At 37.8% G+C, this 144,179-nt stretch overlaps 1 protein-coding gene and 4 long non-coding RNA genes across 5 annotated transcripts; 3 read left to right on the top strand and 2 right to left on the bottom strand.

Moving 5' to 3' along the window:
- Nucleotides 1-61,334: 61,334 nt before the first annotated feature.
- Nucleotides 61,335-62,353, bottom strand: LOC109079715. The gene is made up of 3 exons (XM_042754605.1): nt 62,209-62,353; nt 61,787-62,113; nt 61,335-61,581 (listed from the first exon to the last, which is right to left on the bottom strand). The coding sequence occupies exons 1-3, from the start codon at nt 62,351-62,353 to the stop codon at nt 61,403-61,405; spliced, it is 651 nt and encodes a 216-aa protein (XP_042610539.1). The 3' UTR covers nt 61,335-61,402.
- Nucleotides 62,354-63,581: 1,228 nt separating this feature from the next.
- Nucleotides 63,582-72,027, top strand: LOC122144010. Its single transcript, XR_006159493.1, has 3 exons — nt 63,582-63,735; nt 63,863-64,040; nt 71,880-72,027. It is a non-coding gene; the product is annotated as an uncharacterized LOC122144010 (long non-coding RNA).
- A 422-nt stretch (nt 72,028-72,449) lies between these two features.
- LOC122144011 lies at nt 72,450-73,639 on the top strand. Its single transcript, XR_006159494.1, has 3 exons — nt 72,450-72,749; nt 72,962-73,072; nt 73,254-73,639. It is a non-coding gene; the product is annotated as an uncharacterized LOC122144011 (long non-coding RNA).
- Nucleotides 73,640-75,999: 2,360 nt separating this feature from the next.
- Nucleotides 76,000-131,715, bottom strand: LOC122144006. Its single transcript, XR_006159486.1, has 2 exons — nt 131,675-131,715; nt 76,000-76,535 (listed from the first exon to the last, which is right to left on the bottom strand). It is a non-coding gene; the product is annotated as an uncharacterized LOC122144006 (long non-coding RNA).
- LOC109096159 lies at nt 82,909-86,186 on the top strand. Its single transcript, XR_006159485.1, has 3 exons — nt 82,909-84,008; nt 85,002-85,328; nt 85,493-86,186. It is a non-coding gene; the product is annotated as an uncharacterized LOC109096159 (long non-coding RNA).
- Nucleotides 131,716-144,179: the final 12,464 nt, after the last annotated feature.

The following is a 144,179-nucleotide window of genomic DNA, read 5'->3' as shown; positions in this document are numbered from 1 at the left end:
ACCTCTAGGGATGGAGTCCCCCATTCTCCCGGGAACGTTGCTCGAGACAGCTCGTCGGCTGTACGTTGAGCAGGCCCGGAATGGGAACAGCATGAAGTGAACCTCAGAACCTTCCGACTCTTGAAGGTATGAGGTGGCGGGTGAGTTGTGACATTCCGACGGGAGCACAGACCACCTTGTCGATTGATGTACACAACGGTAAGCTGTGTTGTCCTGGTTCGGACCAGCATGTGCTTGCCTCGTAAGCGCCTTTTTGAGCTATGTTTCAAGGCAAGCGCGCACCGCTAACAACTCTAGGCAATTGTATGTGCCAATAGCGCAGCTGCGGCCCGTCCCAAACCCTGAAAATGCATGCCTGTTATATGTGGCCCCCAGCCAGTGGTGGAGGCAATCGTGTAAACCACATCCATGCCTGGAGATCACCCCCTGCCCGAGGAATGCATGATCTGGACCACATGGTGAAGGTTTGTGTGACACGCCGGTGTAACTTGGACCCGGTGAGTGCTGCAATTCCACCTACCTTGGGACTCGGCCATACAAGCCAGTGCTAGAGCGGTCTCATATGTAACAGGGCTGAGGCAGTGTAAGTGCCCCAGGAGCCTCTGAAAAAGGTTCAGTGGAACCGCTGTTCCTGCCCTTGAATGTATTCAAGCAGGCTAGCACCTACCACGCACATTCCTCGTGTGAGGGCGCACTGTCTGTTCGAACAAATCCAACTTCATACCGATAAAAGAGGATATTTCTGCATCAGGGAGAAATTTGCGCTTTGTTCCCAGTTAGAACCCGAAGGCCCAACAGGCTGAGGTGCCGGGGCACCAGGTCCCTGTGCTTCGCACAACTGGATCCCGATGCTCTGCTAGTATAAGCCAATCGTCAAGATAGTTGAGGATGTGAACACCATATTCTCTGATGGGAACAAGAGCCCCCTCTATGACCTTTTGTTAAGACACGCGTAAGACAGGGAGACAAGGTCCTGCCCCGAAGGTACCTTGTTACTGATATGTCCGTCCTACGAACGCAAACCGCAGAAAAGGTCTGTGGCACAGGAAGGGTCCGACACATGAAAAGTATGCATCCTTCAGGTCGAACGCTGCAAACCAACTCTTGGGCACGTATGCACCTGAAGAGGCGTTTCTGTGTGTCAACATCTTGAACGGTAGCCGATGAAGTGCCCAGTTTTAAACGCGCAGATCCACGATTGGCCGTAACCCAAACCGCCCTTTCTTGGGTACAATGAAGTAAGGGGACTGGTAAAACCCAGCCGGGCATATCGGCTGGAGGGACCGTGCTCTATCACATCCTTTGCCAGTATGACTGCAATCTCTACCCGTTAGAACAGGGGCATCGGCCACTTTCACTGTAGTGAAGCAGATACCACTGAACGTTGGGGGAATTGCCTCGGTCAAACTGAATTGCATTGCCGAGGCTGATGGTCTGCAAGAAGCCAGCGAGATTGAGTTGGTTAGCGCTGACACCAGGCGCCTAGGAAACCGTTTATAAGTGGGACCAGCGGAACCCAACTGTGTACCCGCCGTGGGGCAGCGAGGTGGTAAGCAACAGGGACCCAACTTGGGCGGCTTAGGTGAGCGGGCTCCGGAGAGGGGTGTGAGTGTGGGTTGCAAGGCCCACCCTGGTTCCACAGTTTGCAGAGGGTGTGTGAGTAGGGTCTTTGTAGACTCTCTCGAACCACCCACTGCTGCTGCCATCTGGCGAAGGAGGAGGATGAGTGAGGTCCAGTGCTTGGCCGTCCGCAACTCTCCATGCCCGCCTCCGGACTCACGAGATAGAGGGGAAAACCTCTCTCTCGTTGAGATTTCCAGATTCTCCACCCGTTCCTCCTCCAGGGGAGGGAGAGGTGGCCTTCACCATCCTTTAAAAAGCAGCAACCTCTCTCTGGGTCGCCCGTGCCCAAGGGCCTCTTGCTCGTCCGCTCACCGCCAGGCAGCAGGCTGCCCGCTGGGCAGAAGGTTGGACCTGCTCCCTGTGCAGCCGAGAACTGCTAGGACCAGGTTCTCAACCGTGTCGCTGAAGAGCCGGTCTGGGACACAGGGACATTCAGAACCCGATCTAGTCCCATCATTTCAACCAAGCTTAGCCAGAGATGGCGCTCCTGGACCACAAGCATCGAACATTGCACAACCCAAGAGAACTCGTGTGTAGACTTCGTCGCTCAGAGCGCGAGGTCATGGCAGTTTTGGAGTTCTTTCAAAACTTCCGATCTCGTGACCACCCTCGTGCAGGTCCTTCAGTGCCTTGGCCTGGTGCACCTGCAGTAATGCCATAGTGTGTAAGGTGGAAGCAGCTTCCCCACGAGCCATATAGGCACTGCTGGTTAGGACCAGAGACGAATGCCTACAGGCCCGGGAAGGAAAGCACCGGGTCTCCCCCGCCAGGTGGACTAGGACACAATTGCATCGCTACCGCCTGCGCGCTCCACTATGGGAATCGCCGAATACCCCTTCGCTGCGACCTCTGCCGTTGAGATTGGTGAGGGAGGAGGAGCCCACCGGCTGGTTTCTGGCCAGTACAAATGGTTGTAAAAGGTCCACACACCTGGTTGAGCTGGTCGATTGCACTTCCGGGGAAAAAAGGCACGATGCAGGGCGAAGAGAACCAGCGCGAAGCCACCTCGGAGAAACCAAATCATCCCGCCTCGAGGGGTTCGGGACGCGGTGGAGGTTTCCACTCGAGCCCTACCTTCTTGTGGCATAGCTGTCATCTCCGGATCCGATTCAGGCTTTGCCACCATACCGGAGGCTGGCAGCACGGCCGAATCTTCCATCAGACAGCTCTCCCTCTGATGCTGAGATCCAAGCATCTGGTTGGGGGAGGCCCACTGTATACCGCTGGTATGCTCTTTGAAGAGGGCCCAGCACATTCCGTGGGTTGCTCCACTGGATCGGAGGTGCAAGAGAGTGATGGTCCCCAGAGGGTTGGTTCCCTGCGGGGTTTGCCACCTCAGCGTGCTTGATGCCCATACACGTGAAGCTCTTTTAGAGAAATTTGCTCTTTAGGAAATGTGCTTCTAGTGCTGAGGCACACAGGGAATTGCCCCCCTCTTGCAACCCTACGGGGGTAGTGTAGCCTGAAGTGCACAACCCACGACTCGGGAACGACCACCGCTGAAGCGCCGTCTCACCAACACACGAAGCTTCCGAGAGAAGCATGCTGAACTCGTAGTACCACAGCTAGAAACAGTTTGAGCAGAATGATACTAGCACTCAGCTCCCGAAGCGAAAAGCTGGTAGTGCATTGCACCTGCTGCCGTTATTATACATCAGCTGTGGATCAGCGGCAGCTGGATGCAATAATTGCATGCCAATGTGCATTGGCTGGTTTAGTTTACCTCGAGTATGATTGGTCTATCGAAAGCGATATCCAATTCGTCAGTCACCGATGTGACGTCGAGAGTGACCGACTGAAAGGGAACTAATTATACATGTAAAAATTAAAATAATGTTTTTGTTTGTTTGTTTGTTTGTTTGTTTTTTCAAGTAAAAAATAAATAAATTAATTACAGGTCTAACTGTTTTTTTTCACTATGAAATGCATTTTTGAACCGTTTCTCTTTTTTTCTCTGCAGTTTTGAAGGTCAAGATGGTCTATTTATGCGTTACATTAAAAAGACATTTATTCTGCTGCTCACATTAGCATTTTTATTGTTTGCTGTTGCTTATGCTCTTTGAGACAAACTGCATATCTCTCAAACCTGGTTTGATTAAAATCATGAATCGGACTCATTATTCGGTACATTAAAAGCACTTTGGTGATCTACCCCAAAAGGATTTTATTAGCACCCTTTGCCCAATCAACAACATCCAACCAAGAGGTACAACTATCTATCGACTCACCATGTGGCCTCATCCAATCAACTCCTCATTTCATCCTGGATGAACCTGATAAATGTAAGCAGGATCCATTCCTGGTCTTGATGGTCCCTGTGGCCCCCCATCAGCTGGGCGCTCGTAACGTGCTATCCGGAGCACATGGGGGGAATGAGAGCTCAGTGCCCAGGGAAAAGCAGGGTGCTGACTCTGTTCTTGGTGGGTTTGACTGGAGGAGCTGACGCTCAACAGCAGTGGTGGAGGAAGAGAGTCAACAACACAGAGCCATTTACTGCAGAGCAACTTTGTGGACTCCTACCTACTTCAATCATGTACCATCAAGACCCTGGTGATCATGGACTGGCTGGCCACTCGTTGCCGTCAAGCAGCTTTATTCCTATGAAGGTTGAATCTGATATGTACATAAACGTGGAGACACCTACTGATAGGCCTCTTATTGTCCCCCAACACACCCAGACAGAACTACACACACATGCGCCCTTTTGATGAGGAACGCGGTTGTTATCAGCGACAAACACTCTAAATGGTACGTTGGTAGAGGAATTGAAATACCCTGAACGGAATGTGTATTTAACCCCCCACATACCTGCTGGATTAGGGTTTTTTTTTTTTTGTTTCCCCATGTTTTTGTTTGCGTCTCCAACATAGAAATTTGATGTGGGTGCATGCCAGAAAAACTTTTTTTTTTTTTTTTTTTTTTTTGTTTTTTTTTTTTTTTTTTTTTTTTTTTTTTTTTTTTTTTTTTTTTTTTTTTTTTGTTTTTTTTTTTTTTGTTTTTTTTTTTTTTTTGTTTTTTTTTTTTTTTTTTTTTTTTTTTTTTTTTTTTTTTTTTTTTTTTCGTTTGGTTTTTTTTCGCAGTTTTTTTTTTTTGCTTCCAAGTTTTTTTTTTTTTTTTTTTTTGTGTCAAGCCACTTTCCCATAGTTTTTGATGCATATTTTTTTTTTTTTTTTTTTTTTTTTTTTTTTTTTTTTTTTTTTTTTTGTGGGTGCTTGTCTGAAACAGTTGGGCATGGCACCCTCATCTCCCCCAGACCCTTCGCAGTTTAGACTCTTTCTTGGGACATATAATCGAAAAGATTTTCTCAGAGTTAATCACAACAATCCTGGGATCCCCCACAGCAGCTCATAGACCATTTGGAAGGACGTAAGAGGCCCACATAAAAGTACTGGAGCACAAAAAAAAAAATAAACAAATTTATGTTTTTAAAAGAGAAGTCTATTTAAGGCCTCAGTCAAATGAACATTTTTAAATGTCTGAATGGCTGAGATTGGGCCTATGCCATATGTGTGTGGATATGCTGACTCTGTTTAGACGGGCCGGGATCGTCTGAGGAGCCCCTCTCCCAAAAACGCGCCTCCTGTGGAAGAACTTCTGTGCACACACGGATTTTTAAAACACCACAAATTTTTTTAAAAACACGTTTTAAAAAGAACAAAAATGATTGTATAATATTACATTAACCTTCATAGGCTCTGTTCCAACTTTGAAGCTTTTAAATTTAGATTATTATTTTATGAAATTAACACAAAGGTATATACTATATGTATACATACACAAAGATAAATTCCACATAATAACATTTTAAACTGAAAGGTTAAATGTTGTGTGTTTGAAAAGTCAAAGTATTTTTTCCATAAATCTCTCGGTTGGCAGGTTTGTCACTGCGTGTTATTCATGATTTACCTTGTATATTGAAACTGTAAACTAATTAATTTACCATTCCTGTTGGCAAGAACAATGGTTTGATTTATGTGCTTTGTTTTAAATTTTTATTGTTTTCATTGTTCTTCCATTATGTGTTTTTCGTACCCCCCTCTTAATTATCTCTTTAAGTATTGCTGAAAAAACAAAAAAAAAATGTGTATACCCGTTTTTCTAGATCAGTCAATGTTCCCAATGTTCATGTGTTCTGTAAAAAATCGCTCCTTACTCACCATGTGCTCTTTTTCAGTCCCCAGTCTAAAAGAGAGCAGAGCCTATTTAGTGAACCTGCAGACTCATTAAAAATAAAAATAAAAATAAAAAATAAAATATAATGTAGTCACTCTTTTTTTTGTTTGTGATACTGACGGTTTCTTTCATTTTACTTTTTAAAAAGGTTCATATTCCCTTCAACAATGATCTCAGCCTTGCATTTATTTTTTTCTTTGGATAAAACTGGGCTAGATTTTTATAAGGAAATTTTGTGATGAACTGTATTCTCAATTTGTAGAGTCCTCTCATCCACAGGATATTATGCCAACTCCGCAGGATACCCCAGTTTTTGACAATGCTATGTCTTTCAAGAAATATGATCGAGATTACCTTTACGAGGTACACAAGCTGGGTAATCATGAACACATGTCGTTCTGATACATTTCTAAGCGTCATTAAATATTATATGAGACATTTCATCTAATCATTACCTAATAATTTGGGGGAGACAAAACTTCCTGTTTGTAAAAAGGGGGCAGCAAGCAGGCCAACTCATCACGTCCCTGCTTCCCTCCAAAAATCTAAAGCCTTTCTCCACTGGCTCGTTGGGATTAGACAGGTCCAGGAAATAAACTCTGTGACCAACAAAAGTTTATGATTCTTAGACATTTTAATCAATATAATCTTTTACAAATCAACACAACCTTTATGTGTGTTTTGAAGCCTAAAATCTATCTCTCACTAGCCCACTTTGGTTTTGCCATTTTCCTGCAGCCTGCACCTTTACGTTTTTACTCTACTGCCAGGCTTTCTCATTTTCGTTTCAATGATCCTTTTCTGACGATATCTGTATATAGCTCCATCAGTGGTCCACACAGTAACACAACATCCTATGGGCCTCTTTTATGGACCACACCAGCATAAATGAATTAAGTGATTGCGATAGGAATGTGTCCTGCATACTCCATGAAATGTATGAAAAAATGTTGATATTCTACAAGGAAACGTCACTGATGGGGGTAGACGTTTTACTTTTTAGTTTACGGTCAGAAAAAGCAATGTCTTTAGACATTTATGTTTAAATGCTGCACCCTGCTGGTGACCTTCTGTGTGGTTATGACGTACTGTTTGGTCAGTGAATTGAGACGATCTGTTTCATCAGGAACTTACACTTATGCTCCCCACCCAGCAAGCTCCTGCAATTACGGTTTTACAGAACATGGGAGCGCTACCTGAACCCAGACCACATTGCCACGCCACGCTCATGCAAGTTTTGTTTGGTTAACGCCTCTGCCCTTTAGTATCTGGTGGGAAGCATCTATGCTGGTACTGTACCCACGTTCATCTGGCATCTTGACGTCTGTAAGATGTCATGTTGCATAACACAATCTGAAAACCAAAACTCCTTAACAGACATGTCAAATGTCTATCGCAACTTGAGAAGCTGATCGGCCAGAACGGTCCTGTAGATGGTATTCGCACGATGACCAAACTTTCTAAAAAATACATCTTGGCAGACGTCAATATACTCTCAGTGATGTACGCGTGCTATCAGGGATCTTTTTCATGCACGGTGGTGACTGTTTGTATCCAGTAGCTACTTGAATGGAAAAGCCCCAAAACTCAGACAGCTGTTTCAAGATTTAAATGACCAATAAAATCTAACAACAATGGCATCACACATTTGGATCATATGCAAAAAAAAAAAAAAGATTACTACAACCACCATAGTGATCATGGACCTTTTTCACATTTCTGCGGTTTCTCAGCAGCAGAAGTCCTCCGCATCGAGATGGTCTCACTTCGACGAACAGTGAATGGGAGGAGTACCACAAATACAGTTTTTTGCATTCCCATTTGCTCAAATAGCAAAAGAAAAAGCACCATGATGTGTGTTTGCAACGACTTGACACACACAAACCGGGGAAAACAATGGCAGGCGTGAGGACACGAGTGACAGCGAGTAGGTCAGTATCACATCGCCTACGCCGAGAGATGCAAGATCACGTGTGCTTATACTCTGTGAGGCCTAAAGCATAGAGAGACACCTCTTACATTCACACGATTATAATTAGTGTAAGGCAATAGAGATACCAACAGTACAAAATTGGTGTGGTCAAAATAATATATATAAAAAAATAATTAATTCTATGCCCCCCAAAATCAGGATTAGAAATATTAAGATCATAAGATCCTGTTCATGAAAAAAATTTTGTAACATTTGCTACTAGGTAAATGTCATCAAAAAATGTAGGTTGTTTGATTATGTATTATGGCAGTGGGTGGCGGGGGGGGGGAAAGAACTTCAGTATGTTTGGACAACTTTAAAAAGGCGTTTTTCATCAATATTTAGACATTCAGGCTTGACCAACAGATGAACACAACCACGTCACATATCCTTCTTCTGCTTACTACATAGTTGTATCTCCAACGCCAAACGATTGCTTAAACTATCGTAACAAACCAGACATTAATGGAAAGCTGATTTAGTTCAGCTTTTAGCTATGTACAAATCATGGAGCGTGAAATGAACCCTTGTTGGATAAGATCAACCACCAACATCTATAACGAGGGAAGCAAGATCCCCTTGAAACTTAGTGAGTCTCAGTTTGGATAAACCTCAGTGATGAAAACTCTCAGTGGTCTGTTATACTCTGAGCCCATTGAAGTACTTATGACCTATGTAGAAGCTATTTGACGAATTAGCCCACACTATTTAGACAAGCGGCAAAGTTGCACAGCATTTGGTGTGTTTTAAGTTTGGACGCGATGATTGAAATTTCTGGATGTCACTTTACATTTTACATCTGGCAAAAGGTAGGGGGGGCTTCACGATTAATCGCAAAAAACGCGATAAATATGTCTATTTGTCATGCGCATTTAGTCAGTAAAGCTGGTTCTGTTGTTGATTAGCAGTAAATCTCGTCCATCACCTGCTTCTATCAGATGGAGCAGGCGTTTACTACGCATGTCGAGAGAGCCATAGTTCTATATGCAAAATCGGTCGTGGCAGTATCACTTAATCTCAGACGAGATATAATTGTAGGGATTATGAAATCAGTGAAATTGTTCGCAATAATGACAGCTGTTTGCTTAATCCTTCTCAGTAAACTACGGCTCTGTGTAGTAAATGCTACTCCATCTGAGAGCTCGTGCAAAATACCAGTCATTTAATAAAATATTTTTAACTCCAAATTCCTTCATAAGCATCAGTCGAGAGTGTTTAAAATAAATCCTTCTGTTGTAATTTGATGATGTGGCTTCTTAAACAGAACAAATTAAGGAACACAATATTTATTGTATACTAAGCAGTGATAAAGGCTATGTCCGCTTTAGCTTTTCATTATAGATATACTTTTTTTATGATGAAAATTATAATAGCACTGTGACTCAGATAAACCGTATCTATTGCCGTGGTCGTCGTGTGTTTATTAGTCAAGTGAATTACAATAAAAAAACAGTTAAATCTTCTGTTTATAGAGATACTGTTTTATGATGAAAATTATAATAAGAACTCAGATAAACCGTATATTGCCGTGGTCGTGTGTTTATTAGTCACGTTTTATCAATAAAAACAGTTAAATCTTCTGTTTATTCAGCTGCATTTCCTCAGTGGATCCTTCTTCTTTTGGGCATATTTTGGATTTTTCAGCAGCGGAGAGCGCCCTCTGGGCTTTGGATGGAGATTTTACTGCTGATCACAGAACCGTTCTTCACTGAAAGATTACGCATGACAATCGCGAGCTTCTGCCTAATTGTGATTGTATTTTTGCCCTTTTGCGATTGTTTAATTTCGATGAATTGTGCAGCCCTAGGCGAAAAAACTTCGGCCATTTTTGTTTTCATAAACAACCGATAGCACCTTTGTTGACTTACTTCTTCGTAAACTTTTTCTGCATCCATCACAAACAAGCATCAGAAGCAAAAAAACTCATGGTGTTGGTTTATCTAAAATCACACCAAAGTCTTCAAAACTGTTAAGCTTTAAAAACATTAACCCAAAGGGTCTTCATTATTTCTTTAATTAAACATGTGATGTCAAACACACAGACTTCAAAGAAGGTGTGAAATGTACGGGGGGGGGCAATTCAAGTGCTAAAACATCTACAACCTGTTTCATATAAATCATGCTTGTACCTTATATATATATATATCTATATAATATATATTATATATATATATATATATATATAGTATATATATAGTATAGATATATGTTGTGGCTGTGTCATCATCACCATCAGCTGTGTGCTCATGGACAGTGCGAAATACAATCATTAGGGCACATTGGGGCTACAGCAAGTTGGCCTGGGATGGACACTCATTTTTGGCGAGAGAGTCCCGGTCTACCAGCCACACCATAAACCCCAAAAGCTGTCAATTATGAGATAGTATTTACAACATTTTCTCACTTACAAACATACTTAAATATATAACCAATACAGATCATTTATTATTATTATTATTATGCATAGTAACATTAATGAATGACAGTCATACTTCTTTACAATTATAATTCGTCTTTGTCCTGGTGGACTGGTATAATTGTACTGTGTAATATCTATATATAGATTTGACAATTCAGAATGGCCTTTTCATGGGCACTATCTAGTAGTAAACAATTTATTCATGTTCTTCTGTGATCAACGCTGAATCTTTGCAGGCATAATTACTACTCTGGGCTCACCATGTCAGCATGCTCCTATCAGAAATCATTACTAATATAATTGCTGATTTGCTCGAAAAACATTTCTGATTATTATTAGTGGTTGCAACTGTTGTGCTAGTTTCCCCTTCCCACAAATTTTTGTCGTTGCGACAATGGTGATATATGCACCATTGCAGTCCTAGATTTAATGATTTTAAATATATAATACTTTTATTCGAACAATGTTGCATTAAATTGATTTAAAGGGTGACATATGTCATGTAGCAAAATCTTTAGTTGGGCTGTAATCAGGGTTCGTCCGTTGCATCTACCAAGCCCCAAGGACAAACCGGAAAAAGATTAACCCACATAAGAAGCATTTTGGTTTTGGGTAAGTCCTTTTTCGTTCCAGGTGGTCTGAAAACAAACAAGTGTCGTGATTCGCTGCTTCCCCTATGAACTCGTCAAAGCGGGATCATCATTATAATTTACGGCAAACCACGCTTAATCTTGTAAGTGTAGCGTAGCCTCTCAATCAATTAGGAATGTCGTGGAAAAGTTCGTTACTTTCAGTAATTCAGCTCCAATTGTGAAACTATGTGTACTTAAGATAAATTTCAATGGCAGACTCGACTTTGAAGTTAGATTTAAGTTCTTTGGTTTCTTTTAAATTGTGATGTCAATTTTGAGCTAACATTTACCATAAAACCGGCGTTCACCAATTCACTTATCTCCAACAAAGTTAGATGATCAACAAATTATTATAACTTCATAAGACAAAAAAAAAAAATAATTGTGAATTTTTGAGCTTCTGGAAGTCTGTAGCTTTACCGTGCATACACATGTTAGCTCAACTCTTGGTAGGGGCTGCCTCTTGCTTTAATTTACTAGTGCGTCAATTAATCCGGCGTGGCCTGGAGTTGCTCAGTTTTTGTGGCACCCTGGGGGGGCTGAGGTGGTATGGAAGGCCCAGGTTTCGTTGACCGTCGCCTTCAGCTCATCTGGGCATTTGTTGGTCTCCATTGTTTTCTCATTTCTTTCCGCCCTTGACATATACCCTGCCTGAGGTCCTCTATGGGTGTTCATGTCTGGTGATTTTGCTGGCCATTTCAAGTACACCAACACCACTCGGTCATCATTAAAAACCAACTCTTTGCGTCTTTTGGCGTGTGTGTGGCCAGGGGCGCAAAATCGGCTGCTGGAAAATTATAAGTCAACATTCATCTTTCAAAAGCCCGGACTATCAAGATCAGTCAGAAGGAAGCATGAATAAGAAGAGTGGCTTTCACAAAATTTCTTGGTAACATGGGTGACGTGACGCATGTTGTTCAAAAAGCACAAATACGTCGGCCAACTACCTACAGATGACATTGCACGACCCCAACGTCAAAAACCCATCAGCGTGGAAACTTAATGACTTAATCACTTCAAGGGCAACTTGGGCTATGAAGCTTTCTCCAACCCCTCCTCCAGACTCTAGGGACCTTGCTTGGTTTCACAAAAGAAGTATGAATGTTATTTGAACTTTCTCTGATCATCTGAACAAGAGCGACCGTTCTCTTGGACCTTGGGGGGGGCTAGCTATAGGTGGTTCAAACACGCTTATTTGCCGGGCAGTGTCTTTCTTCTTTATATTTGCTCGTCAAGTTTTGAGACTTGCCCGGACTGACGTTGTCTGTGGTTCAGGAGTGGCGCTTAACCGAAGAGGAATACCGAACAAACTGTAGCCAACTACGCGTCTCGACTATATGCGTCTGTTGTGTTTGGTATGTTGTCTCTTTGAAGCCTTTGTTGCGCAATCCTCACTCGGCATTCTTGTGAAGTTCAGCCTCGAAATTCTTGCAATCTCTCTGTTGCTGTCAGGCTTGACATTATCACTCATGTCAATTAACTGGGCGGTTGTCCAATGTCGGTGTTCTTTGGTGGCTAATCTCTCAACTTCAACCACGATTTCCTTCTATGTGGCACATCCACTGCAACATTCTGTTTGCTACGTATTGATGGGTAAGAATAAAATTACTCATTAATGACGCATTGCCTTCTGTTGGCTAATGAGGTGTTTACCGTGACAACTTATCCCTCCTTGTGATGGGTGTCATGATTGTCTATACTGGACAATCTGTCAGTATCATGTCGTCTTCCCTATGATTGTGTAGCGCTTAGTGAATTGGCGCAAACCGAAGTACAATTTTGTGATATGGCTCTAAGGAAACCTTTGGGCAGGTGTTTTAAGTTGATTAGCTGATTGGCTACTGTCACTCATCTTCTATAACATTTGTTGACACGCTTTGACTATAATATCGGAATTCCTGGGTCACTCTAAATTTTCCCTTGTGAACAGCGCCGACAGTCACAGACAAGGAAGTAATATGACACATACACAGTGTGCTGAAACGAATAACATGCGCGACCTGTTTGTTGGGCTGTTCTACTTGAGGTCTTATTCGTGTGAGGTCCTGGAGACGGTCACACCTATGAATGCGATGAGCCATGGACAAGGGGTATCCTGGGCGCGGGTTAGCAAGGCGAGTTTTGTTCCTTTTTTTTCGGAGTGTTTTTTTGGTGTGTCTTTATCTGTCGTTTGTCCCGGTAACATACCGCACATTTGCATGCTGGAAAGGGGCAACTGCAAAAAAACATGATTAACTGTGCAGGTGTTAACCACAAAAGTCAGCTAGCAACGGCATAGTATGATTCTTCGTTGTGACAAAGTAGATCACATGCAAGAGACATCACTAAACGAACAGTGTACGAGGAGGGGGACAAAGACAATCAGTTTACTATACACATAATGACACAGGGGTCTTTAGTGCTCCCGTGCGCTGGAAATCGTTTGAAGTCAGGGAATTACTACAAAAAGAGAGGGGCAGAGGGGAACAGCCAGATGTGGCTGTTTACAGAGACCATCAAGCATGTGGAGAGTAAGTACGGATACGTAGGGACAGAAAACGTCACGCTAGGCCGACAGATTAGGCACGCCATAAATGTAGAATGGTGAGGTCCATGTCGTACGATTTATATGCAAAATGGCACAGAAGGCTAAAAGGGAGTCACAGTGGTGGTGGCGAGCAGACAATGCATAAAGCTCCAACGATACGGTACATTGACTTAGTGCGCTACAAACAGTCAGATGCTCACAACATATGGATTTTCATTAAAACACTACGGCGAGAGAGAGAAAAAAACATCAATAGACATAAGCAAAAGAAGGAACTAGACAAAATGGCTGTGTGTAGACAAAGCAGAAGGTGATTGAATTTAATTGCTTTACTTACAGTGAGTGTATAAGAATAAATTGTTATTAGACTAAACTAATTAGCAGACATTTTGATTCATTGTCAATACTACTACGACTAACATTGATGGCATCACCACACTACTTCCAGTATATATCCTTTTCATTACCAATCGTGGGGGGGGTGTTGCGATGAAGTATTTTTAAACTGTTGTTGAGGATCTAGCCGGCATTGTTAACACCTTCGCTCGCAGGGAACAGCGATTCCAAAGCACGCAACACCTTTGATTTGATGGGGGTCGTCTTCTTAGGGTATAAATATGGTTCTACAATATGGTATCAATTAAACATACATATTGTCCCGTAACCATATCTAAGAATCGTGTAATTTCGGTGTGTCTGTACGAAGCTGAACAGAGCTTGCAAGAACTTGAGGGAGGATATGCTTGTCTTGCCTTATTACACAACAGTTTTAGGTCACAGATAGCAAAGCTATTACATGCGACTACCAAATCGGAGTGAAATTTTAATGTTTTCAGCAAGTGGAAGCACAAGGATTCCATTGGGTATTATCATGGAGAATATGTAATTAGTTACTGATGACCTTTTTTGAAGTCCGAAAAACTGGAGTAGTTCTAGAGATTTATAATGTATTGTCCCCAGATTTCTATTCATATGTTAAATATGGAGTGATGAAGAGAACTGTACAATATAGATACTGGCACTGTTGTTTCAAAATATATTGCAATTTTATTAGAAAAGTGCAATTGTGTTTGGGAGATATTATCTTTTGAAACAGTTTGGATATGGGATAGTGCCCCCATAGATGAGTGCCAATTTTATACGATCGGAAGCCAATCACTCCTAAACACTTTAATTTGAATGAACGCCGTTTGTCTAACAAACTGATTTTGTTTGAGATAAATTAAAGGACTAATTTGAGAGTCCGATACCCAGCTCACACCTAGTTTGTGACAGTATTCCTCTACAGGTCTCCACTTACCGCGCTCAAACAACTAACACCTGTCCAGATTGTGACCTGAGCAATAAACATTTGTGTCGTCAGCAAACAAGACATAACCTGATAGTACATTCAGACACCTTACAAATGTCAGTTATATAGAGCAAAAATAACTTAAGGTCCACCCAAACCCGAGCCTTGTGGAACTCCACAACTTAGTTCTCTCTCCCTCTGCAATTTAGAATCTAGCACACCAGTTTATATGTACATACTGAAGCCTCTCCGTTAAGTACTTTTCAACGCCCAGAATGTGCTATCACCCCTAAAACACACACTTCTGCGAAAATTTATAGTAATAAAAACATATGTGGGATCTATTGGTGTCCCGCAGGGCTTTTTCCTGTAAATCTAAAAAAATTCCAACTGTGTCGTACTGGTTTTTTGACACTTTTTATTGTCTTGTGTAATATTTTTCAACTAATTAATACAACTTGCCATGTTGTTGTGGACCTATTGGTGTGGCCTCTAAACCCACATTGAGGTTTCCGTTAAATATAGATTATTTTAAATTTCTATATATATTTATCCATCCTTTTAACAATAACTTTTGCTAGTATTATTGGAGAATTGAGTACGGCGCAAGACATGGGTTCTCATATAATTAGAAAACAAATGGTTGTACACGCATCTTTATATAACGGAAGAACTTTGGCTATTTTTTCATTTCATTTGGAAAAATACATAGTTTTACTATGACTGGTTACAAAATGAAGGTAAATTGCTGAACAATATTATAAATAAGCATTATTATTTCCTAACATTCCCTTAAGCTATAACACTATCCAATCCTAAACCCTATTTTTCTATGCGACCCGATTTTTTTTCCTTTGAAATAGCTCACAATTTTTAATATTTGCATTTTGCGTTAGTTGGACTTAGAAAAAAAATAGTTTAAGCTCGGTTGTGGATAGAATTGATGTAACTTTTTTGGATTTATTTTTGTTGATGACACTAATTTTATTTTTGCTAAATTAATAAACGCAATTTTGATAACAACATATGCATTAGACTCATTTAGGATCAATTTGCCTTATATAAGTGTATAATACCTCTTATCTTTAATAAAGCTATTTGGATAAACTCACAATACTCAATACGCACGCCTTATATTTAGTGTGGCCAATGCACGCGAGACGGTGTTTAGGGGACCAAAACAACACCTAATTGTAAATACCAACGTAGGCGTGAATTTTTTCTTCCTTGGCCGCAAGTTCTATGGCAAGCCCATAGAAGGAAAGACGACTCTGAACGGACCACTAAACCCATAGAACAGAAACCTTAAACTTTAACACCCACTATAAAGAAGACAAATAAGAGTACACAATGGAAGAGCCGGCAAACAGAACCTTCCTGAAAAAAACAAACAAAAAGCAGGGAGAATAAAAGAAAAAGAAACTCTACCTAACCGCTTAAAGAAAAAAAAACCAAAAAACTGGGCTTGCGGAAAAATTGTGAAATTTGGCAACAATGGTAGAGGACAGTGTCAAATTAACCATCAGCATCTGGAGTCTCCCTAACTCCCCTCCGACCTCTCTTGCACCCACCACTTGTCCAAATTAAATTCTTTATGCTAATAACTTTGAAATCGTAAAGTCCCAAGAAGGAAAATTCTTTTTTGGGGGGGGGGGGGGGGGGGGGGGGGGGGGGCCTCTGAATCCCCTTGGCTCATGCCGGGGAGTCGAATGGACGTCGCAAAATCACGAAACTCGGCAAGTTTTAGTTTTTCCGCTATTTTCAAATTGTTCGCTAAAACTACTATCTTTTTCGAACATCGTCCAACGGGGTTAGTCCGATTTTCCACGAAAAATTGGCTCAGATCCTGCTATGCCAGATGATTGGCGGGCAAAAAAGATTATGGAATTCAAGTTTGATTCTTAAACACAATCGTTCTCGAATACTCAGCACAAATACCAAAAATTTCTATTCTTCTTCTCTAGAACAAAAGTCAGGGCAAAATTGGCTTTGGTGAGGCCTGATAATCTGCATCAACGTTTGGGCATATTTATACTGGCACAACTTGGTGTGGTGTTAAAAATAACAGCATGACTCGACTGCGACTACCTGCACGTGTTTCGGATGTATCACGGCGCCGATCCGCAAGTGGTCAGGAGAGATTGACAATATGCATAGTTTTGCTATTAAACTCCAATTTATTATCGCTAATTCAATCGCTTTCCCGCCTGTCAGCCTATTTAGGTGTGTCGGGCCATTTTTGAATTATGTATTTAGAATGCTGTAATTTTTTGAAAGCGTCATTATCTGTAATCGTTACGAAAATACATTACAAAATAAATCTTCGGCTCCATGCCTTGCTGAAGGTCTCTCATAATTTGTGGCTATGCAAGGGCTCACCATGTGGGGTCCAAAAGTTATGGATAAATTTTTGAAAACATGCTAATCACTTTTTGCTTACATTATGCCTATTGTCACGCGGACACTGATGTCTGATAGTTAGTGGATGGATCATGGGCTCTAGCAAGCGCCGATACTACCATTTTAAGCCAATCTTTGCTGAACTTCCTGGCGGCACCATTGGGAATTCATGTTGACAACCTACTTTTTCGAAGTGACTGACCTCCGTCCTTAGTACGCTAGTATCCAAAGTTGTGGGTCTTCGATTGTCAGCCAAATTTTGCTTCTCCTCGCGGATCATCTTCATTACAAGCTGGCAAACATCCTTTATGATTTCTCTTGTTTTATGACAACACGCAACAGTCTTTTTTTCGTTTTAGTCCGTGGCATGATGCCAACTGTTTGCTGAAAAGATACCAAACTGCAGCCGAGAGAGCTTGTATCTCTGTAAAGGTTTTGACATATGAACAACATTGCAACGCATTAACCCCTCTCATTAATCCTCGGTAATTATAAAATTTTTCCCCAAACATACTACTAACTTTTGATTCGCATTAAGGCTGGATTTGTAAATGAAACTGTGCTCGAGCAAATATTCACTTGGGTCATGATCCGACAACAGACGATATCATTTTTTCTAGTAGGATTATCGAACTCCCCTGTACGCCATTTTTGATTTATGTTGAAAATCCTACTTACTTTTTCCTAACTCCTCTCCTTCATCACTGTTGGTACCGATTTTGTCATTATATCAAAATCGAGTCAGAGTCACTTCAGACTGGTGCTGACCAAAAAGTTATGCATTTCATGTCGATTGACAATATATAAACCTTCTTTCATAGCAGCGCACCTTAGTTACAGATTTTATAGGCATCGTTCGCAAATATGGTTCTGAGGCTCACTATTCTCTCTGCAACGTCGGTTGACCTATATTTGCCGCAAACTTTTGTGATGGTGTCAATTGTCCTCCTCAGACTACGACCCTCGAGACATCCCACCGTTTGAGGGTTCACAGCATTTGGTAATCAAGCGCGCCAGCCTCTGTGGTCCACGAGCTAATGTAAACCATTCATTAACCATGTATAAATTATCATTTATAAAATGCTAATATAACTTTTAATTGCTATTAGTCTTATTGCAATGGACTCTCATCTTCACAATATTCTGGTGGCTATGTCCAGTACAACATAGCATTAAGCCAAATATGCCGAATAAAAAAAAAAAAAAAAGAGTAAGCTTGACTTCCTTTCCGCAACACGCCCCCGGCGCCTCATTTTGTACATTTATGTTGAATCAACCTAAGTCTTTTTTTTCGATACTTCTCCACTCAATCGGTTGGTGGAAGGTGATCCTCACAGATGATCTTCAGGACTGTGCTGACTAAAAGTTATGGATTTGTGTTGATTACACAAAAACCGTTTTCACCGCATACCACAGCAACCGAATTTGAGGCATGATGCCAAAATGGCAGCTTGTAGCTGTATCCCTCGGTCGTGCTTTGTGCTATTGGCATACGTTGTGTGTTCATTGTAAACTGCTTTGTGGTGTCAATTGTGCAGCAACTCCACAACAGAAGCACATCCACAGTTCGCGATTTGATAAGCAGGCGCTCTAGACCCTACCTATTGATCACGACTACAGAACGATAAATCACGCATTCGGTAACTACGTTCGGTGTACCATGCCAACGATCTCGCTTTCACATTGTACTACTGGATCTACATACCATCCAATAAATCACTTCTGAGTGGGCTATGATCTGTGGTTTTGAGTGTGCATATGGTCTGGTTGCCCAGTTCGCGTCATGACACACTAGGCACCCTCAATCTCTAAAATCTGTTTGCTTGTGTCCCGCGTTACTTTGCTGGCATTGCACCCTGAAAGTCGTATCTTGCATTGTCCTGGATGGCTCCATGCCATTCTAGCGCTCCTCCAACTTGCCTCTGGTGTGCTTGGCCCCTAATTGCTGCTTGCAGCTATATTTTCTTTAATGTAGTCACTATTTAGCACTTTCCATGTTCCTTGTATATTTTGTTTATTTCTATCAAAATTTTGTATAGTATTCTTTTTTTTTCACTGTTTCTAATTATATTTACCAATTTATTCTTATATTCTTTATATTTTATTTTCAGCATCCTCTTGTTCTAGATTTCAGAAATTTTCTGTACAATATATTTTTTCCTCTTACATGCTTTTATGATACCTTTAGTAAACCAAGGTTTCTGTATTTTATGATTGACTTTGATTGCTTTAAGGGACAGCATTTATCGTAAATGTTTAATATTTTTTTCCAGAAAATATCATAATCCTCATTTGGGTTTTTCATAACTATAGACATCATCCCAATTTTGCCTGCCCAGTTTCCTCTTTAAATACTTCTTAATACTTACTTTTCTTTTCTTTCGTTAATTCTAATCTGGTGTTCTATGTCTCACAATTCTGGACGCATATGTGTTGACCTGGGAAGACTGCAAAAACAGTAGATTAGTAATTACGTTTAATTAGTTGCAAAGAAGTTACTTGACATAATCTAAATCAGTTTTAATCTACAAATGAATATTGTGTTCGTAATACCATATTTCAAAGCAAGAGTCCAATTTTTACTTGATTTGATTAGATGCATAATGGGTGCTACGATTAAATCACAATTAAATTTTTGAGTACACTACAATGTAAACGGTATCTAGTATCCTTCTTCTCCTTGGTTTCCTTGATTATGGATTTGTTTCCTGTTTCTGCTGTTGATTCTGCAAAAAAAAAAAAAAAAGCCCGTAAAGAACAAATACATCATTGCACTGTGATAAATGAAACAAATCTGTCTTTAATTACAGATCTGAACACTTACTGTATTCAGATGTTCTAAAAACTTTTTAAAATTAATTAAAACCACCCATTTATCAGTTACTTTCACACACCGTTGATGATCAGCTCTACAGTCTTCTGTTCAGATGAAGGCGTGATATAGCAGCTATATGTTTTTCCTGCATCAGTGTGTTGAAGATTGTTGAGTTTGATGGAGAAGTTTCGTCTCAGATACTCAGGCAGGAAACTTTCGGCTCTGTTTTTGTACTCTTGGTCCTGTAACACTACTGAATCTTTCACCCTTGACTATATCATACCAATCTTGCTGCCATTGTGGTGTCTCTCCAGTGCACATTAATGTCTTGAAGTTTAAGATAATGTTCAGTTGAAGAACACGGCCAGAACAACAGAACCATCCAATCAATGGCCTCTTACTGGTTCCTGCTGTAGATACTACTCTAAAAAAAACACATACTTTAACTGTGTAAACATCAAAGGTCTGCATTAATACAGTATCATGTTAATATTTGCAACTGGATTTAACTGAAATGTAGTTGTTTTGTTCTCACACCTTTTGGTTTATGACCACCGAAAGTAAGACAGCGATGAAGCAGCGCAACTGGGCATGAAACAGAAGAAAAAACAAAATCAGTAGATCATGGGCACTAGTAGTGAGAATCATGAGTTTAATTCCCACAGGGGATAAAGAATATGTACGCATATTTTTAAACAATATATATATATAAAGTATTCTTCACCAGCAATGAGTACACCCCTACCTCACATTTTTGTAAATATTTTATTATATTTTTTCATGTGACAACACTGAAGAAAATGACCTTTTGCTACAATGTAAAGTCAGGTGAGTGTAGAGCTTGTATAAACAGTGTAAAATATGCTGTCGTGGCCCTCAAAATAATCTCACACACCACCGCCGCCCAAATGTTGTAAATTACCATACTGGCCAAAAAGTGAGTGCACAAGTGAGTGCCCGTAAGGAAAAATGTCCACAATTGTGGTCCCCAAGTGTTGTTGAGTTCTTATGCCCCTCCCCCATTTTTTTGGTTGTTGAACCAGCCTAAATATGTTGACGCGCCCTGTTGAGAGCAAAGCTGAGACACTCGCCTACTCTTGACATTTGTAGTGCTAAATCGTATTTGCAAAAATGTGCAGGCGCGTTGTCACTCCCACTATTGTGAGATCTATTGTTCCCAATCTAATCTGTCCCCCATAGTATCCATCCTCTGCAAACTATCTTCCCATGTCGTCTCCCCCAATAACTACAGACATATTGATTGACATCTGTTTCATACTAGACGTAACAGTTTTATGGCTATGTTTGATCCCAAGCCGTCCCATGAATACTGTAATAATAATATGAATATATAGTATTATATATATATATTTCTATAATATATAAATACGTATATTATATATATATAGATGGTGTAATACTACACGTGTAACACACTTTAATGAACCCACACATTACTCTACCTATTAACTCTACCTTTTCGGTATTCAACGCTAGGGGCTATGCCCGTGCATACGTTAAAGAAGCAGATATGGCTGTGGTATGTAGTACACTTATAAAGCAAAATTTAATGTCTCTAGTGCTGATGTCCTCTGGCCACTTTATTTTAGATTCCATTAATTGCACCTAGACACGAACGCTAAGCTGGCCACCTTGACCAACTGAAACACCACGTTATCTAAGCGTAGGTAATAAGGGCACAAGAATGTGATGTTAAATGAAGGCAAGAGCTCACATAGTTACGGATAGTTAGCTTAGCTAATGAGAAGTTGTGTGTATTAGTTCTGACCTAAGTTTGTTTGAGCGATTATAATAAACAAGTGTCACTACTCACTATATGCCTACAATCCCTGAAAAAAAAAAGGATATAGACTGTGCTGGCGTTACATCACTCAGCCTGTTTTAAATAAGGCAAAGACGTAAGGCAACTCCTTGCAGATTTTATGGGGTCCTAGAATCATTATTTGAAGGCACTATCCCAAAGGACTTTGTGCAAGTTTTAAGCAAAATATGATGTAGCTATCCACTTTCGTTAAATGCGTTGAGTCAAGAGGGAAGTCCAATCTTACCATTGACGCCTCCGGACAGTATTACAACATATATACCATACCATTGCATTCCTACTGTCATAACTAGACAAATCACAGGACTAACATCAATAGAGCAAGCTGAGAACGAAGTCTGCCAGCACAACGAGACATTGTCAAGAGCTGATGATCTTAGCAAGAATTGCCTTATGGTATATCTTTGCTAGACATGACAGAATAATGAATTTTGTGCGGCGCCGTGCTATTTGGCCTGATGTACTAACCCTTGTTAATAATGGAAGTAAAATGCTACATACATGTATTAATGATACTTTGTGAAACCATATAACATAGGAACTAAGGCTAGTTGCAGATAACGGAGCACACGCCAACGTAAGGGCCTGGGGCTGTTACATGTGTTTGCCCAAATAACATTTCATTCAGCATTCATTCCACCTACCTGATGCATCATTGGTGCCGCATACTAATATTACTATGTTTTATATTTAAATTTTATCGCGATCTAGATAATGTCCTGAAATATTAAATTAATTGTGTTTTTTAAAACCAAACGAAGTGATCGAAACACGCTTCCGTGGGTCATGTATGCACGATGCGTGGCGTAATTGGATGACATCAGACGTAAGTATGAGACGTCCTACTGGGCACCCACCACGTGAACGATCAATGGGGGAATGCGCAGCAATATTTCTTAATCATACTCAAATGAACTTAAGTATTTTCAATACACCTGAAGACAGAAGTTGACTTTTGCAAGCATTTCACATGTACTCTTCAACTTCTACAGAGTTTCTGCCATTCTTCACTGTGTATCGAATGATGATCTGTCTGTCGGCTCAAGTTCCGTCAAAACTGCTTTCGTTTTTCAGTTTTTCATGATTAATTGATCTTTTTTGTTAGATACAAAAATATGTGGGTCCGTTTAATGCTGAACAATCGGGACATTACCTGTTTCCACCAGTGTATTAGCCATTAAAGAATATAGCAAGTTTATATATATATATATATATCTTTCTATATGTAATATATTAGTAAATATTTCTAACATATATATATATATATAGTTTTTTTTTTTCTTAAACAAAATCTGTTAATGATATACCCCTATCATACTAACTGCAATGTTTATATCTCTGTTTGTTGTGTAGGGGTTTGGGTCAACCACGGCTGGACATTGTGCGGCCAATTTGACATTTTTGTTTTTGTAACAGCCCATATCCTCACTATCTCGTGGGGCATTCTGGCATTAAAAGTTCTCACTCTTTTCTTTTTTACTGGAAGACTGTGCGACCTTATTCCCTACACGTTTATTCTGTTGAAGTGCCACCATGCCCCAGGTACATCAATTGATTTTTGTTCGTCTAATTTTGTATCTTATGAGCCCTTTCCCATTTTTCTTCTCTCGTCCCTTCACCATGCGTATGCGCCCAGCTCCTTCCACTATTCTTACCATCATGCCTCTGAGTAATACTCTTTGGCTTCTGTCATGTGAACCACACGCACTCTGCTTCATGTCTTATTCCTGCAAGTCTGCCAGTCTGTGTCATGTCTTGACCTTCAGTTTGTTTGGCCAACCATGTGTTGAAAAGACCGGAATAGGCTCGCGCCGAGGAGGCCTTCCCCAGTCCACAGTTTCCTTGGTGACTTGCCGCGGCCTACGCCCACGCGCGTACGCTGCACACCCCTCCTTCTGTTTTTCCCTTAGACCCTGCCTTTCCCTGTGTTTCTTACACCCCCTACACACCCGACTCGCCCTCGTTGTTTTCCCGTTCAAACAATCTTTTGCTTTCCGACTTACACCCCGTTCTTTCTCTCCCTGTCGCGATTATTTATAGCAGTTATTGTTTTCTGCTCACTCCCCTTTTCCTCTGCTCCATATCTGGGTTCAGCGCCAGACCCGGTCTGGCTCCTAGTGTCAGTCACTACACTTGTGTCTTCCTCCTGTACCGCTGCCCCCGGTGCTGTTCCCCCCCGGCTGCTGTCCCTTGCTTGTCACAATTTGTTTGTAGGCGCGTTCGCTGGTTTTTATGTTTTATCTCGAAGCTGTTTGCTGTGAGTTTCTCGGCAGTTCGGGGGTTTTGAACCCCCACCCCCAAGCACTTTACCTTCCGGTTCCCATTACCCTTTCCTTGAACTTATCCCTTGGCTAACGATATATTTACTCTATATATATATATATCTCTCTCTAGTAGATCATCTCTACGATGCTCTCCTTATATATATCGCTTACTGATAGAGAGACCCCACACACACACCGACCTCCCCCCCCCGGGTCCACCCGCATGTGTCCACGGACTGCGACATGGTACCGCAGCCCCTCGTGCGCTCATATATAACCTGTCATTGGCGGCGGGCACACCATGGGTGTTCAACAAGGAAACACACAAAACCACATAGGACGTCGCAATAACACTGCGTGTGTTGAGTACACTACATTTGTAGGAAGTGCGCTAGACTCTGTGGTGTGCGGCGAGGCCGGGGGGCGATGTTCCGTAACGGGCGAGCGCAGAGTGGAGCACACGGGTTGGGGGAGCCTCGCCGCCCTGTTCCCAAAGGGCTTTTTGGTCACCCCGGGCATTGCATCGCGGATGGGAGGCGATGTTAGCGTGCGCCCACCTGCTGCGCAAGGGGCATGGCACGCCAGTGCCGCGGTTTCCCCACACCGGATCCCCGCCGGGCGGTTGTCGAAGAAATGCACCTGAACTCCCTCTGATGGACTATAATCTATGTAGATTACTAAGGTAACTATTCTCTAACCGCACATGTGTTCATACGTTGTAACTGAACGCGCCGCTACCGCCAAGGGGACTCCCCCCAGACCCAGGGTCATAAATGTGTGTGTGTCGGCCACTGGGAGGGGCCACAATGTAACCCCCCCAGCCTGACAACAACGCCCTCACCTGCCAGTGCGTGTTCGTGTTGTTTTATGTTGTGGGCTCACCACTGTCTGGGTTCCCCACTTCAGCACGCTCTGTCCCCCATTCCCCCGCTCTCGGTTTGTCTGCAGACAAACGGGACAGTGCTGTTCCGCGACGGGAAGAGGCGCATCTGATGAGCGGAGCGCACCTCGAGTTCTAGCGAATGTTGATCAGACCAGCCGAGCAAGTGCGGGGGCTGCTATCTCATTTGTAACGGCATTGTTTTTCTGTTCATCAACCTCCCTCGACTGTCGATGCTTCCACTTATTGGACACCCCATTTTTCGCAGACTGTATAATTACGCGCGCCGCATTTTACTCCCCACCATCTCAAGAGCTCCCCCCTTCCCCCCCTATCAACCCGCATACCACAAAAAACACCCTTTCCAGACACTAAGGGGGGGGGACACCAACATCTTTGCAGGACATCATACCCCACCACAACAGCCACCCGCCCTACCGCTTCTCCGCCACAGACCGACCCCCCACTCTAGGCTTGCGCATGACAATTGCCCCCCAACGCTGTCACGTCCTTCCTCTAACAAAGCCCAGCGCCATTACGAACTCTGCAACTTTTTTTTGCGTCTCTCCTCTGTGTTCCTTTCCCTGGCCGTCGGTTGCACACTGGGGGGGGCTATCCTCTGTACCAATGGAGCATTTGCAACAGGCCGGGAGGCTCGCTCCGTGTTTGCCACACGTGTCTTCGCTCGCGTTGGGGTCAGTAAGATCCGCCTCAATGCCTCCGCCCGAGCTTTTCTTGGCGCGCACTCCCCGCTTCCCTCAAATACCCCGGCCAAGGGGGGTGGGTGGGGGGGGTGCCCCCGGGGCCCGATCCCGCACTGCGCCGCTATGTCACACACCGAGCCGGCGGTGCAACAGGTGCACAAGAAGGGCCCGAGACAGACCAAAAGAGGCTGACATTCCAGACGCATCACGCCCTATTGCCGCAAAGAAGACCAGCCGCGTACCCAGAGTGTGCGCTGCGGGGAAAGTCCCCGTAATAATAAGGGAGATCCCTGCGTGCCCTGTCTGGACACCCCCGGTCTCTCGCAATCGCCCCCGGTAATGTAAAGGTTCCCTCTGTGGCAAATGGCCCTGGAAGACTCCGATCGGCTCGAGCAGCCTCACACCCATCACGCGCCGATAACGGCGCCCTCTCATAAGCACGTGAGGCCGTGTCTCCTAAACGCTTGGGCCCGGTGGACCACTGACGACTGGCTTGCTGCCCCCGTGACACCGCCCACATCGTTCCTGTGTCAGGCTCTTCTTGGTGCTCCGAGCTCTGTAGCTTCGACCCAGACGGCAAAAAAAGTTCACAAAAAGGGACGGTGCTGGATGTGAGGAGGTCCAGACCGCCACCTGACTGATCGACCAGCCATTTTTTCGCACCTCAACATACATGGAAGACACAAAAGACATTTTCTGGAAAAAAGGGGAAGCGGATCACTCCCCATGCTACCCCCACGATGATCTCGCCTCCAGGCATCCCCGACGACCCTCTTTAGTATTCTGAGGTCAGATTTGGTAGATGAGCTGAACCAAGAAAGTTTTTATTGCAAGCTCAGAGGACGGATGCAATTGATCGGGCCGGAGTAGAACTGTTTCAGCGCTCCTTAAGCCGGTTGGAATTCATCAGCTGGTGAAGGGGAAGTTAAAAACTCCTTAATGGGCCCTTTGTAAACAATCGGAGTCTACTGGCATTTTTCCCACTGCATCGGTATGGCTCGCTCAGCTGGTTTGCATTCCACTGCAGTTAAGTATCGCTTTAGAGTGGACGGGGGGTTATTCACATGTCGTTATAGTCTACTGCCACGACTCCTAAAAAATTTTTTCATTCCGCGTTGCCCCATCAAGCTCTCTCTGGATCCACTCCTCTGCTTTCCGCAACAGACAACGAAACTTTTTGGTTGTTTTAACCAACACCAAGTGTGCTCCCCCAACACCCCAACCCCCCAAACCCCTGTTGCTCATATCAAAACAGTTGCTTGTTCAGATCCTTCTGTCAGGACTCTGTCCCGTGTTTGTGTGGTGTTTTTTTGCTCATCATGTGCTGACATTCCCATAAATTTGGTCCTTGCCGGTTCCCATTGTGTTAATTTGAATTCCAGGTGTTTCCCTTTTGATTGCTGTAACTTCCATGTGGGTCTTGTTCATACCCTCCTCCTGTAATGTCTTGAAATGGTGTTCCCGGTCTTGCCACACCTTTCTTTGATCCAGTATTGTTGATGCCCCTCTATTCCTTGTGCTACATGTGATCCCCACGATCTGAATAATTCCTTGTGCTGTACTTCCTGGTGTCTTAGCTTCCCTCACTAGAAAATCGTGACATCTTCGCTGGCTGTGCTGAGTTTAATCTAGCGGTGCTTTATTTGTGTCATCAAGTTCAGGTGACACAGCGTAGAGAATTGTCTCTCTGGCCAAGCTGTGATACGCCAAAGGTTTACACATCACGGGTTGGGAACGTACGGTTCACTTGGACCCGCAACCGAGTCGGTACATAAAAAAAAAAGTACCAGGTGGAAACCCCCGTGGAAACCCCGCGCAAAAGTGAACAGTACCGAGCCGGACCGTGCCGCCCCACACATGCCGTGGAAAAGCGCCATGTGAATGTCCAACTTCAGGTCCTGGGACGACGTGGGTGACCAGGAACCTGAATGACGTCACCTGTCATTACAGTGCGGTTCATGATGGTGAGGGGGGGGAGAGCAGTGGGGGTTGTTCTGAATTCTCCACAATTCATCTCCACTGTGTTGAGAGCGTGAGGGGTGCAGCTTCCAATTTGTGTTAATAGACTGCCTCGAACAGTTAGCTCCTTAAACCGCCTGTCTGGAAGTAGACTCATCACTGGCCGGAAACTGAGGCCGCGATAGTGTGGGTGTGAGTCTGGCTAACTTCAGGAGCTTGACAGAGGGGTCCTTAGACGTGCAATCATTAGTGTACATGGCGGAGAAGAGAGTGGGCAGACAGCGAACACAGCCCTGAGGAGCGCCAGTGCTGTATTATAAGGGTGAGGGATGTGAGTTTTCCCAGACCTCACTAGCTGCTTGCCTGTCCTGTCAGGAAACTGTTGAATGCTACTGACAGATGGAGGTGGGCACGGAGAGCTTAGGGTGTTTGAGCAGGAGGAGGTTGGGAATGAGAGTGTTAAAGGCCGAGATGAAGTCCACAAACAGGACTCCTCACATACGTCCCTGGTCTGTCTAAATAAACTTGAACTTTAGTGTAACCCAGGGGGAAATTTATTTTCCACAGCACTGCACTCATTTGACACACCCACATAACATGAAATCAATACAAACTACAGCAAAAAAAAGAGTGTCACGCTCCTGTCCAAAACGGGCCCTCCTGCACCTCATAGCCCATTCACCTGAGCCCCTGGGGCAAGTGGGGCTAAATTACTCATTAAGTGGATGTGTTGGAGTCCTGTTCTATTGAAAGATGCGATGCGTATAAATAGCGGCTGTAATTGAGTTCTGTGATGTTGGGTGTTTGAAATACCTTAACTTTCGCAGCAATATTGGAAACACTTTGGTAAAATTTTGGTCTGGTTTTTAACAGAAAGCATGTTGAAAAAACAGGTTAGTTAGAACAATACAATAGAAATGGCCAGAATTATGGTCTGATAAAGTAACAATAAGAAATGAGGAAGCAACATGAAGTCCTTTGAGTTTAGGAATGACTAACAGTCTTTGGTGACTTCTTTTCTGAATATCTGTACATGTGCTGACACAAAGGTAAGTGAAAAAATTGTACCATGTTACTCCGAGGTATTTGAAACTGGCTTATAAGGGATCCACCGCCAGTCCAAAAGCGGAATCCAGCGGCCTGGATTAAAGGGTGAATGCTTTCGGTTTATTTTTTGTTGGTCTTTTATTTGTGCTTCGGAATTTATTCAGGATTTAGTTTGGAATTTGAGTCTAGCTCCGTGGTTAATCTGACTCCAGTTTCACGTGATCATTTAAATTGGGGCAACATTTCTATCAAAAGATGATCACAGATATCGATTGGTTATTAATTTAGAGATGTAGTATTCTGGAAATCCCATGACGTTCAATTATTCGTTCCCTGCAGTCTCCGTATCGGCTTTAGGAAGAAATCATTCGGGGCCGATTGAATGCTCCTTTCCAGAACACAAACTCGTCAGTTATGATCTTTAAAACATTGGATTATGCAGGGTAAAACCCTACCATCCACCGTTAAGTCGAGTCCCTGCTTGTTACTCGCCCCTCCCCCACGAAAAAGCCATAGTGGTTTTTTTAGTACAGGGTCCTTCGCAAAAAATTCGCCCATTGTGAAAAGAGGTTCATTATTTTCCATTACCATGTAATGATAAAAAATTAAAATTTACATATATGTTAGATGCATTGCACACCAACTGAAATATTTCAGGTTATTTACTTGCTGTTTAATACTAATGATTTTTTTTTTTTTTTTTTGTTTTTTTTTTTTTTTTTTTTTTTTTTTTTTTTTTTTTTTTTTTTTTTTTTTTTTTTTTTGTTTTTTTTGTTTAAGCAAAAAAAAAAAAAAGCCTCATGAAACCCAAATTTACTATCTCAAAACATTAGCATATCTAAACGAGCTATAACACCTAACCATCTAATCAACAACTAATTAACTCTAAACACCTGCACAAGATCCTGAGGCTTTTTTTAAAACTCCCATCATGGTTCATTACTCAAAACCGCAATCTGGGTAAGAGGTTAACCAGAAGGCCATCATTGACACCCTCAAGAGAGGGGGTACGACACAGAAAGAATATTTCTGCAACGATAGGCTGTTCCCAAGAGTAGCGGTTTCAAGGCACCCTCAAGTGGGAAGTCTGTGGGAAGGAAAAAGTGCTTGAAAAAAAAACGCCCTGCACAACGAGGGCAGAGGTGACCGAACCCTGAGGAAGAATGGTGGGAGGAAGGACACCGCTTCCAGACTTGGGGGGACCTGCGGAAAGCCGTGGACTGATTCTGGAGTAGGACAACTCCAGAGCCGACCGTGCACAGGAGTGTGCTTTTGAACCAGACAGAAACAGCGGCAGAAAGAAGAAGCGCCTGAACCTGGGCCTACAGCGAAGGCTAGCCATGGACCTGTTGATCAGTGGGTCCCAACTACCTTTTTTTCGGATGGATGAAAGCACATTTGCACATGGCCATTCGGAAATCTAGTCGGTGCCAGGGGCTATGGAGGAAAAGAGGGGAGAAGGATAAATGCCAAAATGCCTGAAGGCCAGTGTCAATACCCACAGTCAGTGATGGTCTGGGGGGTTGCCATGTCAGCTGCTGGTGTTGGTCCACTGTTGTTTTTAATCGAGGGCAGCACCGGGTCAATGCAGCTAGCTATATCAGGAGATTTTTGGAGCACTTCATGCATTCCTTCTGCTGGAAAAGCTTTAGGAAGATGAAGATTTCAGTTTTTTCAGCATGACCTGGCACCCTGCCCACAGTGCCAAAAACCACTTGGTAATGGTGTTACTGACCATGGTGATTACTGTGCTCAATTGGCACTGCCAACTCTCGCCTGACCTGAACCCCATAGAGAATCTGTGGGATATTGTGAAGAGAAAGTTGAGAGGACGCCCAGACACAACAAACTCTGGATGAGCTTAAGGCCGCTATCGAAGCCATCTTGGGGCCCTCCATAACTACCTCAGCAGTGCCATCGGCTGATTGCCTCCATGCCAACGACCCGCATTGCAAGCAGTCATTTTCTGACAAAAGGATTCTCGACGACCAAGTATTGAGTGCATAACTGAACATAATTATCTTGAAGGTTGCTTTTTTTGTTGTATTAAAAACACTTTCTTTTATTGGTCGATGAAAATATGCAAATTTTTTGAGATTAGGAATTAGTTGGGTTTTCATGAGCTGTATGCCAAATCATCAGTATTAAAAACAATAACAAGACTGGTGAAATATTTCAGTTGGTGTGCAATGAATCTAAAATAATATGAAATTTTAATTTTTATCATTACATTATGGGAAACATAATGAAACTTTTTCACAATATGGCTAACTTTTTTTGGAAGGACCTGTATCTTTTACGAAACACTGCAACTTATTTAAGACAGCGATAGTCAGAAATCAAAATGGACTCAATTAATGTGCCCTATGCTTTCCCCCTATTAAACCTTTCTATGAACAATCCTGAACACAGATTTTTGAGGTAATACCCTTGCGTTAATCTACTAGTAATAATGAATTAAGAATAATGGCAGAATAAATCAAATATAACAATTTATTATCAGTCAGGTAACGATTGTTCATGGTCAATCTACATAATGAAAACAATTAGAAGCCAATTTCGAAAGGATAGTGTAATTGTAAATCACATTGTAGTTGTGTTGCACCTTTGCTCCCCCCCCCCTCCTGCACAAAGACACTGTAGCCATAATTGGGAACGGGCCAAGTGATCCATGCAGGAGGCACACAAATTTAACATAGTCACCGATGTAACAGTTATCCTAATTTAAGGACACATGGTCAAAATGCATATGGCAAAGCACTCATGGTGTTTATGAGAATAAACTTAACAAGCCAATGTGTCCATGTAGTGCACCACAAACCTATACAGTGTGCTCTGTAGGCACAATGTAGTTTTTAACACAATTACATTTTTGAATAAATAAATAGTATACCTGACTTCAGGAAGATACTATATTATGGAGAGCATATGAAATACACACTCCACACTACTACGGGCTTTCTGGCTACAGAAACTGCGCAGTAGTGTTTTGTCACTTCCCTTAAAATAGTGACTACTGTGAAATTGAGGGGACCAATTTACCAATCGCACAAAGACCTTTTAAAATGAATACCAAACATGAAAAGTTATGATCATGAATCATAAAGATTAGCTAAAATGTTTTATGGTGAGTTGTAACAACTTTTAAGTTGGCCTGAAACCATTTGCCCAGGGGGGAAGGATTGGTGAAGGGTAGCCAAAGAGCAAATGGGGTCTTTCTTCCAGATCTTCCTATCTGTTGTCTTGTGGCAGGGCTGCATATTGCATTGTGCGAGAGTTTCTGAGTGTTGGCTCCCGAGGAGATCAAAGCCCATTGTCCTTGAGTGTATTTGCATTTGTATTGGCGAGAGTTCCTGAATTTTGTTGTCTTCACAAAGAACTTCATTTCATAAGGAAATAATTTCACTCCTTGGTACATGTTCATTATTTCAAACTATTTTATGCTACAGGTGATGGACCTGATGTTGTCATTTGTGTAAAGTGTATACAAGAAATGACTTAAACACACAGCCCTGCGGTGCTCAATGTTGATAGTGAGAGCAGAAGGTGTGATCGAGCCCAGCCAAACTACCTATCAGCAGGTCTAGAGTTGCAGAACGTACTGTGCAGGTCCCGAATTGTTATGTTGACTGCAATCGTCCCCAGACCTGTTTGCTCTGTCGGGCAAAACTGAAGATTGCGGTGATTCAGTAAGTTTGAGGTCTGTTAATGGTTGTGGGTGGAGACGGAGGAGGTAATGTCGTTCGCAGCGCGTGTATACCACCGCACAAGTAAAAAGAGACCAACACCATTTGTCTATTCTCCATAGAGCCCCCGCACTGGGCACCCCTCAAATTCGATGTCCGACAGGCTGCTATCAGAATTCCTGGCCTCAGTCCGACCGCCAAAGCCCGTCGTTTTTTTTCCCCTTCTCCCAAAACAGGCGATACTACTTTTTTCCCAGCTATTACAATAGTTTAGTTTTGTATGTAATGCACAAAGTGATTATATTTTTGTTTTGTTTTTTTTATTAATTTAATTAATTTAGAAAAACATTTGAAGCATTTTTTGTTTGTTTAAATATAAGTTTTTGTTTTTTTCAACGTAAGGACCAAAAGTGGACAGTGGCCAGACAGTGAGCCTATTTTTGATCAATTTAGCGTTAGTCAAATCATCCAACATGCCCTTAAAATAAAATCCTATTAGTTAATACAACAGGTTCAAGCATATAACAACTGTTTTAAAATTGTTGAACACTAGGTAAATGAAGCACAACTTTGCAAGGATATGGAGGCGTCCAGCCAGCGAGCGACTTGCATTTTTTTCAGTGAAGACGCTGTAATTTTGGATATATAAAGGTTAGATTAAATACACTCTGCGTAATCGTAAATGGTTAACTGTTATTTGCGTGCACTCAAAATATCAACAAAAAATGTTTGTGCTTCTATACAATAAAGTTTTGATTTTATATTACACTCCATGATGCACTTTCTTGCCGTCCTGTCTTGACCAGGAGAAGCTTCACAAAAATTGAACCGAACCTCAGTAAATAGATGCCGTCACAGACATGATTAAATATGTCTATAGAAAGCTTTTAAACTACACGACTTAAAGAAATATTTATATAATATATATATATATATATATTCTATATATCTATATATATAGATATATATCTATATATTGAATATAATATCATTATAGATCCTAATCATAATCCGGTAAGATGCACAATCTCTCTAAAAAGTGTGGTCTAATGAAGAGAGGTGGCGAGTGGGATCAGCAACGTCATCCTTGCCGAAATAGACCTCAGACAACACTATTTATTAGTAAATCATTCAAATATCACCTTTACATTTTCCTTGTAATTGACTTTTGCCAAGGTTTTTTTTGGAAAGCGTAAGCCTATTGCTCTTGGACAGTCGTCGGTTAGCACAAAGTCTTGTGTTGTTTCCACCGCCATGGCAATTTTTTTTACAAACACTAAATGATGGATGTCTAAAATATAAAAATTAAGGCGAAGCCTAACAACAGGCCCGGGACCGGCCCTGCGTTTCAAGAACTATGACGTGAAAATTGGCCCAGACGCCCGTCCCGAGGGCTGTAAAAAAGTTTTGGGCCCGTTGGGCCCTGGCCTGAAATGTATGCCTCTATTTCTCCAGCTTTTTTTCTTTCTTGCAACCTGTTTTTGTTTTATGACCACTGCAGCTTTTAGGCCCCCGTCCACCCGGAGACGCGTTTCTGTGAATACGCACAAATTTTTTATCGGATGGGCGTTTTCATCCACAGTATCTGGCATTTTCAGAAGGTGAAACCGCTATTTTTTGAAACAGGGGTCCCAGAGTGGATAAATCTGGGAAAACGCCGTCTTTACGTTTTCGTTTTGTAGACAGTGTAGACCGCGCATCCGTGTATTTTCGGAAACGATGGGACGTCATAAGCCCACGTTTCACCCCTAGTCAAACAACTGCTACGTCACTTAACAGCAACAAAAACATAAACCAAACACTGAATGATTGTCTTTTTATTATCTAACATTAACACAGATTAATAAATGTAATGGTTCCATGTTCGTTTGTATACCGTGCGCACAGTTTTATGCACATAGTCCATGTCTTCTTCTCCCTTTTTAGTGTATCTCTATGGCAGATTTATAGCGCCACATGCTGGTCTGGCATGTTTACTACATAGTTTTGTGTTTGTTTTGTGGTTTCGTACGTGGACGGAGATATTTCTTGAGACGAGGGGAAAAAAAAGATCGGATAGGGAAAGCTATGGCTTCGTGTGGACATCGCCTTAGTTCTTCTGCTTGTGAAGTAAATGTCTGTTGGGAAATTTATCATGCACAATGTTGCTTGTCACATTGGGTCTCCTTTCAGATCGTTAGAACAGTGTCTTGAAGTTTAAGACCATGTTCAGTGGAAAAAAAAAACATGACAGAAAAAACAGAACCACCAATGCACCACTATTTAAAATAAAACATTATTTAAATCCAAGAAATGCCTTGTGTGCAAAATTAGAAAATTTGTGTTTTATGTATACTGGATACTTGTATTGTGTTTTTGTATTACATGGACAAATCAAGAGTATAGCATTAGTTTTCTAACAGGTCACATGAGTCAAGCTCTGCATCGACTGACTCTCATCTGATCCCCAACATAGGAATACGACGCCTATCACAGCATTCCTATATAAGGTCTATTCAGTATTATTTAGCAGCTTTATCACTTGCTCAGGAGCAAATTACCCTTCTTCATCCCCAACTCCTCCTTTGGCTTTCTGATATTCCTCATTGAATCCAGTGTTAATTTTGACAGTAAATTTTGATTTAGTTTTAGTCAAAGTCTTTTGACTAAAATGGCATTTAGTTTTAGTCATATTTTAGTCTTCTGAATTGTTTTTAGTTTTAGTCTAGTTTTAGTCGACTAAATATCATAAGATTTTAGTGAACTAAATCTACAGTAAATTTAGTAGGCTAAAATCTAATGGGTTTACACTGCATTTATTAAGCATTTCTCTAAAGTTTCCAAACTCATTATATAGGTTTGTTATTAAGGTTTTATCATGATAGACACACAACATGCCTTTATGTTAAAATTAAATAAAACCTGGTGAGTTTATTTTCTTCTTCAGTGATCAAGACATGCATTGATGATCAATGTAAAAGGTTTATTTACCATTTGTTATTTACTATTACAGGTTTTTTTTTTTTTTTTTCATAAGGCCTCTCATTGGTCACTCCACATTGAGATTAATCTGTTAACAGTATTTAATTCAGTTTTTCAAAACTGCATCATGTGCTCCAGTAAAAGACTGGCAGTAACAGACTGTGAAATCTTTCATTACAGAAAAACACAAGCTTGAGGTCACAATCAGGACAGTGCTGGAGGTGATTTGATCAGAATCAAACACAATGGCAGATTATTATCATCATTTCTGCACTTACGAACGGGCTTCTGATCATTGTAGTGGATTTGTGAGTTATTCTTCTTAAAGGAACACTTAAGCAAATTCAAATATACAATAATAGTGCTGTCTGTGAAAATATCAATATGATGCTCTTCTTGCAGTGAGCATGTTTTTTCATTTACTTAGTCTTTTGACTGTTAGTTTGGCATGTTTGTTTCCCCATATTGTTACAGTTTTTAAAAATGTTGATTCTAAATTCTTTGTTTCATTCTTAGTTTTTGCTCTCTTGGGAATGCAAAGAACAGTTGGAAAAACACCATTTATAGTGCTGATCTGCCAGACAGAAGTTACCTATCAGCCTCAAGACGCAAAGTGCAAAAAGGTAAATATCCTTTAAGTGCAAGGTTACAAGGTGCAAAAGGTAAATATGTGAATGAAACCATATGAAATTTTAATATACTTACTAAAATCTTTATCTATTTAGTATTGAGGAATATATATATATATATATATATACTTGTCTTACTTCTATAAGTAACAACAAATTATAGATTTAGACTTTATATATATAACATATAGATATAGACAGTTCTAGCCATATAAAAATAGTCTTCAAGTCAACAGCATCTACGTGTGACTACATAACATGTTTATGCGTATTATGTGAATAATACATGAATAATAAAATGGTTTTACTGTGCAGTATTAAGAGTAACTGGGGAAACTACGTTGTCACACTTTTCCAAAAAAAAAAAAAAAACATAGTTTATTTAGAAAATTTATTTATCGACATAATAAACTATACAGTACAGTCCTTGTATTATAAATACTGAACTGAATATTGAATAATTGAATAAAATGTGTTTACACCCACTGGCCAGGGGAAAATATAACATTTAGGATTTTTACACAAGTACACATTAAGCATGATTGTTGGATTCATAAGTATTTAGTCCTTTAGTTATCAAATCTGATGTTATGTTTTTGATTGTTCATTTGCATTTAACCTTTACAAACTGTATCTTTTTTTATTTTTTATTTAACAATAACTTAACTGAGAAGAAATGAATGGCTGCTAGACCTGAGAACCATATGCTAATTGTATATTATATTTTGAATATATTTAAAATATAATCAGTACCCTTTGTATATTATTTAATAGAAACATGCCATTTGTTAAAAAAGGGGAAAAAAGGAAAAAAATATACATGTGAAGAAAAAGATTTTTTTGTAACCAAAAATATCTTCATGCATGAAATTTTACAAACATATCTCATAAAAAAATATTTATTCTAATTTAACTCATTTCATATTGCATTATTTTGTTAACTGCTTTGGAAATTAAACTAATAATAATAATATTTTGTTCATTAATTATAAAAAAAAATAAAAATACAGATAAAAGTGACTGATAAATTCAACTCAAGTGCTAAACACCAAAACCAGAAATATGTTCCACTGGTTTGCTCGGTGACAACACAGCTTCTGAAACCTTAATAATTTATGTATCTCAGTTCTCATAGTTTTCTTAACTCAAATGGAAACAGCAGAGTTGCTGTCATGACACGATGGCCATTGTTTTCACAATCTAGACCTACCCATTTAATATCAAAATTAGGACAATATGTAAAGTTGAAGTCTGAAGTTTATATTGGCTGTGAATGTTTAATGCTCTGTAACTGTCAAAGCTAATTCACAATGTGACTACATACTGTACATACATACATACATAACACAAATAAGCTTTACATTAGAGTCTGTAAATATGGAACCTAAAGATGACATGCTAAAACATTGGCATGGCCGATTAGATCATATCTGTTTGATATCAGTGCTTGGATATTAAACTCACCAACCTGAACTGCATGTGTGTGTGTGTGTGTGTACATAGATATATATATATATAATATATATATATATATATATATATATATACACACACACACATAGATGTAGATGCACAACACACACACACACACACATATATATATATATATATATATATATATACATATAAGAATGGGTAAGTCCCTCCCCTGTATTTAGAATGTCAGCCTATCAGAAACATTTTACTTGTTATATAAAGGTTGTGATTAGACCACCTGGGATGTGTAATTGCTAGCTCCGCCCCTTGGTGTGTGTGGGTTTCCGAATTAAAGAGGTCATATGATGCGATTTCAAGTTTTCCTTTCCCTTTGGTGTGTTACAAGCTGTACGTGAATAAAACTGGTCCATGCACTCTTAAAACACCTTGTTTAAACGCCCCCACATGTCTACGTCACCGTGTGGGAAGATGCAACACAACGCATAAAAAGACAGTATACGTCATTATAACCCTAATTATATCCCTACTGGATGCAACAAATACTCGTTTGTAATGGGTTTTTATTGGTTTTGTCATGTCGCGCCATTGTTCTGATGATTTGTGCTACCCTGTCAGATTTTTGCTACCTCCCATTTAAACAGATGGTAGCATAATTTGGAAGCAAAAATCCTTATTAACTGTACACCTACCGCTTGAGGCATTCGACCAATAACAGTGCACTGATAGCTGGCCAATCAGAGCACCCCTCAGAGCTTTTCGGAACAAATCGACGTGTTTTAGAAAGGCGGGGCATAAAGGAGAAACATAATATACGGTATGTGGAAATAATGTTTTTTTTTTTTTTTACCTTAAACCGAATAAACACATTTCACTACACCAAATACACAACATAATGTTCTTTTTAGCAACATCATATGACCCCTTTAAAAGCTGGAATAGCATCTTGTTCGTGGCTTCGTGGTGTGGTGTGTCAAGGCTGTCATTATCCCCTGCTGGGTTGAGTCCATTTGTCTTCGAGTAAACTGCCGGAGCAATGTGTAACTCTATTTGTCCTGGTGACCAATATCTGGCTCTTGAGTCGGGAGGCTCGTTGTTCTAGTACCCTGGTGGTGGGGGTGTGGATTGCTGTTTGTGATCAACTCACCTCCCTGTGTGTATGTGTGTGTATGTGTGTGTGATTAAGAATAATCACTCTACAGCTAGCCTACCCTGCTATGGGCAAGCCTTCGCCCATTGCTAGTTATTTGTCTTTGTGTGGTGTACTAGCTGTGGTGGGTGGTAGCTCATTTGAGGCTACATCTTTGTCTTTGTTTTTATCTGATTACTGTGAACTTAATACAAATTTTGTATACTGAATACCATGTTCTCTGCCCTCCATGGTAATGAACCTGGTTGTCTGATTTTAACCAAGTATTGCGTTTCCCCTCACTTTACACGCGGGTGACGTCTGTCAGTATAACTATCCATTTTTCTTGAAGGTTTTGGATAGTGTAAACATTTAACCCTTGTAGTCTACCTACCTAAATTTCCAACATCCCTTTGTGCTCATGCCCCAATGCTATGACCAGACACAAACAAGATTAATGAAGACCCAAATGCCTGTTACATTTACTCAAACCGAATTTTATCTCATGTTAATCACTACAAGGGAAAAAAAACATCTAGCCAGCGGCCAATGTCTGGAAGGACAACCGAGCTACGGTGGCTGCTCTATCAATACATGCGCACTGCTCGCCGGTATCACCTGGAGCTCCAAATCTGACCACAGTTTTCCAATAGGTGCTATCTTTATAAATCACCCCCCCGCCGATTTGAGCTTTAAACAACTACATTCACGTGAAACCTCTGTAAAACCTCACATTTCACGCCCACAATAACTTACATATTTTGAACAATTATGCAGGTTTATTCGGCACTGACTTTTCACCGTTCCCCAAAGCCTGCATATTGACACCCTGTGCCCCTCTCAAAATTTACAAATTACACTGTTATTTTTGTGTTTGTTTTACGCACTTTGTGTTTGTGTTTGCGCACTCGGAGGTAATAGCTACACTCATGGACACAGAGCTGGAGGAGTGGAAGGAGAAGCTTTATCCCCTTTGTATCACAAGGGACGATTCTAGTCAACCAATCAACATTCTGCGGTGAGTTTAGCTCCACCCCCTTGGTGCCCTTTGCTGTGCTGGTGGCAATGGAGGGGTACAAAAAAGTGGTAGGTACAGTTTGCTGTTTGGTGCCATTCACAGCTACGACAGTAGAGCGGACATAAATGCGTACCGTTCCCGTACTGTACTAAACCGTGCAGCTCAGTGAAATGAACCATAACTAATGAACTGAAAAACCCCATCGCAAAACCAACAGACAAATCCATAGTACAAGCAAAGAAGCACTGTACAATTTTCGAACCCCATCCAACCCATCCCACCCCCGGGAGACTTAAGGTAGTAGAAGAAAAATTAAATAAATACAATAAAGTAAAATAGTATAATAATAATAAAACTAAATTAAGTAAGTATTCATACAAAAATACCAATAAATAATTCGAGGCCGTCACCCCTGTTCTTCGCACGCGATGCTGAGGAAGCCGTGGTACACGTAATGCGCCGTTACCACTTCAATCGCTTGCCCGCCAGACGAGGACAGGCCCACGCGGTAGGAGACCGTTTCCCAAAGCCCATAGGGCGTCCTTCGGACCCTTCAGGCATACAACCAGGACGCAGATACGCGCCTATTGCGATCCTGTAAGTCCACCAACTGTTGCTCGAGCGCGGCTACTCGCTATGTGATCTGTCGAAAACTTTCTTTTGTTCTCTCATCGCCCCTGTAAGAAGATCCAATTTGGAGCATAGCGGACTGAAAAACTGACATGTGAGAAAGCGACTCGTTCCGCATCGCGCAACTCAGTTCTTAGATCCTCAAAGTGCGCAACAGTATTCGCCATCTATCCACAATATCTCCGGGGTCGGTTGGCTTGGATTCTTCTTAATTGAGAGGAAAAAGCAGACGAGACATCATCATGCGTTTGCGGTTGAAAGCCATCAGAAATAATATTATTAGAAGTTAAACTTAAATTAAAACAAAAAAACGGCAAAAAGGGGCCCAACGTGCGGAGCTCTACTCAAGCTTGCGACTAGGTTCATGAGGCACGTCACGTGGACTCCCACATTTTCATTATTAAAAAAAAAACAAAAAAAAAAAAAACCAGCGGCCATGCATTCTCTAAAATGTGAGTCAGAAACACCAAGTTTAACCCCCCCCTCCCCTCAAGAAAACCTTCAACCTTTTTGAGTGACGAATTCAATTAGGATGTGCATTGTAAAAAAATAAATAAATGAAATGCTAATAATAATAATGTAATAATACTAATAATATAAATAAAGCATAATCACTTTATGATGAGAGGCAAATCTCCCTCTGTTTTTCCTTTTTCTTTTTGTTTAAATATTTTTGTTTATTTCAATATGTTCATAGATGCTTGTTATAACATGTATATAATACTGACACAGGGTGAACAATATTCAGCACAACATATGGACCAGCTAAATGAGACCACACCAGTTTAAGCGCTAAAAAATGCTGAGACAAACTTGTTGGTCTTAATCGGGTCTTTTCAGCTATTCAGCTTCCCATTGTACACATCTATTCTGTCACATTATGCAAATGTTAAATTATATTATTGTACATAGACTTTATCCAAGAAAGAAATGCCTGTAAAGTACAGTTTGGGGCTATGTGTTTTATAGCATTTTGTTTTGGTTTTTTATTCTATGGACAGATAACTGTTTTAAGTCTGTCGCTCAACATAAGATTCAGTTACAGTGGTTTAACATGATGACATTATTTGAGGTATGGTATCTATTACTGCAATGATTAGTGTTGCTGTGGTGACATTGAGTAACTGGATGTTGGTGTTGGGAAAGTTGACATTGACACAGGTACGTGAGTATGTGAAACAACACACCAACACACACAAACACTACACCACACAACCACACACACAACACACAACAAACACACACAAACACACACACGCATTACAAAACACCTGGAGCAGTATATTATACTGTACTATAATATATATATAAATATATATATCGTATATGTTTATCCAAATGCCCCCCCCCCACCCCCAAAAAAAAAAGCGACTAAAGTCATGTGAACGAACAGGTGATAGGAAAGATCCCTAATGGTATTGAGTAATTAATTTGGTAATATATTTGCTCTGTAAAATAAACTACGGGAATTATGTCCTCACAGAATCATTACTGTTCATTCAGTTTGATTTGGTGGCAAGAATTATATCAGAGAATGGCTGTTTTAAAGTAATTGAAATCAATATTCAAGTTTGAAAAAGTCACTGAAACTTAATTACAGTGTAGTGAGTGGCTTTTTCAAGTAAAAAACATGACAAAGCCATATGGTTTTTAGTCTAACCATACTGTGGCAGAGTTAAAAAATTATGTAATACATATCGTAATATAATATTGTCTGAGGACTTAAGTAAACAGTTTTAAACTTGACATAGTGTTATTCTGAAACATATTTTTTCAGATGATTCTTATAAGTTCCCAACTGCACCATTGTGAAAAAGACTAAAAGGAAATGAAAGAGTTAGTGGTCTTAGAAGTGAAAATTAGAAACCATCCTGTGGCTTTTGCATCCTGAAATGTTTACTGAAAATGTTTAGCTGTGACATTACAAAAAAGCAACTTGACCAAATCTCATGTTAAAGTCAGCCATTAAAAGGCACAAGTAGTTCATACATGAAAGAAGCCACTGAAAATTAACAAGAGCTGATTTTGTGGTCAAGGGTGTGTGAAAGATTAATATATGAAGTTTTTAATAATAATAATAATAAAAATATTTACAGAAAACTCAGTTTTTTTTTTTCATATTTTAACCCTTTATAATCTTTTTTATTTAAAGTATAATTTGGTATTTATGAGGGTCTTTTGCTTTTTCATGTATGAGGTTTTATACAGCATGTTTAATTATGATTTTCCTGCACAGGTGGCTGGGGCTTTTTTTTAGTATCTAAAAAGTTTAGTAATTATGTTACCCTCTTCCTTACAGAGGCTATGTTTTTATCCAGTAGAGGGCGCCACACAAGACCTATAATACACTGTGAGGGCTGTGCTGGAATGAAGTTCCCATGTCTCACCAGAAGATGGTGCTTACAGTTGATCCTGATCCTCAGGATCCAACATTTTCTCAAAATGTTTGTCGCATATATCCCTGATGCATTGTGTCTTACAGTTTATCTTCATCTTCTTAATCTTTTCAATCACTTTTGTTTTAATCAAGAATGCAGAGTTTCTAGTGACAAACCACATTCTTAGGAAACAAAAAAACAAACAGGAACATACTAGCTGGCTTTTTTTAAATGGCTTTTAAAAAATGTAACAGTTATTTTTTTCCCAAAAAAATAGATAGATATCTGAGCTCAGTCCAGAAAGAGTTCAGCCTCATAGCTCTTCCCTCCTGTTTTTATCCTGACAGACTATTCAAGTCGTCTATCGAGACTGAAGGATAATCATCTGATGATCTGATGTGAGAAGAAACTTTGTCTGTATACTCAAAAAAAATGTTCACCTCCAAAAATCTGAGTCTGTGTCAAGTCTGAATATAAGGTCCACCGAGTCTAAGTCAGAATTCATTCATAACTGAAGTCCAAGTCCCGAGTCCAGGTACCCCAGCTCTAATATTATTTAAACTTTTATGCATCATTGTGAGCCAGATAATTTTAAGATAGAAATTTAGATCCTGCTCTTTCCATAATAGGAAAAACCATTGTCAAAACATCAACTCCTCATATTCTTAGATACCCAGTGAGTTTATCTTTCACTGGGATGTTTCTAAGGAAGAAAAAATCTGAAATTGAATATGACAGAATGACAATATCTATTAGAAATGTGCCCCCCTGACAAAAAAAAAAAAAAAAAAAAACTGTTCTGTATCTATTCTTTAAGACACTAAAAACAAAGGTTGCATTTATTTAGCCAAATAGTGTTTGGAGTAACATATATAAGGCTTGATAAGTGCAGGTGAAGAGAAGCCATCATAATACTTGGTATGAAAATACACAAAGGAAAGTATCTAAAAGTTTTAGCAAACTCATTTTTAGCAAAATCTGTGAATTGTCAGAAGAAAACTGTTCCGTCTTGGAAACATGTGTTCAGTTTTAAGATTATTAATTGTGTTAGTAACCTCATCTAAATAAAGAGGTTTCCCCTTTTAATAGTTTTACATTGCCAGGAAACTTTATTCTGGCAAAACACAACATACTGTATATAACAGAACAAAAAGTTTAATACTTGTAATACATGCCTTAAACCAGTAGTTGTGCACCAGAAAGAAACAATGAAAGCTGTACTAATTTAGCTAAAAGTAACTAAAAGTTTGTCACTGTTCCTTCTGATGCAGCTTGAGTCTGTTTCTTCTCCATTTAAACATAAAATAGGCTACAGACAGAACAATTGATGCAAGTAACAGAAAAAACACAGATGAATATCATCATCCAGGCACTGACTGTGTTTTTTGGTCCTTGGTTTTCTTGTTCAGTGCTTTTATTTCCTTTTTTCTGCTGTTGATTTCTGCAAATTCAGAATAATAAAAAACAAAATCACTGCACCATGATAAAGACAACAGATGTGTCTCTCATTTATACACAGTAGCATTCAGAATGGAACTCAGGACTTTTATCTTAAAATTATATATACCATTGATGATCAAACTGTCTAGTCTCTGTTCATTTGAGGGTTTGTGGTGAAGCAGCTGAATTTTCCTGTGGTCAGTGTGTTGAAGATCATTGAGTTTGAGGGAGAAGTTTCCTCTCAGGATACTCATCAGGGAAAGTTTCAGCTCTGTTCTTGTACTGTGGGGTCTTGTTCAGCTACTGTATCTTTTTACCCTTACTATTATATCAAACACATCTTGCTGTCTTTGTCTCTCCAATGCACTTCAGTATCTTGAGTGTAAGTCATGTTCATGTTTCACGCTGAACATGGCAGAACACAACCGCAACCACCGATAAAACGCCTCTATTGTGACCTGCAGAGAGACTGAACTCACAGAAAAAAATGATTGTAAACATTTTTGTTGCTGAATGTATCTTTACAGTTTGTTCAGATTACTTACCTTTATTTATCAGCACTGCAAACATACAGATGAAACCGGCAACTTCAGAAACAGAAAATCAAGTTAATTCCTTAATCTCAACCAGTAGATCATGACACTGACATTGGACTGGTCTGAGATGAACAGAACTGATCACTGGTGATTATGACAGTTAGAAAAACTTTCTGACTTGCTGTGATGTCAACACTTCGCAAAAAGACTGCAGGTATGCAGCGGTTTACCAGCTGCACAAACTAAAAGCATGATGGGAAGTGATTCACTGCTGATAAAACGTAACACACATTGTTTTAAAATAGTCCTGATTTTTTTAAATTATTATTTTTTTTTTTTAGTATATAGTCTTTTAACTCAAATTGGAATTTTAAACGAGCCGAATATAGATTATGGGTTTGATTCTCACAACACACATTAAGATGCTCCCTCATAATTTAATTATTTCTCTTGACCACAGATATTGTTTTTTTTTTTTTTTTTGGATTATGTTAAAATTTTGGTTTTGTTATTATTATTATTATTATTATTTATTTTTTTTTATCTATAGAGTATTACAAAATTGTCACTGTGTTGTGATTACAGTTCATGGATTTACTATTTAAAAACACATCTTCATTATTCATTATAACCTTAGAACCAACTGAGTGGAATCATTCAATCTGAATTAAAAGTTTGTTGCTACAAACTTCCTTTTAATTAAGAATATTTATAAAATAAACTGGTTAACAGTGTTTATGGATTTCATTTGCCAGTTGTAAATTGTCACTGTTTACACTAAATTGTCAAGATGTATAATGTACTTATACACAAAACTAACAACTAAATTAAATATGTTTCTATATTTATTTCCCTAAATAATAGTACTGGATGTTGCATGTGCAGGATGATGATGCATCAGCCAATGTGTTATTAAAGTAAATAAATAAAAACATTTGCTAATTTAGTCATCATAGCACCCAATGTAAAATATTAAAAAGAGGGGTGAGATGGCCCCTATTTGGTGGCCCCCTCCTCCCAAAAGATAAAACTTAATAGAATGTGATATAACCAATGACAGACAAAGATAAATGACAGACAAAGCCGAATCCCCAGTAAAAGATATTAATCTGAAAATTCAAATTATTATATGATATATGGGATGAGGGATGAGGAGACGAGGAAGGCTGGAGAAATCGTTTATTCAGGAAACAAGGAGACAAACACTGGAACATCGGGGATGGCATTTAATAGCAGACAAGGGAGAACAGAACGGGCTAGAAATAAATAGGGCAGATAATGAGGGGCAGACAGAGAGACTTTAAAAACAAAAAAAAACAAAAAAGACTTTAAAACAAAAACTATAATTTCTTGCTTCACAAATCTAATTTAATCTAATGTTTCTACAGGTCCCTCATTAAACAAATAGACACCAACAAAATTGTGATATTCAACAATATACAGTGTCATAGATCACTATTTTCCAGGGACACAAAAGTTAGACAATTCCTCAGAACTGTTTTGACTGAGAAAATCTCACAAATGTTTATATTCAGATGAAATGACCCAAATGAATATTAGCCTAACTATTCATAAAAAGTGCTGACATGAGATTTTGGGCAATCTGTGGTCAGGAGAACTCATCTTGCTGCAGGGGACATCTTACCCCATCTTAGCCTAAATGTTGATGTTCGTAATTAAGAACAAAGGGAGCATCTTTATCTATTTACCCTACTGGTAAAATATTTAATATCTTGAATGCATTGTAAGACTCAGTCAATCAAATTACTATCAACTCAACCTAACCAGCACATGCAACGCGACACAAAGGCAATACAAGCTAATGCATGCTAATGCCGGATACACACGTCTCGCAGTGGTTTGAATGGAAATTTAAAAAATCATAAACATACCTAACGATGGGATACCTCATGGTGCCACTATATAAATTATATATGCTGTAAATTAAACTTCCAAACTTTTTTTTTTTTTCGTCAAAAAATAGAATGTAATGTAGCACAGCGTAACGACTACACGTTTCCGGGTGGGGAAGTCATCAAAAGGTCAAAAACACTTCCGTTGAATTTGTTCAGATTTTTATATATTGTGTATTCAAGACTACTGAAACACAAGTTGACTTACACATACATTTGTATGTACTCTGATTCTTGATCTTCTACTGGATTTTCTGATTTCAATGTATCTTTAATCATGTCTTTCCTAGACTTTAATTCATCCATAAAAACATAACAAAAGCTTATATTTCTCATTTTATTGGTTAGACTATAAAAAATTGAGCTAGTTTCACTTAAAAAAAAAAAAAAAACAAAAAAAAGTTTGATATATTAAAATACAAATAAGCTGGTCTTATTGCAAGCTGCTATAGAAATCCTTGTGTCTGATGTGACGTTTGATCCAATAATGTAATGAACAGCAGTGAATTAAATAAATGTACTCAGACTTACCTGAGTATGTGATTCGTAAACTCCTCTTGGAAAACATAGTGTTCTGGATGATGTTTTTTTACAGATCTGGGCTCAATCCATAAAACTCTGCCTCACAGGTCCTGTCTCTTGTTTTGATCTCGACAGATTGTTTATTTTCTGTGGGACTCAAAGGTTATATTTGATGATGCTTTGTTGGGAGGAGAAACTCAGGGAACTTGTCTGACTAGATGAGCAGGCAAAACAGGCAGGTTTACCTTTCGTCGTGACATGGCAAAATGCTTTTGATGCTTATTTTCATCATGCTGTTTTCTGAAATATACTGAAGCATTCAGTATTTATATTTGCCCTTGATATGGAAACTCTCAACAAGTGAGGAAGATCCCAATTCCATGTGTTCTTGATATTCAGCGGTTGCCAACATACAGTACAACTGAAGCCCTTAGAGTCTATTAAAGAGGTTTGTAATGATGAGGGGGCATTTATTTAGAGTTCAAACATTGATTCACTGAAAATAATCTATTCCAAATGTGTACACCAATTACAATTCGTATTGCTACATGTTTGTTTGTAGTAAAAGAAGAAGAACAGGAACGAGGAAATATTTCAGAGGAAGTATACCTGATGGGATTTTTGTTGTTGGTGGTGGTTATGAAAAAGAAAGAAAAAAAAACCTTAAACAATAATACATTTTTAGATCTTGAACATATATAAAGAAAGTGTCCGCAATGAAACATGAGGCTCTTTGCCTTCTGAATATATCTGTGAATACTGAAGTTTATTTTAAACATATATGTATGTCTGTAGTTTTTTAAAGGAGAAAACTTTGTTTAAATTGAAAAAAAAAAATGTTGATGATAATCTGTACAGTCAGAGTTTGTGATGAGGCAGAATTTACAGTATTTTCCAGCACCAGTGTACTAATGATTGGTTGATGTGATGGAGAAGTTTCCCCTCAGAAACATCTCAGGAAATGTTTCAGTTCACACTCTCGATCCCCTTTCTCTAGTAGGGAATGAGTAAAATAAATTGATCTTGCTTTAAGGATGTTTAGATACTATTTACTTAAACATAAAAAAATACTGTGTTTGGGTGGCTAAAACACAGTAGGGAAGAGTTCAGGACGCTGCACACAAGAGCACATATTGTGATTTGCATTTGTTTCCAGAGGTCATTGAAAATGTAAATTAGTCATAGATAATGCAAATCTTATAAAGGTTAAAGATAAGGGCACCATCTACTCATTTTGTGCAGCACTATTGTGGGTGAACTCACACAGCATTTTGATTTATTCCTGGTGTGCAGCACTATTGTGGGTTATATAATAAAAGTTGCAATTATTGCCGATCATTTTTATTTAACATATAGATTGTCCAGCTTCTGTGATGTGATATTTTGAGCACTTCTGGTAAAATCTTTTCTGTGTGCTTTTAGATAAAGTCTCAATCATCAATAATATTACATCCAGCCAAGCTGAACTGCTCTCATCTCATCACCGTGTTAGACTTGATATCAACATTCACACACTAGTTTCATTATAACAAACTGCTCCAAAACATCCCATAAAATCAAGCTCTTAAAAACTCTAACTTATGAAGACTACGCAATCATAAGATTAAACTAAAGTAAGGGATAGTGTGCATCCAGCCAGTTGTTAACCCAACAGGTTTATCAGCATTTTATAATCTTATTTTATAATCCAAAACAGTGTGCAAAACAATCATTGCAAAATGGCAGCAGCTGTGTTTTTATGAAACGAGAGAGTGAGTTTGCTATTCCAGGATGACATAATCTAATATTTGTACAGAGAATATTGATTTGAGTTTTAGCCAACCAAATGCAAAGCTTCCACAAAGAAAAAAAAAATGTTTGCATCAAGCGTATAGCATAGACTGCAGTTACCAAGTGAGCCTGTGTTAGTTTTTACTGGTTGCTATCGGGAAATAACATACCTCAGAATGTGGTGACTGACCAATCAGAATCGAGTATTCCACAGAGCCGTGTAATAATAAGTTATAATATCAATACAATCAATACAATGTAATGATTAATTAAATGAATAATTAATTCAAGTCTCGAAGCTAAACTCGCACAGGTTTAAAAACTCATATAAGATCCTTCAATGAATCTGAGCAGGTCATTCATGATAGTTCAGATTTTCATATCACAACCAGAGAACGCAGTGGAAAATCTGATTTGATGTGCGTTAACATACATGAAAAAAACCTAAACCTAATGTGTTTACAATTATTGTACACATACCAAAATATGTTCTTTTCAGTTAAGGTTTGCTTTATTCTGAAAGGCTTTAATTTATAATTACAAATACCCTGATTTTGATCATTATTAAAACTGGTGGTAAAAGTTCTCTGAAGAAGCACAGAAGAAAGACAAAATCAAAACTCGAGGTAATGTAAGATATTATTTTTGTGTTTCTGCTTGATTTTATCACAGATCTACTCACATGGTGTAATTGAGGTTTAAAGCAGGTGCTGAAAAATTAAATCACATTGAGGATGGGAGTCATTTGGGGTGTTATTAAACAAGTAAGCTCATTTGATAACCATTGAATACTTCATTTATATCAGTGAACATTGAACATTAATTGTTACATTCATATTTATTCAGTAAGGTTATTGGCTTCTTGTTCGGTTTATGTAAATGTACAGTACTGTGCTAGTGATTCTCAATAATTAGAAAAACTATGACAAAGGCTGTTTTGAAAAGGTGATCAATATTGATTTGATTTAGTTAATAGAGCTTAATTGTGGCATAGTTTTTCTAAAGCATTTTTTTTTTCACTGTAGATTTGCAGGTAAATCTTGCCACAGTTCTTATAGACACATTCAGCCTTTTCATAAATCTGCCATTCATATTTAATTTATATTGGTTTATATGCATACATGCATATATATTTAGTTTTTTTTGTTTTTTTTTTTGTTATTTTAATTGAGTTTTTTTTTTTGATGTGTATTATATCTATTCCTTTTCATTGTTGTCATGTTAATATTTGTCTTTATTTTGACATATTCATCCAATAAGCACCTGGCCTGCAAAAGCAGAGCATGTTGTATCGTATGCATTATATAATTGTTGTATTGTGTTTCTGTATTATATGTACATAATTTAGTACATGTGGTTTAGTTTGCGTGTCAGCTGATGTTTTACTTTCACAAAGGTGTGGAATTACTGTGGTGACACTCAATACTAGGATGCTAAACATATAAACACTGTCTAAGATCTCAAATACATTTCTCTACATACTGTAATATGTTGCTGATTGACTGATGTGTTATAAGGGATTCATTAATCAATAGTTTCAATATTTACAAACATAGAAAAGGAATTCATTATTCAATCATTTCAATATTAACACATAGAAAATATATAAATAAAACCATAAAAACATTTAAACAAAGTTTGGAGCACATATAATAGGAGGATAAGTGTTTCAACCATTCGAGACCGTTCTAAACTATTATTGAGGCTTTTTCTCTTTGCACGGTCTATGTGAGAAGAAAACATTTTACTTTTCTTTACAGAGGATAAGCAGTGTTGAGAATGGATGATGGATGGATGGAGTTAAAATGCATATTTTTTTATTTATCATGACTGAACAATTAGAGACAATGATATAGAGATGATCCCATCAATTTTAGGATTAACATTTTCAGATTAATTGCCATTAACCCATTTATTGCAGTGAAGTGTGTCTCTTTTTAAATCTAAAATAATATATCTCATCTGCAGGCAAGCTTCATGACAAAAAATAAAAAAATGGCAAAATGATATCTTAATTGCATATTGGTGCAATTTGGAAATAAAATGCTGGGTGAGTGGAGCTTATACAGTAGGTTAATGATAAAGGCAAATCCACCTCCTCTTTTAGTTTTGGTTTCAGATATAAGCATGGAGATGTTGTCTTAAATGTGTTTCCTTCTGGAGAAAAAAATCCAGTCAAGGGAAGGAAAGGACCGCTAGAAGAACCAACATGCAATTCAGCACTGATGACTTTTTTTGTGAATGAACAATATGAACGGCAGCATCGTCAACACTTTCACATTATATTTATTCTGGCTGACAAGTGGTTGGAGTGATTGCTGTATCTTTTGTGTTAATTACTTTAGATGAGAAGGTTATGCGACATACAGTAAGCCATGTGAGCAGCAGCAGGCACATAATGTGGAACACAGTGCAAAAGGTGTTTATAGCAGCACTGACGGATGTTAATAACATGAACACCAACTGTAGTAAATGTTTAACTGGGCAGTGGAGAAGGGCTCCTGCAGGGCTATCACCATGCAGAAGCATCTCTGGTGTCATTTAGTAAGCACAGTACAACCTTAAGTTTCTGAACTTGGTTGGACTAGGGGAGAATGGGAAAATAACATTTGGAAAGGCGTCTGTGTACATATACAAGAATGCCGGCAGGCAAATAAAGAGAAAGATCTTTCCAAAAACTCTCAAGTCAATACAAGTCAATATACAAAATACGAATCAATAAACACTCCTCAAAATATTTGTACAATACTTAAAAAAGATGAAGAAATATACAAGCAATCTTAAAAGAAAGGCTTAATATCAAATTCAATATTCAATCCAAAAGGTGACTAAGTAATTAAAGTATAAATCCAAAAACATTCCCGTATCCTCTGAAAATTTCCCCTCTTGAAGTTTTTCGTACCCTCTCCATGCCAATATACTGTAAAGCACTAGCACTGTGGCCCACTTGTCTACAATGGGATGCTATAGGGCTGCGTTCAACTCCCTTCCTAATATTACTCCAGTGTTCACTGATGTGAGTATGGGATCTAGAAGTTTTACCAAAATAAGCGCGACCACACAGACAACAGATATGGTAAGTCATGTGTTTAGATGGACAAGTAATTGTACCATGTATCAGAATGTTATGGCCAGTGTGTGGGTGGCTAAAAGATTTACATTTATATGTAAAAGTAAACTGGGCACAATTACCTCACCTATAATTACCAGGAGAAAGATTAAGAGTGACAGATTTCACTACACCGGATGAAAAATCTGATCTTACTAGCATGTCATGCAAATTAATTTGACATTTAAAAAAAATGAGACAATTTAGAATCGCTAGAAAATAATTTTCCAATGCCTATATAAAACTTTACGGAATTCCACACCCAATGCTAAAAACTTAACAGCACAAATAGGGCCACTGCCTGGTTGTGTTTTATTACCTGTAGCACGTAAGCACTGTGTTTGTATGTATGATGTATCATCAAATTTCCTCTTAGCTACTTCTGTCCATTCCTTACGATAACCACGATGGAAAAATTTTGAAGTCAAATCAGCGGACCATAAAGAGTATGATTCATCAGTGCTACACACTCTATGCACACATGACATGCTAGTAAGATCAGATTTTTTGTCCGGTGTAGTGAAACCTGTCACTCTTTCTCTTGCCTATAAAGAGTTGTACCTCAATTCACTCAGTGTGTGCATGACGAAGACCTGATGGTCGAAACGTAGCAATAAAATAATTTTATGGAGCAGTTAAGTCAGTGTGCAGATGTTACATTTGTTTTTTGCTTTAGACACTCCATGTCCCCATGAGGAGGTCATAACTCTGGTGGAGTGGGTTCTAACACCAAAAGGTTATTCTTAGCCATGAGAGCTGTATGACAAAGCTATCGCATCCGTAATCCAATGGAATAGTCTTTGCTTAGATACAGGCAGTCCTTTTGAGCAGCCTTTAAAGGACAAAAAGCTGCTCAACTGGACAGAATGCTCAGTGTTAAAGTGTAGTTTGTGCATAGGGCATAGCATCTGATGAACATGAGTTCTCCAACTTCAGTCCTTCAGGGGAAAAAGCCAAAAAAGTTATGACATGGGCTCTAAACAGTGTTGAGAGCACCTCTGGCACCTTAAACTTCTTGGATTTAAGAATAACCTTACAATCATTTGGCATCAATATCATGTAAGCACCACAATTAGAAAGCATTTATAAGCCATCTTCAGCAAGAGTGTGTCTAATTGCTCCTGCAAGAACAACAGTATGTCTGGCAATTCACCAGACCTTCACCCTTCAAAAAACCTTAGTGTGGAGAACCATGTCCACACATTTTGTGAATGTGTGTCAAGCCAATGACAGATCTAGTGGCAAGACAATGAATTAGTATGCTGTGCCTTCAGAAGTAAATCTCAGAAACCACCTGTGATGAGGGGCTATCTGTATAGACCTTGTGTTGCCCCGTCCCTTTTCAGTGCTGCGCTCATTGTCTTGATTCTTCAGTTTGTTTTTCCACAGCATTAAGGTAAGGTCATATGAATTTTTGAATAGACCACTCATTTTAAAAACTTCTCTGTCCGCTGACATTTGTTATGACATCAGCTTAAAACATTACAATGCTCATGATAACATTCGTTAACTCTACAATAAGTAAATCCACTTTAGCATCCACTACTGCAAAAATGAAAGTTAAAAGACAAAATAATAAACATAGCACACTTGTTTCTCTGATGCAAAAGCTCTATATGAAAGTAATCTATATGGAGTGGACTGCGAATCAACTGAAGCATGTTGGCTTGCCACAGGCGACAGATGATTCGCTTCCTGAAGGAAATTAAATCTGATGAAATAGCTCACAGCATGCTGATATGAGCATATGTGATGTACAGTATGTAGTGCTAAAGAGCTATTGGCGTGATGGTATAAGGGCTTCAGACATTTGTCACACCGGAGTTGTTCCCATAGCAACCGCAGTCGCAGCATTAAAGTGAACCTATGAAAGGGAACCAATAGGAACAGATAGAAAACTGAAAACAACAGGGATATAGTCTAGGTTTTCCATTTGCCTTTCAATTTTTCTTTATTAATTGGACCAACACATACAACAAAAAAACAGTGGAACAAGAAAACAACATATTTATTTGATGATAATACATGTTATAAGTAAGAGAGATTAGCTATTATTCTTCTTTTAAATTACTTGTATTTAAATGCTGGAAACTAGTTTATTAGACATTAAAGTTAGAGGGATTGGTTTTTGTTTGTTTGTTGATGTTGGGGATTTTCAGTGCAGGTTGCATTGTTACACCAGTAGGTGGCAGCAGGGGACTGTCTTTATGAGTGATTCTGTCAGTCGCTGACACCAGTCATATGAAGGTGACAGGTAAAGTGAATGACATTGATTACATTGTTAAAATGGAACTGCCAATGGATGGGAGATATTAGACAGTAAGTGAACAGTCAGTTCATATTTCAATTCAGTTCAATTCATATTTTCACTTTTTTATAATTTAAAGAAGAAACCAATCCGATGTTGACATTTGAGGATTAATGCTATAGAAAAGCACTAAAAGTTTTTCAGTTAAAGTGTTTTCAGCTTGTTTATTTCCATTTAAAAATACGGTATGCAGTTGCATCAAACAATGGTATAAACATCATTCAGTGTAAATTGTGATAATCATATTTAATGATCGTAATTACAATTTAAAGGGAATAATCGACAATTATGAATTTAGTCATGATTGTGCAGCCCTACAACAAGCATTTTGATTGGACAAACATTTCTAGGTCCTACGCCTTCCACAGAATATATAAATACATATAAATACATTTAGACCACTTAACTAAATGATTTCTATCGGGGTGTGGAGAGACTTTCAACCAGCATAACAAAAAAATGTTTCTGAAGACAATCACCTATTGCACCTTTAATGAAGTCATGATGGTGAGGAGAAACTAGGTGCTGTGGTCTGAGCAGACTTTGACTTCCTCTGCTTGATGTGGAAAGGATTTTTTGTCTTCCTGTCTTTGCTTCAAAACTGCAGTAGATTCATATTCAATGTTTTTTGGAGGGAAGCAGATTTCATACTGAAGTGTTTTAAGCAACAACAAGATGAAGAGCATTCAGCTTCAGCTCTGTGAGTTTATCACATGATATCAGATATCAGTATATTTATCATGCTATGTAACTGTACTTATAAATTGTTTTATGTATATGTTTTTCATGTTTTGCATGGGGGTTGTGTTATTTATGTTGTTTTTTTTTTTTTTTTTTTGATGTATTTGTGTTTTTTTGTTTTGAAGTTTCAGTGACAGATCTATTAACTGATCTGGGATCAATGGTTATCATAAACTGTGATCTTGATGAAAATGAGGTTTATTGGCTTTTACTGAAAACAGAAGATGCTCCAACAGTGATTCTACGATCTTTCTCAAAACCAATACCGCCATTTTACACATGATACATTCAGAAAGAAATATTCAGTGCAGTTTAAACATCGTCTGGTTATTAATAATGTGACTGCTGATGAATTAGGAGTTTATTACTGTATGAACACACGCACACCTCCAAAACTCAGCAACAGCACCAGAATATACTTCAACGGTGAGTTCGTTTGCTTCTTCAGTAATCAAATCATATTGACTTGCTTACACTGCTTACGTTTTTAGATACTTATAAAATCTAAATTCTATTTATAAATTACTTTCAGTGCTAGAGTCTGAAACCATTTTAACAGCTGTCGATGTAACAGACTTTTGATGTTTTTTAATTACAGAAGCAGCTCAACTAACTGAGTGTCACAATCATACAGTGGTGGAGTTTATTGATCAGAATCAAACACAATGGCAGATTATTAGCATCATATCTGCTCTGATGAATGGACTTCTTTTCATTGTACTGATCGGTGAGTTATTTTCAACCATATGGAAAAATCGGTATATAATGCTTTTCTCCATAGGCAGCTGAAGTTAATATAAAATGATTCGCTATTTAGGCTTTTGATTATTATTGTTTGTGCTGAATTTAATAAACGGTTCCATTTCTAGGGCTATTAAATGTTTTTGTTGGAATCAGAAGGTCAGCAGAACAATCACAACTCAACACTGATCTACAGCAGACACAAGTTACAGAACAGCATCAGGACCGTTTACTCTTAAAAAACTGTGAATCCATCCTTATAACTAAAATTAATTTCTGTCTTGATAATTATTAAGAATTCTTGCTGACCTGCAGAAAAGCTTTCTTTTTTCATCTGCAGATGAAATTGCTAATATTGCTCTTTCGGTATGCAATGGTGGACTTTTCTAAACTGCATAAAAATATTTGGTTGAGCCTTGTCAACAGTACCTATACTGCTCTAAACCTACTACTCTGAAATATTTTTGGGGTTTTGAAACTGGGGTCTGCGGGAAAGTTCCTTCCCCCTTAGATTTTAAAAGAAATATTTTAATAATTGGGTGTCACATTTCCATGTTCATGGTTCTGTGATGTTCTATGATGTTCCATGACATGCAGGTAAACAAATAACTTTTCAGTAAGTGTAATTTTTTAATAAATGTTATTTTAAAATGAATTATTTAAATTAAATATTTTTATTATATAATTAATTATCTGTTTTTCATTAAGTAAATATGTTAGGTGAAAGAGGTTTGGCTGACCAAAAAATAAATAAATAAAATAAAATAAATAAATAAATAATCTGCATTACGTGTAAATAAGAAACGTAATTTGTGCATTTTAATGTGTGCACAAAATGTGTAAGACAAAGGCCTTCTAAAGGCATGATTAAATAACCCTCTGAGTGTTAATTCAAATAAAAATTCAATCAGTAGTTGATATAAAATATATATATATATATATATAAAAAGTTAGTCAATGTAATGTTAAAATGCTAAGAAAACACTTCTTAAAACCGAAATGATTTCTGTAAATTCAGTGTTTAAATGCTTTGCAGCCTCTCAAATGTGTTTAATTATAACCACCTGACTAGTGACTGGTCTTTTTGTGAATGTCAAAAAAAAAAAAAAACAACAACAACAACAAAAAAAAAACACATACAGAAGACTGTATATACTGTAAATGGTAGCACTTTTAAAATGTAAAAATTTTATTTATAAGATGAAAAGATGAAAAAGAAGAATTAGTGAGACTGAATAAATTATGAATACATTATTGCTATTGAGTGGATAATGTGTAATCATGTAATCAATAAAAAGCAACTGTAGTCTGATTCCGAGTATTTTTGTTTTTTGTTTGATGTTTTTATAAGTAGTTTTTTTTTATGTTATTTAATCTTATTACAGATTACATGTAATCAGTTACTACCCAGCTCTGTCTATATTTCATTCTGCTTTCTAAAGATTAGTTGGAAGTCTTGAGATTAATTACAACTGTTTTATTGAACCAACACTTATAGTTTTATACTTTGTATTTTAGTGGGTTTCACAAGTGAATCATCATATGTTGGTGTTGGTGGCATCAAAACATTTAAAAACATCTCCTGCTTCAAAACAAATGTGTGTTTAGGAACTTATATTTACTAGTTGGTCTCTTTGTCATCTGAAGACTTTTGTTTTGGAATTCATGTCTTAATCTGTATCTGCTGAAAATTTGTGGATATTTCTTTTTCTACCACTTTGACATTGAATTAAGAGTGTGCACATTAATATTAATATTTTTGTGAAGCCTGACTGGTTGAGTTTTCCATGCTGTCGGACCAAGAAGAGGCTACATTTTGTAGGAAATAGACTGATGTTTATTTTATCAAGACTCTTTTAATCGACAATTTTTTTAGTATTTTTTTAAATTACTATAAGATAATAAAGTTTGATAGTGTGAAATGTCATTTCTTGTCAACCTACTTTTCTCTAACTCAGTTTTTTTTGTGTGTGTGTGTGTGTGTGCCTTTGTTTGCCTGTGTTATAACAAAATGACACACCTCAAATTTGTTGTCATAATTTATAAAATAATGTATTAATGAATGAATAAATAAACAAACAAACTACTCACTGTTACTTTCAATTCCTCTAAACTGAAGTGCTAAACCAAAACCAAAAACATGTTCCACTGGCTTTGACACTTGACAACCATCAGCCAACGACTCTCACCTTTGTCTACAGTGGAGGTTTAAGTGTGAAACAAGTGCAGTGTTTTTCCAATACCTTCATGTTTATAAAATTCTCACAGTCGTCTTAACCTCAAATGAAAAAAAAAAACAGCATTGCAGTTCATCTGCTTTCATTGTTTACTAGATTTACACGTTTAGTGCACATTTAGCACTTGTCAGGTTCACCCAAAAATGAAAATTTGCTGTAAATTTACTCACCCTCAGGCCATGCAAGATGTTTTTTTCTTCAGTAGAGTTGTAAAAAAACATTTTTAGCTGAAACAATTATCCTTGGTGATTAATAAAATGCTAATCAGCAGCTATCAGCTATTGAGAGTCATAAAAGCATATCAGGGAACAAAATTAATACCTGTGGCTCCTGACAATATACTGAGGCTTTATGAATCAAAACAATTGGTGTGTGCAAGAAATTCTACATTCTTTACAATATTATTGCCTGCAATCTAGCCTTAGTCAAACAGAGAAGTCTGATTCTTTTCAGCAAACTGGTTCAAATAGCTGATTCACCGGTTCATTTACATACAGTAATACCATAAGTTATACACAGTTTAATCACCCAATAATGGACATGGATATTTTACCTGTCTAAAGACTATCAAGTGATTAAAATCTACTATTAATCAAGTCACCTTTTTACATAAACCATGCAAAACCATAAAAACTTTCATTCCACCACCTTCATCCGAGTGCTCAGTCCACATGCGTATATAACCGGCTCATGGTGGCCCTATCTTAAATCCTGTGGTAAACTATTCCGTTATTCCTCTGAGTCTGCACTTTCATGACATAATGCTGCTTTGACTGTCGGGTAGAAGTCTGCTGTGGTGCTCATCCCAGTGTGGGCTCGGCAGAAGTGCAGATCGAGGGTGCATAGTGGCCACAAAGTGGGCACCCTTCTGAATGCTAAAATGACGAATGGGACACCCTACAGTCTTGTGGACTTAACAGACATGTGCACAAGGCAGCTTTTGTAAGTCCGTAAGACCACTATTACACATGAAGTGTTCCATTTGGGACAGGGCCAGTCTTCCGTCCTAGTCAGATCTGTTTCCTAAAGCCTCGCTGCGGAGTTCACCTCAGTGCAGAGCTGAGTGTCTGTTACACCTCGGGTGTGCATTATTTTTCTAATAATTCAATGGCCCGGAGTCAATTATTCCACTTATACAATGGTTACCACACCTCAAGACATCGATCAGATGATATATTTAAAGGGATTCGTCCGGTTTTTGTACTTCAATCGCTATTGTGAGTAGGATTGTTTCTTCCGCATCTCATCCAACGCCTCTTTTGCTCGTTCCAAAATGTCATTTTAAAGTTGGTGATGGAGGCTTGAGCCATTGATAGCATTCTCCTGCAGTTATTAAGGAAGTTATTAGAAAGAGAGCGAGAGAGACAGAGACACACACTGAGAAAAAGAAAGAAAGAGAGATAGAGAGAGCTTGTGTGAATTAGGCTACCTCTGTGCGTCAAGAGAGCTGCCTGGAACTACGTTCGCCGTGCGTTTCTGAGAAAATAATTGCACACCTCAGAATGTTCGGCAGCCAATCAGATTAAAGCATTCAACGGCCCCGTAGTATAAATAGCTTTATTTTATTTTAAATACTTTGCATTTTAAAAATCAACTTCTAAATGTCTTTTCAGTAGTCTCTATAACATGGCACAATTTAATTTGTGGTTAATTAAGTGATGAAAAGCAGCTGCAAATGTTCTTCTTTGCATCAATAAAATGTGCAATACCTTGTTTTCCTACCAATATTATTAGTACTAACATGTAATTATTATATTAATATTTAACTTACATTGGAAAGGTTTCCGTGACCTCTCACGAGATTTTGGCAAAAATCTCACGATTTATACCAAAACATGATACATGATGGGATACACCTGGAATAGTGCTCCGGAGCGGTATTCAAGTGTGGATTTAGTGTGTGTTAAGTGCACTGCGCTTTGGCAGACTGCTCTGGGACAGACGTGCACGCTTACTTTCTGTTGTGTGCACGTGCTATCAAGTGGCCAAGACCTCAAGTGTGGGTATTTGGACAAGGCAACTGTGTTACACGTTTTAGTGGTGCAAAGATGAGTAGTAGTGATATTTAATTTGTACAACATTTGCAACTGCTTTTTATCACTTAATTCGAAGCAACACAAATTTAATTGTGTCATCTGTTATAGGGACTACTGAACAGAAATTGTTGATTTTAAATGCAAAGTATTTAAAATAAAAATTAAGCTGTGTAAACACTTGCATTTTTACAACACTGTAAGTATGTAACATTAAGAAATTTCTCCACACACTTACAGTTGCTACAATCGCCAGCTGTGCCCACGAGCTCTGGTAGAGGGCACTCCATCATGTGCCTTTGCCATTCACCCTGGACCCCATTTCCCATAATCCTTTCAGATCTCATCATTAGCACACAGCTGTCTCATATTAGCAGGACTATAAAGAGTGTACAATATACAGTATTTTGGCTTATTTTGAGTCAGGGCGACTGTCAGGCACATCTGAAAGTGAGTTTTGATTGAATAACTTGTAGATTTGTGCTCCTTGAGCCACAAACTGTTTCAGACTGATAAGTCTGATTTGGTTCACTACAAAAGTATGATTCATTTGCAAATCAGACAGTCTGGACCATTTTCATAATCCTACTCTATGGAATTGCAATGCTGCTGAGAAAAAAATAAATAAATACATAATTGTAAATAATACATAAATCTAAAGAAATGTAAAGAAACAAAGAATTAATATTTCCACGTTTCTCAACCTTATTAACGAATTGTATTTTTTGCAGATTTATTTATTTATTGATTTTTTTTTTTTTTACTAAACTAAGAACTAGTCAGAAATCACTGTCTGTAATGTGTTTTCATGGTGATATTTTACACATTTATAACATTTCTATTTATAATTTAATGTGTGTAGTGTTTAAATAGTTAGTAATCTATGTCTAAAAGCGTAACACTGTACATAGAGCTGTTTTGTATTTTGGAGCCATTTCCTCTGGAACGTCCTGTAGGATTTTTGAATGGAAGTTCATGATAAGGAAGACACATGTTTAATTCTGCCAAACTAAACTGAACTGAACTAAACTAAAATGTCTGCAGAGCTGTGGCAGACCCGATCCCTGACCGACATGTTTTGTGCACACTTTTATATTTTATTTTCTGCACACTGTGTATATACCAACATAATTTAGTCTATGTGTTTTCAGGAATTTAGTCCCCTTGGAATTATAAGGTTCTGTCTGACATTTTTGTCAAAATTGAGTTATTCACATATTCTTATTCTGTGTCAACGTATTTACATTATGTGAGAGATTTTTTTTAAATGTTGTGTACATTATGGGACTTTTATTTAAAAAACAATAAGGTTATATCTACACAGTCGAATGGAACACAAAAACTTTGAAGCTCAATATCTCAAAACTACTCGGAATGCAGATAGAACCTTATAATGCCAAGGGGATGATTTACAAATAACATTTGTGAACATAAACATGAAACTATACATAAAACAACATGAGAAAGAACACTTGAAATTTGTGGTATGTAGTTAATGAGGAAGCAACATACTTGTGGTATTTTTTTTTTTTTTTTTTTTTTTTTTTTTTAATACCAAAGAGAACTTATGAAAGACATAACAATTCAGCTAAAAGTAAAACATAATCAGAAAAGTCATAGAAAGTAAACGGTAAACTTTTATACAAATTTGTCATTTACAGCTGCTATTTGTTCATCAGTTGAAACAAAAGAGATTGAGGAAGCTTGAGTTTTTTTTTCCCCCCAGCAAAATAGGATTAAACCGGCAATAAACACTATAGTTAATACAGGTACTACAATGTAAACCCAGAGCAATGATTCCCCCACACTGTCTGCTCCTGCAACAAAACAAAAAAATCAACAAATTACTACATGTGATAAACACAATAGATTTGTCTATAATTTATATACAGCAGCATTCAGACTGCATCATTACTAGTTGGTCAAACACTTAATGTATTCAGATTTTATTTGAAGATTATATTCAGATATTTTTATAATTAAAATCATAATACTGTACATTAATCAACCAGTTTTACACACCGTTGATGGTCAGTTGTATAGTCTTAAGTTCAGATGAGTGAGTGATGTAGCAGTTGTATGTTCCTCCATCAGTGTGTTGAAGATTGTTGAGTTTGATGGAGAAGTTTCCACTCAGATACTCGTCAGGGAAACTTTCAGCTCTGTTCTTGAACTCTGAGTCCTGAAACGCTACTGAATCTTCACCCTTAACTATGTCGTACACAATCTTGCTGCCGTTCTGCCTCCAGTGCACATTAATGTCTTGCGGTGTAAGATCTTGTGCAGATAAAGAACACGGCAAAATAACGGAACCACCAATAAAAGCCTCTACTGTGTCCTGCAGAGATACTGACATCACACAAACTGTAAGTCCAAACACACAATCTGCCATTTATACATGGTACATGAATGTATCTTTCAAATGTAGTTTGTTTCATGCTCACCTTTATCTGTCAGCACTGCAAACACACAGATGAAGAACCAACTGCAGAAACAGAACAAAAAACAAGTTCCTATGAGTTCCTGTAACTCAACAAGTAGATCATCACTAGTAATGTCAACAACATAAGTTTGATTCTCATGTAACATCCTAAACGCAAACTTTTATACAGTTACAGTTTACTACACTTGAGTAAATGAGTAACAGCTTATATTATTAGCTCATATTAGTAACAGCTTGTAACAGCTGTGTCTGTATGTTAATGCAGTTCAGACACCCCGATGTCTGCGATCTCAGTGTCCCACACCCATTCAACACTGATGTGATTGGCCTAAATGGTGACTGACTTCTTTAAAATAACTAAGCCACATCTTACCCTACTGATGAAACATTAATACCTTGAACACATTGTAAGACTCGACATATAAAATACAATTAACTGCACATGCAGACACAAAAGTTGGCAATACAAAATGCTAATGCTAATTGCTAATAACTAAATCAAAATAATAGTTACAGCTATAAACCTATCATGAATTATGAATTAATAGTAATTAATAAAGATAAACATCTTAGCTCTAGTTTAAACAAAGAAACTGGTGACCAAAATACATCAGGCAAAAACACTGATAAGAGCAAGCGGACTACAACAGGCCTTCAGTTATACCGCTGAAGGACAACACGTTTGTTCAAAAGCGTTTCATTCACATTTCATCAAACATACCTGATCTTCATGGTTCCCTAAATATTATTAATATGTATACTTAAATTTATTGTATCTAAATGCTTAAAATTGAGATTAATATTTAGATACTCGAACAACAGGAAATAACTCTTTTGTTTCAGATGACCATCAAGTGACGTCACAGACAGAATCCAAGCGCAAACGCACCAGATATTTCTGTTAACTGTGTTTGTAAATTTACTATAATATTTCTATATACTATAGTTGACTTTCACAAGCTTTTCACATGTGCTCTTGATATTATACACAATCTCCACCATAAGTCATATCAAACATGTCTCTGTCATGTGTGGACTTTTGTTCAACAATAAAAGATATGGCAAACTTACTTTTTTTTTCTTATCTTCACTGGTTAGACTACAAAATATTGCGCCAGGTTTCATAGAAAAATAATTAAATTGGATAAAAAATAATAATAATAATACTTTATCATTTCAATAGGTAGATATGAATCCTTACATGTAATGTGATTTGGTTCCAATTACTATTTTAAGAAAATAGAGTAAATTTAATCAGTAACTTACATGAATATGAGAGTGAAGCTTCCTTTAGACTCTGAGTAAAGGCTGTATCCTGATCCTCAAATGCAAAAAAAATTCTGAAACTTGTCTTATATTCCATTGTGTCACAGCTTCCATGTGTCTCAGTATACTGTCATGTCTCGACTTCAGTTTCTGATCATAGAAAGAGCAGGACAAGAACACAGAGCTGCTTGTTACATCTTTATTTGTGACCTGGAGAGAAACTAAAAGAGAGAGAATTAAAAAACAAACACAGGGAAATAAGGTCTGAAGCTTTCATGAATTTGCCTTTCAAATGGTTTTAAAAATGAGTAATTACCGAACATGTGGCATTTTCTACTATAAGAAATTACCTGTATTGACTGCCTCATTTTGTTTTCGGGTCCTGACAGACTGAACAGGTGCTTCTAAGTGGCACAGGAGTGGAATCAGTCTCACAGCATCAGAGACAGGAGTAATGGAAAGAGATGTAAACACTTGGCTCCAGGATATTGGAGCTGAATATATCACAGATGAGCTCAGCCCCATGTGGCTGCTCCGCGGCAACAAAATAAACACAATTAACCAAATGTAAAATACAGCTTACAACATACTTTAAGTTATTGGATTATTTATATTATATTACATATATAAAAAAAATATGAAAAAAATGGCTACTGTTGATCACACTAGTCTACTCTAATGTTTCACCAGGAATTTTGTTTTGAAACTTTTGTTTTGTAAAAAATATGGCACATAGTCACACTTGTGGTGTTCCCGGTCAAAAATGACCGGCCTATAAAAAATAGATTATAAATCACTCATTATACATTTTCACCCAATCTTGGATTCAATCTTTTTGTCAGCTTGTTCTCTTTCAATTAGGACTGGTTTTATATTTCTGTTTGCATCTGATTAATCGTGGGCCTCATTTATCTGAGAGTAGGCATGGTCAAAAATGGTCACAATGGCCGACCATTGAAAGTGAATGGCGAGAGACTGAAAATAACAGAACAATTTAGTTTTCAGGAGCATGCATGTTCATTATTTTCACGTACACATATGAGCATATGTGCTTGCAAACATCGAGCCCTTGGACCTGTGCATGTATCGATACATTTATACACACGCTACCCAGACACACACACGTTAAAACACACAAACTTTTTTGAGTATTACACACATTCTTTTCCACAGAGAGAAATTTGATCCTACCCTAACCTGAACCTAATATACATTTATCCATCTGACATTACCACACACACACACACACACACACACAAACACAAATTGGCCGTGACTGCAGTGACCCGGCTTCAAAAGAATCTTTCTTTCATGTTCTTGTTTCATCACAGCTTCCAGACAAAATATTATGACATTTTGTTTTGGAACTGTGAGGTTCTCACACAGAACTAGACAATATTTACAAATATACATCATGCGATAGCACAGGCATATATAAATGCCTCACAGCAACTTGCTTGTCATTCATTTGTGGCAGCAAAATGGCAAAGCAGCTCTCTGCACATGATGTTATTCATCAGATTTTTGACTCAGAAACTAGTGAGGAGGAGGAAATGCAGGATGCATCTTGCAGTGAAGATGTTTCTGAAGAGGAAGGCACCACTGAATTGGCTACGGAGCTTGAAACAACTGATGAGGAGCTGTCTTCCAGAGATGAGGGCCCAGCTGAGGTTACCGTTTCATTCTGGTCAAAAGATGGAACTTTGTCCTGGTCTCCATTCATTCATTTTATAGGCCGGTCATTTTTGACCGGGAACACAACAAGTGTGACTATGTGCCATATTTTTTACAAAACAAAAGTTTTAAAAACAAAATTCCTGGTGAAACATTAGAGTAGACTAGTGTGATCAACAGTAGCCATTTTTTTCATATTTTTTTTTTTCATATTTCCAAATTTACTCATAAATTATTTGTTTTTTACTGAAAAAAATGAGATGCCTACTCTCAGATAAATGAGGCCCATGATTAATCAGATGCAAACAGAAATATAAAACCTGTCCTAATTGAAAGAGAACAAGTTGACAAAAAGATTGAATCCAAGATTGGGTGAAAATATGGTATAATGAGTGATTTATAAGCTTTTTTTTATGGGCCGGTCATTTTTGACCGGGAACACCACAAGTGTGACAATGTACCATTTTATACAAAATAAGTTTTTAAAAACAAAATTCCTGGTGAAAATTTTAAGTTGACTAGTGTGATCAACAATACCAATTTTCTTCAGATTTTATTTAATATTTCCAAAATTATTCAAAAATGTAAAAAAAATTACTCAAAAAATGAAATGCCTACTCTCAAATAAATGAGGCCTATGATTATTCAGATGCAAATCAAAATATAAAACCAGTCCTAATTGAAAGAGAACATGTTGACAAAATGATTGAATCCAAGATTGGGGTGAAAATATGGTATAAATGAGTGATTTATAAGCTTTTTTTTATGGGCCGGTCATTTTGACCGGGAAACACCACAAGTGTGACAATGTACCATTTTATACAAAATAAAAGTTTTTAAAAAACAAAAATTCCTGGTGAAAATTTTAAGTTGACTAGTGTGATCAACAATACCAATTTTCTTCAGATTTTATTTAATATTTCCAAAATGATTAAAAAAATTTAAAAAAATTACTCAAAAAATGAAATGCCTACTCTCAAATAAATGAGGCCTATGATTATTCAGATGCAAATCAAAATATAAAACCAGTCCTAATTGAAAGAGAACATGTTGACAAAAAGATTGAATCCAAGATTGGGTGAAAATATGGTATAATGAGTGATTTATAAGCTTTTTTTTTTTATGGGCCGGTCATTTTTGACCGGGAACACCACAGGTGTTATAGGGTTTTGAACACCACATGAGGGTTAAGTCAATTTGTGTATCCTCTAAACAATATTAAATCTCAAATTTATAAAACTTGAAATAAAAGTCGGAGGTTTACTGTAAAATCATTTTCATTGTACATTTTTTCAACTTAAGGGCCTGTTATTCATGGCGTGGCTGTACAGAATAACAAATTTATATTGTTTGAACTATTTTCAAATATTTCCAGTGAACAACAAGACAAAATCTATGTATAGCTGACATACAGGGAGGCAAGATGGTGCCTAAACACATTAGTGTCTTCTTGTAAGGCATATGTAAATATAATAGGCAAATATGTATGTATTAAATGAATATTGAGCTCCATATTCAGTTTGTATTCCTAAACAAATAAGAGTGTTTGCATTTCAAGACAGTGGTTTCCTCTGGAAATTCATTTTTTAGAATTACAATTCACAATTTATGAGTAAAATAAGATCTGCAGTTAACATTAGGCTTCTTGAATAGACTTTCATGTGTTTTATTCAACAGATTACATACAGGCGTGTGGATTTTGTGTAAGGTCTAAAAGTGTCGCAAGTGTCAGGGTTCTGCCCTGGCAGCTGTGTCTATTTTGTCTTTGTTTAGTGTTTCTCTGTTTGTCCTGTGTACCACATGGCTTTGTCTTTGTTTATGTTTGCCATGTGCTCCTTTCGTCCTGCCCCCTTGTTTCACATTACCACACCCCCTTCGTTTAGAGTCCTTGTTTGGCGCTCATTAATTGATTGTTCTCATTGTGTTGTGTGCTTTCCTTCCTATTTATTGTGCTCATTTCCCTCATGTGTTTGCTGGTTCGTTTTGCTGTGTGAGTTAGTGTTTGCTTAGCTTGCTAGCGGATCTTTACTAATCAAGATTTTCTTTGTCTGTTAAAGTCTGGTATTTATTAGTTTAAGTTTATCTTGTCACTGTTTAGTCAAGTTTCAGTTTTTCTTTTTGTTTGGATCTCATTTTTAGTTTCTCTTGAGTTTGACTTGTTTTTGAGTTTGACTTGTTTTTGTTGTTGAGTTTGAGTTTCTTGATTTAGTCTTTCCAGTTATTTCTAGAACTTTATTTTGTATTTTTCTTTACCTTTTAGTTTACCTTGGTAAGTCAGCTTTGGTTATTTCTCTAGCTCCCCTTTTATCTTGTTTCTAGGTCATAGCATTCTTGTCTGTCTTTTTTGCTCTTTGTTTTCTATTATTATTATTATTATTATTATTATTATTATTATTATTATATTATTATTTTTTTTTTTTTTTTTTTTTTTTTTTTTTTTTTTGTTGTCTTAAGTCTTGTCTAGTGTTTTGTGAGTTCTGTTTGTTCCTGTCTTGCCTCCTGCTTTCTCCCTGGCCACTGGGTCTCCCTGCCTGGAGGTCTGCTTGTGCGGCTTCACCTCCATAACCAAGTGCCCTTGATTCCTGGTGCTGTGGTCTGGTCTCTAGCACAGCCTCCTCTACAGTCCTGCACTCGGTTGTTACCCAGGGCCCTCCTCGGCGGTCATCCCCCCCATCTGCCTGCTTCACTGTTGTATGCCCTATCCTACTGTCTGGACTGTTCAACCCACTCCCTCCTATCGTGCTTGTCTAATTTGTCAATAAACGTCCCTTGTTCAATCTGCATTTGGGTCCTCTCCCTCAGTACCCCTGACAGCAAGAGTATGACTTTAGGTGCTTGATGAATGAATCTACTTTAACAAGACCAAAATGGTCCTAAAAGTGCGATTTATTGTTTTGTCCAGCAACTACTGTAGTTGTGCTCTTCTGACAGCAGTCTGCAGAGCTGCAGCATACCTCAACTCTGAACACATTCCCTTACGAAAAAGAAGTTTATTCAAGTGTGCTATTAGTATACTTTTTTTTTTTTTAACTAAAAATAGGAAAGTATGCTTTTAGTTTACTTTTTATGTACTTTTTAAAAATGGTCTTTATGTATTCCTCAGAAATATACTTAAAATGACATTTAAGTATACTTGACCTATACTTAGAAAAAGTCTAAATATACTTGAACTTTACTTAAGTATACTTATTAAAATAAACTTTAAGTATACTACTTTTTGGTAAGGGTTTCTATATACAAATTGTATCAGTCTTATCTTATATGTATTAGGCCAATATGTAAACAGGAGTTCTAAATGAAAGGAACTGTTGGAGGAATTAATTCATCTAGTGCTATTCTGAAACTTACCCTTGAAAGTGTTGCTAATATCAAGCTTCAAGCTGTTGAACATAGTGTATCATGTATAACATAGATGATATTTTCAGTTGATTATAAATGAAAATATGTAATAGATGTCTATGTGGCCTCTACTGCCCTCAGGAGACTGGAAGTGGTAGTTCTCCACTTACAAGCCTTTTGTTAGTGAATTTGGAGTATTCTAAATGAAACCCAATGCCATCATGATCCAGCAGACAGATTTCTGGTCTCACCACTGGATGGCAGCGGTTACTTTTATTAATTCTCTCTGTGTTTCACATGATTGGTTCTTCTCTGATCACCACTTTCATATGCACTTTCTCACAGTACAGAGTTCACAGTATACTCAGGATCAAACCAGGATCAAACCAACAAGTGAACCACTGATCCCAATCTAAACTTGGTTGGATTTGTTTGGTTTATAAACTTTTTTCAACTTGCTCTTCCATAGAATCCTACTAGAAGCTACTTAGCCTATTTGCAGAATTGAAGGGATAGTTCACCAAAAAAAATGTAAACTCTGTCATTAATTACTCACTCTCATGTTGTTCCAAACACGTAAGACCTTAGTTCATCTTTGGAACATAAATAAAGATATTTATTTATGAAATCCGAGAGCTTTCTGACACATCAGTGTTTCAACCATAATTTGACAAAGCTATGATAATATTTTTATGTGCAAAGAAAACACAAATAACAACTTTATTTAACAATCCTTCTCCTCTTCATCACCACTGGCCGCCTTTCACGAGAGTATAATGTTTAGTTTTAAATTATTGAATATGTTGTAAATTAAATTGTGTGTGGGGGTCCACATATCCAGTGACCTCTCTTGGTCTGCTAACATCTCAGCAACAATCAAAAAGACACAGCAATGACAGCACTTCCTCAGGGTGCTCAGGAAAAACAACTTGGAGTGTAAGCTGCTGGTTTCCTTTTACCCCTCCACCATCAAAAGCATGCTATTGTATTGTATCTCGGTGTGGTACTCCAGTTGCACTGGAGAAGTCAAGAGAGCCCTCCAAAGAGTAGCTGCTCGCTCCACTCCCTGGAAAGCATTGCTCACTCCCACTATCTCTCAAGGGGCAAAAACATCTCAAGGGCCAAAGACAGTTTCGATTTGTACTTTACTGTTTAATGTTAATGTAGAGGTCAATGTGCAGTACTGTCAATGGTCACAGATTGCTCAATGTGCAATATTATGACTCACTGCTTGTATATATTTTTATAATTGCACTGTACAGTCTATAGTCTTATTTATTGTCTGTTATATGTTTATATACAGAAAAATCCAATGACAATAAAGGCTTTCAATTCAATTCAAATTCAGTTCAGTTCAGTTTACTGAATTCACACTGTCCTATAGATCAGGGGTGGAAAACGTCGATCCTGGAGAGCCGCAGCCATGCAGAGTTTTGCTTCAACCCTAATCAAACACACCGGAACAAGCTAATCAAGGTCTGAAGGGTTATCAGAAAGCTACAGGCAGGTGAGTTTTAATTAGGGTTGGAGCTGAACTCTGTAAGGCTACGGCTCTCCAGGACCATTTGCCACCCCTGCTATAGACAGTTGAGCCCGGTCTCATGAAAATGAGTATACATCAAATAAAAACAAAATCTTGTGGTATGGATATGCAAAAATTGACTTTAGCGTGCGTATGATATGCATGTGTTTGGCGTGCATATGATATGAAATTTGTTGGCATGCATATGATAGGCAGTTCCCCTTTCATGCCCGAGGTTTCCCAGAATTGTGATGAGTCATGATGTCTAAGCTGTGAGGGTGGTTATATTACAGCCATTGTTATGGCAGGACGGGCTTACTTGAATACAGCTATCTGAGGCTAACTGTGTCTTACTGGCAATTGCTGTGAGCCCTCTCCTGGAGTGATCCCCTTTCCTAGACCCTAGCTATCTGAGGATAGCTATGTGATAGCTCAGTGATCGCTCCACTACCTAGGGTTTTAAGTAGCGGTCTCTTGAACCCTTGCCTAGAGAGCGCTATCTCCCCTGCTAGGGTTGTAAGTAGATAGCCCACACTCTGTGGTTTGGGCAGTTTTGCAGGAAGGTTTTGTCTGGCTATCTAGGCTAGCTGTGTATGGTTATTCTGTTCTACAAGCCTTCATAAGACCTTTAGGACATACTGTTGATATCTGAGGACAGCATAGATTCGGGATACCTCCCAGAAATTACTTTTTGCAGGTTGGGATGTCTGCTATCTGAGGATAGTTGTGCTCTTAACTTGGGTGGGATATTCCCCTTGAACTAATCGGGTTCCCCATTTCTGCCAAGTTGTGTGAGTGGCCCGTGGCACAGTGGTATGGCCCCTTTCTGAGGAAAGACTCTGTGTATGTTTGTCACTTCCTTGGTGCTCCCCACCAGGTGGACAGGCATGTGCCTTGGCACGGCATGGTTGGATTATGTTCCACAATGTGCCCCCTGGGGGTGCAGCATGGAGTTTCCTAGAAGGGGAACGTCTCGGGTTACGCATGTAACCATGGTTCCCTGAGAGGGAACGAGATGCTGTGCTCCCTCGCAATACCTTCAGCCTGTCTGTTTATGTCTCCTTCAGACAGCTAAGTGGATGACGTATTCAGCAGGTGCCCTTTTATACTTCCGGGCACCCCAATTATGATGTCATGGGCCAGGTGGACCAATAGATTGGCATTGTTTCACACGTGTTTCAGACACCGGTCATGCACGCTGCATTCCCCAATGTACCCTCTAGGGGGCTCAACGTCTCGTTCCCTCTCGGGGAACCATCGTTACATGCATTACCCCGAGGCATTTTCATGTACATATGATACGCATCCACCCCACAACCCTAATCGTACCCCTTGCGTAGTATATTCACACCAAAGTCAATTTTTGCATTTCAGTGCCACAAGTTTTTGTTTTATTTGGCATACTATTTGAACACACTTTCATGAGATGGTGTTAGACAGTTTTTAAGGGGTAAATTAACTACAAATAATGAGTGAGAGCAATATAAGGGTTTCAAAAGTATAAAAGAGCACATTTGGTTCACTGAGGCCCCGTACCTGGAGCTTGCTTTGTCTGCCCTTTATTACCAGAGATCATTTTCTCAGAGCAAATGTCATGAATGATGCCAAACTTCCTGTGAAATCTGACCTATTATTATAAGCTTACTATTGTGAATTGGAGTTAAGGCATTTTTAATTTTTATGTACTCAAAAATAGATTTTTGTTCATTTTTAACCAGATTTTTTTTTGTCATACACATTTAATAAAGTGATGAGGGCCTTTGTTATTGAGGTTGTAGATCATTGTGTGTTTAAAAAAAACGTGTGTACAATATGGTCGAAAACTTGACTTCCTCTTCTTCATTTCTTTCTTGCCTTCTTCACACATGCAGTGCGGAGGGAACCGGATTTTATATTGAAGTGATCAAGACAACAACATGAAGATCAAACAGCTTCAGATCTGTAAGTTTACATATTATAATTTTTTTTTTTAACATACATTCACAAACTTTCGAAACTCTAAACTTTTATAATATGTATTTTTTTTTTTTTTTTTTTTTTTTTTTTTTTTCACACAGTGGTATTAATCTGTTGTCAGTATGCAGTTGCAGATCTATTAACTGATCTGGGATCAAATGTGATCATAAACTGTGATCTTGATGAAAATGATGTTTATTGGATTTTACTGAAAACAGCAGATCCTCCAACAGTGATTCTACGATCATTCTCAACACAAACAAAATCACCTTTTTACCATAATAAAATATTCAGAAAGAAATATTCATTGCAGTTTAAAACATCGTCTGGTTATTAATAATGTGACTGCTGATGAATTAGAAGTTTATTACTTTATGAACACAGAAACACCTCTAAAATTCAGCAACAGCACCAGAATATACTTCAGCGGTGAGTTAATTTACTTCTGTAGTGATTAAAACAGTCTGATAATCAGTGTGATTATTTACATTTGTTTTTTAGTATAGTTTTATTAGAAAAAAATTAAGCCCTCTCATCGGTTGCTCCACATAGAGATGAATCTTTTGTCAATATTTAATTTAGTTCTGTAAATCTGTATCATTGTTATTGTGCTCCAGGAAAAGACTGACTGTAACAGACTGTGCATGTGTTTTTTATTTTTATTTTTATTTATTTTTTTTATACAGAATCAGTTCAACTAACTGAGTGTCACAATCAAACACAATGGCAGATTATTATTATGATATCTGGTCTGATGAACGGACTTCTGCTCATTCTGCTGATCAGTGAGTTATTCTTCTTAAATTAAATTAGCACAATAAATAAACACTAGCGGTGCTGTCTGTAAAAACACAGTGGTGCTGTCTGTGAAAATATCCATATTATGCTCTTCTGCAGTAAGAGGTTTTTCATAGTCTTTTGACTTTAGTTTGGCATGTTTGTGTCTCCATATGGTACAGTTTAGAAATATTAAATCTGAACTGTCTTTCATTCTTAGTTTTCACCGCTAGAAAAGCAGAATGGTTGGAAAAATCTGTTTATAATGCTGATCTGCAGACAAAAGTTACATATCGGCTTCAAGATGCAAAACTATTGCAAGTACAATAAGGTAAATATGTGAAAACATTTTAAATCTTAAAATTGTTCAAATTCATTATTATTATTTTTTATTTAAATATTTACACTAATTGTTTTACTTAAGTACAACAAACTATATTAGATCTTTGTTCAGATTAGTTTTAGGTTAAGTGCAGTTGAAATGCTAATTGTTTTCCTCATTGCTCTTTCAGTGCGCCAAGGTGAAGAACTATTCATCTGAATATTGAATATTTGAATGAAATGTAATATTTCCACCATTACTGGACAGTGAACAAGATACGGTTTATGAGTTAAATATGCATTAAGCCTCACTGTCAGATTAATTGGAATTCCTTTATCAAGTATGATGTAAAGTTTTTGATCTGGTTCATTCACATTTAGCCATTAAAATGTTTTTGTATGCAACAATAAATCAATTGAAAAAGAAGTCAAAGGCTGCTAGACCTTATACAGTAGTGAATAGCAATTTACCAATGTACTTCTGCTTACTTTGTTAACTATTTCAGAAATAAAAACATATTGTTTTTATATAATTTTGTATTTAGGAAAAAGTGTATTGTATTTATCCCTTGCTAAATAAATAAATTAATAAATAAATAAAATGTTATTGTTTTATTTTCATTTTTATTTATTTATTTTGATGTTTGGCTTAGTGTTATGTTAGAATCATTATTATACTCTTATACCTTTTTGTTCTTTAATATTTTCATTTTCTTTAGTTTTATTTTTTGTTTTTCATTTAACTGTTAAGTTTTGAAATTTTGTTGTATGCATTTGTCATTTTTATCTAATTTCTTTATTTTTTAAAATGTGTATAGGTAGTATTCATAAAGTTTTAGCTTTTAGTTTTGGCTCTGTTTTTAGTTATTTTAATGCTTCAGTTGATTGCTTCTGTTGTCCTCATTTGTAAGTCACTTTGGATAAAGGCGTCTGATAAATGCTAAATCATTTCTTTTGGTCCATGTTGTCTTGTATTCTAATAAACAGAAACCAAAATTTTAGATACCAGTTAAATTGTGCAGTTCTAGATTCCAATTTCAATACCAAAGCAAAAACGCCCAGCCTAACAAATATAAATTTCAAATATTATTAAAGACTAGTGAACAAACATTTAAAGAAGAGAACAAATATACAAAATGACAAGCAATAGCAGAAATTGTAAATAAACCAAACAAAGTCACCAATTAAACAATGTTTTAATTTTTCAGGCTTGTAGGTGTCCAGGTGCAGAAATTTAATAATCTTAATAATATCTAAATAAAATCATATATCAGATCTTTTATCATATCTGTATAATTTCATTTAAACTATTTTCTATTAATTCGTAATAAAAATAACAGTTATTCTACATTTTCTACAAAAAAAAAAAAATAAAAAATTACGGATAAACTGAAATGTTAAACCGAAACCAGAAATTTGTTCCACTGGTTTGGTCGTTTTGCTCACAAACAGCGTCTGTCACCTTTGTCTAGAGTTAAGGTTTTCTAAAACCTTTACACATTTATGTTACTCATTTCTCATAGCTCAGATGGAAACAGCAGCGTTGCAGTATAAACTCTGTCTTGTGACATGATGCTTTTTTTGTGTATCTAGATATATCTATATATCTAGAGCTCACTGAAATTGAATCATATGGTTTATTTAGATCTAAAGTGCTGCTCAGAAAGTCATGTAGTGTAGACCATACATGGCAGCAATAAAATAAGTACATTGTATATACTTATGGATTAAAATATAATTTCTATCTTAAATTTGTGTGACAGGAGCTGTTTAGCTTGACAGTACTTTCCCTGACTATAATATGCCTCAAAAATATGAATAAAAAGTATGATACTACTAACCATTTTCTGCACGAAGAGACCTGAATGATGTCATTTCTGGTATAAATGATGTCACATATGTGTGGATTCTAAATTAGTATTTTTATTCATTATAATTTGCATACCAAAGCACTGTGAAAAGCTTCTAACAATTTGTCTTGGTGTACCACCAATTTTTTTTTTTTTTTTTACCGAATCCCTGGAGTGAAACATATAAAATCCCGGAGGATTGTGGTGGGTATGACCACGCATGCAACATCTCTTACGATGAGCAGAAACACAGAGGTTTAAAAGATACAACAACCTTTTTGTGTGAGATAAACATTAGATGTATTAAAAAATAGAGTGTAATAAATACAGTTGTCAGAGCTACGAATCCCCTTTGGCTTTTGTTATTATCAATGTTGTTCATAAATGCTTTGTATAAAATGTAGCTTAATATATAATTCAGCACAGCAGCTTCTCTTATAGTGTGATATTGATTAATATCTCATTTTCATTACACTGACAGATCGAACAGCTTCTGTAAAGACAGTCAACATTATAATTTTGGACACTTGAATGTTTTTTCTGTTTGTATCAGGGCTCCTCTGCTGCCCTCTGCAGGTCATTCATGATAGGTAACTAGGATTTTTAGTGTTATATATGTTATGCAGTTCTTGCATATAGGCTCTAGGGGGCAGTAGATGAAAAAGTAAGTCAAGTTGATATATGAAATTGTGAATGCAGAAGTGTGATAAAAATCTGATGTTTTTCGTTAAATGAGTGGTGCTTGAGAGGAAACTCTCAACAGCAGAATGTGAGAAGAGCCCAATTCCATGTGTTCATGATATTCAGGTGCCAACACACGACTGGGGCCCTTAGAGACCATTAAAGAGGTTGGTTATGATGAAGGGACATTTATTTGGAGTTCAAACATTGATTCTTTTTAATACTCCAAATGTGCACACCACTTATATTATGTTCACATGCTAACATATGTTATTTGCAATCAATGTTTGTATATATTTTTATACTGAAAGGCTTTTGATTAATAAGTATAATTACCCTGATTTTGATTGTTATTATGTTTGGTGGTAAAGGTTTTTTGAAGAAGCACAAAAGAAAGACAAAATGGTAATGCAAAATATTATTTTATCACAGATGTACTCATGGTTTAAAGAAGGTGTTGAAAAAATAAATCACATTGAGGTCGGGGGTCATTTGGGGTCTCATAAAACAATAAAGCTCATTTGATAAGCATTTAACCCTTCAGTTATGCCAGTGAACATTAATTGCTACAGACATATTTATTTAGTAAGGTTTTTGGCTTCTGTCTTATTCAGTTCATGTAAATATACAGTACTGTGTATGTGAGCATTCTCACAAAATATAAAAACTATGACAAAAGCTGTTTTAAAAGGGTGAGCAATATTGATTTGATTTATAAAGATTTACTGTTAAAATAAACCTGTTGTGGCTTTGTTTTTCACTTTACAGTAATATGTCTAAAACTTTACACAGTATACTGTAAATTTCTCCATGCATCTTGCCACAGCTCAGAGTCAAATATTTAAAGTGTCTTTTGCTGAACTCTCAAACATTCCTGCTGTCTCTGCGTCTCAATACATTGTCTTTTTCATCACTGTCAAGATCTGATGTCTTCATTTTGACCTGAAAGAGAGAGAATCAAATGTCAAACATACAGCCTTTTCATAAATTTGCCATTCAAATTTCATTCAAATTGGTTTATAGGCATATTAGCACACATATTTGGTTTTGTGCCTTTCCTTTATGGTTACATTAATCAAACTTTTTGGCCCACATTTGTTATGTATCTATTATCATTAATATTTGTCTTTGAAGTTTTTTTCTGATCAGAGTGATCAGACTGGTTCTCAAATACATAGATACGTGTCGTTTAGTTTGCGTGTCAGCTGATGTTTGATGTTTTACATTCACTAAGGCATGGAGATACTCCAGGATGCTGGTGATATAAACACTACTGTAAGTCAAAAGATGCCACACCCGTTTTTCTACCAAATTCTGCTTATCATTGAATGATGTGTTAAAGGAATTAATGAATCATTTAAAAATTTGGTAAAGGATGTACTGTTTCAATAGACCAATTCTGTTTCTGCAAACAGTAATGATGTTTTTTTGTGGGTGGAGCCTATCTAATGGCAGAAAATGACAGTTTTCAAGTAGCAGTCTATGGAATCATGGAATAAAAGAATAAATAATGGTAAATTTGTGTTTATATTTTTATATATACGCTTGCCATACTGGGTTAACCATGCTTTTTTAGTCAGGAGAAAGGATTGTTTTCCCTCACGACAAGCCCCCAGCTATGACGAGACACCGACCAAGTTGGTCGCAACCCTCTCATAAACGTTAAAGGAAACTGAGGAATGTGTAAGTAAAGCATGTCATGGAGCAGTCAATAGTTCCAAACAACCAATAGTTCCAGCATTGATCCCCATTCATTTCAGTGCTTCTCAAGAAAACTCGCTGGTAGATTGAAGAAATTACTGCATTTTTAGACATTTTAACGGATTTTTGACCTCTCAGGAGTCTAGCCAGTTGTGGGTTTTTTTTTTGTAGCATTTTATAGTTAACGTTTGTTGTTAGATAATAGGTAGTTAAACTATAAATTTAATTTTTTTTTTAGTTTTTTTTGTGTTTCTGTAATCCTCTCTCCCTGTAGGAGGTCGAATAAGTTTCTGTGAAGACTGCTCACTCAAAGAAAAGTGCCGTCACTGGATATTTTAAATAATAAAGAGTCTAACTGAATGCAGTTGGTAGACTTTTTTTTTTTTTTTTTACGTCTTTTTTTTGGGTTTACATTTACATTTAGTCATTTCGCAGACGCTTTGCAAGCGACTTACAATTCGGGGATACATAAAGCAATTCTTCTTAAAGAGGCAAACAGACACAGGAAGTGCTTGTAATACCAAGTTTTAGACATTGTTCAAATAAGTACAAGCTAGAAAGAGAAGGAATAAATAAAAATAATCTATATTTTTCATCTTGATGTCAATAAGCTTCGAAAGAGATGAGTTTTCAGCTGTCGCTTGAAAATTGTCAGGGATTCCGCATTCCGGATAGGGGTGGGAAGATCATTCCACCAGCTGGGAATGGTGAACGAGAATGTTCTGGAAAGTGATTTTGAGCCTGTCTGTGATGGTACCACGAGGCGCCGCTCACTAGCAGATCTCAGACTTCTGGAGAGGATGTAGATTTGAAGTAGTGAGTGGAAGTAGGCGGGTGCTGAGCCTGTGGCTGTTCTATATGCAAGCATCAATGTCTTGAACTTGATGCGAGCCGCAAACGGTAGCCAGTGTAAGGAGATAAAGAGAGGTGTAACATGGGCTCTTTTGGGCTCGTTGAAGACCAGTCGTGCCGTTGCATTCTGAATCATTTGTAGAGGTTTGATTTTGCTTGATGGAAGTCCAGCCAGAAGAGCATTGCAGTAGTCCAGCCTAGAAATGACAAGACGTTGTGCAGCTTGCTCCGTTAGAAAGGGTCTGATTTTCTGATGTTGTGCAATGCAAACCTGCAAGATCATCAGAGACCCAAGAACCCCAGTGACAAGTTGAATTGCTTTGGATACCACCCCTCCCCAGGCAACCCTGAAATACCTATCAGTGAGAGGATTCAAACCAGAGAAGTGGAATCCCTGTGATGCCCAGTGATGAGAGGGCAGACAGGAGGATCTGATGATTGACAGTGTCAAAAGCAGCAGATAGATCCAGCAGAATAAGAACTGATGATGTGGAATCAGCTTTTAGTGCAGTAGCGCAGTCTAAGTTGAATGGCCACTCCTGAAACCTGAGTGGTTAGCATCCAGTTTGTTGTTCTATAAGAGAAACAATGATATCTGGTTGAAAACAAGTCTTTCAAGGGTTTTCACTATGAATGGAAGGAGAGAGACAGGTCTGTAGCTATCTGTAAGTGAAGTGTTTAATGTAGGTTTTTTTGAGGACTGGGGTTACCTGAATCTGCTTGAATGCAGTGGGGAAGATGCCAGTGAGGAGAGAAGAGTTGATGATGTGTGTGAGTGCTGATAAAAGTGTAAGAGAGATTGCTTGGAGGAGGTGTGAGGGGATTGGGTCTAGAGGGCATGTTGTAGGATGGCTGGAGGGGAGAAGTTTTGATACTTCTGCCTCAGTAAGAGGACAGAAGGAGAAGTAGGAAGTTTTAGCTGTGGGTGTGGTTGGATTGAGGTCCTGTGTGTGCTGGGCTGAGAATTACTCACTGATTAACAGACTACTGACTACTGACTGACTACAGGTTAAATTATATATTTGCTTGCATTCATTAACAATCAATTGAGTCTTTGAATTTCATAAAATTACATTAGGTTGTGAGTAATTAAACCTTTTTAAATTTTTTTTTTTTTTTTTTTTTTTTTTAAATCTAAACTTATCAAAATTGAGTGTTTGATAATGTCTAAATGTATATTAACCGGTACAGTCCCACATATGGGATTTTTATTTCCGAGCCCCTGGGAGTACAGTCCCACATATTGGATTTAGAATGTTCGGTGACGTCGCATAACTGCCAAATTCAAACTGTGGTCTGGCGCTGAGCCAGAGAGAGACGTGCACTGTTCTTGTCATATTATCACAACTATGCAGTGTTCTTAACCACATAATGCATATTTTAGGTTTCAGACATTTAAATACACAGTAAAACAATACATTTAGAGTTAAAAAAAAAGTAAACACATATGTCTATGGAAGCAACAATAACAATCCATTCAGATTTAATTTGCAGATGTGTTTTATTCATATCAGATACACATAGTTTAAGTAACTATAAAGTTCACTCTATTCTTCTCCCAGTTCACCCGCCACTTATTACTTGTATTTTGGGAGAAATTAATTCACATGCTGTAAATCTGACTGACAGGACTCTCTGAACTGCAGCGCGAACAAACATGGCGGCGCCCATCTCACATTACAGATCACGATCAAGATCATTTAGAAAGGTTTTTAAACGACAAAACACACTCATTTACACATATTTATGAATCGGAATATCAAATTTTTCATGAATTTGTGAATATTTTAAATAAAAAAAGGAAAAACAAAATAAAAGCGTTCCATCTGTCATACAGTGTTATTGTATACGCGGTGTGTCACGTGACAAGCCTGACACGTCACCATGGAAACAGTAAGGGGAACGTTCTAAAATAATGGTCGCCTTAAAAAAAAACTCACTCTGGGGGGACCGCTAGAATATTTTAAACTCAATACTGAAAAGGTTAAAATGCAGAACCTTAAAAAAATAACAAATTGTGAAACTTGTGTATTAAATAAAATCAATGCACACAGACTGAAGTAGTTTAAGCCTTTGGTTCTTTTAACTGTGATGATTTTGGCTCACATTTAACAAAAACGCACCAATTCACTATCTCAACAAATTAGAATATGGTGACATGCCAATCAGCTAATCAACTCAAAACACCTGCAAAAGGTTTCCTGAGCCTTCAAAATGGTCTCTCAGTTTGGTTCACTAGGCTACACAATCATGGGGAAGACTGTTGATCTGACAGTTGTCCAGAAAACAATCATTGAGACTCTTCACAAGGAAGGTAAGCCACAAACATTCATTGCCAAAGAAGCTGACTGTTCACAGAGTGCTGTATCCAAGCATGTTAACAGAAAGTTGAGTGGAAGGAAAAAGTGTGGAAGAAAAAGATGCACAACCATCCGAGAGAACCGCAGCCTTATGAGGATTGTCGAGCAAAATCGTTTCAAGAATTTGAGTGAACTTCACAAGGAATGGACTGAGGCTGGGGTCAAGGCATCAAGAGCCACCACACACAGACGTGTCAAGGATTTTGGCTACAGTTGTCATATTCCTCTTGTTAAGCCACTCCTGAAACACAGACAATGTCAGAGGCGTCTTACCTGGGCTGAGGAGAAGAATAACTGAACTGTTGCCCAGTGGTCCAAAGTCCTCTTTTCAGATGAGAGCAAGTTTTGTATTTCTTTGGAAACCAAGGTCCTAGAGTCTGGAGGAAGGGTGGAGAAGCTCATAGTCCAAGTTGCTTGAAGTGTTAAGTCCAGTGTTAAGTTTCCACAGTCTGTGATGATTTGGGGTGCAATGTCATCTGCTGGTGTTGGTCCTTTGTGTTTTTTGAAAACCAACGTCACTGCACCCATTTACCAAGAAATCTTGGAACACTTCATGCTTCCTTCTGCTGACCAGCTTTTTGAAGATGCTGATTCCATTTTCCAGCAGGATTTGGCACCTGCCCACACTGCCAAAAGCACCAAAAGTTGGTGACCATGGTGTTGGTGTGCTTGACTGGCCAGCAAACTCACCAGACCTGAACCCCAGGGAGAATCTATGGGGTATTGTCAAGAGGAAAATGAGAAACAAGAGACCAAAAAATGCAGACGAGCTGAAGGCCACTGTCAAAGAAACCTGGGCTTCCATACCACCTCAGCAGTGCCACAAACTGATCACCTCCATGCCACGCCGAATTGAGGCAGTAATTAAAGCAAAATGAGCCCTACCAAGTATTGAGTACATGTACAGTAAATGAACATACTTTCCAGAAGGCCAACAATTCACAAATGTTTTTTTTTTATTATTATTTATTGGTCTTATGAAGTATTCTAATTTGTTGAGATGAATTGATGTTTTTTTTTTGTTTGTTTTGTTAAATATGAGACAAAATCATCATAATTAAAAGAACCAAAGACTTAAACTACTTCAGTATGTGTGCACTGAATTTATTTAATACACAAGTTTCACAATTTGAGTTGAATTACTGAAATAAATGAACTTTTCCATGACATTCTAATTTATTGAGACGTACCTGTAGCTACACAAACAAAATTGTGCAAATAATAAACCTAACATCATATTATTCAAGTGAACTAACACATTATTTTGAGATTATTAAAGATATGAAGAATAAAAAAGCCATGAATGACGCTGGTTCAGCATTCTACGGAAAGCACGAAGTGTCCAACCTGACGACATGGACCCGTCCCAAATGGAACACTTCATGTGCACTTAAGGTCTTACAGATTTACAATGGCCACCACGTGAGCATGACCGTTAAGTCCACGAGACCAGGGTGTCCCATTCATCATTTTAGCATTCAGAAGTGTGCTTGCGAGGTATGCGCCCTTGATCTGCACTTACAGTTCACGCGGACTTTAAAGGGATACTCCACCGCAAAATGAAAATTTTGTCATTAATCACTTACCCCCATGTCGTTCCAAACCGGTAAAAGCTCCGTTCGTCTTCGGAACACAATTTAAGATATTTTGGATGAAAACAGGGAGGCTTGAGACTGTCCCATAGACTGCCAAGTAAATAACAGTGACAAGGTCCAGGAGAGTATGAAAAGCACCATCAGAATAGTTCATCTGCCATCAGTGATTCAACCGTAACGTTATGAAGCGACGAGAATACTTTTTGTACATGAAGAAAACAAACATAACGATTTTATTCAACAATTCCTCTCCTCTGTGTCTCTCCAAATCAGCGTAGCGCTATTTTGACAAATCTGACTAGTACGCAGATGGCGTACGCTCTTCTGTATCAGCCGCGCCACAAGGATACGTTTTTTACATGTATTTACGCTTTGGTTTGAAAGCAAACAGCGCATCGGCGCTTTTTTATGTTATAGCCCTATATTTTACTTTGTGTTACATTTTAATGATTCTTCTAATGTTATAAGGAAAGACATTTTATTTAATCAGAAATCATGTCTATTTTTGAAAGGGTGTCTAACAGGAAAGAGGTAAAACAGTGGCTGTGGGGGTGACTGTAAATTTAACAATTTCACTAAATTTTTTCCCTCTCTTACTGAAAAAAAAGCAGTCGTGACTTTTTGATTGTGTTTTTTATGACAATAATACTTGCTATTCTCCTGTTCTCCACTATAGTTTTTTTTCTTCCTCTTCTTTAACCGTATGACGACTTCCGCTACCCGGAAACACTGAAAGGGTTCGAATTAGGTACTTTCTGTTTTTCACAAAAGTAGTATTGTGGAAGTTACAAGCTGAATTAATAATATCGGGGCAACATGATCATCAGGTATGTTCATAATTTCTTCGTAATATTCCGTTTTCACACGAGCCGTACATTCCACACATTTCAGATCTAATCTGTCGCGATATGTACAAAAAGTGAAATTTGCTCATTCGTATTTGGCCTGGTTTATTTTGATCCTCACTTAAACTAGCATTAACAAACAAACAATGCATTTCAATGACATTAATGCAATGATCATGGTTTTATTATTTAGTCATCAGCGAGTTGCAGGTTATGACATATATCTGTTGTAGCCATTAGCATTAGCATGTTGTATTTTCTTCGTGGCATGATGCATGTGCTGTTATTTTTATTGATAGTATTTTGATTGACCGAGTCTTGCAATGCATTCAAGATATAAAAAATTTTACCAGGAGGGTAAGATGGGTGAAGATGCTCCCTTATGAACATTTACTGTTAAGTCATATTACAGTTTAGCATCTACAGAATAATTAGGCCTATGCAGCATACAGTATCTTGTTAAGGGAAATAAATATAAACATTTGTTAATTTAGTTGTAAATGTGTGCATTTTGAAAGTTCAGTGAACATTTACAACCCATTTAATGTTTATTTTATAAAGATTTTCAGCTTAACTTTACAAATAAAAATAATATTTTTTTCTAAGTCAAGGTTAATAAGAGAGTTATTATTTGACAAGTGTTTAAAAATTTAGTGAAGTCTATGCAGGTTTTCATTACTTGGAAGTAACGTTAGTAGTGTAATTATTGTGACACACAGTTTGTCGTTTGAAATGTAGATCAGGCAAATTAACCACAAAAACCAAACCTGTGATATTCTAAGTTTTAATGGCAGTGAGTGACTTTCCATCGTACTTTTGGTTTGTTCAGCTGGTAAACAAACTTTGCCTAGCTAGATCTTTTGATAGTATTGACAACACAGCTAGTAAGAGAGCTTTTCTAACCTGAATGATCACTGGTGATCAGTTCTGTGCATCTCAAACAAGCCTGTTGCCAATGTCAAGCTAAACTGGCTAAGATTAAGAAAGATAAAATTGTGTTTGTTTTTTTGTGTTTCTGCAGATGCTGTTTCATCTGTTTGTTTGCAGTGCTGATAAACAAAGGTGAACATCTGGGGCCTGTTCTTCGTACCTTGCTTAATATATCTGAGATGATTTAAAAGATGCCAGATCTTTATGGAGCTTATAATGTGACAAAACTAATTTAATTTCAATTGTGTAAATTTTAATTATTGACACGTGTCATTTAACAAAAGTGGATTTTATGTGGCATTTCACATAGTTCTGAATTGAAATTTTTTTTTTTTTTTACTTGACTAGTGAACATTTGAAATTTATGACAATTGATTTTTTTAATAGACATGTATTTTTAAACAGCAGGGTTTTTTTTTCTGAATTATTAGACTGCAAATGTCCAGTTTTTTAAAATACAGCTTCAAGTTTTCAAGATGAAGAAAAAATTAGAAACATCAAATTCAATATTTAAAATTCAATACGCAGAAATTCAGATCGTAGAGAAAGTAGGTCAGAGGTTATCCACAGGGAAGACTAGATGATCTCCAAAACATCGAACAAAGCATTTACGGTGACCGGAGCACACAGGCTAGTTTTGTCGTGGCCACAACATATTAACTCATGGAAATCTGGCCACAAGATCATTTTGTGAAGATAATCGAATGGAGATGACAAAATGTTTTATATATTAATATAATTATTAATTATTATTATTATAATTATTATTATTATTATATATTAAACATTATTATTTTAAATGATTGTCCCCGGATTAGTAGGGTACCTTTGTAGTAGAGTAGCAGTGGCTGGGATAGGTTTTAAATATCAGTTCCACTGTTTAGATGAAATAAGCTGCTATCGAGCAGGTTTAAGCTTACGGATCTGTTGCTATGACAGTAAATCCAGGATGAGTTTCAAAGAACCAAATTATCCAAGATCATGCCAAATTGTCAACTATCAAATGCAGCTAACTAAGTTAGCAGCCTACGAAGAACGGGCCCCAGGACTAAATTTAAATGATAAATTCATGTCACGTATAAATGCCATATGTTTTGTTTACAATTACAATTTCTCTCATTTCAGTGTCTCTGGATGTCACAGTAGAGGCTGTTATTGGTGGTTCTGTTATCCTGCCGTGTTATTCAGCTGAACATGATCTTAAACTTCAAGACATTGATGTGTTTTGGAGAGACAAAGACAGTGAGACTATTTATGATTTAATTAAAGGTACAGATTCTTTAGAGACACAGGACCCACGGTATATGAACAGAGCGCAAACTTTCCCTGACGAGTATGAGAGAGGAAATTTCTCCATCAAACTCATCAATCTCACTCATGCTGATGCAGGGGACTTCATCTGCTATATCACACCTTCAGATGAACAGGAGACTGTACACCTGATCATCAAAGGTGGGTAAAAATAGTTAATTCAATTTTGAAGTTTTAAATAAAAAACAGCTTGAATTCCTACCTGAATGATTTTGTATACAGCATGAATTGCTTTGTTACTGTTTTTCACAGTGCAGTAATGTTTTTTATTTATTTATTTATTTATTTATTTTTTGATATTTCAGAATCAACAGAACAAGAAAATCATGGACCAGAAACACAATTAAACTGGTGGAAGATATTACTAATCTGTGTTTTTACATTATCTGTATTCGTTTTTCCTATAATAGCCTATTTCATATTTAAGCAGAGAAAAATAACTCAAGCTCCCATATAGAAGGAACAGTGGCAAACTGAAGGTTTAATTAAACTCACTTTCTCTCACTTTCTGACTTTATTGCAACTTAAATTACACTTTTAGCCAAGTTTGTACAACTTTCATAGTGTCTTTCTGGAGGAAAAAATAAAAAATAAAACTTAAGGCAGCTTGCACCTCAAACGTTGGCAGTGTATGTTTTCTGGCATCCATGGTAACAAATGTTCACCATCAGAAGTGTGAGTGGCATGTCGTGCAAAATCAAATTTTATGCTGCAGTTTTAATGAAGCATATTTCATTCTGCGCTCACCCTTGTAGTGTGAAACATGCATTACACCGTTTTGTGCCGTGTTTCTCTTGTTGACAGAGAAACACAGTGCTTGTTCTTATTGTGTAACAATAAGATCATGAAACACTCAAACAAACATTTTTTTAGTTGTCAATATATTTCAGCCTTATTTCTGTACCACAAGTGTCCTTTCTTCATGTTGTGTTTGCCAGAAAAAAATGTGCTTTGTACTCTTATGCATTTCTTGTTGTTCATATTATAAAAATATTTTATGAGCTTTATACTATGTAATATATATATATATATATACACAAACCCGATTCCAAAAGAGTTGAGACACTGTACAAATTGTGAGTAAAAATGGAAGTAGCAATAAGAGGCCAGAAAAGTTAAATGTACATATAAGGTACAGCTGGAGGACCATTTTGCAACTTATTAGGTCAATTGGCAACATGATTGGGTATAAAAAGAGCCTCTCAGAGTGGCAGTGTCTCTCAGAAGTCAAGATGGGCAGAGGATCACCAATTCCCACAATGCTGTGGCAAAAAATAGTGGTGCAATATCAGAAAGGAGTTTCTCAGAGAAAAATTGCAAAGAGTTTGAAGTTATCATCATCTACAGTGCATAATATCATCCAAAGATTCAGAGAATCTGGAACAATCTCTGTGCGTAAGGGTTTAAGCCGGAAAACCATACTGGATGCCCATGATCTTCGGGCCCTTAGACGGCACTGCATCACATACAGGAATGTTACTGTAATGGAAATCACAACATGGGCTCAGGAATACTTCCAGAAAACATTGCCAGTGAACACAATCCACGGTGCCATTTGCCGTTGCCGGTTAAAACTCTATAGTTCAAAAAAGAAGCCATATCTAAACATGATCCAGAAGTGCAGGCATTTTCTCTGGGCCAAGGCTGTGGCAAAGTGGAAAACTGTTCTGTGGTTAGACGAATCAAAATTTTAAGATCTTTTTGGAAAACTGGGACGCCATGTCATCCGGACTAAAGAGGACAAGGACAACCCAAGTTGTTATCAGCGCTCATTTCAGAAGCCTGCATCTCTGATGGTATGGGGTTGCATGAGTGCGTGTGGCATGGGCAGCTTACACATCTGGAAAGGCACCATCAATGCTGAAAGGTATATCCAAGTTCTAGAACAACATATGCTCCCATCCAGACGTCGTCTCTTTCAGGGAAGACCTTGCATTTTCCAACATGACAATGCCGGACCACATACTGCATCAATTACAACATCATGGCTGTGTAGAAGAAGGATCCGGGTACTGAAATGGCCAGCCTGCAGTCCAGATCTTTCACCCATAGAGAAATTTATTTCCATAAAGAGGAAGATGCGACAAAGAAGACCTAAGACAGTTGAGCAACTAGAAGCCTGTATTACACAAGAATGGGACAACATTCCTATTCCTTAACTTGAGCACCTTGTCTCCTCAGTCCCCAGACGTTTGCAGACTGTTATAAAAAGAAGAGGGGATGCCACATAGTCGTAAACATGGCCTTGTCCCAACTTTTTTGAGATGTGTTGATGCCAATAAAACTTACTTTCCCCTTAAAATTATAAAGTTTCTCAGTTTAAACATTTGATATGTCATCTATGTTGTATGCTGAATAAAATATTGAAATTTGAAACTTTCACATCATTGCATTCTGTTTTTATTCAAACTTTATACAACTTTTTTGGAATTGGGTTTGTGTGTGTGTGTGTGTGTATATATATATATATATATATATATATATATATATCTATATATATATATATATATAGCTTCATTACAATGTAAAAAGATGCAAAGAGGAAGCCTCTTTATGTTGATGAGGTTACTGAAGCCATTAATCATCTTAAACTAAAACATATCCGGGGTGAACAATATTGTTGAATTCTACAGATTAATATAATTCTACAATAATTATTTTTGTAAGCTTTTGTAAAATGTGTTATGAAAGCTTCTTTCCCCTTACTCAAGGCCTTATACTGCTCCCAAACCCAACATATCTTCTTAATATAAATCACTATATTTACAGTAAGCTTTAGTTTTTAGTGTCTTAAGAATGTACAAGATGGTATAACAGATTCAATTATGTTTTCTTTTGTGCATGCTTCCTTTTTAATAAAATAAAAGAAGAAGAAAATAAAGTAACTTAAAGTAAAGTAAAGTAAAGTAACTTATGGAAACTGTAATTTATAAGAATATGAGGAAGTAAATGTTTTGACAACTAAGAACAGGAACTAACTATGGAACTTGAAGGGAAGAATATGCTTTATAAACCTGAGAGACTCTCTTCTGGTTTATTCAGCTATTTCTGTTCTTATTTTCAGAGTTTCAAATCTATTCAACAGTGTTTTATGTTATGTTTTACTGAAAAATAAGACACATTATGAAATCTGTAGTTATGAAGAAAGTCTTAATTTACCCAGTTCTTCTAATAATTATGCATAAAAAATGACCTGGATCAGACAACATACATTTACGCAATTTGACAACAGATATGCTGCATGAAATAAAAAACGTTTATTATGATAATTGAACTAGTAACAATATTGTTTTGTTTAGTCACTTGTTTTATGATATATGATGATATAATTATTAAAATACTCAAGTGTTAACCTACACAATGGCTCCTGTGATCTCCAAACTGAACGTACGTAGCCCTCATTCTCTGGTGGAGGGAATGGAGACATTATGTCGAATGACATATGGGGTCTCACTTGGGAGGCCAATCATCTCTGAGTTAAAGAGAAAATGCCAATGAAAATTGGCTAGTGGATTTTGCATAACTGAGCCACTCTTCATGCATACAGGTCTAAATAGGCGACAGGTGCATCCACTCATTAGGTTTTACGCTGAGAAGCCGAGAACGTCTCCCGGCAACAGCGAATGGTTAAAGGTTGAGGCACGTCTCCATTCCCTCCATCAGGGAATGAGGGTTACGTACGTAACCAAGATGTTCCCTAACTGTCGGTCACTACGAGTTATGTCGAATGACATATGGGGTCCATGGAAAATACCACAAGCTGAACCCCGTTACAACCCCTGTGGCGCTGCAATTGTTGACAAGCCACAGCGCGTCACAAAAGCTACGCTAAGGTCGTAACCTTCCCAAAGCCCCAGCACAAATTCACTGACCTTGGTACTTAAAGTCCCTGTAAAGGCAATTTCAAAAAAAATGTCTAAACACATTATACATGTTAGAAATGTATTGCTAAAACATATTACAAAGACTGTGAACTGTAAAACACTGAATTGTGTAGTTAGACCGTTAAACAGTTTCTCACCATTGCTGTGATCTGGATTTTTTGGGCGGGGCTAAAATGGGGGATTGATGACGCACTGCGTCCCCCTGAGCTCCTGGCCCACCCCTAACAATATAAATAGAGCACATTCGCATCAGTTCGCCGCTCAACCACGAGTTACTGTCATACTGTTACTTACGCTGGAGGCTCAAACATACTGTATATGGTTTTGTACAACCAATTAAGCTGTTAGGAGCATCCATTCTGGCTGTAGCGGTGACAGTTGAGTGTGGTGACTGCAGCTTTCCCGTGAGTGGGCGTGGTTTCAGCACAGCCAGCAGACACGCCCCCAGCGTTTGAGAGCTGAGACTACTGCTCATTTTTTCGAGATTTTGATTATTTTATATACTTACTGGCTTTTTTTATCATTAAAATTTTGCTGGGTGGCTAATAACACATTTTTCTGTGGTATGACAAACTCAGAACACATACTTAAATTTGACTTAACAGGGACTTTAAGGAGACCAAAAGGGTGAGTACATCGCTGCTGGATAAGGCCATGCTGCTGTTCCATCCACAAAAAAAGTTTTGGAAGGGATTGTAACTTTCAGTGAAAGATTGATTTTTTTATTTCCTATTTGTTCTTTCAGCCTGGCAAAACAATGGGAAATCGAGTCTTAAGGAGAAAGGTCGCTAAGGAGACCACATTCTACCCATAGGGAGGTGACGTGGAGATACTGGTATGGACTTACCCAGGAGGCAGTACAACATATGGAACAGGTCTCTGAGGCAGGTCCTACCTTAAAGTAGGGATGGAACAACTGCCAGAAGAGACTGACAGAGCGGGTCTGTCAAGGAAAGACACAGGTTTACCAAAGGGAAACCTTACTGTGGAAGAATACACATATGGGATTTCCCAAGGGGTAATGACTGCCGAGGGTGCTGGAGGACGCTCAACCAGGGTTCACCAACCAGGGAACTCTACTGGGAGAAGAAAGGCACTCGCATCCCCGTGTGAGGGGGAATGGCGCAGCAAGTGTGACACTGAGCCAGATCTTCCCGCCAATTACCTGTTTCCCAACACACTGGAAGAAACAGGCTCTACATGAAGGTTGTAAAACCTTGCGAAGGTGTTAGGTGTCGCCCAGCCCGCAGCTCGACAGATGTCTGCCAGAGAGGCGCCGTGCACCAGTGCCCAGGAGGAGATGACACTCTGAGTGGAGTGCTTCTCACTCCAAGGGGGCACGGCTCGTCTTGGGATTGGTACGCCAAAGTGATAGCACCCACTATTCAGTGGGCCAACCTCTGCTTGGAGACAGCCTTCCCTTTCTGCTGGCCTCCAAAGCAGACAAGGAGATGCTCAGAGCCTCTGAAGCTCTGGGTGCGGTCCACGTATATGTGAAGCGCTCTTATGGGACACAGCAACGCCAAGGCTGGCTATTCCTTCCTTCGGGGGCAGCGCTTGCAGGTTCACCACTTGGTCTCAGAAGGGAGTGGTGGGAACCTTGGGCACATATCCAGGCCAGGGTCTCAGGACAACATGAGAGTAGGCTGGCTTGAACACAAGGCACTCTTCACTTACCGAAAATGCTTGGAGGTCCCCTACCTTCTTGAAGCAAGTGAGCGCGGTCAGGAGCACTGTCTTGAGAGACAGTAACTTCAGCTCAACTGACTCAAGTGGCTGAAAAGGACCCCTCTGGAGTCCAGCCAGGACAACAGAGAGATCCCAGGGGGGTATCAGGGGTGACCTAGGAGGATTCAACCTACTGGCACCCATCAGGAACCTAACGATCTGGGCCCGGTTCCCCAAAACGTTCTTATCGCTAAGTAGTTCTTAACCTATTCCTTAACCTCTCTCTTAACGTTATGGCACGATTCCCGACACGTTCGTACGCTAAGTATATCTTCTGTAAGTCACACATTCATAAGGTTGGTCTGGACCTTTCGTAAGCTCTCTCTTAGCGTTGTTTGAGCTCAAGACGCTAGTCGCCGCCACTGTGCAGCAGTCTTTAGAAATCAGCACAGCGCAGTACAAGTCAAACTATGGTATGTTGACAATGTTGTGGCTCAACAATGATTTTATGTTATGGACATTTTAAGACATAATAAAATATGTTTGCAATGGATACAGGCCTATTTATGAAGTTGACTTTATTTGGTATCAGAACTAATATGGTGGTAATTAGCCTAGGCTATTTTGTAATGTCAATAAAGCGTTTAAATTGGCAATCTTTTTTGATAATTAAAATCTGGCAAACAATTTGGCTCTAAATGGCTAAGATCTAAAAATGGGTAAGCATGGTGGTGTCCAGTAAGCAACCAACTCTGGCAGCCATCCAACGTGTCTTTGTATTGAATCAAAGACGGTGCCGGCCGCGGAGCCGTTTAGTCCATGTCAATTTTTTTATTCGGCAAAACTTAAGCCCTTTTGACATTTTGCCTGACGTGGCTATATTAAAAAAATGTCGCCTCCCAAGACAACTCATTATGGAGCTGATGGACCTTCTCAGACCTGCGCTTGCCAGGCTAACACAGCGGAATTTTGCTTTAAGCCCTGAAGTCCAGCTGCTTGCAGCGCTAAGGTTTTTTGCTACAGGGAGCTTCATCGAGGTCGTGGGAGAGGGCTACGCCCTAAGCAAGACCTCGGTGTGGAGGTGCGTCCACACTGTCACCAACGCCCTTCTGCGCCAGGCCGGGATTACAACTGGGGAAATCTGATTGTAAAGTACCTTACCATTAATATAAAAGTGTATTACATAATTTTTAGAAGTCGTTAAACCCATGTCAAGAAGTGGCACAAGTGGCACAATGGGATAAGGAGGGTGGATGATTAGCGAGGGATACCCGGTTCGTCTATCCGTCACAACATACCGTGTGAACATATTACTGACGATTTGATATTTTTATTAATAGTCTATATTTTACGGATAACTTAAACTATGTTAAAATAAATGTTACTGGAATAATTTGAGGAATGTTTCATTTGCATAGAATGTGTTGTCTTTCTTAACGCAGTAATGCACATTCGCGTGAAGTGGAAAATCGATTCCTGAGCAATCGATGCCAACTTATTCAGCACCTTCACTTGGGACAGCGCCTTTGTAACGTCGAACGTGAGAGGCAGCGTCTTAAGAAGCTTCCTAAGGGACATTCCGGGGAACACACTTAGGAACATAAACAACTTTGGCAAGATATATCTTTTGAGTCTTCTTAGCGCGCTAAGAGTGAGCGTTATCGGGGAACCGGGCCCAGGTCATGCTTTCCCAGGGACCGGCCGTCCACTTCATCGTGATGCGCTGCGATAGTAGCGACATACACTTCCAAGGTGGACAGAAAGCACAACTCTGACCAAGCATCTCCGGGGTTCTTCTCAGTGAGAAGAACACCAAATTGAGAACAGCATAGGCCTGCCTCGTCAAAGGAGATCTAGCTTGAGTGATAGTGTCTACTACCACTGGTGGTAGGTCACTTAGGTCTGTCGTGTCCCCTCCAGAAGCCACACATGGAGGTTCCAGAGATCTGGACATGGGTGCCATATGGTGCCCAGCCCCTGAGAAAGGAGGTCCCTCCTCAGGGGGATGCACCAGTGAGAGGCTGTATGGTCAGGAAGTGAAGAATGGGGTTTTGACCTTCAAAAGAGGACAGGAAACGACCTAATCCAGAAGTGAACAGACGAAACAGCATCTTGAAAAGGACGCAAATCGTCTGTGATTTGCTTTTTTAGAAGGAAACTGCTCTTTCAGTCAAAGAACCCAGGGGAACCACTGCTACAGGGACACCGCTGTCCCACTCCGTAACACTGACCAGGAACAGCCCTCGAACAACACAAAGATGAATTTACTTTGTTGTGAAGATCATCAACTACTCAGCTCCGAAGCAAAAACTAATGAGTGGATGCACCTGTCGCCTATTTATACCCGTTTTTCATGATAATATTTTACGCATTTATAAAATTTAATTTATAGGTCTCAATGTTTTCTCCAGTAGAGGGTGACACAACAGTGAGACAAATGCTCTATAGCCTATACAACTCACAAAGAGAATACTTTAGTGGAGTTGTAGAAAGACATGCAATTGGGGGAAAAACTTAATTCAAAACAAGGCTAATGTCTTCCTCAGTGGAATTTACATTGTTTTAGGGGTGTTTAAACACCATTTCTTAAAACCATGTCAAAATATCCTATTTGACATATAAGTTGGCAAAAAGCACGACTTTCCCTGAGGATTCTGTACATAGAGGTGAAGGCAAGTGTACTGCATTCATCCTGAAAAGTGAATCCATAAGATTATGATCAGTGGTTGGCTGCAGTAGGCTATAGGTCATAAACCCTGCCCTCTCCATGTGAATAAATCATCAAAACATCAAATTACACTTCAAATAATTTTCATACTTCCCAATGATGCTTTCTGTAATTTCAGATAATATGTATGATCAAGTTCAAGTTTAGTTTTCTGTAGTTATTTGATGCTATAAAAATAGGGTGCTTGACCAAAGACTTTAGATATACAAAGATGGTGCACTTTATGGAAGCTTGTTTCTGTTGCTGAATAAAAAAATTTAAAAGTTGCAACTTTTTATCTCACAAGCTTCCATAGCACTCCTATTACTTATGCCGTTGATTTTATTGAATGTTGTTTATGCTTTATATTGAGCATAAGAAGCAACTTTTATGAGACAATTGTCGTCAGATTTCAATAATGATTTTGAATCTGAAATGAAACCATAAGCTTGGTAAACAGAATTTAATGTTTCCCCATCCAAACAGATAGGAGCTATAATTGCATGACAGAAATAGAGTTTATGCACGTGGTGTCACCATCAGCTGGAGTGAGTGCGGCTCTGCCCACTGAGTGGCAAAACGAATGAATGGCGGCATTGATTTTTAGCGTAAACGCTTCAAAAGAACACACAAAACACACCTAAAACAAGAAAAAGCTTTGCAATTGACTGTACAAATAGATTCGCCAAAAATTGATGGTATGTTTTTCACAAACTGCCGAAAGCTACAGAAGAGAGAAGCAAATTAATCGCTGCAATTCAAAGAAACAAATGGGGTAGAGGCAGCGAAACACGGATTTGCAGTCATCATGTAATGTCAATATGTTGAATTTTGTGGTAAAATCATACCCTATATATTGTATTGTTATATATTATATTGACAATCCATCAACTCATTAAATATTTACCATCTTATATTCTGCATAATTGGATGGTTTTAAATAAACAATGACAAAAACTAAATACGTTTTTGAGCTGGACGATATGATGATATAACATTGATATAAGTGATCACCCGGATTTAGACCAACCTATTTTGTATTAGAATCTCAAAAGCGCGTTCAGCGGGGGGGGGGGGGGGGGGGGGGGGGGGGGGCGTGGTCGCATTATAAGCAATTGAAGGGAGACGTGAAAAACGTACATCGCGTTGTTTTCATATGGATTACTTTATCACAGAATATTTGTTTTCAGCAGCACTGTTTAGTTTAAAAGTAGACATGTCAGGCTTTCTATAGATATCTCTTTCATGTCTCTGTGTTGAGTATTCACTGAGTTACAGTTCATTTTAATGACGCGTTTGTAAATGAAGATCAGCGCAGACAAAGGCTGCAGACAGCACTCCTTGTTTGTTATCTTTATTTTATAAGTGCACAAAGTTTTTGTTGTTATTATGTCTGTATACAAAAAAAAGTAGACCCTTTACAGATTCGATTGATGTATTGCTCTTATCTGTACGATCAAAACTGAAAGTGTAATTTAAGTTCTTATCGGGGTTATCAGGAGAAAATACCCCAAAACGAGTATATGCGTTAATCGACTTCAGAGGGTTAAATAAAGTGATCACAGGCAAATTTGCTTTATGTATTAAATGTCAGAAAACAAAATTCCTGACTGCATGCCAATATCCATGGACCACTGAATATTTGGTAAGTTGTAAGTTTAAACTTTTACTCAAGTTTGTGCAGTTCCCTTTTGATACTACACTCATACAGCATCGTAAGCCCTTTAGGCTAAGACGCTATGGGGAAAACTCCTTTCTCCGACTTCTGAAGCCTTTTTCAATCATGCAGTGAAACTGCATGGCAATTGGCTCATGAAGTTAAACAAAAGGAACCAATGATTGCCTCTCCTCTGCTAGCCGCTCTCTAGCAGCCCGCCACTCTCGAGCAGCTCGCTGCTTACAGCTCACGCACCCTCTCAGCACTGCTCTCGCGCCCTTCTTGGCGCTTCCATATGCTTTCCTGGACTTTTCTAAAAGAACTTATCTCTAGAGCAATTTCTGTGATGTTTTTGCAAATGTCACGCCACGGCTGTGGCTTGTGCAAAGCACCACTGCACACTGATAACAGGCACAGTGAGTGTAATAACCTTTCCTCATTGCGAGAGCATGAGTCTGGTCTCTTTGCACTCACGGATAGCTTTCTTTTCAGAGAGCAACTCTGCCCCTCGCGCCCTCCCGTTTCTTTCCTAACAGGAACCTGTGAGGAAAAAAACAGCGGGGCAGGAATTCTCAGCACTCGGATGAGAGTGAACTCACGTTGGCTCAAGTCCTGAGTGCCTCACTCTCTCCACAGAGAGAGGTTTCTCCAGTCTGCTTCCTCCGCCCGGACCAGCGCCCCTCTGCCAACGCGAGTGACCTGGTCTCGTTCAGGGGATTTGATGATAAGCAGTTGGATGACAGCATGTCCCTAGTGGCTTTGGATGCCAAGAACTGGATGGGCTCCGTTCATGACCCTGCCCCTTGCCGTCTCTTGAGCCAGTCGACGCCAGGGCTTCGATAGACACCGAGCTCATCCGTGTCTTATCTAAAGCCATCGAGGAGCTCGGTTTAGAGTGGCCCCCACCTAAAGAACCCACACGCAGCCGTTTAGATGAGTGGTTCCTGCCAGGACGCGCCAGGCCCCTCCCCAGTTTAACTCCAATTCTTATCAAACTCACCCGAACAATCTAATCAAGGGGCCCTACCATACACCCGGCGCAATATGGTGCCAGGCGCGCACAAGTGTTTTTTGCTAGTTTCAGCCTGACGCCCGACTTTTCATATCCTGAACCACGTTGTTTAAATAGCAAATGCATTTGCGCCCATTTGTGCGCTCATGGGCATGCTGGCCTGAAAATGAGGTATTTATAAGATTATTATTGTGTAGGCTACATAAATATAAAAATGGCTACATGTCATAATGGATCCGTTTCCTCTCTGGAGACGCGTTTAGTCTTTGCGCTTGCATATTCCGCCATGTAAATACCGAATCCGCCATGTCGCAAGCACAGCTGGCTCTTAAAGGGAATGGGAGATGAGACTCTGATTGGTTTATTGCACATTATGCCCAAAACACACCCATAACTCATTAAGAGAATAGGGACAACTCTTTTAGACCATGCGCCAGGTGCGCAGACCATTTTTCCCCATTGTTACACTAGCTCTGGACATGCCCTAAGTGCACCTGCACCTTGCGCTTTAGACCATGTGCTTAGATCATTAAAGTAGGGCCCAAGGTCTTCAGGATCACTAGAGAGGTACTGGCAGGTGTGTTTGATCAATGTTGGAGCTAAATTGCAGGAAAATGGACCTCGAGGGCCAGAGTTGAGAACTCCTGTATTATACAGAATTAATGAATATAAAAAAAAAACTGAATTCATTTAAACACAACATGAAGAAACATGCCATAGGAGGATAAATTTTCATTACAAGGGATAAACAGTATTGAGAATGGATGGGTGAAGTTAAAATACAGTAGTCAACATTTGAAGTGGATCAAAACCTTTCATCAAAGTTGTCCCAAAAACAAAACAATACCCGTTCTTGTCTTAGGACAATTTTGATTAACTTTTTTGATCCACTTCAAATGTTGACTACTGTATATCATGTTATTTACAATGACTGAACAATTAGAGACAACAAGTTACTGATAATCCCATACAGGTTATGATTCACATTTTCTGGCTAATTGCTATTCAGTCTCTTTTGCTAATTAAAACTAAAGGAATAAGCCTCATAATCAGGTCAGTCTTATGAATGTCTATTTAGAATAGGTGGGGGAAGAGAGAAGCAACCTGCTTTAAGTTTTTAAGTCTATGTGAGAAGAAAACCTTTTACTTTTCATTACACAGTATATGTGGAATTGAGGATGGATGTTGAATGGAGTTAAGATATATCATGTTATTTACAGTGACTGAACAATTAGAGGCAACGAGGTGCAACAGGGTTGATTAACTATAAGGAATGCTGCTGTAGTGAAACTCGGCACCAGGATGCTGACGGTGGAAGAGAGTGCTGTTCATTCACTCCCCTCACCTACATTTCCTGCTATTTGCCTGTTTATTTCACACATAATTGTGTCTCTTTTGCTAATTAAAACTAAAGGAATAAGCCTTGTAATCAGGTCAATCTTATGAATCTCTATTTAGATTGGTGGGGAAAGAGGGAAGCAACCTGCTTTAAGTTCTCTTTTCAAATAGAAGTAGATATTTGTCTAATTCCTTCTGGAGAAAGAATCCAATCATGGAAAGGGAGAGGACAGCCAGAAGGACCAGCTGTAAAATTATGAATGTCTATTTAGAAGAACCAGCTCAAGCAGCAGCATGGTCACTGTTTTCACAGTGTATTCAAGCTGGCAAAACAAATGGCAACAATGCTGGCAATATCCCAATATGACCTGAGCTGTAAACGGTGGTGTTGAGAGCACCTTTGGCACATAACCCTTCTTGGGTTTAAGACTAACGTTACAATCAACTGGCATGAATTTCATGCAAGTGCCAAAAGTATATAGACAGCACTTGAAAGGCCACCACTCACTTTACTGAAGCAGTACAGTTTCTTTAGCAAGAGTGCTTGTAATTCAGCCATCAGCAGTGACTCGAACAGAGGCACTGCCAGAGATTTTAGAACCTAAGCGAGTACCTGAGTTTTGGCTGAGATCAGATTAGTCTTGCATAACCAGACCTTCAGACTGACAGCAGAAGGTCTGGGAACCTTGGTCACTTTGAATGGCCAAGAACCACCAAAAGGCCATATGACTGACAGGTAAAGCAACCAATCAATCAAGTTTAGTTTAGGGGTGTATAAATGACAATAACAGAATTTTGTGAACTTTACATATTTCGCAAATGAGGGGTTTGGTGCCACTGCATCCTTGTTTCCAGGTGGAACATTAAAGAACGCGACACACACGTCTCCCGCAAATTGGAATTCAACCAATCAGATGACGACTTTGAAATTCCTGAAGTGTTTCTAATTTTGTGTGTGATATGCATCAGATGTTTAGCCAGCGGTCCATAGGAGTGATGTCTCAGGCTGAGACTAGCCTACTCTGAATGAGGATAATCTGGCCAAGTTCAGATAGTCCAAATAATTCAGTACATACAATCTTAGTGGGGAAGAGCCATGTACACATATTGTGAATGTGTGTGAAACCTAATGACAGGCCAAAAGGAAGAACAAATGGAGTTTGTTGGTTGGGATGTGGCTGAACTTTAGTGTCAGCTTGCCAATTGGGCCAGCTGCTCAGGTTTTCTGCAGAAAGGCAAAACAGCTGCTCAGGTTTTCTGCAGAAAGGCAAAGGTGGATCTAGAGGTTTATAAAGTGGAGTGTAGTGTTTCTAATTAAAACTAATTAAAATTAAAATGTATTTTTTGTATTTAAAGCTTAATGTATGTATGTATTTATTTATTTATTTGTTTGTTTATTTATTTATTTATTTAGCTTTTTTATGTTATAGCCTAACATCATAGTTTTTTTACATTACCTTGGCATGAAATTGCTAGATTTAAATCAGAGTTTAGCTCCAACTTGCTCAACACACATACAGAACGTGTACGTTTTAATAATTTATTTTCCTATTTGGAATGAATTAACGAGAAAAGAAATGAAAAGGCGGCTTGTTTATTCGTTTTGTTTTAACAAACGAAAAAATTCGATTTTGGTTCGAATTCTCATGTTTCGTTTTCGGTTTACAAATCGGTTTATAGTTTCGATATTTCATTTGCATTCACTGAAACGCCCCCTTCATCTGATTGGTCAAATCACTCTGGCTTCAGTACGAGTTTTTAATTCTGTCAGACAGAATATGAGTCAGTACGAGTGCGGCACTGAATATTGATCTTTAATAAAATATTGTCTGAAACCACCACTCACTGTTAACTACGGATAACATTTGAAGCAGGAAAATGTTGCTAGGCACATACATAATTTGTGCTGCTGCGACTTGCAAGCGAACTATAGGCTACTATATGTTGACAGATTATTTGTATATCATTGTATGAATATTGTGTGTCCCATTGGCAAATGCAGTGCAAATAGTTCTTTGGATAAAATTGAAGTGGAAGTAAAAAAGTAAAAAAAAAAATCCATAACAGGCTGAACAGTACCACGATAATTTGTCTGTAACATTTCACAACTCTCGTTTTTCATTTAGATCAAAAGGCACTAGGTGTGTGTGACACATGAATAAATAGGCCTAATCGGGGACATTAAATAGAAATAAAGTTTATAATATAGATATTAATATAATAACATCTAATCATTATATTAATATTTAACTTACATCTGAAAGGTTTCCGTAACCTCTCGCGAGATCTCAGCAAAAAGTCTCACGATTTATTTCCACAACATAATGCATGATGGGATACAGTAAGCCTTGAATACAGCTCTGGGGTCTCATTGGCCCTGTCCCAAATGGCACACTCCAGACTTGTGGACTTCCTCAGAGTCCACACTTTGGTGACGTCATGTAGTGCAGACCTATAGGGCCCTTGGCGCGAGTCCACAAGGGCGCATTGAGAGGTATTTTTGGGACAGACTCGATCGTCACGCCGGAAATATCGGCCTGGTTGTTTTTTGACAGGAGCTGCAGGTTCGGGGAATATGCTGCCTATGTTCCATTTGAACTAAGATTAAAATTTTAACACATAATAAACATGTGCATAGGTTTCAGATGAATTTACAGGTTTAAATATAAATACTAGGTTTACATATGATTTAGTAAAGCCCTGACATTCGGTTCTATTTATTTAATGAATCATAATGCGATCGTATTATTCAATGCGCTATTATTATGTTTGAGATATCAACCACTGGTCGATGACCATAATGTTTGTATAAACTGTAGGTAACAACTGGTAAAATGTACACCTAGGTCATAAAGACCGTAATGATACCTACACTTAAATATTTTCTTCTCAGCCATGTCATCAATTGCTCTTGAGCGAAAACTCCTCCCATCCGTTGTCTGATTGGCATTTTGCAAGGATTCCTGGGTAGTTAAATCTATGCGGGCTACGCGGAAGACCGCTTCAAGTGTACAAAGGGGGCGCTGCTGAGCACACTTCAGAGCATTAAAATGCTGAATGGGATGGCCTACGGACTCGTAGACTCAGCAAGCACACGCAATTTAAGTCCACGAGACCGAAAGTCTACATGAAGTGCGCCATTTGGGACAGGGCCAATTATAAAACTCTCCGTAGATTTCATCCTAAAAGTGTATGTATGCACAAAAGCTAAATTTCCGTTCGCACAAAAGTTTTCATATTTATAAAACCATGGGTACGCCAGAACCTGCGCAAAAATCCCTTTATAAATCCCAGTCAGGGGAAGATTGTGCGTACGTGCATCTCCACCTCATCTCCTCCCCGAAATAACCATATATGGAGCTTACAGCGCCTAGTTTTACTATGCATAACCTCATCTGCATATAATTTCCATGCACATTCCCATGCACGTGACACCATGTTTAACACCGAGACATTAAGGAAATATGAGATGGGGACTATAATGCCATTTGTGCCATACAAATTAATTTTTTATTGCCAAAAATATTCAGTATCCTTGTTATGTTTTATAATAAATATATGAAAAATATCCATACAAACAAAATGGTTTAAAGTTGTTCTCAGATATATCTTTGAATAGAGTTGATCTCATTCTTTTTACACTGGCCAAATAGTATTTCAATTGTTTTGAACAATTCAAATCAATTAAATGTATGCAGTTTTGCTGATGAAACATCTTTTAGCTATTTTTAGTGGAAACAGATAGGCCCATATGTGAAATTGTAAAATGATGTAATTTCAGTGTTTATCCCCTGAATGCGAGTGGTAGTATTTAATGTAAATGTGTATATCGACATGAAAACAGAGTTTAAAATTGCTGTTTACCTAATTACTTTTGTCACTCCAGGAAAAAGAGTGCGTACCCATGGTCTAGATTAGAATGTTCGTACGGTGCGTACATATTTACGGCAAGTTTATTTTTTTTTTATAAATCACGATATGTGCGTGGAAAATTGCGTACGCATGTTTCTATGCCCATTTTGTGCGTACGCAACGTTTATAAATGAGACCCCTGGAGCGGTATTCGAGATTTAGTGTGTGTTTGTGTTAAGGGCACTGCGTATTGGCGTTTTTAAGAACTGGGACAGTCTTGCGCACTTACTTCCTATCGCGCGCACGCTCTCTCAAGTGGCCAAGCCCATATGGCCAAAAGACCGCTAGTGAGGGTATTTGTGCAAAAACCCTTCTAGACTTAACCTGGATATGACGACTGCGGAAGTCATACAGAGAACCCGGAAATGTGTTCAGGTTTAGAGTTTTACGTGCTGTTTTCTGACAAATTGTTATTTTTGTATATTATGTAAAATATATATAAATTTATATCGGAGCACCATGATCATCAGGTATGTTCGTGATTTTATTAACGAAGTTCTGTTTTTACGAAACGAGTCGTGATCCTTCACAGCCGTACTTTCACTTCTGACCTGCCCGCGATACATGGGGGGAACAAAGTGAAAGTTTGCGCTCGCTTTAGTATTTGGTCTGATTTGTTTTGTTACTTACTTAAACTAGCATTAATAGGCACCCCCGTCAACATAATTAATACATTGATTATGGGTTGATTAATTATCTAGTTACAGATTAATACCCAGAGAAATAGCTGAAACTATTATTCTGATTTAGCTATTAGCATTAGCATGTTGTATTGTCTTTTTGTGTGCTGGTGCATGTGCAGTTATTTTTTATTTGATAGTTTGATTGACAGAGTCTTATAGTGCATTTAAGATGGTATTTTACCAACACATAAGATGGGGGAAAATGCTCCTTTATTTTATGAACAACAACATTTATGATGTTTACAGTATCTATCTACACCATCTATAGCAAAATTATGCAACATCTTGTATTTTCTTAAGCAGAATTGTAAATTGTGTTAATTTGGTTGCAAAATTGGTGCATTTGGACAATTTAGTGACAATTTACAATGAAATTGTAATGAAATCAGTTAAATTTAGACACTTCTGTATAAACATTTAGCATATTTACAAGTTTTTATGAAGTTTGGCATGCTGAATATGATGATTTTCATATTCAGCATGCCAAACTTGCACCAATTTACATAGTAAATTCCTTTTGGTCAATATTTTTTGTGTATCATTATAAAAAATACAAAAATATATGTTGACAACTTTTACAAGCTATTAAAGAATTATAGAAGAAACATTACAAAATTAAGTGAAACAGATTTTTGTTACATTGTGTTACTGTTCTAAGCTGATTTGTGTTAGGTCCGTCAGCAAGCCGATGTGCGTTATATTATCTTCAGTCGCTTCCCATTATGCTTTGAGTGTTGTGAGTATTGACATTTCAGCAAGTCAGAGAGCTTTTCTAATTGGCATGACGACTTGTGATCAGTTCTGCTTATCTCAAACAATGTCATGATCTACTAGTTGAGATCAAGGAAGTTAAACTTTTTTTTTCTGTTTTTTTTTTTTCTTCTGTTTCTGCAGTTGGTGCTTTATCTGTGTGTTTGCAGTGCTGATAAACAAAGGTGAGCACCTAAACTATATTTGAATGATACATTCATGTCACATGTATTAGGGCTGTGCAAAAAATCGAATGCGATTTTCATGCGCATCTCATCAGTAAAGACGCTCCTGTAATTAGTAGTATATCTCCAGCACGTGCGTTAAGATCAGGGTTGCCAGGTTTTCACAACAAAATCCTGCCCAGTTGCTTCTCCAAAACTAGCACAATCGCGTTTCTAGGAGGTTTCCCGATAAAAAATTGCATCCCGGGGTTAAAATATACATTTTATGGCAGGGTTGCCTTGGTAAAATTGGCATTTTAGGGGCTAAATATCACGTTATTGGTATTGGTGTCGCTTCAACTCGCGGACATGAAAAAACAACCGCAGACTTGGCAACACTGGTTCAGGTGGAGCGGCATTTACTACACAGAGCCCATAGTCCACCGACAAGCTACACAAAATCGCTTTCAAAATCGACAAAGATTGTCAGTGAATTACGGCTCTGCGTAGTAAATGCCAACCAGTGTTGCCAAGTCTGTGGTTGTTTTTCATGTTCGCATGGGTTGAAGAGACCCCAATACCAGTAACGTGATATTTAGCCCCTAAAATGTGAATATTACCAAGGGAACCCCGCCAAAAAACGTGTATTTTGTATCGCCCGGAACGAAACGCGATTTTGACTAGTTTTGAGAAGCAATTGGGCAGGTTTGTTTTGAAAACCTGGCAACCCTGATCTTAACGCACATGCTGGAGATATACTGCTAATCACAGGAGCGCCTTTACTGAGGAGATGCGCATGAAAATCGCATTCGATTTTTTTGCACAGCCCTAACATGTATAAATGTCAGATTGTGTGTTTACAATTAAAGTTTCTGTCATTTCAGTGTCTCTGGATGTCAAAGTAGTGGGGTTTTTAATGGCGGTTCTGTTCTCCTGCCGTGTTTCTTCAGCAAAACATGATCTTAAACCTCAAGGACATAAATGTGCTTTGGCGAGACAAATACAGTGAGACTATTTATGATTTAATTAAAGGTAAAAGATTCATTAGACACACAGGATTCACGTTACCAGAACAGGAACACAGACTTTCCCTGACGAGTATGAGAGCGAGGAAACTTCTCCATCAAACTCAGCAATCTCACTCATGCTGATGAATGAGAATTCAACTGCTTCATCACACACTCATCGTTTTCTGATAAGGAGACTGTATGGCTCTTCATTTATGGTGTGTGTAAAATAATGGATTGAAAGTTTAAAATAAAATTAGTCTAAATGCTGCTGTGTATAGAGTATAAGTGATGGATCTTTTATCTTTAAACACAGTGTTAGTAATGTCATGTTTTTTTTTTTCTTTTTTTATGAACTTGTTTTTTTTGCAGAAACTGTAAATCAATCTACTGAAGAAGAAAACAAACAAGTACCAGAAACACAGTCAAGCTGGATGAAAGACATTATTAATCTGTATTGGCCTTCTTTTAACTTTAATAATTGTCCTGTCTGTAGTCTATGTCAATTGTTGCAGGAGGAGAAAAGTCTCAAGCTCCAATATAGAAGGGAAAGTGTCATACTGAAGGTCCTGTTATGCACAGAGCGTGTCAGTGGCATCTGAGCAGCCCGTATTTTCCAGCACCCATCTTAAAGGATTGGTTCACTTTCAAAATTAAAATTTCCCTGATAATTTATACCCTTTGAAGCTGCACTGAAACTGTCATTTTGACCTTCAACCTTGGAAGCCATGGATTCCACTACGAGGGAGGAATAATCCTGAAAAGTTTTCATTAAAACCTTTATTTATTTATTTATATATTGTCGTGGCCTAACGGTTAGAGTGTTGGCCTTGCAATCCAAGGGTTGTGAGTTCGAGTCTCGGGCCGGCAGGAATTGTAGGTGGGGGAGTGAATGTACATCGCTCTCTCCACCTTCAGTACCACGACTGAGGTATAAATGAGAATAAATGGCTGCCCACTGCTCCGTGTGTGTGTGTGTGTGTGTGTGTGTGTGTGTGTGTGTGTGTGTGTGTGTGTGTGTGTGTGTGTGTGTGTGTGTGTGTGTGTGTGTGTGTGTGTGTGTTCACTGCTTTGTGTGTGTGCACTTTGGATGGGTTAAAAGCAGAGCACGAATTCTGAGTATGTGTCACCATACTTGGCTGTATGTCACGTCAATTTCACTTTCACTTTTTATGGCGCATCTCTTTGATAACCATCTCTATAACTGGCCACCAGCACGTGATAATTGACTATATGACCAGAATTCATTGTAAATGCTGAATTTCTAGCCAAACTCAGGATGTTCTGTAATTGGCATACAAAGTTGCTAGCAACTATTTTTCTTATTTATTTTTCTTACTCAAATTATTCTTACTGTATTTTTCTAGTGCTCAATAAATCACTTATATGATGTCTAAGTTTCTGTCTATTCTTTTATAATTGAAAAAAAAAAAAAACTATGCAGTGGTATGTTTCATGACTAAAATAGTTTGTAGAACCCTTCAATACAGTTGGTAAATATTTTATTTATATTTGGGGTGGGGGGGACTAGACATAGTCTCAGAAAAATGTTTGCAGGAATCTCATTTTTCATGGTATCTTCTTCAGATTTGAAATAGAAACTCGTGAGACATTTGACTTTCAACCCATTGCTCCAGGACTGGTTTCATGTATTTTTATATCAAATAAAACAGAATTCAGTGTAGTAAAAAAATATTTCAAGGCACTTCAGTGTCTATAACTTTTAATATTTCTGAGCATTATCAACTCTGGTTGATAAAAAGTAAGGCCCAAAGAGTCTTCTTTCTAAAGACACCAAAATTTGTGACACACTGAATTAAGGAACTGTTACAATTTTTAAGTTAGGTAAGGCACTTTCAGCTGTGAGACCCATAATGGAGGGTGCTGGCTAACAGGTTAACAATTCTGTACCACAAGTGTGTTCTCAGAGTAAATGTATCAATAATAATTATAACCATTACAACCTTTGTTTTTAGTGTCTTAAGAATGTTTAAGATGATATAATAGATCCCCAGTCTGTTATTTGATGTGCACATTTTCAATATTAATACTGTTAGACATTGTCACTGTCAGGATTTTGATTTCAGGTGAGACTTTGTTGAATTTTTAGACATTTATAAAGTATTTAATTCTTCTGAGGACATTTGTTTGTTTATCTATTCAAATTAAATAAATAAAAAATTCAGTAAAAGATAAAGTCACTTATCTGGATTGTGTCATTTCTAAGAATATGAGGAGTAGATGTTTTGACAACTTCTGTTATGACAACAACAGGAACTAAATATGTGCTTACATAGAAACTTAAACTAAACCTGAGAGTGTCAGGTTTTCTCTGCTACTTCTCCTTATGGGTCATTCCACAAAACCAGTGCCTTTTTCCACTTGGAATAAATAAATAAATAAATAAACACACACACACACACACACACACACACACACACACACACACATGTTTATTTTACCTTGAAAAGTAACAGTAACAGATTTGACAATTTCAAACAAATTAATTTCCTAATTTCTAGCTACTGTAATTGTCAAGTTCATAAAAGCACTTTGTACACTTTGAAAGGATTTTACCTGTAGATATTGATTATATTTGATGTAATAAATAATTGTTTAAATGTACATTTTAAAAATGGTAACAGTATTGACACTGCATGATGGCCCCTCTCAGTTCAAACCTCATAAATCATCAAAAATAGAACAAATATAGAAGTGAGATGATGTAACCTCCTAGATGTGATGTCACTTGAATGTACATTATTTTACAAGGGTTTTTTTGATGAGGGTAACAGGGATGACATAAAATCAGGGGGACACCAATAAAATGAATAAAATTCCATAGAAAAAAAATGCATAATTATCCCAAAACTCTGCTAAACAATGAGACTATATTAAAACATTATGCAAAATTTATTTTTTTATATAATTTTGCCCTTCATTTTGCAAATTAAAAGTCCTGGTGAAAAATAAAAAATCGTAGTGATGGACAGGCCAAAAACCTTACACTTATCTGCATTAATGTTATTTAAATTATTTAAAATAATATTTAATTGACTTTTTAATGTAATATTGATGAAAAAAATACATTGCAATACATAGTAGTGTTATGTTTTTAAATTGCAAATTTATTTGCTTCGTTATATTAAATCTATGTTTGATTATTTCTTATTTCTTAGGGGCGCAAAAGACACCACGCCTTTTTATGTTATGTTTTACTTGGAAAAATAAGACGTGTTACATTACAAAATTCGTAGTTATGAAAAAGGCAGCCTTAATTTTGACACAATATGACAGATATATTCTTTGTAATTTCTGTTTATATTGACAATTAAGTTAAGTATATAATATTATTTTTTGGTAAGTCAATGTGTTTATGAGGCATAATTGTAATTTAATACTTAAGTGCTGCCCTACAAAAATATTCTCACAGAGGTTTATTCTTTCTGATGATGACTCCTGTAATCTTGAACAAATAAAACATTTGTTTAAATTGGTTTAGTTTTGTGAATAAGCTAACAGTCTCTGGAAAAACAGTTTGGACATTTGTAATATGATTGTGATATCTCTACACATTTATATATTTATAAAAGAAGTTACATAATCGCATTCTGTTGAAAAGAGCCAATCAAATAATGAATAATGTACTCAAACTTACATGAGTACAAGAGCAGAGCTTCCTTTCGTAGCTCCTCTGGGAAAAGATTGTATTCTGAATTCTGATCCTCAAGTGAAACTTTTCTCTGAGCGATATTTTATGTATTCTTGCTGTCACTCAATGCAGGAAAGGAATGCAGAGAATCCAGTTACCTCCTCATTCATGAGCCGCTGAGAAACCGAAAGGATAGCGATATAGAGAACTGAAAACAACGGGTATATAGTCTGGTTTTTCCACACATTTGCCTTTCAAATTTTGTTTACTAACTACACCAGCAGAATAGAGCAGAAAAACAATCGAACATGAAAACCTTTCCTGAAAAATACTACAAAATATGCAATATGTTTATCTGATGATAATGTCTGCCCCAATGTACCATCAAAAACAGAGATATATGCTGAAAACTAGTTAATTAGATATTAGAAATAGGCCTATAGCTTGTTACTAGGCTGTCATCTTTGTTATATTGTTACGCCAGTAGGTGGCGGCAAGGGATTGTCCCGCACTCACACAAGTAAACTTGTCATTAGTGAAAATAAGAGGTGTGTTTGACCTGAAGTGAAGCTGCACTGATCGGTGTGTGACATCAGAATACGGAGAGAGAGCAGATGGCTCCATATGGTAAAACCACTGACAGGTGATTAAGTGAAATGACAATGTTTCCATTCTTCATCTTTACAATGGAACTGTAATGCCAATTTTTGAAAGAAAATTACTTAATTCACAAAAAAAAAAAAGTATTATGCTCGCTTGAGGTGGTTTCAGCTGCTCGCTCTGAGGTGGTAATTTATTAAATATGAAAATTATTATATTCAGTGGCTTCTCTTATAGTGGAAATTTATTGCCAATTTATCAGGAAGTGCAGATTTAGTTCTTTTTGACTTGTGGATGGAAACTTTTTCGCAAATGTTTATGTGATATTCCAGTTTTGCAAATAAGTTCAATTCACAACTTTGGAGGGAAACCCCAACTACTGTAACTGCAGGTGAACAAATATACAAAACTAAACCTTTTTTCCTAGGTTTCCTAAAGGGGAATGAGGGACATAAGTATTAATGGATTACTAGTCTTTGAAGGTAGTGATATCTAATAAACTTCTCTTTCCTTTGTAATAGCAAACAAATGGAGTGTCTTCATGTGGGTTTGAGCCTGTCCCTATTTCCCTATGCAGGGTGTCTGGTCATTGAGTTTTCTATTCCACTATGTCCCTGTCCTTCCTGAGGTGTTGGCAGTTTCTCCTCAGAACCTGAGACTTGAACTCTCTAACCATTAGGCCACAACTGCCCCTAATAATTTAATTCTCCCAAATGGAGTTCCTAGAACTTAATACATTCCTAGTTCCTGCGGTGCGAACATGCCTCTTGTTTTAGAGCAAGTGACTGTCTGATTTAAGGAACTTTGCTTCTTCTCAATTGAAACTTTTCTGCGTTCAGTTTGATGTTATTTTCTCTGCATTTTTTAAGCAATGCTATCAGGTTGTTTGTCATGGTCCTGGTTTGTTTGCTTTTCTTGTGTCTCACCCTCTCCAGTGACAAGGATGTCATCAGCGATGAAATAGATACCTTGCAATACCTTCTTCCCATAGTGCATCTTGCTGCCATCTCTTTCCCTGTGAACAATTTTCATGCTCATTAAAGTCGTTTTTGTTACAAACTGCAGATTTGCTGTCTGCACATCTAAACAGTGTCTGCTTACTTTGTCCATTAACTCCGTCCCGAGAAAGAACTGCCCACTGAGGCTCATACTTCTGAGAGACATGTAAACTGGCCAACAGAGCTGATAAAAGTTACAGGTATCTGTAATTTACTGTAAAACTTATCACTATTATACTGGTCTTGCAGTCTGTCAAATTAGGTTACTTGTTACTGAAACCTGTCAAGTCAAGCAACACATGAAGGGTTTTGGTTCCAAAACATGAGAAAAACAAATAAATTCCCACCCAAATCAGTATTGTATCTGGTCAGTATTAAAAAGTAAATTTTTTACAATTTTACACAAAATGTGATATCCACCATGTTATTCTGTCATGTTTTTCCCCAATCTTTCCAAAAAAAAGTAAGAAACGCCTCCTTTCTCTGCAGAATGCGATACATCCGCTCAACCAATCACAGTGCACCATTCCACACATTGTAAAGAGTGACTGACAAGCTACACAACATGTTCATAATCACAGATGAATTACCTTCGATTATGAACGCGATATTGCGTAGCTTGTCAGTGATCTACGGCTATGTGTATTAAATACCACTCATCTGAAATCAACGTGATGGAGATTTACTACTAATCACAGAACCGGCTTTACTGACGAGAGCGCATGACATTCGCCTAAACAGGACCCGAAGTACATAATTATCAGGTTTGCTTTTTTAAAACAGTATGCGACAACAGCGGGAAAACTATAGAACAGCTCGTTCCTCGCGTCACACATCATTACGCTATTTTTACATCACTGCACATTTCGCAGTGCAGTAATTTCTAGTTTTGGTTTTCAATCTGATTAAGTGTTTACTAATGGTAGCTGTGTTTACATGGACCCTACAAATCTGATTGTAATAGGACTAGAAGCACAGTCAGAATAATAGAGTCACAGTAACCATATCAGTCGAATTGAATTGTCCAGATCCGACTAAAATTTCAATCAGATTGTAAGGGGTGGTTTATTCCTTTTTAAATTCCGAGCGAGAGGACATGTAAACACTTGATTGGATTGAAAAATGATACTGGAAAGTACTGTGCATGCGCAGTGACGTAGAAATAGTGTAATGACGTGTGACACCTGGAACAAGCTGTTCTTCCTGGAAAATAAAGTGGCATAAATGAGTGTCCAGTCATTATAAAACTACCCTTTCACTCAGCGTCTGTGAAGTGGAGCAGAACAATGTCCCACCAGTCCTTGTTTTAAGACTTTTTTGATCTTACCAACAGACAACTTGTTTTGGGTGCGGGGAAGTTACACTTTTACTGCTAAGCTGCACAGGACAACAGTTCATGTGCTGGTCGTCACCTAATTAGGACCTGAAGTAGATTAATATCAACTGTGCTTTTTAAAAAAATATGGAACAACAGTGGGAAACTCTGTATATTCATCCAGTGTGGCGCATTCGGATTCATCAATCAGAATTAATTAATTCTGATGGAAGCAAAAGTGTCCCATTGTAAACATACCTAGTGTTGTGGGAGAAGGGAAATAAGAGTTATCACTGAAGATAAACTATCTACGGATGTTGTAGTCCCAAATGAAATGCACATTATGGGTAGTGTAGTTTGGAGAAAAATGTGTTTGTGTGATGTGTGCTCTCGCTGTGCTGTGTAGTTCAAAAAACAGAGAAAGAACATTTATATTCTGCTTTTATTTCTGTTAATTCAGGTCAATCCACCCACCCAGGGTTTTTTTTTTGCCTTGCACTGTAACTACTGACAACTTTTATCTGCATGACAGAGTAAAAGGGCATGCATCGGCTAACTTTGTTCTGTCTCATCATTGCACAAACATTAATTAACAAGCTGTTACACTGCTTCCCGCTGAGACTGATGAAGTGGAGAGAAAGTAACAGCAGTTATCAAATAACTAAATTATGATATTTGCTCATTCGGGTAGGTGCTGGGATATTATCTATCGGATTGCAATGTATATTCATTTTGTTAATTCCATTACACATAGTGCATGTCTATTTAGAGTTAAGACAGTCGTCGTGGTAGCCAAGGCTCACATAGTCATAGGCCACTATTGTTAATCCAGTCAGCGTGGTAGCCCAGGCACACATAGCCATAGGCCCATATTGTTAAGCCGGTCGGCGTGGGTAGCCCAGGCACACATGGCCATAGGCCACTTTTGTTAAGCAGGCCATCATGGTAACCAAGCCTCACATAGTCATAGGCCACTATTGTTAAGACGGTCTGCGTGGTAGCCAAGGCTCCCATAGCCATAGGCCACTATTGTTAAGCAGGCCGTCATGGTAGCCAAGGATCACATAGTCATAGGCCACTAGTGTTAAGCCGGTTGGCATGGGTAGTCCAGGCAGACATAGCCATAGGCCACTAGCACCCTCTGAAGTCGATTAACGCGTATACGCGTTATGAGGCATTTTGTCCTGATAACCCCCGAAAAGAACTTAAATTACACTTTTTAGTTTTGATCGTACAGATCAGAGCAATACATCAACTGAATCTGTAAAGGGTCTACTTTCAATCAAGGAGTGCTGTCTGCAGCCTTTGTCTGCGCTGATCTTCATTTTCAAATGTGTCATTAAAATGAACTGTAATTCAGTGAATACTCAACGAAGAGACATGAGAGAGAGATCTATAGAAAGATTGACATGTCTACTTTTAAACTAAAACAATGCTGCCGAAAAACAAATATTCTGTGATAAAGTAATCAATATGAAAACAACGCGATGTCCGTTTTTCACGTCTCCCTTCATTATCTTCTAATGCGACCATGCCCCCCCGCACGTTGCCCTGAACGCGCCTTTTGAGATTCAAATGTTTCACTGAAGCACGCGGCTTGGAATACGCCAACAAAACAGAAGAAACACACATGCGAGACTGTTCAAGAGAGGACTTTATTATTTTACTGTTTGGCTTCGTGCATATGAGAGGAATAAGACATAATTCACCCCCAAAAAGATGTGATGTGGATTACCTCAGGATTTGAGATTTAGATTTCCTCAGAAGCAAAACAAAAAGAATGAAGTGCTTTATTCACAACCACAGATATCATAAACATAAGGTAAGTCAGTCTTTTTATTTATTTATATACTGTATTAGGTTTCACATGCTAACGTGTAAACATTTTACTAGTTAGAATTTTTCCACAACCTATAATTAACTGACTAAAATGTATAATCAACGGAAACATTATGAAGGTTTCAATAACAATAATACACTACGCTAGGTGCATTCAAATAGCCTCGGATGTAAACGGGAGGGATATAACAGTAACCAAATGAAATAGTAAATGAAACTAGATTGTAACAAATCAAGTGGGTGGGTAGAAATATCGATATCGGTCTTTCAAGTTGTCACCCCCCTCCCCCCCACCCACAACGAAGAGAAAAAACGAAAAAATAAAAAAAAACTGAAAACTATGAAAAATATTCTCCAAGTCTGTATTTCAACATTAATAATAATAATAATAATAATGATAACAATAATGTTTTTTTTTTCCTGTGACCTAGAGAAATCAGATTAAAGGATAAAAGGATTTCTGAGAAGCGAGATTGCTGTGACTGAGAGTAATGATGCTAAAAATTCAGATTTGAAAGTCATCTTTGATTGCTTCCTAATAAACTGTCTTCTCTGCAACTAGCAAATGTTGGAATATTATATTATGTTATGAGATAATTAAATATATTCTAAATAAACTACAAACATAACATCTATTATACATTGTATTTTCGTCCCTCACATTCTGTCTGTGCTAACTCGTCCCTAATAGCTGCCACAGCTAGCACTTGCAAATGGCTACTCATTTATGCATCTCATATGCAGGGAGGGCTATCTTAGTCCTACTCAGGTATCGTGAATTCATGATAGTTAACTCCCTACCTAGCATATGACTTATTCTACCAACAACAAGCTGTCTTTAGCAAATTTTCTCAAAAACGATATATTGTATTTCCGCTAGCTGAGTAAAAAAGATGCTTTTCACATCATTTAGATAAGAAACCCAATTAGGCGCCCTACTAAGCTACAGTTCTCAAAAGTCACGCTGCGGAACCAATGTTTCTGTTAATGTGTTTATTGGCCCTATTCAAGCTGATGTTAACCTGTTTTAGTTTGGTCAACTAACCACGACCTAACATATTTTTTTTCGGCAAAACACACAGTCACTGCCCTACATACATGCCTGCTCACATATTCTTATAGCCCCTAGTTTTGTGCTGATTACAGGGAGCATTAGACTTTAGCCATTAGTTGTTTTATAAGCCAAACTGAAAAAAGCACAAAATGTTCATGTCCGGCATGACAAAACTTACCTCCAGGCCCCCCTAAATACCCTTAGAACTCAGAGGAGTTTCAGAACCAATCGTTGTTAGTCGTGTTAGCCTCATGAAAACATAGATATTTAATACATGTGGTTTCACGACGGCTCTTTACAGGAGCTTTAGCTGAGCAGCTAGTAAGTAGAAGGTTATGGCCGAGTGAGACTGCTTGGTCGGGGTGGTTTTGGCTGTATGTTTCCTTGTATCGTACTCCATGCCTTTGTGGTGGGTGCGAGTGTTATTGCAATGTATGTATATATTTACAACTAGCATTTTTTGCCTTACATGTTTGACAGCTAAACCAATCCCCCCAACAGCATGTTTGTGCGATGTATTGGCCGTAGGGCAGTCGCAGCTACATGACTCTGCCGCCGCACAGCAATAGTGTGTAGCACGATCTATTCCGCAAAGACCAAAAGATATCAACCTTGTCATGTTACATTACACAAATGGCCATCCCTCATAGATGTGGTCGATGACAGAAAATACAGTTTCTTAACTTCATTTCCCAAATATAATCGAGCCCCACCTCATTAAAAAATAATCTTCCGTTTGAATAAATGGCAAACAAACTTGTGTAAGACAGTAAGAGCTTGAGCCACCGACTTTTTGGCAATTTTCGGTTCATGTTTAAAGTAAGTCATCATATTATTTTCTATCATATCAAAGTTCTATATACCAATTTTTTATATTGTTAAATAAATCAGAATGTTATTTATGCAATTTTCTAATGCTCAGTGCTCTAAGTCATATACAAAGTGCTATTTTAAGCCCACTTGTACACTTTTAATCATCTATTTTTTTATGTATATCCCTGTGGTGTTCTGACACATTGATGACCTATGGGACTAAACGCCTTGTATCATCCACTCAACCCTCCAAACTTGCCCTGCCCGAGCCATGTTTTTTAGTTTAGACAGCAAGTGAACAGTCGAGCTTTTATGTGATGGAAAGCAGCTGGAAAAAGAGGTGTAAGTGACAAGATCTGGAGCACGAAATGTGATTAGCTACCACAAATAGCCGGTCTGAGGCCCATACTTCTCACAATGCTCAATTCTTGGGCGGGTATGCCAATGTGAAATCCTGAAAATGCCTTGCAAAAGGCTTAATGCCTTGACATGCTAGAAAGTGTGCTCAAAACTCCCAGTACATCTCAGTATTCGCCTGGCCCGTCGTGGCAGACTTTTGAAGCCAGCAAACCAGAGGGGCCCTATTGAAGCCCCTTTCCACCGCCTCAAGTCAGCTTACAATAGACATCAGAACTGGCGCCCATGGGAGCCTAAATAGTAATGAAGGTTGCCTATAGTCTTAATGAATCAATTTTTTCTTTTTAGATTAGATTGCCGTGCGCCTATGTTGTGCCTTGTTCAAGCGGACGAGATGCCAGCAGGAGGCCCACTTATGGGAGTAGACAGCGCCTGGAAGTGTTATGCCTTACAAAAATTATCTGCCTTAGGAAAGCGTGGTCCGCTCGCTGCATTCATGTGGATTGCTAACATTGACATGTTACCAACAAGATACCTACTTATAGAATTGTTGCCAGAGCCCACATAAAGGCGTTTCCACACCTTTTTCACCTCTAGGTTATATGTCGTTTAACTAAACACTCTTTTAACCCTGAGTTAAAGGAACATTCCCATAGTAATATAGAACCTGGAGTTAGCAGCACTTTTTACCAGCGGGTTTGAGGCCGCCCGAAATAGTTTGGATGCTCAATTGCCATTATGTAAATACGTTTCGCATGTTGCGTTTGTCTAATCATTTGGACACCTCGGATTTAGGGGATTACTGTACTGTCCTATTATTTTTATTTGTGTACATACAAGCTCAGCATGCTGCCTTCTCTGGTTTACTATTAATCATTTTCCAAATGTTGTTTTGATTGCTCATTTTCTGTAATTCTGTTGGCTGTATTTTCATATTTTAGTTCAAAATTACATTATTAAAACATGAAAATTGGTTTTATATGTCATAGCACTTATGTTCTTCTTTGAATATATATCCACTGTTTAATGTAAGCCACTAAGTTACCGTTGGGGGAGTTTCCGCCTCCGCCTCACCTTTTGTGGTAGTTAAAGGGGCTGAACCATGTTAACCAGGCCAAAAACGTGATCAGTTGATCTAGAAAGAGAAACTCTTAACTCTCCGCAACTACTTTGTGGTATACTGATTTCAAGAGACTTGACAGAATTCATTTTATATTAACATCTTTAAACTGATCTTGCGAGCAAAATTACAGTACAATCGCCATTGCCGATACAGAAAATAACAGAAATAAATAAATAAAGGCGGGGTGCTGTATTAATATTGACAGCTAGCTTTTGAATATGGCACTGAAATCCGAATTCAAACTTTTGGATAGAGTTGCCAGATTGATGACATACAATTACCCAAAGGAAACACTGTTATAAGCTATGTGCACAACAAAAACACACAAGACTAGACAAAAGCGCATGGCCAATGAACAAGACCAAAAACCATCAAAACAAAATAAAACACAAGCACATGAACTAAAAATATACCAAATATTGAAAACTATAAAATGATAAAATACCAAACATGCTCAACTTAATGAAGTTATGATGGTGATGAGGAATGTGGTTTTGGTGGGTCAGAGACTTCCTCTGCTTGGCATGTGGGAAGATTTTTTTTTTCTTCCTTCCTTTGTTTCAGGAGTTGCTGTATTCATCTCAAATGTGGCTGTGGAGGGAACCAGATTTTATAGTGAAGTGTTTTAATCACGACAGCAACATGAAGATCATTCAGCTTCAGCTATGTGAGTTTATTACAATGATATTGAATATATTTAACATGCTTTGTAACTTATTACAAGTATAAAGTAGCTCTTTATGTTGGTGCGTCACAGTGTTGAAGTTATTTTTATAATAATCATTTTTTTTTTTTTTTATCTTACCAGCATGTATTAATCTGTTGTCCAAGCTGCATTGACAGATCTATTAACTGATCTGGATCAAATGTGATCATAAACTGTGATCTTGATGAAAATTAGGTTTATTGGAGTTTCACTGAAAACAGCAGATCCTCCAACAGATGATTCTACGATCCTCGATCTCACTCAAAACCAATACCACCATTTTACACAAATGATACATTCAGAAAGAAATATTCAGTGCAGTTTAAACATCGTCTGGTTATTAATAATGTGACTGCTGATGAACTAAGGAGTTTATTTACTGTATGAACACACGCACACCTCCAAAATCAGCAACAGCATCAGAATATACTTCTACACGGTGAGTTCATTTACTGCTTCAAGTCAATCAAAATATGTTGATGATCACTAAAACAATTTCATAATTATAAGTACGCATCATACCCTGCTGGACAAATGATTATAAATATGCAAAGTTCTTAAAATTGTAGGTTTGGATTTTTGGATTGCAGTCGATTAATATGTTTTCTCGGCTCGTAAAGTGTGGTGGCAACATTATTTTTAACTCCCTTAACTTGATGCCCCCCCAGTGCATACATTTTTTCCCTTTGTTTAAACTGCCATGTCTAAAGAAGAAGTACACATGTCCATATTTCAAGATGACAATGTCAAAGATTCCATCAGGCTCAAACTGTGCGATACTGGTTCACCTTCAGATTTCTGAGCTCTTTAACGCCCTTGAGTTTATGAAAGTCTTTAGGATGTCCGCCGGAGTCGCTTCACACTGCCTGTTCAAAAAAGTTGCTCTAAAATATTTCAAAGGAATGCCTTTAGCTTTGATGGCATTGTGTATTCATTCTGGCATTGTTTCGCCAAAGTTATGCACGGTCACAACAATTTATTTTCATCGGAATTTGCATCATACATTTTTTGGCCGAGATCTTGACTTGAAAATGAGAGAGTCCAACCTCTCTGTAAAGTCGACTCCAGAACATCCTAAAGATTTTTAAGGAAGGTTATAATCAGGAATTTGTGGTGGTCAGTTCAAACATAAAAAATCCATTTCCACATTTTGAGCCTGATGAATCTTTGCATTATATCATCCTGGAAATATGGATATGGGTACATATTTCAACATGGCTGTTTAAGAAATAACAAAGCTACGCACTGCACAGTGCACAGTTAGAGTTAAAACAAACATATTAATCACTGCAGTAATGATCCAATCATAAAATGTTAAAAATTTTCTTATTATGAAATGGTGAACGCACAGTAAAACTGGCCTTTTTTTTCAGGTAGTGTACATTAACATTTTCAGCCATTGCACTTACAACAGCATTTTTTACAGTAACGCACTGTGGACACTTTTATTACAGAATCAACTCCACTAACTGGGTTAACTGAGTGTCACAATCATACTAAGTATACTGATCAGAATCCAGCACAATGTCAGATTATTATCATCATATTGGGACTGATGAATGGGCTTCTGGTTATTGTGGTTGGTTGGTGAGAGATTTTCAGTCCCAACTCAGGTTTATAACAAAAATATATATAATTTTCACCTCCATAGCGCCAGCGCGATGATAATTGAATGTGTAAATCTTCTTATTTTTAGGCTTTTGACTATACTTTAATTATGAATTGTGGCCATTTATTTGAATACTATATAATATATAATCTGAACCCTAACTCTTCACCATTTTTAGGACTAGGATAAGGTATTTTGTGGTTTTGGAAAAAGAAGGTCTGAAGAACAATACAACAGATAAACACTGATCTACAGCAGACGCAAGTTCAACATCAGGACCAATTACAGGTAAGAATGATGGTGAAACCATCGTTATAACTAAAATCAATTTGTGTCTGATTATTATTATTCTTTGCTGCTTGACCTGTACAATAGTGTTATATAACCACTTCATTTAGGTGTCATTTTTGTAGCTGAATTGCTCATGTTTGCTCTTTTAGTACGCTGAGGTGGATTTTTTTCCAAACTGCGTAGAAATATTCGGTCCAGCCAATGTCACCTTAGCACCGTATCTCTGCTCTACAGCTTGCCAAAGTCATGAACACATGATTAGATGTGACTGATGTCCACACTTATTTTTATTCACATTTTTCTTGATGTTCGACCCCCTGAGTCTGAGGAAAGTTCTGAGGAAGTTCCAAAAATGCTTTAAAATGTAAAATAAGTGTAAGTACTCGACTACATTTGACATTAGTAATATTTCATTCTGCTTTCTAAAGACTGTTTGGCAGTCATGAGATTAATCACAATTATTTTATTGAATTGACAGCTATAGTTTTATTTGTTTGTATCTAAAAGTTCTCTAATAGTGTGTAGTCAATATCACCTGGTAAATATTTCTTTCTATTCTGTAGACACTTATTTTTTCATTGTATACTTATTGTATAAATGGTACATGAAAATGTACCTGCCTTTGTATTTTAGTGGGTCTCATGAAATCATTATTTGGGGGTCGGTCAGTGGCATCGAAAACCTGAAAAAACACCTGCTTCAGATGCAATGAGTGTTTAAGACCTTTTATATATGCTAGTTTTCTGCTTCTCTTTGAAGTAGCTGTCTTGAGCCGTATCTGGTGGAAACTTTTGTGAGTGGCTGTAGATGCATATTTTATGAAGGCAGAGCATGCACAATATTCATTATTTTTTTGCGAAGCCAGATTGGTTGCTTTCAATTCTGTTGGTCTGAGAAGAGGTACATTTTTATAAAGATATGGAAGACTGTTTATTTTGTAAAAATGGTTTAATTGATACCTGTATAAATTAATCTGTATTTTATGAAGTAAACATAATCAGTTTAAATGCTTATAAGGGGGTTAAGTCTGTTAGTGTGAAATGTTGTGGCTTGTCAACCTACATTTCTCAAACTCAGCCCTCTGGACTTTTTTTTTTTTTTTTACCTTTGTGTTTTTACAAAATGTAAGTGTAAAGAGTCTGTCTGCTGGGCTTTTTTTATTATTATTATTTTGAGAAAACATATGTCAGTATATTTTGGTGTTCAAATTGCAATCAGAAATAATAAAAAAAAAAAAAAATTGTAAATGAATTGCAGATATATTTTCTAGATTGAAGAATGTTATTATTTTACTTTAAATGTACTTATCTTTTAATTTTATATTGATATTATGCATAAATAGTATATTGTATATAAATAGTATATAATTATAAAATAGCGATATTTAAAACACAAGGGATAACTTGGCCCAACCTGACATTTATGAGAAACACCCTTGAGAACACGGTACAGCCTTATAGTTAAAATATACATTTATTATGAAGTTGCTTCATTATGATAATAATGGTTATGAATTATGAATAAATATATTTCTTTGTGTATGTTTTGTGTGTATGTTTTGTGTGTGTGTGTGTGTGTGTGTGATTGAGTTTGTCATTCTTAATATTCTATGAGAAAGTTGTTTAGCTGGTTATGCATACTTTGCAATTTGTTAAGTTAAAAAAAATAATAATAACACTATGTAGTGTTATTTTCAACTAAACGAAGTGAAGTTGCAATCAAAAACCAGAAAAACATGTTCCACTGGGTTTGGCACTTGACAACCAACGACTCTCAACTTGTCTACAGTGGAGGTTTAACTGTGAAACAAGTGCAATGGTTTTTTCAACACCTTCATGTTTATGAGTTCTCACAGTCGTCTTAACCTCAAATGGGAAAGTATGTTCTGCTTTGTTTGTTTTACTAGACCCACACAATGCCCAATTAGCACTTACCAAGTGTTAATGTATATAAACCACATTCACAACACTTATGCTGAAGTTTTTATTGCTGTGATTGTCCAACAACTGGATCTGTCAAAGTCATATTTCACACAAAATCTAGGCTTAATCTTGAAATAAAATAAATGTTTTTACACAAATGTCATACTAGAAGTGCAGAAACAAAGACTTTTGGGGAAAAGCAAGTGAACCTAATTGAAGGTTTGAAATATTGCTGAAAACACAAACAAGTATGGTGAAGTATGCTGCTGACCAATCAAATATGAGGATCAAAACTAACAGTTGTTTAATATTTATACAATCTTTCATTATAAAAGCTTCTTTAACAAACTTATAATTTGGGTACCTTTTTTTTATTTTTTTTTTTTATGTGTTATTTGTGCAAATACCCATGCATGTGTTTATTAGTTTCTTATATCTTGCATTTAGCTTTCTACATTCTTGTTGATTGAACAATCATGAAACAAAAAAATGGACACAAACAGTTGCTACTGGAAGTTCTGGTTCAACAATAATACGTGTAATGCATAATAAAATGTGACTGTTCCATAATCTGGGGACCAAATTTTCATTGTAGCAACCAAAAAAAAAAAATCCTGAATTTGTTACCATAGCATAACTTGTGGAATCCAATAATAACCAGCTGCAGAATCACAGAGCCATGTGTCACAGCAGTCTAAGGACAGGAGCACCAGGCAACAGTCTTTGCTCCATGTTGGGGTGGAGATTATAGCGTCATTAAAGTGAAAGTTTACCCAAAATTGAAAATTTGCTTTTAATTTTCTCACTCTGTGGCCATCCAAGATGTAGGTGATTTTTTTTTTTTCCTTTTCTTTTCTTGAATAGAACAATAAAGAAGAGTTATGGGTGTTATGGTGGTTTGTTATTAGTTAGCAACTTTTTAGCTCTGCTGCTAGTTTGTAATTAATCCTACATTACCAGCCAGAAATGAATCAAAAGGTCATAAAAAGGAGGCAAAAAGGCAATAAAAAGACAAGAAATGAAGATGCTTATTCAGAGGGTGAAGAAATTAGCGACACCATGACAGCTGTGGAAGATGGCCCTGACTAAATAACTTTGGGCAGAAATAACAACCAGGATATTATGAAAGCCAGAAAGTCCTTGAAAGTGGACTTTCTAAGAAAATGTATGGTGTGCAAACAACAATTACAGAGGTAAGAAAGGAGATACAGGAAGCAGAACAACGTATTTCTACAGAGGTAAGAAAGGAGATACAGGAAGCAGAACAACGTATTTCTGATGCCGAAGATGATATTAATGGGCTAATATCCAGACAAATTAAAGCTTTTTAAAAGCTTAAATAAAAGCAAGAAACAGTGGGCTCTTTGTAATACATGGACATGTCTTGGTCATAAGTGGTTTGTATAAGGTGTGCGTTCTTATTTTGTTGTATACTGGTGTGTTTCCATCAAATTATTTTATTTTATCAAAACAAATCTTAAGGATATATTATATAACTAATGTCTAGTAGTTTGAAGGTGTCTTTTCTGGGTCATGGAACTGTGGGGCTTTGAACCAAAATTACTAAGGTTAAACAAGTGATGAACAGGATAAAATTATTGCAGTCAAAAATAAACTTTCTTGCAAGAACAATAAAGAAGATTTTTTAGCTAAAACTGTGGTGCTTGGGTGATTCAATTAAAATACTTAAAAAAAAATGCATATCAAGGAAAACAAAAATGAATAACCTTTGGCTCCTGATGACATATTGAGGCTTTATGAAGTGAAATGATGGATAGAGGGTAAGGACTTGTAACCCGAAGGTCACGGGTTCAAGTCTCAGGTCTGGCAGGGATTGTAGGTGGGGGGAGTAAATGTACTGCGCTCTCTTCCACCCCTCAATACCACGACCGTGGTGAGATTCTTGAGCAAGAAATCCCCATTGGCTTCCCACTGCTCTGTGTGTGTGGTCACGGTGTATGTGTACGTGTTGTTCACCACTCCCTGTTGTTTGTGTGTGTGTGTGCACATGGATGGGTTAAATGCAAAGCATTGTGACACCATACTTGGCCACGTGTCACGTCCTTTCTTGGTTCAAATAACTGATTCACTGGTTTGTTTACATAATCATGCAATAATGCAGCATATAAACTATTATATTATTAAGGCTCCCAATATTATGTGAAATGTGGATGTTTTACATGTCTAAAGCATATGAAGTGATAAACTTGTCTTCATCAAATCACCTTTTTTACATAAACAATGAGAAACCATAAAAACTTTCACAATACCCCTTCATTCAATGCATCCATGCATTCACATATCACTGGCTCATCAGTTCTTCAATCTAAGTCAGAGCTGTTTTCCTCAGTTCAATGGACTGTTGAAATAACTGAAGCGCTGAATGAGTTGGCAAAAATTTTGTTTTGGCTCATTTTATCTTGCAGGATATCTTTCAGCGAGAGAAACAACATCTAAACGGCTGTGTACCACATCATATTTAAACGGCAGAGCATACGTGGCCACAGGTCAAGCTGGTGGAGCATTGCCCATTCTGGTGGTGTTAGAAGCCTAACAGGCTGACCTGCTAAATGATCTAGATGATAGCCAGGGCCTTCCCCTGACCAAATTGGCCAAGCTGCACCATACCACAGATTTAGCTCTCTCCGGGCTACCAAACAAACAGCTATCGCTATTGCCCGTTCGATGGTGGCAATAGTGGCCATGAAGAGATATCTGTGGTTTAATCTGAATGACATCGGGGCTGGCAAGAAATTCATTTCCTAATCAATGTTCCAGTATCACTCTCTGAGCTTTTGGGAACTTCTGTTGAGACAGTGGTTGAAATGTTTAGAGAGGCAAAGGAGTGGTTCACAGCTTGTTTTAAAAAAGTTTATACCACTCTGTTCCAGATCAGCGCCTCAAACCTTCCAGGGTTCGGGTCTGTCTCAGTCTGAGGCCTGTCTTGAGCCCCTCTTCTTCAGAGAAGTGAGTCTCAGTAGAAGTGAGATGCCTGTAAGGCTTGGGGAGATCTGAGGGTAGTGATTCAAAGCAAATGCTCTGGTCTACAGCCAGGAGCTGAAAGGAAACTAACATTATACTTCTTTTTTTATCTGTCCCCTTCTCTCCATTATAAAGATTTACAGTTAGGTCCATGTATTTGGACACAGACACAATTTTAGCTGCACAATTATTTTAGCTGATGACCTAAACATATTTAGGTTACAGTTATATAATGAACATGGGCTTAAAGTGCACACTCTAAACTTTAACTTGAGAGCATTCTCATCAAAACTGGAGGAAAGGTTAAGAAATTACATCTTTAATATTTACCTCCCCCTTTTCCAGAGACCATAAGCAATTGGAAAATTGACTCAAAAATTGTTTCATGGACAGGTGTCTTTCGTTATTTCTACATAATTTAAGCAGGTAAAGGCCTGCTTAGTCTGCTGTGCCATTTGAATTTGGAAGCTGTTGCTATGAATCAACATCATGCGATCAAAGGATCTCTCCATACAAGTGAAACAGACAATTGTTAGGCTTCCAAAACAAAACAAATCCATCAGAAGATAGCAGGAACATTAGAAGTGGCCAAATAAACAGTTTGGTACATCCTGAGAAAAAAAAAAAAAAAAAACTCACTGGTGAGATAAATAAAAAGGCCTGGACATCCACAGAGGACAACAGTGGTGGAGTGATCAGAGAATGCCCTCTATGGTAAAGAAAAACCATTTCACAAAATTCAGCCAAGAGAAGAACACTCTCCAGGAGGTTACAATCAAAGTCTACAATCAAGAGAAGATTTCACAGAGTACAAATACAGAAGGTTTACCAGAAGGATTCAAACAAGGCCAGATTAGACTTTTCCAAAAATCATTTAAAAAAGCCAGAGCACTTCTGGAAAAGCATTCTTTGGACGGCTGAAATTAAGACCAACCTGTACCAGAATGACATGAAGAAAAAAGTATGGAGAAGGCTCGGAACATCTCATGATCTGAAGCATACAACATCATCTGTGAAACACGGTGGAGCAGTGTGATGCATGAGCATGCATGGCTTCCAGTGGCTCTGGGTTACTGGTGTTTATTGATGACGTGACAGAAGCCAGAGGCAGCCGGATTAATTCTGAAGTGGATATATGGATATACTGTCTGTCCAGATTCAGTCAAATGGACCAAAGTTGATTGGGCGGCGCTTCCTAGTATGGACGATGACCCAAATACAGCAAAAGCAACCCAGGAGTTGTTGAAAGTAAAAAAGTGAACAACTGAAGTCAGCTGAAGTAAAGGCCTGGCATCACAAAGGAGGAAACTCTGGTGATGTCCATTTATGATTATACAGGTGCTGGTCATATAATTAGAATATCGTCAAAAAATGTTGATTTTCACTAACTTCCATTCAAAAAAAGTGAAACTTGTATATTATATTCAGTCATTTACACACAGACTGATATATTTCAAATGTTTATTTCTTTAATTTGATGATTATAACTGACAACTTAAGGAAAATCCCCAATTCAGTATCTCAGAAAATTAGAATATTGTGTGAAAAGGTTCAATATTGAAGACACCTGGTGTCCCACACTCTAATCAGCTAATTAACTCAGAGGAAAAACACCCGCAAAAACCCTTTAAATCTCATGGTCTCTCAGTCTAGTTTCTGTAGGCTGAAACAATCATGGGGAAGAGCTGCTGCCTTGACAGTTGTCCAAAAGACAAGGGACTATTGACAGCCCTCGCACAAGGAGGGCAAGAACACAAAAGGTCATTGCAAAAGAGCTGGCTGTTCACAGAGCTCTGTGTCCAAGCACATTAATAGAGAGGCGAAGGGAGGGAAAGATGTGGTAGAAAAAAGTGTACAAGCAATAGGGATAACTGTCACCCTGGAGAGGATTGTGAAACAAACCGATTCAAAAAATGTGGGGGAGATTCACAAAGAGTGGACTGGCAGCTGGAGTCAGTGCTTCAAGACCACTACGCACAGACGTATGCAAGACATGGGTTTTCAGCTGTTACATCCTTTCCTTTTGTCAAGCCACTCTGAACAACATACAGCGTCAGAAGTGTCTCGCTTCAAAAGGACTGGACTGCTGGCTGAGTGGTCCAAAGTTATGTTCTCTGATGAAAGGTAAATTTTGCATTCCTTTGGAAATCAGGGTCCCAGAGTCTGGAGGAAGAAGGAGAGGCACACATCCCCATTTCTGAGGTCCAGTGTAAAGTTTCCACAGTCAGTGATGGTTTGGGGTGCCATGTCATCCGCTGGTGTTGGTCCACTGTGTTTCTTGAGGTCCAAGGTCAACGCAGCCGTATACCAGGAAGTTTTAGGAGCACTTCATGCTTCCTGGCTGCTGACCAACTTTATGGAGATGCAGATTTCATTTTTCCAACAGGGATTTGGCACCTGCACACAGTGCCCAAAGCTACCAGTACCTGGTTTAAGGACCATGGTATCCTTGTTCTTAATTGGCCAGCACACTCGCCTGACCTTTCAAAACCCACAGAAAATCTATGGGATATTGTGAAGAGGCAGATGCGTATGCCAGACCCAACAATGCAGAAGAGCTGAAGGCCACTATCAGAGTAACGCTGGTCTCTCATAACACCTGAGCAGTGGCACAGACTGATCGACTCCATGCCACGTCCGCATTGCTGCAGTAATTCAGGCAAAAGGAGCCCCAACTAAGTATTGGAGTGCTGTACATGCTCATACTTTTTTCATGTTCATACTTTTCAGTTGGCCAAGATTTCTAAAAAATCCTTCTTTGTATTGGTCTTAAGTATATTCTAATTTTCTGAGATATCTGAATTTGGGATTTTGCTTTGGTTGTCAGTTATAATCATCAAATATAAAAAGAAATAAACATTTTAAATCTATCAGTCTGTGTGTAATGAATGAAAATATTTTTTTTTTTTTTACATATACAAGTTTCACTTTTTGAATGGAATTAGTGAAATAAATCAACTTTTTGATGATATTCTAATGATATTGACCAGCACCTGTATTTTATTGTACCAGTTATATTTGAGTCCCTGAAAATGAGGGGACTGTGTATAAGAATTGTGTAATTACTAAGCATTTTATGTTATATTTTGGTTTAATATCCTGAGACGTGCCAGCTGGTAAGAAAACAGCCATAAAGACACTCGGGAGCAGCAGCAAAGCGCAGTGTTGAACAGGGTTAAAGTCTGCCGTTAATTTCATGTTGATTGTTTTATTTTTAATTCTGTTCTGGCGGGTATACAATAGAAGCTGAAATTATGAAAATTGTGTCAGTGTCCAAATGTATATGGACCTAATTGTATAATCAATAAACCAGTCATTTCCCTCAGCATGGATTGTGTCAACTAGAGCAGGGATAGGCCAACTCCGGTCCTGGAGGGCCACTGTCCCTGCGAGTTTTAGCTCCAACCCTAATAAACACACCTGAACAAGGCAATCAGTTGTTTTCGGAGATTACTAGATAGATACAGGCAGGTGAGTTTTTATGAGGGCTGAAGCTAAACTCTGCAGGATAGTGGCCGTCCAGGACCGGAGTTTGCCTTTCCCCTGCACTAGAGGAATGCATTGTCGAGTTCCCATTTGAAGGGGAACATCTCGCGTTACATTGGTAATTATGGGTTCCCCGAGAAGGGGAACACGGACACTGCAAGTTATGGTGCCATGTTTTTTGGGCTTCCTGCACACGTGATCCTTCAGGCAAACAAGTTGATGGCGTACTAGAGGCCGCCCTTTTTATAACAGTGTCCATGCGGACTGTCGAGACTAGATTAATCTAACAGCTATCATACACAACAGAAATAAATGTTACCGCAACCAGTCAGGCGCATGTTCGCTAATAAGTCTGCGATGTTCTGTGTGTCTGTGTGACTGCGTGGGAGTAGTTTCATCTGATAAACTCAAACAACACGTGACTCACAGTTGTTGTCAGCATCTGTGTCTCAATATATGCAAGGACATGAACATGTGCACTTCATCTTCAGAGCTGCTCTGAGAGTCACTTCACCTGCTTTATGTTGTTTCATTGAGCAAAAAAAAAAACATCATATACACGCTGAAACTAAAACTAAAAGACCTTCACGACAAAACCCAGTCAAAATAAAAGTCTGGTTTAAATTTTAATTATGACTGAATATATTACTACGGTATACATTCAGAACAATTCTCAAACGTAATAATAATAATGTTATTATTTTTAAGGAAGATCATACAATTAAGTTTTTATTATTATTCATTTATGCAGTTTTCCTGTTGTGCAGCATCATGTCTGATAAAATAAAAAATAAAAAAATTGCCAATGTTTTGCAATTGATTTTTATTTGATTACATTTTAAAGGATTAATTAAATTGTTAATGTTTATATAAATAATTTCACTAGACACCATTTTTTATGGGATACATGTGTACTGAATCATAAAAAAACTAGAATCCATAAGAAATCAAACACAGAATTTAGGGAAAAATTAAATGCATTTCATGGGCCCTTAATTTAAGTGTAGCTCCTCTATGGAATTTAATTTAATGAAACAAAGATGTGTTTACCTTCATTCTCAAGGTCTAACAAACGTGGAAAGCATTTCCTTCCCCATTATGGTAAATGAATCTCATTATAAATATCAAGTTGTATGAATAACCTATTTTTATAAATTTACTGGAAATTATGTTTCTGGATTGAAATATATATATATTCAAGCAGCTGCATAAACCCGTACTCTGTAAGCCGTTTTATTAGATCTTGGCATTTTAATTGTGCTTTATACATTTGTACGTTAAGACTGAATTAGTATGAATATAGTGTTAGATTGAATTGATGCAGTTACCAAAAAACTAAGGACAAGTGCACTTAAGTGAATCTACAGTGGCATTGTCTTACAGTGTGCAGAGTCACTGCATACAGTATTTCAAAGATTAGATTCAGGGTTTTTTTATCCAGTAGATGGCGCCACACAACAGTGAGACAAACACACTATACAAACATTCAAAAAAAAAAAAAAATTGTTAGAAGAGCGGCAGAAAGTTTGCTTGTTTTCCTTTATCTGTTTGTAGTTTAGAGCATAAGCCCCACTACATTTTGTTTATGCTTAAAACAAGAACAATTTTAATGACTTAATACAAAGTAGGTCTCTAAAAAACATGTGTTAATGTCTTATTTTAGGACTGTTTTAGGGAAAACATGGAAAGTATACTGTTTATTTGACATACAAGGAAAGACAAAGTACATTTTGAGACTTTCCCTAAACAATATTTACAGTACAGGTGAATGTGATTTCAGCAGGCAGGACATTTCCTCAGTCAACATCCTGGAAACAACATCCCTATCGCATCAATCAGATTTGAAGCCTCAGGTTACTAATGTTATGTTAGGCTTGGGTTAGAGTTACAGGTTTACATTTTTGAGCACTCCTCTTGAATTTCCTGTGGAATTTTATAATGCACAGTTTAATGATATGTGAATAAATTAAGACATTTGAAGTCTTAATGGCACTATGGTTTGTCCTACAGTAAGTTACAATTTTACGTGAATAGTTACTTAAATAAATCATTATTAATCGTGAGTTTTCAACAATATATTCGTAAAGTATATTGTTGTATAGTGCCAATAATCCTGGGCTTATGGCGAACCAAAGTAAAATTCTCTCATGAAGCCGTTATGAAGCTGATGCGAGCTGCGTGCGAGACGACAGGTCTAACCTGGGCATGAGCACTAGTGACGGTGTTCACTGAAGTATTGGGGCCAATCAGAACTCAAGGGCTAGCCTGTGAAACGCCGCCCCGCTGTACAAGTGCAGGCGATGTAATGATGTGCAACGAAATTTCAATATGTTAAAGAATAAAAATCTCGATCGTAAAGGAGGGGCCGAGAAGTTAGAGAGAGAAAACGACAAGCACTTGAGCAGATGCCACCAAATGTGTCAAGATAAATGAATTATTTGCTGGAAGGCCAGCAAGAAGTTGTTCGAGTGACGAATCTGCATTTTGACGGATAATAGCATTTGCATGCATGTTGCATGACAAGAATGGATATTAAGTGTTTTTTTTTGTTTTTTTTTACAACATACAACAACTGCAGCGTAATCTGTACCTAACCAAAATAAAGACAGATGAAGCTTAGATCCGCGCACGACTCCAGACCCGGACAGCCTCATAAGGTTGATCCATGGATGATTAGGACGCTCCCTTAGCAGCTCACGTGCATGAACATTTATGTCAGGAAAAGGACCATTTACATCCAAATGTAATTTGATGCACACACAGAACAGGCAACCCTAGAAATATATTTCAGAATCTAAACTGCTTTAATCGGCCCATTTTTCATAAGATTGTAAACATTACTAAAGGTGTGTTTGTATGCCTGTGCGTTTAACTTGAATAATGTCCCAAAAGATATCTGTTTTTAACGCGAGTGGGGTAATGTCAGCTGCTGATTTGCTTTAAAAATCTACTTTGCGATTCTGTTGGCAAACATGTTTTATGGTGCATTCTAATTTCAACCTGTTGGTTATTACTAGTGCAGGCGAGAAAAATAGATCGCAGCCGCAGCCTTTACAGGTAACTTAGCGCGCAATGTATCTGGTTGCCATGACAACCTCACAACGCTTGCCTGCTGCGCTAATCTTAGCTTCGAAGCATAGTAAAACCGCCGCTTTTTAACATTGGATTGTGACTTGTTACGTTTACTACAGAAATGCTAAAATGTATTTAAAAAGTTTGACTAACCCAATCGACACCCAATCCCCCCCCCCCCCCCCCCCCCCCCCACGCACCCCCCCCAGCCCCCCCCAAACCTAAAGCGCCCCCATCGCTAGATCTCTTCCGGCGCCCCTGGGCGGGCCTGACTGCTGAGGTGAGACCCGAGACAGACATTTAATGATACACGTAGGCTACTGCATTTTGTCTTTTTGTTTCAAACGAGTTATGAATATTCCAGCTGTAATAGGCCACCTCACTGATCTATATAATGACATTTAAAATTCTCAGCTCTCAGTTTCTGTCCTTTTTATTACGAAATTCAGACAATATACCGTTTTTGGCGCTATGAAAATGTGACGTGACATCGCGTTTAGCGCCTCAGTTCAAGTAAACCGATCATCTGTCTTACTTTTTGTTTTAAAGATACAGTACAACTTACCGAAAGGTATATACCTACGCCGCTTAAATAATATCGATCAATCAGTCAATAAAACAGCAGGAGAACATTAGTCACAAAACGTTTCATTTACCTCAAGGAAAGCAATTTAAAGAACCATAGCAGGTTAGTTGAGAAAAAAATAGCCATAGAAAGGAGTATTTTGCTAAACGCCCCCTTGTGCACTACATTACATATTTATTACTTTTCACTTGTGTCATTAAATACATTGTTTATAATTAAAACTGCATTATATTTAAATTTTAATTACTAGTTATTTGAAACCTTTAAATGATACCAGCTGATGCTCTGTCTCTGTATGTTTACAGCATTTATGTGAGATATATTTTCTCAATTTGTAATCAATTGAGGAAAAAAAAAAATCCCTTTAAGTGCCAGGCAGAAGCCTTAAACCTACCGTCGGTCTGTGTCATTAATGTGAACAAAAGATAAAGAGAAATAACTCACTGCGGGGCTTCTTGACTAACAGCTTAACAAGGATCTCTTACACCACGGATATATATAGTAGAGTATCATAGATACACAACACCAGACACTATACCTATGTACATATGTGTATGTGTATATATATATATATCTAGTATATATATATATATATATAATATATATATATATGTATCTAATGTATGTTAAGTAAAGGATTTTCATTTGGTTATGCAATATCTGTACCTGAAAACGGTGCTATTTATGATATTTTTACATTATTTTATTACTGACTGTTCACTTGTCTTCAGTAATGTTTGAACTTGATGAAATGAGATTCCAGTAAATGATTTTTTGTCCCAGTCCAGCCCCATGCATAGTGGGTCGGTCTGTATGAAGTCCAGGGCTGATTCAATTTCTCATTTTGATTCTAATCTCTCTCTCTCTCTCTCTCTCTCTCTCTATATATATATATATATATATATATATATATATATATATATATAACTTTTAGTGCATATAACCATTTCTGAATTTAGGTGAAATACTAGTATCATAAATTTCTTAACGCCTCCATATGACATGATCAGACATAACTGACATCAATCTCTTTGACCTTTTATTCCACCCATTATTAATAATAAACACGCATTCTGATCTATTATATCTCCAAATGATCTGTTAGTCATGTCTACATGATTAATCAATATGACAAAGCTTAGTTTTTTATTGAGCTACAGTTTCTACAAAAATAATAATAATAATAATAATACACATAATAATAATAATAACAATTTGAGATGTAGTAATACAAAATAATGTGACATTTAATCCAATAATGAAATGAACAGCGAACATAAAATGAGTAAATAGGACTTACATGAGTATGTGCCTGAAGCTTCTTTTGATAAACTTCTGAGAAAGTACTGTATTTTTGGTTCCTGTTCCTGAAATATTTCTCTTGAATAACATCTTATATCATTCTGATCTATATAGAAAAAGGAAAGAGTAGGGAGAGAATTAGAAAAATGCAGTCTGGAAATGTTGTAAATTAGCTTTTCAAATGTATTTTTAAAAAAAAGAATTAACAAAGTTTTTTCGCACAACAATGAATTACCTGTTTTGTTTTTTATTGCTGGGCCTAACCAGAAAAGATCTCATCTCCATAGTTCCTTTCTCTTGTTTTGATCCTGACAGATTGTTTAGTTGCTGCAAGACTCAAAGATAATATTTACTCCCCGTCTGATGGGAGGAGAAAAGAGTAGTTGTCAGACTAGATGAGCTGGCCAGTGGCCAGAGTACAGTGTGTTTTTCTGATTTTTGTTTCAAATCGCCAGAACATCATTCTGACCTATGGAGAAAATAAACAAGACAGAAAGCAAAAGTATCAGCATGTAATTTTGTTTGCTAGTTTTATATCAGATTAAATTTTTGAATTCAAATGTCTGGTTTTTAAATGTTGTAAGATTTTTTTTTTTTTCTTGATTATTTGAACATTAAGGGAACATTCCCTTTCACCATTCTTCAAACAAACAAGTAACATTTGAACATCCAACATGAACATCCAAAATGTTTCAGGTATAAACGCTGCATGAACGATGCTAATGTTTTGAAAAACAAAAGGCTTATTAAGGAACAAATAACTTTGCACAAATGTTTTATTAATGTTCCTGGAAAAATGTTTTTTTCATAACTTTGAAAAGACCTTGTTAAAATGTTCACTAAAAAATTGTGGGGAATGTTTCCTGTTAGCTGGTTTTCGCTTGCTTGTTCCTCTTTTTTTTTCTGTCTGTATTCTGTTTCTTGTCTGTGTAGGTTGTTTATGAGACTAAACAAATCCCACTGTCTTGTTGTCGCCTGCCTTAAACACAAGCAAAACAAACATGTGTGTAAACACACACACACACACACACACACACACACACACACACACAGAGATCTAAAAGTAACACACTGCCTTTTGCACAGGTAAATATCATTAACTGAGAACACATGAACTCACTGTATCATGATAACACACTGCTCTTGTGGCTCATGCTTTTATGATTAACATCTCAGTGATCTTGCAGCTACAGAATGCGGTGATTAGATGAGATGACATTTATTGTACCTACACAAGAATGCCATTATCATAAAAGCTCTCTCACATTCCACAAGATGGCAAAGTTGACATCTAGCAGTGATAGGGGATCTGAGACATCCGGAGCTGCTTGTCTGTAAATGTCTCATGACATCATGAAACTCTGCCCTCTGTAAGGTATGAGTAACAAAAATATGTTCTAAAAACATTTTGCTTAATTCCCATTAAGTTATAAAAACATTTCTTAACATTCTCTAAATGCTGTAAATGTACAGTTTTTATTAAATGTTTAAAACTGTTTTATAGATTATATGAACATTAAGAGAATGTTCCATTGTATTTTATTTCCATTTTGCAACATTAATAGCCATAATGGTGACTAGTCAAATGAAACTATTCTTTTTTTCAATAAAAACACTTTCACAACGTATGGTACAATAGGGTGTGTGTCTTTTTTCTTTTTTTCTGTTGTTGTTTTTCCCGTTTCTAAAGATTCTGTTTTTTAATAGGATTATTAAGGGGCTTAGATGACTCCTCATATATCAGGAATGGGCAAATCCCTGTCCTGGAGGGCCACTGTCATAGTAGTAGAGCTTAACTCCAACCCTGATAAAACCTTACACATGCCTGTAGCTTCTGGGCAGCAGTCCTGAAGATCTTGATTAGCTTTTTCTCATGTGTTTAATTAGGGTTAATTAACAGGAGGAAGCTCGTTCTTGCTCGCCAACAGTAAATTTTGTTTCATTCTATCTACCTAACACAAACATCCAGTGATCTCTGCACTGGCATCTGTAGAAACTGGAAGTGCTTATTACTTTGTTATTTTAAACTCTAACATGCGCTATATGAAAAAGTCCACTAGAAATGTAAAAATAAAAACATACTGGTATCTATTATAGCATCTTGTTCAAGGCTTAAATGTTGTAAGTGTTATTAAGACATATTGCCTTTTATTACTTAATGCCTTGAGTAAGTACAGGGGAAGTGTGCCTTTTCATATTAGTTCTATGAAAACATTTATGTTTTAGCAAACAATCCATAGAATACAGAAAAAAACAAACCATATATCCATTCTTGAAATGTGTTAAGTTTCTAGCATGCTTAATGGCATCAGTAATGTGTTTTTCCAAAACAGAAACTAGATCACACATGCATATCTATTCCACTAATGTCACAACTAGGTAAAGCAAATTAAAAAAGTGTGTACCTCAAAAGAGGTGAACTATGACTAGTGGAAAGTAGCAGAGAACTGCAAACATCATAGCTTGTAGGCAGAGATAATAGTAACTCTGAGACTTTAGTTTAAGGCATTGCATGATGTGCACTTCTTACAATTCACAGTCTGACTTCAAAAAAGCACCCCAACTAAGTTATTAAAAAATGAACTTTTAAACTGTATATTTGGCATCTGTAAGAACAATGTTTCATTTTGTTGTTCAGATGAGTTTGTAAGAGAAAAAATTATGACGCGGAAGATCTTGATGAAGATGTTTATTGCTGCAATAGAGCAGTGACAAAGTACATGTAGTACCTTGGGTTCATCAGCAGAGCTCTGAATGAAACTCCAGAACATCCTTAAGTTCAAACCTTTTATTATATATTCTCAGTTTACTAACAATTCTCTCGTAAATGAAGGTTCTCGTTGTACGCAGCTGTAGTCTGTATGTGTTAATTAAGTTCCTGACACCCCCCTTTGTCTCTCTATTGTCCCACACAACTAACCTTATATTCTACAATTGGTCACTCATTTCACTCAGGATGTGATCATCCCAAATGGTCTACAAACAAATATACAACTGTTGACTTTCTTCTTCTCTATAATAACTAAGCCATTTTGGGAAATGAGCATGATCTAACATATTGTGGAGTGTGGGTCGAGGCAGCAGACTATAACTTCTTACAGGTTTAAGGGAATGTTTTTAATATCACAGACATTAAGATTTCATTCCTAACAATTTATCAGGTTCATTGGGCTTATTGGGGAAAATAAAAGCTCATCCTCATACTGTAACGGTGTGAGTGTATGCTGCTTTTTTAAGACCCATATTTGTAGTTTTCCAAGCTCTGCATTTAGTTTTGAATGTGGGAGAGGCAAGTGCATACTGTGCCATTTTTTATTTATGTGCTACAAAAAATATAGATTCATCAATTAACAGTAACCTGTGGTTTGCTAGAATTTAAGTTATTTTGTCTTTAGCTTCTGTTTTCATGCACTTATAGTTTGTTATCTCATTAGTTCCTGCCTGCCTTGTTGTAGTTCCCCGCCATATGATAGTTTTCATGGTTATTGTTTTAACTGTCACATGAGTTTGTTCTTTAGTTCCCTTACTTTGCCCTGTTTCTTGTTTCGAAAAATACCAAGGGAATAGTGCGCTATTGGAATTATTTAAAAAAAAATATATATATATATATATATATATATATATATATATATATATATATATATATATATCCAATAAGAAATAGTTCTGGCTGGAAAAAACCAGGGAAGAATAATATGAGGGATGGCCATATTATTTTAAGAATAAGTTTAATGTGTAATAGGCTCACAGAAAAAAGTTTAAACATAAACCTTTAAGACTCTCAAATAAAAAGAAACTCAAAAAGATGGCTCAAAAAACTGAAAATTGAGAAACTAAATGCAGTTCAGTAAACCAAACTGCATTATTTTTTTGCATTTAAATTTAAAATTGTGTAGATGTAAATGACATGCTTGTCCATCCGCTAGATCCCAGTGCTTAGTGTGGACTTCTGCCACTTTTGTGGGTAATGCAAGTTTCATCAAGGCTGGTTTTTAATGAAGAGAGACAGACTGGAGAGAGAGAAGTGCGTTCCAAGCTCAAGTTTCTGTAGTGGTAAAATTAAAAACAACATATAATAATAAAGTCAGCACAGCTGCTTAATTTCCATTGCTTTATACATCATCATTCTAATAAGCAGTGTGATCCAATATTACAAATATTGATTTTCAGGCTTTGTTTAATTTGGATATTGATTTGGGAAAAATAATTTGTCCCACTAATTAGCCATGTATATTAAATGCAGTCCTTGACCAGCTTCCAGCCTTTGTATTGTCAGACCAATATTAAACTTTTATGCTTAGATTCACAGCCACACCCCTGACCATTTTGACAGTGCTGTGACTGTGTGTGACTCCATCAAACGCAGTTGGAGAGGTGTGTGACAACAGTCCCTCCAGTCCATTCCCCATCATAATGCCCCCTCATTGATCTAGTACAAGCTAACACACCTACCACTGACCTGCAGAACCCGAGCTTCCACTGCAAAAACCAACAGAGCCAGAGCTGATTCCCTGCCATGGGCCCTGAGTAAATGCTTGCTGTCATGTCCATTCCAGAGCAGAAGCTGTCTGACCATGTCTGTGTCAGGTTGTACTTTTGTAACTGTGGGAATCTTGGTGGAACTGGATGAGGAAGCAATAATCATGACTAAAGCAGTTTATCTCAGAGAGTTCCAGTGTTCCCCAGCCTGAAATTCTGGATGTCTCTGGTTTTCTCTCTGTGCCCAGTGTCCCTTCCTCCTCTGGCTGATCCTGCTCAGTCTCAGTTCTCCACTGATCAACCGCAAGTCTCTCCTGGCGCTGATGCTCCCCCACTACCTCTCTCTCACTCCCCACTTCCTGTTCCTGCTCCCACTTCTGTTCCAGCATGTCGGCAAAAAATGACCAAACTTTGAATTGTATGTCTGAATTCTAGTGACCCCATTAAGTCTGTTGGTTTAAAACCCACCTGCACTGCCCAGTCCTCCCAGCCCCGCCTGCACTGCCTCTCTTCAGTCCTTCAGCTAATGCTGATCCGCTTCAGTCTGGAGTCTGCACCAACCCAGGATGGTCGACTCCAACAGCTCCACTCAGGACCTCAGTGCACATCACTCCCTCCTAGGTCTGTCAAGCAGTCAGTTCGACTTGGTCAGCCATCCACCCGGGTACAGAAGCCAAGTCTCCCTCTAAGACTCCTCTTCTTCCCCCGCGCCTCTGCTGTAGGCCTGCTCGCGGGTCCTGGTAGGAAAAGTACTGCCTTCGGAGCTAAAGAGGCATAAGCACTTTGAGCTCCAATTGCCAACAAAATACAGACATTTGATGCCGCTTTCACTCCTACCATCTGCAGTTATGAATCATGACCGGACTCCTAAGTAGCTGAGACCGCCTCCTTCCTCTTCAGTATCAAACCATGTGCAAACACAGCTGCCAAACTGGGCCTTGTTTATAAAAACTTTGAACCACTGATGATTCAAACGTGAGTTTTGGAGCAGTGTAGAGTAGTGCTTGTGTTGTTTGGTCGCTTTCTCTGACCACGTAATGCAGACATGGTTTTATGTTTACGCTGCGCGATATGCAGCAAAGCGCAGTTAAAAAGACAGTATAAGTCTTTATAATCAGTAATTATAAGTCCCCACCTGGATGCAACAAATGCCTCGCCAGTAATGTGGGTTTGATTGGTTTTGTCTCCACCGCAAGCCGGGAGACAGCATCACAGTATTCGCGTAAGGGCGTGAATATTTCCATCACAGGCTTCTGAAGCATTCAGCTAATCACAATGCACTGAACAGCTGGCCTAATCAGAGCAATAACACCACTTTTTTGCAGAACGATGAGCTTTGTAAAAATCCCATCGCTGCTTCAGAAAGTTAAGGGCAAAGAGGAGCAACAACAATAACGTACAGTATGTGGAAAATAATGTGTTTCTTGAACCTTAAACCACATGGTGAACACATTCTCATTACACCAAATACACAAAAATAATGTTCTTTTTAGCAACGCCATATGACCCGGGCTAAAAAAGGGGATCATCATATCTTGATTATGACTTTTCCTGCTCCAGATTGCTAGGACTTTTCCTCACAAGTCCACACAAAAAGATCCAGCAGAATCAGAAAATCAGACTGCGAGAGAAAGAGGGAGGTCGACCATCTAAGAGACAGAGTCTGATTATTAGACAACAAGCTCTAAATGCAGGTTTGAAACATTAGAGAAGTGGGAATGTGCTGCAGTTTTATTGGGCTTGTTTTTGGGGTCTTGGTATTTTTATAACATTTTATATAGTTTAGACTGAATGATACTGTTACTGTTAAGCAGTGAATCTACAGTACAACTTACATTGTTCTCATGCTATATTTCTTTAATATAAATGTCATTTGTTTTTACATTTTAAGTTTGTCTCATGTGTCACTGTAAATCCTTCAGAGATTTGGTTCAGGTTTATCCAGTAGAGGGTGCCACACAACAGAGAGTCAAATATGTAAACAACTCAAGTACCATTGTTTCTATATTAGAGCAGGGGACTATAACAAAGCTTTCCAGTTTTCAGCATAAACATCACTATATTTTGTTTTTGCTTAAGAACAATTTGATTGGCTAATTACTTACTTCAAGTAGTATGCTCTCTGAAACAAGGCTTAGCATCTTTAACAATTTTGTTTCTCAAGTGAATTTATCTTGTTTTAAGGATATTTAGACACTTTTTACTTAAAAAAAAAAGGTATACTGTATGTTTGATATTACAAGGGCAAAGACTGCCATTTGGGGACTCTAGTACCAGAATAATATTTCTTTAGATGTAAACGCGATTTCGCTGGGCAGGATGTGATTCCTGGAAAACATCCTTGTTAGATTAAACATTAGCTAGTGTCAAGCAACTGATTTCCCCAAGATTAGATTTGAAATTAATGTTAGTATAGGGGGTTAAGGCACCCCATCATAGATGAGCTAATGAACACTTTTTTATAAGTTCTTACATTTCATATATTTATATAACATATATTCCACATTAAAAATACATACATACATACATACATACATGTTATACATACATTACATATATATATATATATATATATATATATATATATATATATATATATATATATATATATATATATATATATATATATATATATATACACACATTATACCTAACACAGAAAAGCTGCCTTTTTCCGCCGCGATTGTGTAGATGACCAGGGCACTGGATTTCTTCCCAGGGTAATGCGATATATTTTGGTATATATTTTTATTGGGCAATTAAATGATCAGTGAGAGCAGAACAAATAAAAGTCAGCACCGCTTTAAACTCAACAAAATGGTAAAATACATAGGCTATGAGCATGCTCACAGATGAAAACAGAGAAATAAACCGCTATTGGATGAAGTGGATTAGAGTGCCCCTGCACGGCCTTAAATATATGGGCCCTATTCAAGTCTTTTTTCCCTTTTTTCCCCCCTTTACCTAGTTTTATTTGAAAAGTACCACAATATCAACAAGACATTGTGCTTTTAAAATAAAGAAAACAAACGCAGTCTCTGTCTTGAATTTTATGGGTGTTGTTATGTCTTGTCATGGCTTGTTCCTGTTCTTTCTCTTTACTCTGTCTCCCTCTGCTGGTCTTTTTAGGTTACTTTTCATCTTTCCCAGCTGTTCTTCATCTTATCTTGACTACCCTGTTTACTCTCTTCCCACCTGTTCCCCTTTTCCCCTCTGATTACTCCCCTATTTCTCCTCCTCTGTTTTCGGGCTGCCTCCTTTGTCCAGATTCTTGTTTGAGTTTTTCTCAAAGAAGCAGACAACTGCTGTCAGTCTCTCGCCTCAGTCCCCGTCCCGTCCGGCCCTGTCCTGTATGGGACCTGCCTGGTAACCCTTCCTGTTCTCTGTTTATTGCCTTCACATTTGTATCCCTGTCACAGTTTTGCCTGTCGGTGAGAGAAACCATCCATCCCTGTCTGCATTGCCACCAACCGCTTTGAGAGAGACCTGCGTTGGTCATCGCTATCATCACCAGACCCAGACTGCTTTCGCCAAAGGGCCTTTTTCAAGTCACCCGCGGTCATTTCTGTTTGTTTTCTATCACCCTCTCTGGGCGAGGTTAAGCTGCCTTTCCTCTCTCTGAAGAACATTTTGAGTTCCAACATTGTTGATTACCGTAGTTTACATTAAAGACTCTATTTTTGTTCAGTCGCATTTGGGTCCTCTCTTACCTTGTTAACAGGTACTTGAACAGGTACTTGAATGTAAAACATTGTCATGAATTCATTGTATTCCCATTTGTAAAATAGCCAACAAATTAATTGTTGTAGACTAACCTGATCCTGCTGAAAGTATGTAGCCTTATAAAGCATGATTTTCATAGCTTCTATTTGGCGCTATATTTTTATGCAGAAATTGACTTTGGCATGCAAAAGACTGGTAAATTCATAATTAATGGCATGGCTGGTTCAGTCGACAGAAACACAGGACACACAGGCCTATAATAACTGCTGAAATGTTTGCAAGGAAAATCTCAGGTCAGGCTGAGCACTCATGGTATGCACCTGCAAGCGCCAATGTAGATGACCTGGGTTCCTCTTTTCACTCATCTCTGCTCTTCTGAAATTTTTCCAGTCAAATCATTCTCTATGTGCACTTGTGCAGTAAAGAAAGATCTAAAATTCTGGCTGTCCTTTGCCAATGAAGAACAGAGCCAGAATCTCCTCATAATCCTCGAGAAACTTTCTGATGTAGCCGAACCAGTGGGCAGCGCGGGATGTGCAAACTGGTGTAGTCTGAAAAAAGTTTAGGATATTTTTTCGCTCAGAGCCTACTTCATCTTGAAAGCTTTTTCAAGAGGATCGGTGATGCGATCACACATTTCACAAGATCCACTTCAGCTGTCACAAACCGAGGGGGTGAATCTTAAAGCTTAACATGCACATGCTTAAACTGAATACTGCATCACACTCCACTGAAGGCCATCGCCTCAAATCGCAGACGCCTCAGTTCAGCCAGAAATGACTCAAGTCCACCACGCTTTTATTTAGCCGGGTTATAAAACAAACAATGGAATATTCTGTTAACTTGATAAAGCGGGAAAGATAACAAAAAGAGAGTCCTCTCACATGTCATCTCGAGTTTAAGAACCAGTCGCGAAACCTCAAGATATTGGGCTTAAATAATTAATTTAGCCCTAAAACGTGATTTATTCTAACCACTAAAATAAGAAGATAATACAAATAAAATGAGAGAAATGTTAATTTTTAATTTTTATATTTTATTCATTGCTCAGACAAAATTATTATTGGCTCCCATCATCTGGGGGCAGTGCCCCCCCCCCCCCAAACTCCACCTTTGTTCTGAATGACTTAGAGCCAAATAGTGATGGGGCTCCACTGGGCACAGGAGCATCAGAACTGAACTATGTGCTCACAACAAAAGATAAAACAAAACATAGAGCATTAGCTTCGGACAGTGTGTCAGGGATCCAGGATACTAATTCTTAAACACACACACAACACACTACATGAGTGTCCTGAATAGATGAGGAATTTGAGGAATTTTTAGACATAATCTGAGAAATATACCAAATATTTGAGAAATATCAAACATGTTAATTTTAATGGAGTGATGATGGTGAGGGGGAATCAGGTGTTGAGAACAGAGCAGATTTTTGACTTTGACTTCCTTCTTGATGTAGGCAAAGTTTTTTTTTTTTTTTTTCGTCTTCATGTCATTGCTTTAGAGCTGCAGTAGATTCAGTGTTTGGAGGGAAGCAGATTTCGTACTGAAGTGTCTTAACCCACAACAACAAGATGAAGATCATTCAGCTTCAGCTCTGTGAGTTTTTTACGTGATATCCTTATATTTACATGCTTTATAACTATTAAAATTAGTTTTATGCGTGACATGGGGTTATTTATTTTTTATCTTTCAGATGTATTAATCTGTTGTCAGTATGCAGTGTCAGATCTATTAACTGATTTGGATCATAAGCTGTGATCTTGATGAAAATGATGTTTATTAGATTTTACTAAGAAAACACCAGATCCTCCAACAGTGATTCTACAATCATTCTCAACATCATCTTTTTACCATAATAAAACATTCAGAAAGAAATATTCAGTGCAGTTTAAACATAGATCTGGTTATTAATAATGTATCTGCTGATGAATTAGGAGTTTATTACTGTATGAACACACGACACTCCTCCAAAATTCAGTAACAGCACCCAGAGCCATACTTCAACGGTGAGTCTATTTTACTGCTTCAGTGATCAAAAGAATACGCGTTGATAAGCTTATAGCACATACGTACTAGTCATTAACTACTTACATACTTTTTTCAAATACTCATATGAAAAAACAATTATATTTATACATTCCATAATATATTATAATTATCTTAAGTGCTATAAACCTGTAGCTGTGCAACATTTTACAGTAACAGACTGTGGACACTTTTATTACAGAAGCAACTCACTCTAACTGTGTTAACTGAGTGTCAATCATACAGTGACTGAATATACCGAGCAGAATCAAACACAGTGGAAGTTTATTATTATCATATCAGGTCTGATGAACGGACTTCTAATCATTGTACTGATCGGTGAGTTAATTTTTAGCCACCTGTAAAAATATTTGTATCATGAATTTATTTTTCGCCTTTTGACTACATTATGTGCAACCATTTGTAAATACTGAATCTAATAAACTGTTCTATTTCTAGGACTATTAAATGATAAATTTGTTGGAATCAGAAGGTCAGCAGAACAATCACAACTCAACACTGATCTACAGCAGACACAAGTTACAGAACAGCATCAGGACCATCTACACCTAAAAAAACTGTGAATCCATCCTTAGCACTAAAATTAATTTCTGTCTTGATAACTATTGAGGGTTCTTGCTGACACGTGGAATAGCTTTCTTCTTATTTGGTTCATTTTTTGTACAGCTTTTCCAAACCGGCGGTAAAAATATTCAGTCCAACCAATCCAGCAGCAGCTACACAGCTCTAAACCTGCTGAAGTCATGAACACACAACTGTTTTTAAACTGAAGGCTTTTATATTTCTTTTAAGGATTAACATATAACAGTAGCCTACTCTAATAATGTGTAGAAACTACTGCATTGAAAATATTATCTTTCTATTACAGTAAGTGTAAACTTATTGTTCATTGTATAAATATTGTATTAATGTTTTACACATGAAAATATGTACCTGTCTTAGTGGGTCCTGGAGAGATTTATCATATTTTGGTGTTGGAGACATTAAAACATTTGCAATCTCCTGCTTCAGATGAAATGTGTGTTTAGGAATTTTTTTTTTTTTTTTCTTTCTTCCTAGTTGGTTTTCTTTTGTCATTTGGAACAGTTTTGTTTTTGGAATGGCTGTCTTAATCCAGTATCTGCTGAAATCTGTTTATCTGTGAGGTTGTTGATGTGGATGTTACTTTTCTCAAACACTTTCACTTTGACCAGAGTGTGTGCATGTTATGCGACTATTTGTGTCAGAAGCCCGATCAGTTTGTGTTTTTAGTGTTGCTGGATCAAGAAAGAGGGCGTATTTAGATAAGATATAGACAACTGTTTATTTATCAACCTGGTTTAATTAGAGGCCTATAATGAAATCTGTATTTTTAAACAACAAGCAAATTTTCATAAGATGATCGTAGCTCCGTTAGGGTTCTCATAAGATGATCGAGTCTGTTAGAGTGAAATGTTGTGGCTTGTACTTTTCTCTAACTCTGCCTTCAGTCTGCTGGTTCTATTTGTATAGGAATCAGGAATAAAGATAAAAATGTGATAACAAATGAATAACAGAAATATATTCTAGATGGAAAAACATATCATGCTTGAAAAGATTTTAATATGACTGCCTTTAAAACCTTCCTGTAACAATTAGTTTCTCAATATGTAAATAGTACATAATAAATATAAAATAACTATATTAAAAACTCACATAATACTTGTCCTGAATTGACATTTATGAAAAACACCCTTATTCTAAAAACACATTTCAGTTGTTATAACCTGGAATTCATAATGAAGCCATTTATAAAATATGATTATAATAGAGTTGCTTCATTATGAATACATATTTCCATGTGTGTGTGTTTGAGCACGTCACTCTTGATAATCTATGAGAAAGATATTTAGCTGTTTATCACTATAGTCCCTCTATAATAGCTATAAACAGCATTTTGCTTCAATAACAAAATAATTTCAACATCATATTAATATTAATTCATATTGAATATTGGAGAATTTGGAGTTTATGACTGTGTGAACAGACAAAACTTAAGCACTATTTCCAGATTCATTGTNNNTTAAAACTCACATAATACTCGTCCTAACTTGACATTTATGAAAAACACCCTTATTCTAAGAACACATTTCAGTTGTTATAACCTGGAATTCATAATGAAGCCATTTATAAAATATGATTATAATAGAGTTGCTTCATTATGAATACATATTTCCATGTGTGTGTGTTTGAGCACGTCACTCTTGATAATCTATGAGAAAGATGTTTAGCTG

Source organism: Cyprinus carpio, unplaced genomic scaffold (assembly GCF_018340385.1).
Source record: "Cyprinus carpio isolate SPL01 unplaced genomic scaffold, ASM1834038v1 S000006557, whole genome shotgun sequence".
Lineage (NCBI taxonomy): Eukaryota > Metazoa > Chordata > Actinopteri > Cypriniformes > Cyprinidae > Cyprinus > Cyprinus carpio.
The sequence above is the reverse complement of the archived record's forward strand: the minus strand, read 5'-3'. Positions and strand labels throughout refer to the sequence as shown.

What these genes read in the sequence shown, in the direction of transcription:
- LOC109079715 (XM_042754605.1), bottom strand. Translation starts at nt 62,353, where the DNA reads ATGTTACATGAGAATCAAACTTATGTTGTTGACATTACTAGTGATGAT. An exon ending in TGCAGTGCTGACAGATAAAG is followed by an intron (nt 62,114 to 62,208) that starts GTGAGCATGAAA and finishes GTGTGATGTCAG; the next exon opens with TATCTCTGCAGGACACAGTA. An exon ending in TATACAACTGACCATCAACG is followed by an intron (nt 61,582 to 61,786) that starts GTGTGTAAAACT and finishes GTTTTGTTGCAG; the next exon opens with GAGCAGACAGTGTGGGGGAA.